Source organism: Xyrauchen texanus, chromosome 1, assembly GCF_025860055.1.
Source record: "Xyrauchen texanus isolate HMW12.3.18 chromosome 1, RBS_HiC_50CHRs, whole genome shotgun sequence".
Lineage (NCBI taxonomy): Eukaryota > Metazoa > Chordata > Actinopteri > Cypriniformes > Catostomidae > Xyrauchen > Xyrauchen texanus.
In genome coordinates this window covers 26,964,207-27,083,230 of record NC_068276.1, presented here as the reverse complement: position 1 = coordinate 27,083,230, position 119,024 = coordinate 26,964,207, and the positions used below count along the sequence as shown (strand labels likewise).

Sequence of the window (119,024 nt, the reverse complement as noted above, 5' to 3'; positions counted from 1 at the left end):
CAGGTTGTTCAAATCACAATATCCCGCTGAAGTCCAAACAGTCTGACTGGTTGAAAGAAGCAGGCAGGGATGCTGATTGTTAGCACAGCCACATAGCCAATCTTTTCTTACATACCAATCAGTTTGAAATGATCGGATAATTTTTGGGCCCTTTTGCTGTACTAGTCCATCTAAGGCTGGCGTAGACCTCAGTGGCTTCTTCCTTGCTGAGCAGCCTTTCAGGTTATGCTGATATAAGACTCGTTTTACTGTGGATATAGGTACTTGTCTACCTGTTTCCTCCAGCATCTTCACAAGGTCCTTTGCTGTTGTTCTGGGATTGATTTCTACTTTTTGCACCAAACTAAATTCATCTCTAGGAGACAGAATGTGTCTCCTTCTTGAGCATCATGATGGCTGCGTCGTCCCATTGTGTTTATACTTAAGTACTATTGTTTGTACAGATTAACGTGATAACAGACATTTGGAAATTGCTCCCAAGGATGAACCAGAATTTTTTTTTAGGTCTTGGCTGATTTATTTTGAATTTCCTATGATGTCAAGCATAGAGGCACTGAGTTTGAAGGTAGGCCTTAAAATACATCCACAGGTATGCCTCCAATTGAAACCAATTAGCCTATCAGAAGCTAATTGTCTATAGGCTTGACATCATTTTCTGGAAATTTTCAAGCTGCTTAAAGTCACAGTTAACTTCTGACCCACTGGAATTGTGATATAGTCAATTAAATGTGAAACAATCTGTGTGTAAATAATTGTTGGAAATATTACTCATGTCATGCACAAAGTAGATGTCCTAAATGACTTGCCAAACTATAGTTTGCTAATATGAAATCTGTGGAGTGGTCAAAAAATGAGTTTAATGACTTTAACCTAAGTGTATGTAAACTTCTGACTTCAGCTCTATAAGAAAACACAAATTCACAACAGCATGAAATGCTCCCATACAGGCTGAAGAGGCCTTTTCGTGTATGTGCTTTTGCTTTTATGTACAATCATTCTATGTTTTTAGCCCTTTTGTGTATTTGATACAAACCACTGAAAATGTGAATGATTTCTAACCATTAGTAAAACAGATCTGCCATTTATTGGGTGTGCTGCTGCATTAAGCATATCCTGTATATGCACCTCAATTGTTGAAGTTGCTGCTTTGACAGAAAGAAAACAGCAACTAAGTAAGTGATAAGTGATATAAAAGCTAATTCTGCAGGAAAATGCCGCAGGAAAATAGCCAAACAAAGAAAATGCAGTAATGACTTTACTTTCAAATTCACCCTTGATCTATGTTCATATTAGATTGCAATATTCAACAAGGTAATTAAAATTTGTTTAATTTAAGGTTGACTAAATAATTTAGCTAAACAAATAATTACATAAGTTACTCTTAGCAGCTCCAGAGGTTTGCAGCTACTGATATTACCACAGTCAGCATGATCCAGTACCAGGGAGAAGGCTCCCTCTAGTGCCTGAGAACTTCTTATACAAGCACAAGAAGCAGAAAATACCAAATATTCGGTTTTAAACAGGGCCGGCCCAAGCCTTTATGGGGCCCTAAGCAAAATTTGATTTGGGGGCCCCTCGGTGCCGCCAATATGATTGAATATTGTCAATGCTTGATTATTCGCACACTATAAATCTAACACACCCCTTATCAATTGTATTAGTTGTAGCTGTGTTTCTTACAACATACCAATGTCTGCTTGGCATGATTTTACCCTTCTACGGTTTTAAATGTAACAGTAGCACACCTATATTTACCCTATCCTGTTGATCCTCTGTTACCAGTTTTGTGTACTTCCTAGAGAACAATTTGAAGCAGAAGCTGTAGACAGTATCATTTCTTTTTGAATAAGTGAGCAGCTCCACTTACATTTTTTTCCCATTAATTAACTTAGTAGTGGAAGCTTCGGCCATAAGGTTTTTCAGGGAATGTGAAGTTTTCCTTTATAGGCAGTGGCACTCTGCTTACCAGATCAGTCCTTTCTGAGTCGGACAGGATAGATGACAACATCAGTGGATGCACGTGCTGGGAAGTGCTCCTCGCATGCAGAGGATGGACCTGATGAAAGATGAAAATAATAATAAAAGCTAGCCATGTTAGATGTCATATTAAAATGTAATGCAACTGTCTGTCAAAAACAAAGGCATGGTTTATCCATATAAATATAATGATCTGGGATTGTTGAAAAATCATCATCAGCTGTAGCACTGGCACTTGGGGCAGGTGGCGTTGGTTGTGCCCCACGTCCAAAATATTTCAACAGTGCTCCTAGGGAAGTTTCATAAGAGTACATATTTGACAGAATATTTGACAAAATATGTTATTTTCTCAACACAAATTATTATACACAGCAGCAAGCCATCTGTACACCTAAACAGCAACTCTTAATCTATAACTAGCTAACTGAGGCATAATGATATTGGAATATAATAGCAAAGACCCCAAAATGGTAGACTAATGTAAATAATGTTAAGTTGTTATCAGTACAAAGTTTATGGAACAGAATCTTATTTTTATTTCAAAAATACATACCCAGGAAAGTTATTTTTACACATAAGACAAAAACATAATCTAAAACTTGCTAAGTAATATGTTGTTCTAATAATATATTAAGATGTCAAGGCTATTTACTGGATGATTAATCAAACTTTCCTAAAAAGAAGATATGCTACAAAGGCTATGTTAACTAACTAGCCAGCTAATGTTAGCTCGTAACTTAGCCTAGCTACTTAACATACCTTTATCGTGCTGTTTTTCTCTTCCTCTGTTTTCTTCTTTTCCTTTTCTTTGCACCAGAGATATGTCCTTTTTTGTGACATTGCTGTTTTGCTGTCTGAATGTGCTTGCATCCTGCAGCCCGTTAACATAATATTGCATTTAATATTGCGTTTTTGTATAATTACCATTGTCCATTGACAGTATAATCACACACAAAAAAAAGAATCATGTGCTCTTGGGGGCCCCCTGGTGGCCACCGGGGCCCTAAGCAGCCGCTTAGTTCGCTTATGCCTTGGGCCGGCTCTGGTTTTAAACGTCCACTTCTGAAAATGCTTCAATTTTTGCCTGGTTTTTTTTTTATTATTATTGCAAATTATATTATCTTAATAAAAATTTGAGTGAAAATTTCAATTGAAAATGTCGCTTTTATGATTTAACAACAGCAAACATCATGCACTCACGCTGGAATGGACTACACATTCATGTATTTGAGTCAAACTTGATGCTCCATGTTATACCAGCATGATTTGAGAAAATTCCAAAGATCATCTTGTGTTTTTCAAAGAAAGCAAGGAATTCTGAACAAATGAGTATGGTCGATATCTCAAAGTTGCTTATTTGAATAGTGACTCAATAATGCAGACTCTTAAATATTTCCTATTCGCTTTACGTCATAACACTTCTTTGTTTTAAATTTGTCAAAACTCAACTTTTCGTTTAAAACGTTTGTCTTCAGATTTAAATAGATTTTGTAGCCTACTGTATGAAATGTCTTAGAGAACTGATCAAGACTACGCTCTCATGTCTCCATTACTTGCATTCAATGAGTGTAAAGGTAGTAAATAATTATTGATCAGCAATTGAATTTTTAGGCGTATAAGTTACACACAGAAATATGACATGGGAAGCTCTTGTGCGTTAAACTGAGGCTGTTGATGAGGCGAAGCTTCTTGAAATCCAGCACTGAAAAATTATTCCTTGCTTCAGCAAATATTGCTCACTAAAATAAACTGATTTAACTGAAAACGTAATGCTGTAAACTTTCCTTAATTATATACTATATGTGTGACACAAGATATTGAGATTATGCTATACTCATAATAATACTAAAGATACTTTGTTAATTATTTTGAATGAAGCGACAATAATGTGAAGTTTAGAAAACCCAGCCTATTTTTTTAAGATTCATGCATGAATGCAGAATGTGATTGAATTTTAAGCAAGTTTATTTGTAGTTTAAATTGTAGGCCTACATCTTGAAACCAGCTAACATTTTCTGAGTGTTGGTTTATATTCAGCTTCATCAATTGCATCTACAGTTTCACTCTCTAAAGCTGCTTTTGAATCGTCTGAGCGTTCAGGTTCTGCTTTTAAATTGCGCCTTAGTTAGTGTTTGAGACGACATGAATAAATACATCAATATCACGCGAAGCATACATTTCGGTCTCTGTAATGTTGTGATTGCCACTTGCCTTAAACGACATTGAGGTTGTTAATGACAATAATTAATATTCTGTATGTGCATACTTTTCTCATGGGACAATAGGCCTACTGCGCTTTCTCATCGTCGGGCAGTGGCGGAGAATTCCCGCGGATTTTTCACCGGAGAGATTCAACTGCTGCTCAGGTGTCTCTCACGTGGCAGAATCTCTGCAGGCAACAGGTAACTCCAAGTAAATCGCTGGTCTACATGTTTCCATGCAAATGTCTCGTTGAACCCATTAGTCTTAAAGGGAAACCAGTGTACATCTGCTGAGAGTTGGTTTATGTTCACTTTTCAGCTTAATAAAATGATTGTAGTAGTTCACCCAAAAATACTATTTGAAATAATAGTCTATTTCTCTTGTAATTTGGCCTTCTCACCCCCTATGCCTTCTCAAACTCGTATGACTTTCTGTCTTCTGTGAACACAAACCAACATTTCTACTCAAGTCATATGGATTACATTGATGCTGCATTTATGGATCTTGAAAGATTTAACCACACTGACTTCCATTGTATGGACAAACACACAACATATATCCATCAAAAATCTTTGTTTGTGTTACCCTGAAGAATGTCAAATGAGTTTGCCATGGCATAAGACTGTAGGCCTATGCATGATTAGAGAATTTTCATTTTTGGTTTGCCTCAAGGAGAGGCCCTGATATCAGCACGTGCAAGTTGGTTTGTAAAAATGTTTTTCAATTGCAAATTAATCTCTTCAGTAATCAAAATATATTTGAATAACAGTATAATACTGTTGCAATATGTAGCAGGGTTTGCAGCAGTTGAAAATTGTCTGTAATAAATCTTAAATGTAAAATATCCATACATGTTGCTTATCTTGTCAGTTACCATTATAATATTTTTATGGCAGGTCTACAACTATAACTAAAAGAAGAGTCATCTGAGTAATAAATAATACAAATAATAACAATAATATTAATAATAAAGAAGGAAACACGTTTGGATGACATTATTCATATTTATATAGCATCATTTTAACACATCTACTGACATTCATATAAATGTATGCATTTGAAACAGTGGTTGAATATTTCTCTCATTGTTTACTCACCCTCATGCCATCCTAGATGTGTATGACTTTCTTTCTTCTGCAGAACAAAGATTTTCAGAAGAATATTTCATCTCTGTATGTCCTCACAATGCAAGTGCATGGTTACCAGAACTTTGAAAGTACAAAAAGCATATAAAGTTAGCAATAAAGATATGAATATGACCCCAGTGGTTTAATCCATGTTTTCAGAAGAGAAATTATAGGTGTGGGTGAGAAACTGATCAATATTTAGGTCATTTTTAAAATGAATTTTCCTCCTTGCCCAGTAGGTGGTGAAATGCACAAAGAATGTGAATCCCCCAAAACAAGAGATGACAAATATGAAAGTGAAAGTGGAGATTGATAGTAAAAATGTACTTAAATATTGATCTGTTTCTCAACCACTTATCATATCATTTCTGAAGACATGGATTCAACCACTGGAGTCATATGGATAATTTTATGCCACCTTAACATCCTTTTTGACCACCATTCACTTGCATTGAATGGACCAACAGAGCTGTGATATTCTTCTAAACATCTTTGTGTTCAACAGAAGAAAGTCCTACACATCTGGGATGGCATGGTGGTGAGTAAATGAGAGAATTTGTATTTTTGGGAGAATTATCCCTTTAAGCATCATTCTTTTTACTCTGTAATTATTGATCTTGAGGATATTTAATTGTGCAAATAAATACAATGGAAACTGTTTATATACATTTTTACAGATTATTTCTATGCATTTAGGAAGAGGAGCTTGACCAAGCACAGAAAGGAGCAGATGCCATCAATGCTTTGGAGCAGGAAGAGCGAAAGTTTCCTTTCAACCCACTGGATGTATTGATTGTCCTTGAAAATGATCTGGGGACATTTGTTAAAACTTGGGTCAGTGCACTGACACTTTGGGCAACTTTATGCCCTTCACATCAGCTACCCAAAGAAGCTGACACTTTCTTTCTTTTTTTGAGGTCATACAGTAAATGGTGTTGCATCTTGATGATGGCAATGTCTGGCCAAGTCGAAAATATATTTTGAATGAATAGTTTCATTTATAAATGCAAACTGTTTCTGTTGTTTTTGTTACAGTATTAGTTCAGCGAGTTTTGTCCTACCTGCATATATTTCTGCAGTGTGAAGTCTGTTAAAATTATTAGTGTTATTTAGAATTACTGAAATTCTTTAAGTCATTGCATGGCCCACTTGTTTTTATGTTTTTTGTTTATTGTCATGATTTTGGTACTATTTTTGTATTTGAAAATGTATTTTGGTTCTAGGAGAGGATGAATATCTATGTTAGATTGTAAATTTGTAAACAACAATAATACATTTTGACATTCACCAGTTGTCTGTTGTTTCTTCGGGTCATTTTATTTTTAAGCTCATTAATTTGGCCATAGCCAGCTATGTTATTTTAGGTAACGTTGCTTAAAATTCCTAGTGGAATTTTCTTAAAAAGTGGGATGCAAAAATGATGCACAATTTTTAAGCAAATCCAGCACTTTTTTTTTTCTGTGAGGGAATTCATAGCAGAGAACAGATTTAGTCCCACTGGACAAAAACAAGAAAACTGTTAAAACAAATCAAAACACCTTTTGGATTATGAGGGGAAGAATTTTGTAAATGTATAATGCAATACTTTACTTCTGTTCAATAATGCTTCAATATAAATAAAAAAATCTTCGTCAGAGCAGTGGTCTGGTAGTAAATGCAACTGTGCCGACATATTGAGCTGTGGTGTCTATGGGAGACCCGAGTTGGAGTCTGGCCCAGGTCATGTTTCCATCATGAGCATGCTTTTAAAGGCTTAAAGTGGAGGAACTGTCTGTGGCCTGACAACTTCAACAGAACTGAATGCTGTATAATGAGTTTGCGTATACGAGCACAGCAGCTCATTTAGTAACATGTGACTTGCATGCAGGATCACTCTTTAAAATAAGTTGGATAGCCTCATGTACATCTTGAACAGATGCCAATAGATACTACAAAATGTTTTTTTTTGTGTGTAAGCAAATTTCGTGTTGTGCCGACCTGCCATTTATTTATGCATAATGTATGCCAGTGTGGTTTTATTGTGTTCTCTTGTTTATCCAACAGCTTGCAAAGATATAATGATATTGTTATTTTAATTGCAGTTCTAATTTAGTTGGCTCAAAACCCTATTTTCCTATTTCTTTCTTTCTCTTGTAGGTAGGTAATGTATTTGACAAATAATTTCCAAACATAGTCACTTGTTTACACATTCATCTAGTTGATGTCAATTCAAATGGAGCATGTTTTCTCAGTTGTAAGCCTGTGTGAGAATCTTGTCGAGTGCAAATCTTTTTGCAAGTCAAAAGGTTGTAACTCAGGGTTATTTTTTCACAATATACTGTCGATTTCAGTTTAAAGCAAATCCGTCACAAAGTGATTTTTTTTTTCTTTTTACTGTGCCCTTTCTTATAAAACAATTTAACCCTAACATTTTAGATCTCTCCCAGGTGTACTCAGTATTTCCAATATGGACACCTCAGTTATATTTCTCAGTTATATGTAGTTTTTCAAACACTGCCCTCCGTGTGTATCTACTCTTTAAATCATAGGTGTTATGATCAAGTCTATTCAGTATACACAAACCTAATCTTCTAGTTGGTTTAAATATTTGAGATCATGTTAAAAAGCATAAAATATACAAACTAACTGTTTTCAGGAATATAATGGTGAGGGTTTATTTCGAAAAGATTTCAGTTATACTGTATATCATATACAGTCAGTACAAACTACCAAACTAAGTCGTCTGTGTAATCATATCATTATACACATTAGAGTATGTGGTTTGAATGAAAAAAAAAAGTTATATTGTATATTAAAATAATGATTTGTCAATTCATTAATGTTACATTTAATAATATAAATCAATAAAACAATGAGTAAACTAAGACTTTGTCAGGTGACATTTACTGGAAGAAACTTCTCATACTTTTTAAATATGGTATTGAAAGCTACTGCATACATAATTATCACATTACTTAATTACATAATTTAAATTGATTAACAGGAAATGATCAAATATTCCTTATTTGCCTTCTGAAAGACTGTAAATTAAACTTTGATAATGCAATTATTTTAATGTATTTCTTTTTTATGGGAGTGATGAACAGGAGATTTTTGATGGTAAAGCTGGGAATGTGTGTTCTGTAATCCTTCTCCGGGACTGAAGATGTTTTAGCAGATATCCTATTATCCACATGAGTGATCCTGGCATCTGATTTGGACGGAACTCCAGGATCAGATAAAGGATGGCAAATGCTTGTTTTCTTTTCATGGGACTTTCACACTATGCAGAGGAACTCAACTAGATAATCAGCCACAAAGCCAACAGAGTCACTGGCTCCCTTTTCCTGACACAGGCATGCTAAGACATCACTAACCATCAGTTGCAAAACAGCCAGTCAGGCGATAGGACAGCTCACCTCATTGCAGTCTGGTTGCACACGTGCTCATTTTTAATATTAAATACATTTGCCAATATAATCAATGTACCACTAGGAAATTCATAATATATAGCACATGTTATAGGTCTCCAAAAATGGGATGTAAACTTTATTTACAACTATAATTTCTGTCAAAGGTGTTCCATAGCTTTAAATGTGCAAGTCGGTTGTTTCCAACGAATGTAACGCAATTTGGAACTGTTGCAATTACAGAACGTAAAATCTTAAGGGACTTTGCATAAAGTAAATTTTAAGTTAGTTTTAGTTGAGGGCTTAAAGATAGGGCCAATGTGCCATGTCCTGGGTGTGAAGTGAGCATTTGTTGAGTCATTGAGAGATGAGCATGAACAAATTTGTTGGACAGCTAGTGTGTGAGTTTGAACATAGGTGTGTGTCTGTGTGTAATTGTGCGTGTCTTTTTTCCCATAACCACCCTTTCACCTGGAGCTTCAGCCTGTCATGTACCAGACAAAAGAGGTATAAATGTCTTTGACATCCATTATGCATGATTGCAGAAGACAAGTTCTTAGTCACACTGAATGATAATTAAGCTCTAAACATGTTATAACTCCTCTTAGGAAGAAGCTGTAAAGGTTGTGGCTCAGTATTCCCTGGAATGCTACAAATCTGCATTCTCACAACACATTGAGGTGCATGTGCACAATGACACAGACACACTAGTCTTTCACTTTTTCTGTGCATGGGGAAATCTGAAGTGGTGTTGATTTCTTGGAGCAAACAATGCGTGTCACTGCTTGCACCTGATAAGTGTCTGTATCAGAGGACTGCATGGAGGATAAGTGTTTAAGCTTGACATTTCTCTACCCTCTATGATTTCAAACCAAGTCTATATCATTATACATGCTTCATAACTATGTCGCTTTTAAGCATCATTTAGTGATGAGTGAGGCTGACTGATTTTGACAGGTGAAAGACAACTTAGCTAAAACAAAACTTCAGCAGGAATTATGTCTGTGAGTGTGTTGCTGCTCCTCTGTCCAAGGAAGCAGAAGAGGAGAGGGGCTGACAGGTATGTGAAGATTGGAATGTTCATTTCAGTCACACCTGGGAAGAACACACCTACCAGGCCTGGCCTCTCTCCTTTCATTGGCTGATTTGATCATGACTGACAGTGCGGAGAACAAGTAAACATCTACTTTTGGCTAGAGAAGGGGTTTGACCTTTGATTCCCAACTGTGAACCAATAGCATGTCAAGGTTGACTTGCAGATAGGTGGGGTGGAGATGAAATAAAACTCATCTGTGAGGTGTGTCCACAGAGACATATGAATAGACATACAAAAAGACCTCCTGCTTCAAAACGATGGTTTGTGGATGATGGACTTAGACTCAAGCAAATCAAGAACTACTAAGAGCCACTGTGTGATCCTACCTGCTAATCTTAATAACAGCCTATTTTGGGAGACATTTACGGAAGTCTTGCTGTTCCTATGGCTGAAAGAATAAGGCTGGACAGCGCAGGTGGGAGTTTTGAATTTGGGAAATTGGAGTTCTCATTAGAATGGTTGAGTATGGTCCAATGGTCACTCACATCTCCTTATCACTTTTCCAGCCCAGCTAAACATGGTGAAACTGTTGGACGGAGAACTGATAAGGGCATGCGGCTGACACTTACAGCTTTGTGTCCTCTGAGGGCTCAGATGAGGGTGTGTTGGTGGTATGTGCCGCTGTTTGTGCATGTCAGTGATTTTATAACTGACAGTTGTCAGCATGTTTAAACCTATTCAATTCATTCAAAAAATTGTATATTCTTTTCTGTTTTTTCTAGATCCTCCTTTTTTCTTTTTTTTTTTCAACTTTCTTTTCGCAGAACTGTTGATGCACACAATTCAGCCTTTATTTCATGATTCAAAATAGACTTTATGGAAATGGTTTCCTTCACACATATTACACATGTAGTAATATTTTTATGGATTGTATATACATCCACAAGTGTCTATCCAAAAGTCTGCATTATAAAAGCAGAACAAATGCCTTTTGCCATTTTTGTAAAATGTTTACTGTTATGCAGAATATTGCTTAAAGTAATATGTCACAAATAATTTAATGCTTCTAATAGTGTTTTATATGGCTGTTTATCATGTTGCATTGGCACTTCATTACAGAACCAATCTCTCTGATATATCAACTTGTGTATCAAACATAATTACTTCCCCACATTCTTATTCAAATGGCCTCTTTGTTGTTCATATATAGTTAAGCATATTTAATATGGTCTAAAATGTTGCAATGCAAGGTTGTGGAGGAAAAAGGGGACATGCTGCTTTTGCAGTCAGTGGTTAATGGGGCAAGGTGTTGTCTCAAGCCAGGCCCACCATGAAAACACAGAGGTCCCACATGTCTACGGGCTGCAACGTCATCCCTACCCCGTGGAGCTGCCTCTTTGAGTGCACAGTCACTGCAAAATACAAGTACAGACTCTGCCAGTACAGTTAGACGAAATACATGTTAAAAATACTTTCTCTGAAAACCTAAATATCTTATGCATTGTTGTTTCTAAAACAAGATTAATTAAATTGATCTTGTTTTAAGGATTTTAGATATTTTTACAGGAAAATAATAGAAATGTTATTATCAAGAAAATTAGTTTTGTCCCAATATTAAAGGTCTTACTAGAAATAAAGAAATTATGATCTGACATAAATTGTCTTGATAAAAAAATACGATCGTGTCTGGTAACACGTGCATGTAAAATGGCTAGAAATAGCATTTTAGTTTAGCATAAATATGACAATTTATACAAGGTTTATTTCTATTTCTTCTGCTCCAAACTTACTTCAAATGTACTTCTCGGTCTGCTCCTATGAATGTAACACATCATAAGAAAGTGTTTCACCGCTGTTCAAATGCACTTTGGATCACATCATTTATAGGTATAAATGTTTTCCATCTGAAAAGACTAAATATTAAATGAAACAAATGACAATACAATGCAAAGTAATCTCTTCAGTAATCAAAATATATTTGAATGTAACTGTATTATAATTACCAATTATTTAAGCTGTAACTGTAGTGGAATACAGTTACTTATATTTTGTATATTAAATACATTATCCTGTTACTCGCATTTCATTACTCCCCAACCCTGTCAGTAGTAGACTAAGCATATGAACTGTATGTTAACACCTCTCATAATCTTTCTAAATCGCAGTTAACACCTGTGATTGAGTCATTCAAAGCTGCTGACCTGCAGTAATGACTACTAGAATTCTGTAGACTCTAATCCACTGAGCAGTAGATGGTGGTCTGTGCACCCTGCCAAGATGTTTTAATTAGAAAAATAAAGGGTATGAACAGAAGCCTCTTCCACAGAGGCAGAGAGGGCAACAACTGCCGGCCCCACTGCCGATGAAGGGTGTAAGTTGTCACTCCTGTGCCTGGGAGTTCTACAGGGAGTGTATTTGAGAGCAGCATGTTTAAGAGTGTTGAGAATGTGTGAAGCGACAAAATGACCTCATCTCATTAATTTTCAATGAGAACAGGAGACTTCCGGCGACCGGATGTGGGCGTATCAAGCGACGCGACAAAGTTGAGAAATGTTTAACTTTATGCAAATGAAGAGCGACAGCCAATATAAAAGAAGATGGCAGAGCTCACGCAATCCTAATATTTTAATAATAATATTAATTGTAAAGAAACAGTGCTGTTTAGACTCTCCATACACACCAATAGGGACCTAACCGCCAGCCACTGGCCACATGCAGTGACAAAGTAGCTGTCAGTGTGAACGCAGTTTAAGAGTGAAGTTTCAATAGAGTAAGAGTGAGTAAAGTTTAATTGTAGTTTACCGTGCAACCTGACAGCTAGTTCACGGTTAAACACAACATTAGCCAGCTTGCTCTGCAGATAGCTTGTGTATGGATCATAGTTTTTGTCCAGGTGTGTATCATCAAAATGAATCTATCCTATCCAACATATAAATTCTAAATATTTCGAGTTACATGCCTGGGAGTCAAAAAATTTTAAATCTTAGAATAAATAAAGATATATATTATACCTAAATATATCCAGTATAACAGTGTTGTAGTCAAGACTACCTAACCCAAGACCAGAGTGTATTGAGACAGAGACAAGACCAATACTTTGATGTTTTTTTTTAAATGTAAAATGTTCCTATAAGTGGAGGCGCATTACTCGGTCTCCACTCCCTGCTGTCACATCTCTAGCTCTCTCACACACGTGAGGGTGCGTACCTTGGCTTGTAGCATTTATGGGCTGACATTAGCTAACGCTGATGTAACGTAACTTTATATACAGTAGCTATATACCTTTATGTGGCCTGTCTTGTAATTGTTTATCATAAGCAAAAACGTAACTTGGAAACAACAACTTGTCACTACATGCCCGGTCCCCTCAATCTCTCACAAAGTTAACACTGCATTAGCTACATCCCTCAATAAATGCTCACTAAATTAGGTAGCTTGTGCACCTAGCTAAGTGGCAAATAGCTGAAAGCAACTGAAACTAGCACCCTAAAAAAACAGTAAATTCATAGGTAGCTAATATGTATAGCTAATACTTGCTTAATCTCTTTGGGTGAGGGGTGAAGATGAGTTTAGGTACAGATGCTGCATTCCATTAAAATCGGATGTGGGATATTCCACTTAATAACTCCGATCTCTGACTGTCTCACATAAGTTGAGATGTAAAGTTCACACTAAGGGCTTAGTAACTACTAGTTAGTTTGTAACTATGTCAGTGCTTAATTCGGTTGCACCGCCTGTTCTTAAGGCAACACTAAACTAGTAGGTCGTAAACTCTCCATAAAGTAACGCGTAGTCGCATAATATGACGTTTACTTGTCTTTATCCAATAAGCATTCATTTTTGTACACAGAAGTGGTAAAAAGCCATGCATTTTAATTGTATCTTGTTACGGTTGACGTTCAAACCTTGTTTGCTCGTGTAACTGTCAGCTGTAATAAATTATATCCCCATTAAAATACGATAGGCAATAAAAGTAGATTTAATAAATAGTATATTTGCCCTGTGTGAATAACAATATATAAGAACTGTATCTAAAATAAATGAGGGGTGATAAATATATACTATAATACAACAGGCTGGAAAAATAGACATTTTTGTATGCTCTACCTATGTTTAATGGGGCAACGCTCAAATATTTAGTAGTGCAATAATATAGGCCTACAAATATCTTTGAACTCAGAAATTTAAAATATGTTCACCATAGTAAAAGTGTATTCAAGTAACTGCATAGTGTCAATTGCAACTTATTAGATCAGGATAAAAAATGAGCACGTCATTGACCCATATACGATTTTGATCTATATGAGCTTTTTGAGCCATATCGGCCAGCCCTACCTCCAAAATACAGTTTGTTTGTTTTTTTTACAGGAAATAGCAAGATCACAATATTACCAGACTCCAAGTTCTGTTAATGTCAACCTGCTCTTACAGGAAGTTTATAATATGAATAGGTAAATCAGGGAGCTTGGCTGAGATATGGGTATTAATTTACCAGCCACGGGTTCACGTAACCTGACTCTTCCTAACAGAGGATTTAGGCAAGCAGCAGCAGTTGAGCTGGAGATAATAATAGCAGGGGAAAAATCCCTTTGTGAATTTCAGAGCGGAATTGCACGTCTTCAACAATCCGTGTTCGCAGTGCGCGAAATTCCCAAATTTTTTCGTTTTACCATATTGGGGAAAGTTTGTAATCCACTCATACGAGCACAAGAAATCAACAGTTTCTTTCTAATGGACTGTAAACATCTGTCTCTCATCATCTCTCTCCATGCAGCGTTCACGTGCATGCGCTCTCTTAAAGGGACAGAGCGCTAGAATTGATCCCACAGTAGAAAAAATTAAAAGAAAGAAAGAAAAAAATCACTTTTTATCTAATTAATTTCCCTTTAGAGATGAAGTGTGGAATGAAACTTAATAACCTAAGTTAAAACCCTGTTATACATGTGCCTGAAAACCATGAGCTCAGGATCCAAAATGTACATACATTTAATTAGGTAATATTTTAAAAAATAAACATGAATTCGACATGCAGGGGCATAGCACCAAATTTTGGGCCCTGGGTACAAACCATCTTGCTGGGCCCCCGTACCAAATATGTATGTATAGAAAACTGACTTCTAAGGGGCCCCCCCTGCCTCGGGCCCTGGGTACTCAGTACCCTTTACCCCCCCAGTCCGACGCCCCTGTCGACATGATAATGGCATTTGATATGAAAAGAAGCAAAATCACTCTGGCTATTATTATTTTCAGAGCTTTTCAGCTGCAGTGTGAAGATGACCTTTTGAAACAGTCTACGTATCATCCTCATGACACACCTGTTACATGACTCATTTCTGGACTGTACTGGTATTCACTTTCTGTGCTTTGTGTATCAGTCAGTGTTGGTCTAGTTTGAGTTGTCTAATTTCATGTTTATATGCACATTCTTAATTCACATATAAGGCCTAATCTCAACCGAATGTATTATTCATAACAACCGATTTAGTAGTCTCCTCTTTCAGGTATTCTTAAGTTTATTACGTCCAGCCAATAATAAAATCTTGAACTCAGAGGTTAAATCTTTGATCCTGGTTGTGAAAACAGGGCCCAAAAGTTGACAGAATGACAAAATGGGTGACTGAAAACCCATAATTTGCTATCTTAAAAAAACAGGATGTCAGATGTGATGAATGAATTAATTAATAACTGTAAAGTGATTATATGGGGTTACATAAGGCATAAATCATATCATATAAATTATAAACGTGATACAAATTTGGGGGATTAATAATACACAATAGTATGTCAAATGTAATATACAGGATATAAAAACTATTTTGCTTCGGACACTGTTTTCTTTTTTTTTTTTAAAGCCATGATGGTAAAAACAGCTATTTCAAATTTTTGTGTTGAGGCCAGTGAAAAGTTTGACAGGGCAAGTAAAAATCTGAAGCACTGGCCCAATCGGGCCAGTAGAAAAATTCCTTAGTATTGAGCCCTGCTTAGTGTGAACTTTATGACTCAACTTAAGTGAGAACTTACGCACAGCTGGTGCAAACCTACTCTGATGTATTCATTCACTCATTCGGTTCACTGACTAAATGTTTTTACTACAAGTGTGATGATGAAGCATCATTTTGTGGGCATGTGAGAAGTTTAACAGTGGATTAGAGTTTGTTAGAACATTAATGTTATGATGGACAAAATATTTAAACTGGTTGCATAAAATAATTTGTAATGGAAAATATATTGAATTGCTTTCAATTTAGTGATATCCTCACAGTTGTGGTCTTGACCGGTCATGAACTAAAATCCTGAGTCAAGTCCGAGACAAAATGCGGTTGATTCCGAGATGAGACCTTCAAAAATGTTATGACATTTCATTTTGCAACATTTTATGAATTGCTTTGTCCCATATAAGATTTGCTAAACTGTGGTGGAGTATGAGAATTAACTAATATGCTAATCTGTGAATAGATTTCTGATGAGAGGAGCGTTTCTGTTGACTAGTGGTTATGAATTGTAACTGCAATGATTTCTGTAGTTAAAGGAATAGTTCACCCAAAAATGAAAATTTGCTGATCATTTACTCACTCTCAGGCCATCAAATATGTATCCGAGGATTTCATTGCAGGTCTCCAGTCGACAAATACATTTCTTCTGAACCCAAACGATTGATTATTTTTAGAAACAAAACAATACTTATATACTTTTTAACTACAAATGTTCGCTTCTGTACATCTCTCTCTTTTTTTTATTTTAATTATTATTTATTTATTTATTTAAACTGCATATTAACATATATAACATCAAGAGACAATTCCACACAATCAACATTGTATAATTTCCATCTCAGGTACAAATTATTCAGTTATTCAAATAATAAGATACAGAAAAATTAAACAAAGAAAAATAATAATGCCAGAGTATTATAAAACAAAACAAATAAACAAAGGGAAAAGATGTAATTTAGCTATTAATTTTGAATTGCTTCTGTACATCTCTGTGACACTCGCTCATGAGAGGGATGACGTAAGTTCACTTGGAGGAGGCAGGAAGCGGATTATTGTTTACAAGTGAAGGAGCGCTGTACAAAAGTTGAATTGTCTTTGCTGTAGATTTGTATTTGTATAAGTGTATTGTTCAAAATGGTCATTTGGTGTGTGTATCCTGGATGCTTCGACCTTCAGAAAACCCAAAGAAAATGCACACCAGGAAAAATATAAACTTTTCATCGATTACCTACATGATCATGAGCAATTGAAGCTCTGGCTTATCGTGCTGAACCTGAATATCAGTACACCCCTACATTCTCTCCAAAATTGTAGGGTGTGCAGTGAATATTTTACCCCTGAGGATTTCAGACCATCGAAAGAACAAAGGGTCGATATCTGAATTCATCGGCTGTGCCCGTGCTGTTTTTGTGTGAAAACTTTGTCATTGGCACACCTCCCTCATCACCCGATTCCTAATTCACCGCACCTGCACTCAATTCACTCGCTTCAGTTTGTGAAGCTTCTCTTCTGTGTGATATCACCTGTACAATTGATCTCACTGTGTAAACCCTGTAAATCCTGATAATCTCAATAAATGCTCTTGCTCTTGATTTCACTAACTACAACTTGTGTGGCTTGAATTCCTGACAGTCATATAGCCTATATATTTCTACTGAAGAAAAAGCACAAGTAGATAACGCAACAGCATTGCTTTGAAATAAAGGATGGCTATTTACTGCAGTGATGTTTTTAATATTATTAGGAAGTGATTTTTTATTGTTTTGAAATTGTTTTGGACTGTTTTGGTTTGTGAACGGCACTTGGTCTGTGGTCTGTGCAAGTGTTGTAAACAATGACAAGCTTCCTGCCTCCTCCTCAACGTGATGCGTGACCTTACCAACACGCTTACGTCATCCCTCTCATGAGCGTGCATCACAGAGATGTACGGATGTGAACATTTGTAGTTAAAAAGTATATAAGAATTGTTTTGTTTCTAAAAATAATAAATCGTTTGGGTTCAGAAGAATTTTATTTGTCGAATGGAGTCGTGTGGATTATTTTGATACACCCTAAATATCCCTTTTGGACTGTCAAAAAAAGGGAGCACATTCACATTTTTGGGTGAACTATTCCTTTAATTCTCCTAGCCTGAAGGCTTTGTATGATAACCCAATTCCTTAAATATTAGGTAAAGGTCAAGATGCTCACATGTAAAGATGTTCTGGCTCATGCCATACAACCCTGGCTATCTAGTAACGTATCTCATCGTAGTCTTTTTAGTGGGCTGTTCAACCAAAGTGACAAATACGAATCTTAAGGTTTGGAGAAGGTTTATTTATTTAGAAAAATTATGGTATTAAACATAACGAAAATAAAATTCATGAAATTTAAACACAAAAGTAGTAATCTGATGTTATACAGAAGTATTCCAATAGCAAATATTGGGCTCAGGCACAGCTGAGTGATCATTGTATAACAGTGTGATACATGAACCATTTTCAGATTACAGCTGTGCTGCAACATGTATTCATTTCAATCTACTATTGCTTTGAGTGAAAGTTACCATTTGAAATGGCTGGAACAATGTCAGTCACCATCAGAAAGGATTAGAGAGTCACAGTATATGGGAGCACTGATTTATAAGTCTTCACAGACAAACAATCAACAAATTCCTAGATCACTTATTTTCGTATGCAGCTCTCAACCATCGTGTTGCTTTAGGTTGAGATAATAATTTTGCTGGCTTGTCAAAATCATTTATATTGCTTCATTCTTTTTTGTTCACATGATATTACCTCCACAAAGACACACACATCAGGATATAATTACGCAAGTTTTCAGCTGTGCCATTAGTGGTATTGTTGCTAGTTTTACTGTGCTCAACTTCATGAATGACATACTACACACAACAGCACATAACTTTACATTTACACACTATATTCCATTCTAGATTTTTAATCCCCAAATTTGATTCAAACCTTTCAGGACATACTGTATGCAGTTGCTGCAGGCCTGATATTTGAGGCTACTAATGAGCTGTACTCATGTTTTAGTTTACTTTCTTAACAGAAGCTTTCCAACCAAAGATACCTAAAAAGTTCCCTTTTGTTCAGTGGCACAACTATGGAAGGCGAAAACATCCACAGGATTTGGTTCAGTTATGTCCAGAGATGATAACATCTGACAATTTTGTCCACAGATGATTTTTGTACCATCAGTTCGCAATTTGAATCAAATTATTTGCCCAGTATTCAAACTTCCTTAGGAAAACACATATACTTTCACAAACAGCAATACGATAGGGTGTGTGTGTTTCATGTTTCCCGAAAACAACAGAAATATAATAGAAATTTAATTTAGGATCATTTGGTTTAATAAAAAAAACAAAACAAAAAACACATTTACCAATCCTTTTGATAAGATCTTGCCATAATCACACAACTCTTTAACCAACCATTTTTTTTTCATCACCTACACAGGCATTTGCTAAAATATAATTTTGATTTAAAAATGATAGGTTGTGTAAGTGAAAGGATGATGTCTCCTAAACATTTTTTTTGCAAACTTTAAAGTAATTGAACAAATCAATACAAATCGGGTTATAGATAATTGAATAACATTTTAGATGTATCAAACATTTCACATTACACTGTCCATTCAGTACACTTTCTTCACCATTCTCATAACATTTGAACTTCAAGACCACAAAGGACATCTCACTGAATATAAGTGGTCATTTTTATGAGCTACATATATGAATTATATAAATGTTATCACTTGGGTTGAATAGCAAGATGTCAAGGCCAATAAGTATGTCTTAAATTTACAGTGACCAGTATCTTATAGTCGAACTCATACAAATGAATCCTCATGAGCACTGTTGAAAAGAGATAACTCTATCAATAACTTTGAACCATACCATTTACCCACAATCATGTTTCCGGTGTGGTAAAATTTTACATTTTCAAAGTACTTCATCCAAAAAACCTTCTAAAATCTCAAGCTGTTTTCAACTTCATTCTGCCATTAATAAACATTTAGACCTCTGTCTACACTATTTGAACAAATCTGATCAATGAAGGCATCTTTGTCTTTGACTGCAATATGTCACTCTTCACAGTCTGGGGGAGCATTCTTTGAGTGTAGTTATTATTATATTTCAATAATAGATAAAGGATAAGTGGGTGACAGCAGCATTTATAAAGCTACACATACCATATTTTTACCCAACTATAAAGTAGTGCTGCAGAGAACAATTGCACAAAAACTAGAGCTGAAACATACACGTTGTCTTGGCATGGTATTAGAGAGTCCACGGCTTTGGCAATGTACTCTAGATAATAGTAATTTCTTATTTCATGGTAATATGACATTACTACTTGGCACGTCCCACTTACAGACTACTTATCCCTTGAGACTATCATTTATTGATGAGATGTCCACCCATCCAGCGCAACTTGCAGGCCAGCCAGCGCCTAAGGGGGCAGAAGTATTCATAGTGGAACTGCTGGAATTCGGGTGTCCTCCGGATGTCCCTAAAAAAGGCCAAGTCTAGCTCAGACTCTGTTAACGCTATAAGGAGGAGAAGGAGTGCAAAGAGCAGAGCCAGGGTCACTAAGAAAAGATGTGCCAAGCTACAGATGAACGCATTTACCCGCTCTTTCTCTGGGCTGTGTTGGATCGGCCGAGTCTTCTCCAGGTGAATACCTTTTCCTTTGGACATAACACCAAGTGGCCTTGCCCGGTCTAGTGTGCCTAATTCTGTTCCCCGATCATCTTGGATGTTGCGGGGGCCATTGGTGTGACAAACATTTACCTGGTCTGAAGAGTGCTCGTTGAACACCGGTGTGGAAAGCATGCTGTCAGAGGGACTGTAGGAGTCCTCTGAGAATTCTGCCATCCCATTTCCTCCCACAGCTGTATTTCCATGCGTGCGCAGGAATGAGTTGCTATTGGAGACAGAGCGCACTGGTGTGGAATGGCCACTGTCACGCAAGGACTCCAAACCTGAGATAGTGAGAGGATGTTCAGCATGATGTTTAATGCATCCACACTAATAAATGTATTGCCATTGATGCTATTTTAGTATGTTATCACTGTACTACTAAATCCATTGTACTGATATCACAAACTTACTGCACCACTGGTCTAAACAATGCTCATAACAATGCCAGAATGGGGAGCTTAATTTAAAGGTAAGTAATAGCATGAGATGTTTATTTTGTGGCCAATTTACTACTTCAGCACATTTAGAGTGTCCTAGATGTCTCCATACTATGGATATCCTAAATAAACTAGTTTCTGAATGTTTGTTACGCAAAACACAATGAAGCCCAGAAGGTCTTATTACTAACCAAATAGAGCAGAAAATTAACCAATTAACAACAAACAAATTCTTTAAACATTGTCATAATGAGAGTATGCACTAAGACAAAATTCTAGCAACAGCATCAGTGTGGAGTCTGAAGTTATGGCACTAACAAGCTTATGAATATGAATATGTATGAATATTTATTCACAAGTACATGACAGTTTCCCCCTATTCACACTTGCATTTTGATTTGTTTATGAAATTTAGAAATGGTTATTGGGAAATGTTAAATACAAATTGATAATAAAGCAGAATACTTTTCACATTTTTAAAAGGTTTTAAAGGGTTATTTCATTTAACAATGACATTTATGTCATCATTCACTCATGCTCATGTCATTCCAAACTTCTATGACTTCCTTTCTTCTCAAGAACATAAAAGGAGATTCTGGGGAGAATATTAGCCTCAGTCACCATTCACTTCAATTGCGTCTTTTTCCATACAATGAAAGTGTATGGTGACTAGGCTTTTATTCTGCCTAACATCTCTTTTGTGTTCCATTCACAAAATTCAGTATGGTTATATTCACTTTATCAGTCTGATTAAAACAATAATTCCTCTTTAGAAAATGTCTGACACATTTACCAGACTGAAATGCACCAGTCCAATTTTTGCTTAGTCAGAGTAACAGACCTAAGAAAGTGTGAATGTAACACAAAGCAACACCTTAATTGGAACATAATAGATCTCGGTGTTGTGGGCATGTTAAGTATGATGAACACATGGTCTCCCTTCTTTACTTTAAATGACCATAATAATGCGTTACTGACATGACATGTCACGGGCGTTTCATATCTAATCATGTGGACATCAATGGGACACTAACAATCTTCGACCGCTTGTTCTTTTACCATGATTATTCTCATAGATCGCTGACTATTTATTTGATCTGTGATGTGTTTCCAGCTTACAGCATCTACATAATGGCAAAACATTATTTTGACAAACTTGACTTATTTGAATCTTAAGGCAAACAGTCTTAATTCAGTCAACCAAGCAGCCAAAACGGATACCATACCGATGTCTCAGGGGTCAAAATCAGCAGGTTTTAAAATGATTTGGTTGTTTTTTTCCTTCATCCATGTACATTTTTGTGATGTCTGTAACCCAAGTACATGTCCGGGTCTAAACTGGAAAATACACAAAACTAGTCTAGACAGAAAAATGTCTAATGTTCTGCCGGGGTTTATTATTATACATACACATTATATACGTACTGGTAATAAGTACTTTTTTATAAGAAGTTCAATTTAATTTTTAGGCTGCAAATGTCATATTTGTCCATAATGCTGGAATTGCTAATTTGAGATGATGTGCTACCTTAAATGGGTCATGACATGCCTTTTTTATTATGTTAATATGTTCCTTGTGGTTCACTTATAATACTAGTCAAGGTTTTTTGCACAAAAAACCAAACAAAACAGATATATATTTGTAAAGCATGATTATTTTCCATGCATGATTATTCTGACTTTCTGTCAATACGCTCTGTTTTGATGCTGGTTCTCCTTTAAGACTTGACAGTAAACACCCACTATTGGCCCTCTGCTCCTGACTGACCTGCTTTCTCCTCTTGCCATCTTACTGCTTACCACTACTGGGCGGGGTTATCCAGGTGATAAGGTAAAGTAGGCGTTGATGTGTTGTTGTGGTGGTGGTCAGATGCAAATGTCTACCACAGTGTGACATTACAATGTGGAGGAATTACAGAACGAGTCGTTTTGGCAGCTTGGTTACAACAAATGCTCTTTTTGCCATGACGAGGAAGTTTTGAATTCTGAAACTTGCAATATGTTTTTATACAGTAGTACAATGACCTCTTTATTTCAAAAGATCAAGGAAAATTTGATTCATCATGTCATGACCCCTTTAAAAATTTGATTACACATTATTTAATGTATTCTGACAGATGAAGACTTGAACTCCATTTCGCAAAAACCTGCAGTAGCGTTATTATGCATGTACTCATACTCATACAGATTGGGAACTGCATGAGGGTGAGAAAATGATGAAATAATTGTAATTTCTTGGGTGAACTATCCCTTTAATGTGAGGGAACAGCAAACATAAATACATTCTGACGGCATAATATACATTTATTTATTTGGTACAAATGCATTGAGTAAGGCATGTTTAGTGCATATTGTATATTTTAGTTAAACACAAGTAGTAAAAAAAATATTGGTCAACACACAACCCATAAAAACACATTCCATACTACAGTAAAGATGGTGGAACTCCAGTCTTCAGGCCTCAACAAACAACAGCACATACACATGTGGCCACACAAAAATAAGAGAAGAGACTCCCTTCGCTGAATGCCCAACTATTCCAAATGACAGGAGATTTACCTGCAGTGCTGGTAGACTGAACACCATGTCTAGATGGAGCTCCAGAGCCGGTCAGGGAGGGGAAGAGAGGCAGAGCCCCAATAGCTTTCCCTAACAGCCTAGGTCCCAAAGTCAACACCCGCACCTTCACATCCCGATAACAGTGGTTGATCATGCGAAGGTGAACGTTCACCTTTGTCGTAATCCTTATGAGACACTTTACCATGGTGTCAGAATGTATGAACTAATGTGTGTGATGTTCTCACTCCTGTGTTAGTGTGTCACCACCAGACCCCTTTCCTCCCTCTATCTTCCTGAGCAGAAGTGACATTACACTTTTATGGATCTTAGAAAGCGAGAGCACCCTTAAGCTGTAAAAAAAAGTCCCTGTATGCCCAAAAGCCTGAACTGTCCAGTATGCTCCTACCCTTTCAAACCCATCTATGTGTATATGGGTTGTGACAAAAGAACAAGCCTTTCACACAAACACACACTGCTCATTCTGACACATGACATACATGGACTGTCCCTGTCAGCCTCTCTATTTATAGACTGTGTAATAATAGCACTGTTGATAGCTAAAGTTGAGCAAGGAAAAGTTTGTCACTCTTTAGTGTCTCTGTGTGTTTCCTATTGTTTGACATAAAATTTTATAAATGTTTGACTTTTTTCTTTCCATGGAACACAAAAGACATGTTTGGCAGAATGTTTGCCTCAGTCACCATTCACTTTCATTGATCACTTTTTTCAAAACAATGAAAGTGAATGTTGACTAAAGGCCCGGGAATACTTCGATTTTCTGCATTCTGGATTGGATAGTGCCTTGTCGACCACGTTGCCTTTCAAAGTATACTCTTTTGACCGCGAGCGGAAATGCATTCAATGCATGGGCACTACAACTGCTTTGTGATACTATTTTAGTACAGTCAACGAAAGGCGCGGACTGTCCATGCATTTCGAAAATCTGGGCCACACACGGACAGTCCGCGCAGACTGAGCTTATTACGAAATTTGCGTCATGCAAACTGTGCATGTTCCCAAGCCTGCCCAAACTCCTGACTGGGTTATATGTAATGGGCCCCCCTCAGTCCGGCTGACTGGTGGTGCGAGATGCTTATGTCGGTTTATGTTGGAGCATCAGTATTTGTTGCGGGCAATAAGTGTGAGCGATATCTGATGAGTGAACTCCGGACATCGTAGCACTATCAGGGGTGTTGAATTAGATCACTTGGGCCCCCTTCTGTGGCTGAGCCCCTGAAAGCTCTCCCCTTTTCTCCCCCCATTATGGGCGGCCCTGCACGTTCTGAACAACAATGCAGACCACCGAAGTATACTTTGGCGTTAAGGCTTACATTCCGCTAAACATCTCCTTTTGTGTTACACGGAAGAAAAAAATGCATTGTTTGGAACAATATGAGGGTAAGTAAAGTATTTCAATTTTGTGGTGAACTGTCCCTTTAAAGCCTTTCATTTTTATTTCCTATTACAGTTTACACCATTTAGTACAGTAAAATGTTTTGAATAAATTATTATCTAACCAAATAGTTTCTGTTGAACTTTATAACTAGACTTTCTTTCTTTTTAGTTTCAAGGTCATTTCTTAATGGCAATTCCTTGATAGTGAGTTGACATTGAGTTTGGCAATGCATGTGTAAAATGGACAAAAATAACTTCAAGCAATTTTACAAAATAAAAAATATATATATTTTGAATAGTGTTCGTGTAATTCCCAACTAAGATAACATTAAAATCTAAACTCATATAACAATCATTACCAACACACAGACAAACACAAGCATACAACCATGATTACTTTGGCAGGGTCAGTACAGTGACAGGAACAGGTGAACTTCTGTGCACAATGACAGAAGCTCTCATGTTACATAGCGCAATGGAGGGACTGAGTGTGTAGTGTATTCCCATCACTGTCAAGAGACTATATTGTTTAGTGTAATGCTCTTAGCTTCACAGAAATACAGTTCACTACATTAATATCAATGTGTTTTCTACTCTGTGCTTATAGTTGAACAATATTTGTAAAACACCTCACCCTTGACATTGAGAAAATTATTTAAAGCTATAGTATTGTAGAACCTGACAAAAAATACAGACAATGGTGGGACAGTGAACCAACACTGACAGTTACTATCCAGTCAGAACAATGAGTCATAAAGGTAAAGTAAACTAAACCACAAATCCCCAGGGCCCTGTTGATTCTCACAGGGTCTTCAATCACTAACCTCCAAAAAAGCTTTACCTAGATTTCTCCAAAATGAAGGCGTCCCTTCGAAAAAAGAGACCACCAGAGGGCAGCATTTCAGTGCTTACATTTTTCCTGAATTGCTAAAATACTAAACCCCATTCTCTGAATCAAATGCTCAGTGGCCAAAACCCATTAATCGAATCAGTCAGTTTTTTGGAAAAAAACCTTTCACAAAAAAACACATTTCGCTCTGTGATGCACTTGTGTTGCAAAACGGTAAACATGGGTGGAAAAAGTTAAACACAACTACAACACAGTTGTCATCGTATACACACAATAACTCAAAATAGTTCACTTGTTTCTAGTGATGTGATCAAACCAGTTGAAAAAAAAATAAAAAATACATGAAGCAAGAGAATGTGATGCTGAGGCAGAATTAATCTCTACTGTAAGGACCAACAGAAGGACCACCTAGAGTTGCAATGGATGTCAAATGTACCCCCTCATTGACTTCTCAATGACTTTGCTAGTGCCTTCCTGAGCTTAATTATTCTTGTAGAAGCCGAAGCCTTTTCTAAGTTGCCTGAAGCTGTATTAATGATCAAACAATATTCTTCAGAAATGGCCAACCTGAGTAGCAAAATTTGAACTTGAGTTGAACTAGTTTTGAACTATTTGCTATTTTGTATGGTTTTTAACATGTGAAAACTGCTTTGATTTATATTTCATAAATTATGAATTAATTACTATTCCTTTTGAAACTCTTTAAACAGTTCAGTCCTTATAATAATTGTACACTATTTAAATACCAGTACTTGCTACAGTAGCTAGTGTAATCCAAAGAACGGATTAATGGGCTATAAAAAAATAGTGGGCTATCCCTATTAAAAAAATATTTTTTAGATAATTACATGCTATAAATGTGGTTTATGAGGACATTTCTAGTGTCCCTATAATTCAAATTGCTTACAAAACATACTAAACTATGTTTTTTTTGTTTTTTTAAAGTAAAAATGCAGAAAGTTTTTGTAAGGGTTAGGTTTAGGGGATAGAATCTATAGTTCGTACAGTATAAAAATCATTATGTCTATGAAGAGTCCTCATTAGGATAGCCGCACCAACGTGTGTGTGTGTGTGTGTGTGTGTGTGTGTGTGTGTGTGTGTGTGTGTGTGTCTCTGCTTGCATACCCTCCATGATGGAAATATGGACTGCTCTCCTGCGTGTTCGGGGAACACTACTCTGTCGTGGGCCATGAGTGATTGAAGGACAACTCCTGCTGGGGACCATCCCAGCCCTGAACACATACAAAGATGCCACATATCAACTGGCATTCATTTAAAACTGATTTTTTTTTTCTTCCTATGATCACAAAAATCAAAACAGAGACTGATGAGACTCACCTGTGGATCTCTGGTGGCTCTCTTCGGATTTTGGCACTCAGCTCCATCACCTCCTTTGCCACTTTACCACTTTAAGAGAAATTATACAAACTAAATTATGGAACCACTGTGTACCCTTCCAGCTAACCCATTAATTAGCATGTATTCATATCACAGACCTAATTAAGCAGGCCTGACAAACCCATGGGATTCCCTTTAACAGAAATAACCACTGAGGGAGATAACACTCACCTATATCTAAAACGGCTCCCTTTGAAAAAGAGATTACTACTAGACACAGTGCGAACTTGACTTGATTTCTCAAACCTGCAAGAAATGAAAAGAGCAAGAAAGAAAGAATGAAAGAAAAAAGAAAGAAAGAAAGAGAGAGGGATAAAGAGATAGTTAAACTTAACCCTTAACCATTAGTCATTTCTCTAAACTGAATTGAATTTAATTTTAGCCTGACAGGTCACGTGCACGCACTGGTAGAAAGCCTGGTTTTCCACCCCACACTTCCACAGGTGCTTGCAAGCCTCTGGCGTTGGAGCAAAATAGGTCAAGATGATCTTCTGATCCTTGATAAAGGTCACAGTAGGATAGTAATGCGTGGTAAACAACTTAAATTTCAAATCTTACAAAGTGATCATATGCCTTCAGAAGACTTGGAATACAGTATGATACACATGTCGCATGGAAAACTTTTGACACTTATGGATGCTTTTTTAAGCTTTAAATTGAGGCACTATCCATTGCTAGTGTATAGAAATCAGAGATTGTGAAATTACTACAAATATATACTTTTGTGTTCTGCAGAGGAAAGAAAGTTATATGGGTTTGGAACAATATGAGTGAGTAAATAATGAGAGAATGTTAATTTTTGGGTGAACTACTCCTTTAACACAAAAGGCTGGTTTTTCAAAAATCCATTCCTGCACATATCTGCACTGAGAATAATCTTACTCTATGTTTAGGACTTTTTGTTTACAAATAAATAACCTGGTACTGCCTTTAAGCCACCTACCTCTTGGTGAGTTGCATATATGTGAAATGTCTTTCCTTCAAACTTCAGTTTGGTCACCTCGTTCCTGTAAAAATGACCATATACAGTCATGGTTTTTCTTACATCCAGTCATTTGACCTTGACTGCTATGCAAATGAAACTTATATGAGAGATTAATTTTCCCTATATCACCATTTGAGGAAATGAATGCTCCTGTTCCCCTGCAGAACCACAAAGCCAAACGGGGTAAAAGCGAGAAATGCTGCATTGCCAGACACATCCTGTCATATATATATATATATATAAAAAAAACACACACAAACATAGAAACCATTTACTGTTAGAGTTAAAGTTAACAGACTTCAGAAACATCTGTTGTATTTAAAAGATATTTCCTGGACAGAGGCAGATAAAGAGTTGACAAGTTTTAATATTGACCTTGCAGGGGTGTGGATCTACTCCATATGTTTCTAGAGTCTGAGCTTTCCTTAAGAAATTCAACTCGGATGTGTCAGGACTCTGGCCTCTTCAGGAAAGAGAAGAATGAATAAAAAACACACAAAGCAAAAGTAAATTCCTGTCATTTCATTTAGCAGATAATTTCATAAATTATATTTAGAGTAATCTTTCCTTAATGGATGGATAAATCAGAGTCTCTGTAAAAACACATAAAAAAGAAAAATGAAAAAATGCTAGCCTAGAAAATTTGCTAAATGTGGCAACATCTGAATTTACTGGGTTTTAAAAGGGTCATGACATGAGCAATAAAACTGTCCTTGATCTTTTGACATATATGAGGTCATTGTCCTATAAAAACTTACTGTAAGTTTCAGAACTGAAAACTTTCTCCTCAATAGAAAAAGAGCATTTATTTCAAACCAGGCTCCAGAAACGGGCCATTTGGAATTTGTGGAACTTTTGACGTCACAAGGACCAAATACATCTGCATAGGAATGCCTCTTCAGCAAGACATCAATGCCTATTTTTCGTCATTGCACCCTTGACCCCACCCACTGGTGCTCAGTCACACACAGTCAGGTGATTGAGGAGAGTGTCAGGATCCTGTCACTTTGTTCTGTCATGTTTATTGTGTGGCGACAGGATCCTAACATCCATGTTCTGTGTTTGTGTTGAGCACATGGCTTGGTGTTTTTTCCTGGCCATGTGCTCTCTCTGTCTTTTTTGTCTCTGTGTGAGTGCATGGCTTCAGGTTTGATTTCCTTGCCGTGCGCTTTTCTGTCTTGTCATTGTTATTCAGTGTGAGCACATGGCTTCCATCAGGATTGTTTGCATTGTGCTCTCCTGTCTCACATCCTTTGTTACCTTGTTTATAGTTCATTTGCCTCACCTCCCTTCCCTTATTACCTCCGTATTTATTCACCTTGTGTTTTCTTGTCTGTGTCGGTTCATTGTAATTTCTCCAGTGCTGTCTCGTCTCTTAGCCTTAGCTATGGTTCCGGATGCTTTCTGTTCGGTTTTCCTTTCCTTTTTTGGTTTATTATGTACTTGTTTCACTTTTGCCCAATCATTTGTTTTTTGTTTTCCCAGCCATGTTTGCTGTAGTCTGGGTTTCCATTGTTTGTTTGCCCTGCTTTTTTGTTTTCATTAATAAAATGCATCTGGGTTCATCTGTTCAAGTATGTGACAGAATTAACTGACCAACAGGAACCTAGCAGTCTTTTAATGTTCCCGGTATGGGTATACAACTTTCCCCAGCTCCTACCCAGCAGAGGTCTGCTCCTCAGGGCCCAAGTTCCATGTCCAGGTTTCTGAACTGCCCTCAGGGGGGGCAGCCCATCTGGATTTATGCACAGGCACTCTTTGAAGCAGCCCAGAAGTAGTGAGTAGCAGAAACTCACATCAAGTTGTTGTTACTCAGTGGCTTTGACGAGCTGAATGATTGGGAAGAGCTGGGAGGAATCTTCTATTGGCCCTACTGGAATGTTGTGGACCATATTTGTAGCCTCAGTAAAATGGAGATATTGTTGAGGAGTCGGAGAGGGTGTCCTAACTATACTGACTCCATATCCGAGGCAGCCAATCCACAGGAGAGAAAAGAAGGAAGAGTAGGAGAAGACGACATACACCAACTCTGATTCCTGTCAAATCATGCACCGGGCTGGCAATCAGCACCAGGCTGTTGACAATCAGGGCCCGCTACTAACCACCAGGAGTTGGAAGGGCCACTGCTGACCACCAGGTGGTAGATGATGACCCTGTCTGACCCCTGCCCAGCGATCGCCACCCAGTCAGACATTATTCCTTGCCTGACCTCATCCCCAGTCCTTAAGGTACTGACCCCATTCCTGTCATGAGGCTGCTGGACCTCATCCCATTTCCTGACCCCGCCCCCTACCTGGAGCCTCTTCCCAGGCCACCAGACCCTGCCCCCTTCCTCGATTCTCCTCCTTGGCCGCCGGACCCCGCACTCTATCTGGGTCCTCCTCCCAGGCCACAAGACCCCACCCCCTACCTAGGTCCTCCTCCCTGGCCACCGGATCCAGCATCCTTCCTGGACACTCCACCCAGGCCACCAGAACCTGGCACCTTTTGGAAGCCTTCCCCCTTGTTTCCCCCACCCTTAACCCCCCTTGGCTGGTTCTGTCTGTGCCTCTCTGGTTGGTCGCCTGCCCCTCTGTCTGGCTCCCGTTGGTTTGCCCTGCCCTGGTCCAGCCCTGCACTGGTCCATGCCTCCAGTCCCAACCTAGCCTGTGTTTGTGTCTCTGTTTGTTTGGTCTTGTCTTGTGACTGACGTTCCCCTTTTGGGACCACATTTCGGTCTGCGTCTGGGTTCATCTGTTCAAGAATGTGACAGAGAGGGCCTTTCATGGGAGATACATCTACACCAAAAAGGACTTACACAGGACACACTCATGTGCTTATCTGCATTTAAATGTTTTTCTACATAAACATGCATTAGACTATCGGCTTTGACCATTATCATGCATATCGCGCAGCTTTTAAAAGACACAATGTCAAGTTATAACTCTAAAAAGGAGACCTCTATTCTGTTTCATTCAGCTGGGCTGTTTCTTGCTGTTTTGATGGTGTCCTGTACCATTTTTGCACCAACCTGTGTTAATTGTTAGTCATTTGTAAACATGCACTAGATGGACATCTTTGATAATTTTGATGTGTTTTAGGTAATGTGCGCCACATTTTAAGAGCAGTACAAGTGCAGCTTTTAAAAACCTGAAATTTCATTTTATAAATGTTGTGGTCTTGTTGAGTTTGTTCATTTTCTTCAGATTGCATTTCAAACATAGCTGTATTGGAAGGGCTGCATGATGTTAGCTAACCATTACAGTGGACCTATATATTGATGTCTTAAAGGGCCAGGGAGCTTAAATACGAGCCTTTCAGACAGAGGGCCAGAGACAATGTCTTACTTACTTTTACATTACTGTAAAAAAGTCTTAGGCCCTAAGATGTTTGACAAATATGTCTCGTATTAGCATTAAAAGAGCATGCAGCACATTATTAAGTACATTATAGGTAACACCTTACAATAAGGTCAATTTTTTAACATTAGTTATCAATAAGTGTTAACATGGACTAACAATAAACAATGGTTATTAAGCATTTGTTATTATTAGTTAAAGTAAATTTCAACATACAGTATAATACATTTTTAAAATCAAAAGTTGTGTTTGCTAACATAAGTTAATGCACTATGAACTAACAATGAACAATTGTATTTTTATTTAATAACATTAACAATGAATAATAAATGCTGTAAATAAATATATAGTTAATTGTTAGTTTATGATTCCTAATGCAGGAAAAGTTCACCCAAAAATTAAAATTTGCTGACCAATTTGTTAGCCAACCATAACAGTGGGCCTTTACATTGATGTCTTAAAGGGCCAGAGAGCTTTAAACTGGGTATTTCAGACAATGAGACAATGTGAAAAATTATTATATATAGTACTGTACAAAAGTCTTAGAAGATGTTTCATGAAAACATTTGTCTTTAGATGTTATTTTTATCTTCTGCTTTAGTGTGTTAATAAAAAACATAGATTTTAGATTCCCAAACATTTATTTTGCGAATAGACTAGAATAGAAGGACAGGGAGCCCTGCAGCAGATGGCATGGGCCTCCACAGGGTCGACCACTGAACATCGAGTCAGTCTGGGATTACATGAAGAGACAGAAGCAATTGAGACAGCCTAAACACAGAAGATCTGTGGCGAATTATCCAAGATGCTTGAAACATCCTATCTGCCAAGAACCTTAAAAAACTATGTCTTGGTACCCAGGAGAATTGGTGCTGTTTTGATGACAAGGGGGTCACACAAAATATTAATTTAGTTTTTTTTCATGTTTACTGCAATTAATGACGTTAACTGATCAATCAAAACTATTTAGGGCATTACTTTAGAAAATATTTTCACTATACAACATTTTTCATAAGAGCCTAAAACTTTTGCATAGTACTGTTATGACTTAAATTATGACTGTTTTGGTGCAAAAAAACTTTAATAATATTATACTGCAAGTGGACCTCAGGGAAGAAAGTAAAATTATAAAAAAAAAAAAAAAAAAAAAGAGTATGTCATGACACATTTAATCAAGTCCAAAAAACTCTTTAGCTTTCATTGAATCAACCTGAATACATTAGGTTACACCAACAAAACTAATTTGAAGGTTTAGATCATGTAGAAATAGCTCCTTAAGGTAATAATAGCAGGTTACCACATTATGTAGTAATGTAGTGACTGGCTAATTAAATGCACATTACATCAGCTCCGTTTGGTGGATTTCAGCAATGCGGCGTTCCAGGCGCTCAGAATGCTTGGGAAAAAACTGAAACTTAGAACTGTAACCATCTGGATGCTTTCCTGGGTCATAGTCTCCAATCTCAGCTAGAAAATTAGAGAGAATTAAACAAAACCAGCATCAACTTGCACTTCAGAGTGTCTTGTCTTATTATGACATTATATAACAAAGATCTCAAGATGCCAACATTCAACTCATAATGTAAACAATGTCTAATGTGATATGCTGTTACCCTGCAGAATATATGCCGCCAATGTGGCAGCATCCAAACTTTTACACAGAAGTCGGCCATGATACAAATCTCTTTTAATCTGTAGGAAGACCAAGTATCTGAAAACAATAAAGAACACAATCTCAACTGCGTACAGTCTGATGTATGTGAATATAAAAAATAATTTGAAGACTTGTAATTGGTGTAATGTAACATACTATAGTTTTTTAGGCCTATATATTTCTTAACTCTAGTTCAGTTAATAGTTGTCTATATGAATAATAATGCATTCTTAGGAATTAAGAATGGTTACACATGGAACTGCTTTATGGTAGTGAGTAATACCTAGTGATCTCTTCTTTAAGAGCTGCAGGGTCCGGAGGATAGAACTTTACACGTAAACACATGGTGTATGGTGGCTGAGCTAGGACATAAAATTTCAATGGATGTAACCAAGCAGACAATAAAGGTTTTCACCACTTAAAAAGGATATTTATACGCAAAGATTCTTTTCTATTCTATTTTTTACACAACATTCTATATTATACACTGCATATTAAGGATGTAGCTGGGATTTTTCACAGATGTGAAGTGAAGTATGACTTACATCTCATTTGTTTGGTAATTGGCTTGCTGAACTCCAGCCAATGCTGAAACAACAAAATCAAAAATAAATTATGACTAGATTGCATATTGTTATGACAAGTCTTTTCTACGGATGACTCTTCCTAGCATTTCATATCGATTAAATCACCCCTGATTATTTATCAGAAGAAGCATGTGATTATGGTGCATAGATTGTAAAATGTTTTCTCAGATGTTATCATATGAAACTTGTTTCACATGATAACATCTAAATTAACTGGCTTTACACAAGGTAAAATATTATTTAATATTTATTATTTTTATTGAACATCAGGTAAAAATGTAAATAATTCACCCAAAAGCATTATTTACTCACTCTCATATATACCAAAACCATATCACTTTCTTTCTTCAGTAGAACATAAAAAGAGACATTTGGAATAATTTATTGGCTGTTTTTTTAATTCAATTAAAATGAATGGGGATTGGAGCTTTCAAGTTTTAAAATAGATGCAAAAGATTCACAAAAGTATCATAAAAGTGGTCTCACAAATATCATATGTCAGATGTCAAGATTTTCAGTGAATAATAACTTAACAACTCATATGAACTATATTTCTTATTCTTTTATGGTGCTTATGCAACCTTTTTGAAGATTGAAACTTATAGTCATCATCTCATTGCATCCAAGACATTATTAAGTACATTTTTGGTAACACTATACAATAAGGTTCCATTTGTTAACATGAACTAACTGTAAAGGAATTAAGGGAAAGGAGGAGGCGAGAACTGGCTTGACGATATAAATAATAGTATAATGAAGAACTAAACAAAAAGACAAACACACAAAAAGGTGTCGGACAGCGGTCTGCAAATCTCTCTCTCTCTCTCTAGCACTGCAGCTTCCAGTTGGCCTTTATTCCTCTCTGAGGCTTGATTAGCCTGATTAGGGGCCAGGTGTGCAGCATCACGACCCGGTCCCACCATCCGCCCTGCCACATTCCTCCCTCAATCTCTCAGGCTGGGGAGCCCCCAGCATGACGTATACCCCCCTTTTCCTGGGGAGGGGCGTGCCTTCCGCCGGCAGGTCTGCCGGCAGGTCTGCCGGCAGGTCATCCCCATCTACCTGGATGAGGCAGAGGACAAGGGGAGGGAAACAAAAAAAAAGTGTGGCACCTACACGCCGTAATGGCGATCGTGCCAAATTAACAAAAACATTTGAAAAAGAGAGGGAAAGGCCAACACGGAGCGGCAGAGGGAGTGAGACAGAGGAGAGAGAGAGAGAAAAAAAAACACTTACTTGCCGGTTCTCCAATACGCCGCAGCTTGGTCCTCGGCCACTCCTACACCCTCTAATGGACGACAGCCGCACCTCCCCAGACGGATCAGAGGCAGACCTCCAGCCCCTGGTAGACGGAATGCCCCGCCATGTTTTTGGTGTACGGTAGGGGTCTCCCCCGGACCTGGCAGTGGTAACCTCGTGGCTGTTCCTCCGCTTCCAGGTGGCTGGGCTCCTCCATCCTCTGGCGGATGGCCGCGGCTGCTCTGTTGGGGTGGATGGTACTGGCGAGGACTCTACTACGGCACATCCCTCCTCCTTCCCGGATTTCGGCACCAGTGTAAAGTGATCAATGGAAAGGAGGAGGCGAGAACCGGCTTGAGAATATAAATAATATTTTAATACGAAACTTAACAAAAAGACAAACACACAAATGTGTTGGACAGCTGTCCGTAAATCTTTCTCTCTCTCTCGCACTGCAGCTTCCAGTCAGCCCTTATCCCTCTCTGAGGCTTGATTAGCCTGATTAGGGGCCGGGTGTGTGGAATCATGACCCGGCCCCACCCTCCTCCCTGCCACATTAACAATATACAATACTTATTAAGCATTTTTTAATATTAGTTAATGTTAATTTCAACATACAGTATAATAATACATTTTTTAAATCAAAAGTTGTGTTTGCTAACATTAGTTAATACACTATGAACTAACAATGATCAATTGTATTTTTATTAACTAACATTAACAACGTTTAATAAAATCTGTAAAAATATATTGTTAATTGTTAGTTTATGATTCCTAATGCATTAAAGGAATAGTTCACCCCCCCAAAAAAATTGCTGATAATTTACTCTTTCTTCATCAGAACAGAATTTAAGATTTGTAGGATTGAATTTCAGGCCTCCTCCTTTAAACAATGCAAGTGAATGGACTCGAATCCAAAAGGCATGTTTAGGGTGCATCAAAATAATCCACAGGACTCCAGTCGGCAAATAAAATTCTTCTGAACCCAAACGATTTATTATTTTTAGAAACCAAACAATACTTGTATACTTTTTAACTACAAATGTTCACTTTCCTTCATCTCTGTGATGCACACTCATGAGAGGGATGACGTAAGCGTGTTGGTAAGGTCACGCATCACGTTGAGGAGGAGGCAGGAAGCATGTCATTGTTTACAACACTTGCACAGACCACAGACAAAGTGCCGTTCACAAACCAAAACAGTCCAAAACAATTTCAAAACAATAAAAAATCACTTCCTAATAATATTAAAAACATCACTGCAGTAAATAGCCATCCTTTATTTCAAAGCAATCTACTTGTGCTTTTTCTTTAGTAGAAATATATTGGCTATATGACTGTCAGGAATTCAAGCCACACAAGTTGTAGTTAGTGAAATCAAGTGCAAGAGCGTGTGACGATTTCGGGATGAACCCGCACTTTAATTATTGTATGAATGAATGAGACTAACCAATCAGGAGACAGACAGAGGATGAAGCAACGGGTATAAAAAGGAAGCGGAAAGGAAATGAAGGGAGTTCGGTAAACGAGAAGGCAGAAGTGGAATAGTCAGCAGTCATAGCTCAAGTTATCTTCGTTCACGCTTGAATCTTCCTCTTGCTACTAAGAGTTATGTGTGGAAGGAACTTTACGGGTGAAGCTGGTTGACGCGGATCACCTGTGTGGAGCGTCTGCAGCGCACGCTGTTTCCAAGTTGGTCAACGGAGAGAGAACGAGCCAAAGAGGGTTTTCCTGCCGTGTATCTTTGGAACCTTTCTGATATCAACTGCCACGCGTTGATCGTCCCTAAAGCCTTACCGTCTCAGATACTCACACCAAACTCAAGCCCTGAAATCCTCAACTGTGGGGGTGTGCATTCACGACAGTGACTGATGAACATAACATTATACATGCCCACACCATACACCTCCACACGACTGCACACACACACACATACGAGCTCACTCAATCCACGCACAGTGCGTGCGCTTTTGTTTTTGTTGTTGTTTGGTTACATGATTATGTTTTTGAGAATGGCGATCTGCATTTGAATGTAAATGTGCGTGCTCGTGCGGTACTAATTTGCATTTGTGGACTCTTTTCGAAATCTTGGACTAATCATTAATGTGAACCTACACCACACAACCTTCATTCATTGTGAACTGTTAATATACCAAACTTCATGTGTGAAATGTTACTACTTCTGTTTGTTTTGTAAAAGACGAAGAATATAAATATTTACTTCGAACCCCTTTGGTAATGTTTTTGTATGGATTTATTATATCTTTTGTTTTGCGTGTAACTGGTGGCTTTTGAGCTATCCGGCCTAAACCATTGAATGTGGTAGACTAAATCTACCTGGCACCCGAACTAATTAATTTCAAATTTAAAGAATATTTTTACAAGGGTGTGCCACCGTTACATAAGTGGCACCCGAACAGGGACCTGAACTTTTGTTTTGTTCTTTTGTAGATAACTCAGACTCAGATATTTTTAGACTTGTGTGGTTATATTGTTTGACTTTTGAATGTGAACTCGAATATTTTTTGTGAAAATGTGTGACTATTATTCTGTGAAAAAAAGGTGTTCAAAGGAACTGATCATGCTAGGAAATGTGAAGGCTAGGCCTATGTTAAATCGCTGTGGGGGATATTGAACATTGTGAGGTTTTTTTGATAATTGTGTATTTTGTGTGACTTACATACACACCACACCCATTGAAAGACAGTACTTTTATTCAACATTTTATACATTGACTGATATATATACTATACCTATGGCCACAAAACCACCCTCTCCATCCACTTTGGTGGATATCGATTCTCCTCTGGACATCCCTACTCCAAGTGGACTAACAGGGCGACAGCAAAATGTGCAACAATTCAGTCAACCGCCAAGCACTTCCATGTTCTACTCTTTACCCATACTGCCCCCCAAAGCTCCACAGGAAAGGAATGTCCGTTTTGCTTCTACACCACCTACTGATAACCTTCGGGTCCAAGGCCAATCCTGGGGGCTGGAACTAGATCCTATGCATCTGTGTACCCCATCTGAAACCTCTTCTCCAGAAATACAACATGGCTTACCTGGTTCCCTACCTGGTTTCTTTCCCACGCCTGGAAAAGAAATACAGCATCTCACCACACATCTACAAGGGAATTGGGATCGTCTATTTGAAGGTCAAAAAAATCAAGAAAAGACTGTGAGTGAACTTACCCATGAAATAAAACAACTAACTTCTCACACTGGTGGGCAACTGGATGTTTTGACTTCAAAAATGGATTCCAACCATCAGCAACTCTTCACCACCTTAACTGCAACAAAACAACAAGAAGAAACTGAGATGATCAATTAATTAAAGCCATGCGAATACTACTAACAGAGAAACTACAAAAAACTGAAGCTACCATGAGTACTGAATTCCGCTTTATGATGGAACAACTACAACTGGAGTCACAGCAGGACATCAAGACTACCCAGCGAATTTTGCAAAAAGATCATGAGCAACTTTCTGCAGGAGTTACCAGAGGTAATATCAAGTTAAACAAACTGGACAAGAAGGTCACTGAACTTCAACTTGAAATGAACAGTTTAAAAACAATTAAGGAAGATAGAGAAAGGCAAAGTGAGTCCTCCTCTACAACCACCCCCCCTACCGTACCCGCTCTACCAACAGTAAGTCCTGCACATCTACTAACTCCTGCCATTAAAAGTGACCATTTAAGATTGACTTTTCCTACCTTTGGAAGATCATCTGATGACACAGACCCACTACTATATCTAGCACGATGTCAAGACTTCCTAGCATTGCACCCTCTTGCCGACATTGACATTTTAGCAACTTTTCGCACAGTCCTACATGGCACAGCACGAGACTGGTGGGAGGTTGCCAGATCTTCCATAACCACTTGGGATGAATTTGAAACTGCTTTTCTTTCTGCTTTTCTATCAGAAGATTATGAGGATGAATTGGCGGAACGAGTCCGTACTCGAACACAAGGAGAAAAAGAGACAATTCGAGATTTTGCTTTCACATATCGAGCCCTGTGTAAACGGTGGAAACCAACCTTAACAGAAACCGAGGTGGTTAAATTGATTCTCAAAAACATAAAACCTCACCTGGCCAGCCAGTTACGTAGCCGTGTCACCACAGTGGGAGAACTCGTAAAGTTGGGTCATCAACTGGAGAAAGACTACGAGCAACAACAGCAATATGGAACTCGTGTGAGTAATCCATCATTTCCAGTTGTGGCACAAAAATCCACCAACAGAACTGCTGACAAATCATCTTCTGTACGATGTTGGAGATCTAAAGGATATCACGCACCAGGAAACTTGTCTTCCAAAGCCCTCGCTTATTCTGTAGTTTTGGGTTTGGACTTCATAGTTTTCAGTGGAATGCAAATCAACGTCATTGACCGACAGTACTTCTTCTAGTCAAATCCAGAAGAACAATATTCATTTCAACCTGGAAATGCCAATGTTCCTTCAAGTAGCTCACAACGACAAAAAACATAAGGCTGCGGAGTTTGTTCCTATTAAGTGCCATACCTCCTCAACCCACACTTGTATTGCCATCTTTTGAGAACACTGATTTAAGTCTGATTGAAAATGCTGTGAATAAAGCTCACTTACCTCCAGATGGTAAACGTCAGCTACAGGAACTCCTGGAGATGAACTCTCAAGTATGCACACTTCAACTTGGTCGCACTAATGTTCTGCAACATTTCATCTACACAAGTCACCAAGTACCCGTTAAACAGAAACCTTACCACATGTCTCCTGTCAAGCAAGCTTTGGTAAAGGAACAACTGGAAGAAATGCTCAAGACAGGAATTGTAGAACCTTCACACTCAGGTTGGGCCTCTCCGGTCGTTCTTGTTCCCAAGAAGGACGGGAGCATGAGATTTTGTGTGGATTACAGGAAGTTAAATGCCATAACCGAAATAGATGCTTACCCTCTGCCAAACATTGCAGAGATCCTTGAATCACTTTCAGGGGCAGCCATTTTTTCCACAGTAGACCTCAACAGTGGGTACTGGCAAGTGGCTATGGACCCCTCAAGTAAACACAAAACTGCTTTCATCACTCCTTTAGGACTCTTCCAATTTAACGTTATGCCTTTTGGGCTCAGAAACGCCCCAGCGACCTTCCAAAGGTTAATGGAGACGGTTTTGGGAAAGTTGCGAGGAGAACTGTGTTTTGTCTACATAGATGATATAATCATTTATTCATCAAACCTAACTCAGCATCTACAAGACCTACAGACTGTCTTCCACAGGCTACACGAAGCAGGATTGACTGTCAACTTAAACAAGAGTAAATTCTGCCTCCAAGAGATTTCGTTCCTTGGGCATGTTGTGAGTACGCAAGGTATTATGGCGGACCCAAGCAAAGTTGAGGCCATACGGTCTTATCCAGTACCTATCAACCTCAAAGAGGTACAGCGGTTTCTTGGACTAGCCGGATGGTACCATCGATTTGTGGCGAATTTCTCACAAATTGCAGAACCCATTAATGCCCTGAAAAAGAAAGGGAAGAAATTTCATTGGTCAGATCAATGTCAACAGGCATTTGAACAGCTCAAGATATGTTTCCCCCCCCCCCCCCCATTCTTAGTCATCCAAATCTGCAGTATACTTTCACAGTATACACAGATGCTAGTGACACAGGCTTAGGAGCTGTGTTAACTCAAAGAAAGGAACAAGGAATGGAAGAAGTCATAGCTTACGCAAGCAGAAGTTTAAACCCAGCAGAAACGAACTACTCAGTCACAGAAAAAGAGTGTCTGGCAGTCATCTGGGCGTTAGAGAAGTGGCAACATTACCTTGAGTACTGTGTAGTCTGTGTAGACTATTTCTCTCGGTGGGTGGAAATGTTCCCAATGCGTAAAGCAAATGCACAAACCATTGCTCTGATTCTCCGGAAAGAAATTCTTACCCGTTGGGGTGTGCCAGTCTTTATCTTATCCGATCGAGGAACCCAATTCGTCTCATCACTTTTCAAGGAATTGTGTTTAAAGTGGAACATTGCACAGAAATTGACGACAGCGTACCATCCACAGACAAACATGACGGAGAGAGTAAACCGCACTTTAAAATGTATGATTGCCTCTTACCTTGAGGAAAACCACAAGAAATGGGACCAATACATACCCGAGCTTTGTTTCGCTGTCAACTCTGCCGTCCAAGAGAGTATTGGAATGTCACCGAAAGAATTACAAATGGGCCAAAAGCTCCAAGGTCCGATGGACAAACTGCTACAGCCTCAAGGAAACAACCTCTCACCATCTGACCATCTTACGATGTCGTAACCCACATAGCTCAGCTGAAGGAAAGAGCTAAAGAGAATTGCATACGAGCGAAGAAACGGCAACTACGAAACTACAATAAAAACAGACGAGAAGTTCTGTTCAAGGAACAGGATCGCGTTTGGCTGAGGAACTTTCCCCAATCCAGCGCTCAACACAGTTTCAGTGCTAAATTGGCACCCAAGTGGAAAGGACCATATCGTGTAATCCAGCAGATGGGTCCCATTAACTATCAAATAGTTCTGGAATCTACAGGCGAAGATGTTCGAGTTACTCATGTCTGTAATTTGAAACCATGCTATCCCACCGCTGCTGATTTAGAGTTCTATGGTAAACAAAGACTCCAGGAACTTTTTCAAGAATCCTCAGATGAAGATACAGAATTCCGGGGATTTTAAAGCATATAACTCCCACAAACCTTGAGGTCATTTTTCCCAGCGGGGGGGAATGTGACGATTTCGGGATGAACCCGCACTTTAATTATTGTATGAATGAATGAGACTAACCAATCAGGAGACAGACAGAGGATGAAGCAACGGGTATAAAAAGGAAGCGGAAAGGAAATGAAGGGAGTTCGGTAAACTAGAAGGCAGAAGTGGAACAGTCAGCAGTCATAGCTCAAGTTATCTTCGTTCACGCTTGAATCTTCCTCTTGCTACTAAGAGTTATGTGTGGAAGGAACTTTACGGGTGAAACTGGTTGACGCGGATCACCTGTGTGGAGCGTCTGCAGCGCATGCTGTTTCCAAGTTGGTCAACGGAGAGAGAACGAGCCAAAGAGGGTTTTCCTGCCGTGTATCTTTGGAACCTTTCTGATATCAACTGCCACGCGTTGATCGTCCCTAAAGCCTTACCGTCTCAGGTACTCACACCAAACTCAAGCCCTGAAATCCTCAACTGTGGGGGTGTGCATTCTCGACAGTGACTGATGAACATAACATTATACACGCCCACACCATACACCTCCACACGACTGCACACACACACACATACATACGAGCTCACTCAATCCACGCACAGTGCGTGCGCTTTTGTTTTTGTTGTTGTTTGGTTACATGATTATGTTTTTGAGAATGGCGATCTGCATTTGAATGTAAATGTGCGTGCTCGTGCGGTACTAATTTGCATTTGTGGACTCTTTTCGAAATCTTGGACTAATCATTAATGTGAACCTACACCACACAACCTTCATTCATTGTGAACTGTTAATATACCAAACTTCATGTGTGAAATGTTACTACTTCTGTTTGTTTTGTAAAAGACGAAGAATATAAATATTTACTTCGAACCCCTTTGGTAATGTTTTTGTATGGGTTTATTATATCTTTTGTTTTGCGTGTAACTGGTGGCCTTTGAGCTATTCGGCCTAAACCATTGAATGTGGTAGACTAAATCTACCTGGCACCCGAACTAATTAATTTCAAATTTAAAGAATATTTTTACAAGGGTGTGCCACCGTTACAAGCGTTTATTGAGATTATCAGGATTTACAGGGTTTACACAGTGAGATCAATTGTACAGGTGATATCACACAGAAGAGAAGCTTCACAAACTGAAGAACAGGTGAAACAGCAGGGTAAGCAATAAACAGATATCGACGAAGATCAAGAGCAAATACAGACAAGTAAATAAACACTGGGAGTCCTTTGTGTGAGACTTGACAGTGAAGTGGCGTGAAGGTGAGCTATTTATGCAGGCAGTGATGAGCGAGTGAATTGAGTAAATTAGAAATTGGTGATTAGGAGGAGTGCTGAGGGAGGTGCAGAGTCCGAGGGAGGTGTGACAATGACAAAGTTTTCACATATACCTGCATTCACTGGAAAAACAGCACGGGCACAGCCGATGAATTCAGATATCGACCCATTGATTCTATCGATGGTCTGAAATCCTCAGGGGTAAAATATTCACTGCACACCCTACAATTTTTGAGAGAATGTAGGGGTGTACTGATATTCAGATTCAGCATGAAAAGCCAGAGCTTCAATTGCTCATGATCATGTATAGTAAATCAATGAAAAGTTTATATATTTCCCTGCATTTGTACAGCGCTCCTTCTCTTGTAAACAATGATGCACTTCCTGACTCCTCCACATGACCCGTGAACTTACGTCATCCCTCTCATGAGCACGCGTCACAGAGATGTATGGAAGTGAACATTTGTAGTTAAAAAGTATATATGTTTTATTGTATTGTATTGTATTGTTTTGTTTCTAAAAATAATCAATCATTTGGGTTCAGAAGAACTTTATTTGTCAACTGAAGACAAATGTGGATTATTTTGATGAACCCTAAATATGCATTTTGGAGTACACTCGCATTTTTTGAGAAACAAATCTTTAATTCTGTTTTGATGAAGAAAGAAGCTCAGATACACCTTTGATGGCCTGAGGGTGAGTAAATTATCAGCAAATTTGCATTTTTGGGTGAACTATACCTTTATCTAATGTTAAGGAATGGAACCTTATTGTAAAGTGTTCCCAAAATGTCATGGATTTGTAATTAGGGTGAGTAAATGATGGCAGACATTTTTTTTGAGTGAACTACTGGTACCCTTTAAGGTAGCAATTGTGCAATTCCACTGTTTACAGTGTTCTGCTTAACAAACATAAAAACTGAGACATCTACCAAACATGCACAGGTCATAATTTGATCATGATTGATTGTTGATTGAGAGACCTTTTTTCAGATTTAAAATGTGTAAGCATTATTTGGCAGGAGCAACATTTTTGTGAAATGTATTGGCAATAACACCCATTCTGTGTGAGGCAGTCTTTTTCTGCCTCACACAGTCTCTTTTTCTCATTCATCTCAAAAATATAAAAATACAAACTTCTCTTTGTACAAACTAGTCATACTATATTAGACTATAGCAACTCACCCGTTGCTTTTCTGGGTCCACAAATCTGATGCCAAAGTAGTCTTTCTCCAGCAGGTTCAGATGCTGACAAACCTGCCCAAACAGCCACTGACCCTTTGCATCTCTCTGGAACAGGGAAACAAAAATATCAATGACAACTATGAAACACAGTACTGGGACACAGGATAATATTTGAAAGGGCATCAATTCTTATTCATCATCAAAGTTTGGTAACATGGAATCCTAAAATAATTATGAATGCAGTTTTTGGCAACATTTTCTCATAAATGGAATGGATAATATTTGCTGTGGGCTGGTATGAAGAATGACATTGTAATGCATATTTATCTGAAATTTTTTTGTAAAAGAATTTGTTAAAAGGATCATAACATAAGGAATAAAAATGTCCTTGAACTTTTGACATATAAGAGGTCACTGTACTATAAAAACATACTGTATGTTTCTGAACTGACAACTTCCTTCCTTTTTCCTATATTGAAAAAGGGCATTTATTTAAAGCAGGCTCCAGAAACGGGCCGTTTGGAATTTGTTTAACTTGTGACATCACAAGGACCAAATACGTCTACATATGACTGCCTCTTAAGCAAGATAACAACACCTATATTTTGTCATTGCACCCTTGACCCCACCCAATGGTGCTCACTGCTCAGTTTCACAGATGAAGAGGAGAGAGATGAGCCTGTCATGATAGATTCATCTACACCAAGAACACCTTTATGCATCTGGATTTAAATATTTTTCTACACTAAATGAATGGCTTTGACCACTATTATTCATCTTGTGCCGCATTTAAAAGATGCCATGTCAAGTTATAACTCTTAAAAAGGAGACCTCCTTTCTGTTTAATTCATCTGCTCTGTTTCTTGCTGTTTTGAAGGCATCCTGGACCGTTTTGCACCCGTCTGTGTTATTTTTAATTGTTAGTCTTTTGTGAACATGCACTACTAGATGGACGTCTTTGATAGTTTCGATGCATTTACGGCGATATGCAGTGTCTTTTAAGAGTGTCTTTTAAGAGCGGTAAAAGTGCAACTTTTAAAAACGCATCTCATTTAGCTGCTGTCACTGACATAAACACATGCCTTTCTGAGTGTAAACAAACTTGGAAGATGTGAGATGTGAAGACCAGCATCTCTGCTTTGGCCTCTTGAAGCACCCAAAATCACCATGATTGTATTACATTTGCGTATTCAGAACATTTCATCATGGGTTGCTTGTTTTCGCATCAGATCAGCGTGAATTGTTTGTGAACCAGTCAATACAAGATTCAAGGTTTGCAAGGTTTCAAATCTGGCTAAATTAGAGGGGCTGCACAATGTTAGACTGTCACGTTCACTGTTGTCTTTTGGTTTTGTACTGTTATTTTGAAGTTTAGTTTAGTTCCTGTTTCCTGTTTTGGTTTTTGTAGTCCTTTGTAGTTTCTTTTATTCTGTCATGTTCACTGTTGTCTTTTGTTTTGTGTTTTTATGTTGAAGTTTAGTTTAGTTCCTGTTTTGGTTTTTGTAGTTTCTTTTATTCTGTCATGTTCACTGTTGTCTTTTGTTTTGTGCTGTCATTTTGAAGTTTAGTTTAGTTCCTGTTTCCTGTTTGGTCTTTGTAGTCCTCTGTAGTTTCTTTTTATGATTGGTGTTCCCCTGATTGCTTCTCCTTCCCTGATTGTTTCCTCCAGGTGTCCCTCATTCCCTTGTTTGTTCCTCTTGTATTTAAACCCTGGTTCTTTGTTCAGTCCTTGTTGATCGTTGTTTGAATGTTGATGTTTGTTCATGTTCGCTGCTCCTGTATCTTGTTCGCTCGAGGTCTCCCCGTGTTTTAGTTTCCTTTTCCCATTGTGGACCTTTTGTTTTTCCCGTGTTTGTACAGTTATTATTTGTTCATTAATAAAGCCGCGATTGGATCCACACCTCCCGTCTGCCTTCTCCTCCTTCCACACAAGCGTTACAGAACGATTGACCAAGAAATGGATCCAGCGGTCCAGCAGGCCAACTACCAGCTGCTTTGTTTGAAGCAGGGGGACCGACTGGTAGAAGACCACGTCTGGGACTTCCTTGAGCTGGCAAACATCTCCGACTTCCCGGACTCAGCCTTGGTGGTTTTCTTCTGGGGTAACCTGAACCCCTCGCTGAAGGAGCGGTTGCCACCGGCGTTGCACGGCTGGACACTACAGGGGATCATGAAAGAGACTTTGCTGGTCAGCGACTCGCCACTCACTGTGGGCGTGGCAGAGGAGGACCCTACCTCACCTCCCGCAGTGGTGACCTTCCACGCGCCCATGGCTCTTCCCATCACGCCTGTCACTGTGAGCGAGCCTGCGCCCACGTCAGCCACGGTGAGCGAGCCTGCGCCCACGTCAGCCACGGTGAGCGAGCCTGCGCCCACGCCTGCCCCGGTCTGCGAGCCAGCGCCTGTAGCCTCGAGCGTCCCTGAGCCAGCGCCTGTAGCCTCGAGCGTCCCTGAGCCAGCGCCTGTAGCCTCGAGCGTCCCTGAGCCAGCGCCTGTAGCCTCGAGCGTCCCTGAGCCAGCGCCTGTAGCCTCGAGCGTCCCTGAGCCAGCGCCTGTAGCCTCGAGCGTCCCTGAGCCAGCGCCTGTAGCCTCGAGCGTCCCTGAGCCAGCGCCTGTAGCCATGACCGTCCAAGAGCCAGCACCAGTGGTCGTGCCCGTCCAAGAGCCAGCGCCTCCCGAGCCTCCCAGGGCTCCGCCTCTCAAGTTCCTCGAGTCTTTCAGGGCTCTTCCTCTCGAGCCTTCCAGGGCTCCACCTCTCAAGTCTCTCGAGCCTTCCAGGGCTCCGCCTCCCAAGCCTCCTACGGCTCTTCTCCCAGAAACTCCCAAACCTCCCGAGCCTCTCACGGCTCCGCCTTCCGAGGCTCCTATGGCTCTTCACCCAGAGATTCCAGAGCCTCCTACGGCTCCGCCTCCAGAGCCTCTTACGGCTCTGCTCCCAGAGACTCTAAAGCCTCCTATGGCGCCACCTTCCGAGGCTCCGCCTCCCGAGCCTCCTACAGCTCCGCCTCCAGAGCCTTCTAGGGCTCCGCCCCAGAGCCTTCCAGGCCTCCGCCTCTGGAGCCTCCTGAGGTGCCACCTCCATCGGCTCCGCCTCCAGAGCCTTCCAGGCCTCCGCCTCTAAAGAATCCTACGGCGCCGCCTCCAGGGCCTTCCAGGGCTCCGCCTCTAGAGCCTCCTTCGGCGCCACCTTCCTCGGCTCCGCCTCCTGAGCCTTCCTCGGCTCTGCCTCTTGAGCCTCTCACGGCTCTGCCCCCTGAGCCTCCAGAGTTTTCCATGGTTCCGCCTCCCTTGGCCCTGCCTCCTGAGCCTCAATCGGCCTTGCCTCCTGAGCCTCCCTCTGCCCTGCCTCCTGATCCTCCCTCAGTTCTGCCTCCTGAGTCTCCCTCGGCTCCACCCCCTGAGCCTCCCACAGCTCTGCCAACCACGGCTCTGCCTCCGGAGTCTCCCGAGCCTCTCCCGGCTCTGCCTCCTGAACCTCCCTCGGCTCCACCTCCTGAGCATCCCTCGGCTCCGCCTCCAGTGGCTCCCTCAGCTCCGCCTTCCGTGCCTTCACCGCCTACGCCTTCCACGGCGCCGCCACCCAAGTCTTCGACTGCTCCGCCTCAGAAGTCCTTCTTGGCTCTGCCAACTTCCCCAGTGGCCACTCCTCCTCCCAGGCCCCCTAAACCGGTCCTTACCTTGTGGCCACCTCCCTGGCCTCCTAAACCTGTCCCTACCCGATGGATGCCCCCCAGGCCACCTGACCCTGGCCCCACCTCACACCCCCATAGACTGCCTGCCCACCTTTTCTCCTCCCTGGTCTGCCTGCCCGCCCTTTGTGCCCCCGTGGACTGCCTAATTGCCCCCTGTGCCCCCATGGACTGCCTGATTGCCCCTTGTGCCTCCTTGGACTGTCCCTGTGCCCCTTGTGCCCCCTTTTGTCTGTCTGTTTTCCCCCTTTTCTAGCCCCTCTCTCCTTGAAAATTTGATTATTTTTTTCTACTTTCTTGTTTCTTGGGACCGTCTGGAATCCGGTCCTTTTGAGGGGGGATTCTGTCACGTTCACTGTTGTCTTTTGGTTTTGTACTGTTATTTTGAAGTTTAGTTTAGTTCCTGTTTCCTGTTTTGGTTTTTGTAGTCATTTTGTAGTTTCTTTTATTCTGTCATGTTCACTGTTGTCTTTTGTTTTGTGTTTTTATGTTGAAGTTTAGTTTAGTTCCTGTTTTGGTTTTTGTAGTTTCTTTTATTCTGTCATGTTCACTGTTGTCTTTTGTTTTGTGCTGTCATTTTGAAGTTTAGTTTAGTTCCTGTTTCCTGTTTGGTCTTTGTAGTCCTCTGTAGTTTCTTTTTATGATTGGTGTTCCCTGTATCTTGTTCGCTTGAGGTCTCCCCGTGTTTTAGTTTCCTTTTCCCATTGTGGACCTTTTATTTTTCCCGTGTTTGTACAGTTATTATTTGTTCATTAATAAAGCCGCGATTGGATCCACACCTCCCGCCTGCCTTCTCCTCCTTCCACACAAGCGTTACATTGACAATCAAATGTTATTATGTTGGTCGTAAGACAATTATCTGTCAGAAGCCATGCATGCTTGTTCTTATTGGTCACAACAGCCTGTCTATATATTATGCAAATTACTTTGACTGAGTTCAGTTCATGCCTGCTGCTGAAGAAACAGTACTCCTGTTGTGTATAGTTAAGCGAGTTAATAAATAAAAATCTTTACTTAAAGTATAACAGCATCTTTTTACACCTCATACAAGAACACAAACATTTCATGTTGTCAGAAGTAAATGGATTACATGAGCAAGGATGGATGCCACCGGAGTTCCAATGCCCGTGATGAACTGGGACAGGGAATTACTTGCCTGAAGCATGGTGCAAATTTAAACAGCACGCAGAGCTAATGTTCAGCGGACCCCTGAAGAGAAATAGTGAGGATGAAACATTTTGTTATCTTCTGCTGTGGGTTGGAGAGAAGGGCCGAGACATTTTCAATACATGGTCATTGTCTTCAGATGAAGCAAATATTCTTAAATCATATTACGATCGCATTGCAGCATACGTGGAGCCCAAAGCGAATGTGATATTTGCATGTTACAAATTCCATGAGAAAGTGCCAGGAGATAATGAGCCTTTTGAAGAGTTTGTGACAGATTTACATCTTTTTGTTAAAGACTGTAATTATGCAAACAGTGATTATATGATCAGGGACCGCATTGTGTTGGGGATAAATTCACAGAGAGTGAGGGAGAAACTCTTAAATATGGGCTCGGAGTTATCGATAGAAAAAGTGACAGACGTTGCTAGATTTCATGAGCTGGCTCAGGCACAGTTAAATTCTATTTCAGCAATATGAGCACTTCACGCGAGCAGGCTGTGCACGAAATCTCCTGCCATATGTTAAAATGTGCAGTTCTGAAGCAACGTAATGGAGAAAATACGGAGAAAATGTGCAATCTAGTGGCGCTATTCCTCTGTGGTCCAAAGGATGCAGCTACTGTGGAAACAGGTCTCACGCCAATCAATCTCACTGTCCTGCAAGAGGAAAGGTGTGCAAAGTATGTGGGATATTAAATGTGTCATTCCAACAATGAGAAAATGGTACATGCAAAAAGCAATAAAAGCACAGACCAAGTTGAGGAGTGTGACGAACTGTTTATTGACTCAGTGACACAGGACAGGCAGAACACGGACACAGAGCAGGCTTTTGTTAATATTAAAGTGGGCCCAAAACAAATCAAAATTCAGTTCAAGCTGGATACTGGATCCTCAGCTAATGTCATTCCTCTGTATGAGTACACAGTATTTGAACATTCAGTGCACTCTGCAGCCGACATCTCGCCCCCTGTTTGGCTATGGTGGTGAATGCCTGTCGGTAAAAAGCAAATGTGACCTGAAATGCAAGCACAAAGACACTGAGATAGTCATGACATTTACTGTATATAGTTGACACAAATGCACCCCCAGTCATAGGTCTACAATGCTGCATAGACTCTGGCCTCATCAAACTTGTATAGTCAGTCACAGGAACACAGACAGAAGTGCAAGTCATGGAGGAGTTTGCAGATGTTTTCAAAGGGATTGGGCTGTTTCCCGGTGAGTGAACATACACTTAGACCCATATGCAACCCCAGCAACACCCGCCTAGATACTTCAGTGTTAGATGCTAGATTGGGCTATCACTGAGGTATTTTCAAGACTGACAGCCTTCAATACAGTCTTTGGACACTATCATTTCAGACACCTCCCATTTGGACTGATTTTAGCCCAAAATGAGTTCCAGCGAAAAATAGATGAGACCTATGAGGGTCTGAATGTGGTCACAGCCATAGTCGATGACATTCTCATTTATGGAAAAAACAAAGCTGAACATGATAAAACCTCACTGATATGCTACAGCATTCCAGAGAGAGAGGAGTCAAGCTCAATCCAGAAAAGAGCTGTAAAAATCTGTGCTGCAGAAGTGAGCTATTTTGGACATCTCACTGCTGACGGAATAAAGACAGACCCTGCCAAAGTCACTGCTGTGAGAGGCATGGAGCCACATAAAGACAAGTGAGAACTTGAGACAGTGCTAGGTATGATTAATTACCTCTCGAAATTTGCACCCAGCCTCTCTTATGTAAATGCGTCGCTGCGCTAGCTCCTGAAGGACTCAAGTGAGTTTGTTTGGGACGTCCAGCATGACAAAGCGTTCAAGAAAATAAAAGAACTGCTTTGGTCAAAGTGACCATAAGCCTATTGAGTCCATAAAGTGAAAACCCCTGGCAGCAGTTCCCCCAAAGCTACAGAGGATGATCCTGCAGCTCCAGAAATATAACTTCACCTTTATACATTGGTCATGGAAGGAAATCCCTGTCGCGGACACTAGGGATGCACCAATCTGATACCTGGATTGGTATTGGCTCCGATACTGAAGCTTTTAGACGGATTGGGTATTAGTGCGACGAGCAAGATCCAAATCCTATACTGTGTTAGTCATGTTCGTTACTGTCAAGCTCCAAAAATGACATAAAAGAACCATATAAACACCATTAAAGCAGTTAATATGACTCCTGCATTTTATTCAAAGCCACTTGAACACTTGTAATTTGGATAAAAGCTTTGGATAAAAGCGTCTGCCAAATGTATAAAATGTAATAGCTCTGTGTCACGGTCTCGCTCACCTGCACCGTGTTTCATGTCGTCTGCACCGTGTTTCGTGTCGTCTGCCCCATGTTTTCCGTTTCACCCGTCAATAGTCACGTCCATGTCACGCTCCCTTGTTGTCCGCTCCGTGTTTTCTGTTTTACCGCTCACGCTTCCTGTCATGTCTTCCTTGTTGTCCGCCCGTGTTTCACTGTCTTCGTGAAAACTACACTTCCCTTCTTCCCATCGTTTCCGGCCCTGTCAGTGTGTTATTGTCCGCACCTGTCCGTCAAACCGGGTTCGGGGATCTGAACCCGACTCCCTTTTGGCCTCCGTCGCCCCCAGCCGATCGAAAGGGAGTCGGGTTCAGATCCCCGCGTTCACAAGGGAGCGTGACATGGACGTGACTAGTGACGGGTGAAACGGAAAACATGGGGCAGAAGACACGAAACACGGTGCAGACGACACGAAACACGGTGCAGGTGAGCGAGACCGTGACAGTCTGTGAATCAGAAAAGGCTGTGTTTAATAAGTAAATATATGGTATGCGCAGCGCCACCGTGTTAGTGAATGGTGCTGCTCTGTTGACACAAACTCACGCACAGGCCGATGGTACAGCAGCCTTCCTGCCAGTGACTCAAAGTTGGAAGAAATCAGAGCTTAAAAGGGGCTGGCCTAAAGAAAAGAGAAAATGTCCTCTGAGTGTGTCAGAATTCTGGAACCGCCTGCATGGAATAAATTTTAAAGGTGAGAACATTATCATATGCATACATGCCAGTCACCTGGGCACTGAGAAATGTAAATGGAGAGTTCGCAATATCATGATCTAGCCAGGGATGGGGAAAGAAGTAGAAGAGATTGTTATCAAGTGCTCTACCTGCCTAACATACCGCCCCTCTAACAACAAATAACCCATGATCAGCCACAAAATTCCATATAGGCCTTGGTAAATACTTGCTGCCGATCTGTTCACCTGGAGCAATGAAAATCTTGTGACAGTTTAATATTACAGACAATTTTTTGAGCTACACAAGCCTCACAGCACGACATCTGATGCTATGATAAATAAACTAAAAGCTGCTTTCACAAGGCATGGTATTCTGGAGACTGTTATTTCAGATAACGGCCCCCAGTACAGCTCAAGGGAGTTTTTGCCAGCATATGGGAATTTACCCATACCACCACATGTCCATACAACCCACAGCAATGGGCTAGCTGAGAAATCTGTGCAAACTGCAGTTACTGCTAGAAAAGGCCAAGGCTGACAAAAGAGACCCATACCTCAGTCTCCACGAGCAGCCTACGCTCAACATCACCCAACACCAACTAGCAGCTCTTGCCAAAGGTTGTCTACTTCAAGGATGTCAAAGCAAAAAGGCTGCAAAAACAACAAGGTGAAAAGGGCTACTATGACAGGTCTGCTAGGCCCTTGTCTCAGCTCAGGGAAGGACAGACAGTTAGAGTACAGGAGTGAGGCTACTGGAAACCAGCTGTCATCATCAAAGCAGCCAAAAATGAGAGATCATATTATGTGCTTATACTGATGGACAGGAATATACGAGAAACAAACGCCACCTCCTGGACACAAAGGAACTACACAGCACAAGCACTGATGAAGCCTTGAAGCATGAAGATAATGCACAACATCAATCCACAATACACCACACAATGACATTATACACACACATGACCACACTGAAGAACTGTCCAAATCTACCACTTACAGGACCAGGTACAAATGTCAGATCAAGCCCAGAGTTGTTCTAGATCTGTGAATGTACAAGGGTGTAGGCGGATTGCTGCCCTTAATAAAATGTATTCAAGCAATGTCACAATGTGCAATACAGCTTAAAGATTTTTGCAAATCGTAAAGTGGCGGTCCATGGATATTTCAATACATACAGCATGCTAGTAATTTCCAGTTTGACAGTGTATTTGGATACTAGTTTATACATGTTATGTTTTTCACCAAATATGTGAAATAGTGTTCCCTATCTGTCACTCACTCGATGTTGTGTCGATGAAGTGAAACTAGGGGTCCCTCTTGGGAGCCCGAGACACCTCTGATTATTGATAAAAGGCCAATGGGAATTGGCGAGTGGTATTTGCATGCCACTCCCCCGGACAAATGGGTATAAAGGAGCTGGTATACATACCGCTCATTCAAATTTTCTCGGCGATTGGTTGATGTTCACACAGCTGAATTCCCACGGCTTCCATTCCGTTCACCACTGCTGGATCCTTATGGCGCATTACAGTGACTTTCTCCCCTCTCTGTACTGGTGCACTGCAGAGATCGCCCCTGGGTGCTTCGGCAGAAACCAGAATATATTCTAAAAGAGTATTTTTCCAAAACAGAATATATTCTAAAAGAGTATTTTTCCAAAACAGAATATATTCTAAAAGAGCGGCACACCATGGAACGTCTTTTTAAAGCCGCAGCATTTTAAAGCTGCCCTTCCGTTTGTGTTATTCCTGGGTGCGGTCTTTATCTCTTGCCTTCAGATGGCCATGATCGCTGTCTTTTGTGCCTGGGTGCTACCCACGCGGAGACATCGTAAGAAAGCACGCCACCCCAGCGCCTCCCCGTCTCGGTCCTTCTACCTACGGGTATGAGGCCAGTGCGGCTAGCACTGGGGGCGATTTGGGGACCCCAATGGGACCACCTCCACCGGGTAAATCCAAACGGACCACCCATACCTCAGCATGCTCGTTTGCTCCAGTTAGGCTTCAGGATGAGTGCTTGTCTCAGGGCAAGTTCGACCTCTTGCTCGATGCCCGTGAAGGTGATGAGCTTTCGAGCGCAGCATCGGAGAGTGGTCTCGTCCAGTGAGGCGTGGTCAGTGCTCCCTTTCCTGCAGTTGAGGCTGGAGGGGCGGCTGTCCCCCTCCACCTTGAAGGTCTATGTAGCTGCCGTAGCGTCACACCATGATGCAGTGGACGGTAAGTCTTTTGGGTAGCACGACCTGATCATCAGGTTCCTTAGAGGCACCCAGAGGCTGAACCCTCCTAGGACATGCCTGCTCCCCTCACGGGACATCTACATTGTCATCTGGGAGCCTTCGGAGAGCCCCGTTTGAGCTGCTAGAATCAGTCGAACTTAAGGCCCTCTCCTTGAAGATGGTCCTCCTGATTGCGCTCACTTCCATCAAGATGGTTGGGGACCTGCAAGCGTTGTCTATCAGCCCAAGGTTCCTACAACCCCTTTTTTAGGGTTCAGGTAGTGAACCCTCAAGCTCTGCCCTGGGACGAGGCAGACCAAGCCTTAACGTTGCTGTGTCCAGTACGTGCCTTGCACACCTACTTGGATCACACGCAGAGCTTTAGACACTATGAGCAGCTTTTTGTCTGCTTGGTGGACAGTGGAAAGGGAACGCTGTCTCCAACTGAGGCTTGCCCACGGGATCGTGGACGTCATTGTTTTGGCCTTCAAGACCCGGGCCATGCCCTCCCCATTCCGGGTTCGAGCACACTCTACAAGGAGTGTGGCATCCTCGTGGGCACTGGCCATGGCACCTCTCCAGCAGACATCTGAAGAGCAGAGGGCTGGGCAACACCCGATACCTTCGCGAAATCTTACAATCTCCGGGTTGAGCCGGTTTCGTCCCGTGTTTTGACAGGTCTGAACATGTAGAATTCGGTAATATAGTGACAACAGCTGGCCGGGTGTATCATTTGTGCATAGCGCCTTTCCCCTCCCCTGAGGTGAAGACGTGCGCTCTACTCCCCCAGTCGAGTCCACAAGTCACGGACACTGAGTGTTCTTCCTCCTTAGCCCTCTGGCTCCGATCTCAGCAGAAGTTGTTTGCAGCCAGACCCACCGCAGGCACCGACTTGCCAGCACTGGAATAGGTGCTCCACAGGTTCGACTATTCCAATATCTCCTGTGATGTATTTTCCATGGTACGGTCCCCCTATTGGCGGACCCGCGTCTCCCTTGGGCAGAGCTCCCTCTGCCCCCTGGTCACTGTGTTTGTAGAGCTCCATAAAAGTAATCCATAAGACTCTAGTGGTTAATTCAGTATCTTCACAAGCAATGTGATAGGTGTGGATGAGAAACAGAGAAACAGATCACTTTCACATTCTTCTTCTTGTGTTTTTGGTGATTCACATGCTCACATTCATTTCTCACCCACACATTTCATATCACTTCTAAAGATATGGATTTAACTACTTAATTTGTGTTAGAAGAAAGGATGTCATACACATCTAGGATGTCATGAGGGTGAGTAAATTATGAGAGAATATAAATTTTTGGGTGAACTACCGCTTTAAAGTGATTGCTCAGCCATAATTTAATATTCTGTCATAATTTCCATACCCTCATGTTTTCCCAAACCAGTGTGACGCTATAACTGCATGACATTCAGAGGACAATTAAGGTGAGAGGATGTTTGGTTTAACTTCCTGTTAATTCAAACATTATGTCTGTTGCTCCAGAGAGCAACAGACTTAATATTTCAAATAGGGCTGTCGATTTAACTCGGTATTCAGTGTGATTAATTTGATTAAAAATAACGCGTTAAAAGAGTACTGTAATAAGGAAGATTACTGAGAAATGCAAGCTTGTAGAACCACCTATGTACTCCGGAGGGCAGTAAGTGAATCTTCAGCTGTATGAGCAATGCGCAGTTTATACAGAGAAGAAAACGAACCACAACACAGACATGCTTTACGTTCTTGCGTTCAAAACACTTGATGGAGTGCAAATTCGAACTAAGAGATCTCAAAGTGTGTTCAATGTATTAAACTATATTTAACTTGACACAGTGACCTAAAAATTGTATGTTTAAGACGCAATGCACCCGAGATGCTACACAAGCATGTCTGATGCAGGTGTACATTGACAGGTCCTTAAACAAGCCCTCATAATAAATCTCACTTGTGAAATGGATTGCTGTGAACTGTATGTCAATGATTGGCTTATGTTCAATAATATGGTAGTAAACAATACATTGCATTATAAAGCCGCTTTTTGTATTGTCTTATCAATGATTAACTCTTCTGCCACAATAATGTAATGCATTTTAATTTTATATATATATATATATATTTAAAAATAACTGTATAATTATTTCATAATTATATATTGAATTATTGTTATATGAGGGGCTTTCTCAGCAAATATTTGTATAAGCGATTAATCACAGTTAATTAATTGTGACACCATGTAATTAATTCGATTAAAAATGTTAATAAATTGACAGCCCTAATTTCAAAATCTCTCTTGAGACATCTGAGCTCAATCAAATTTGAACATTCACACAACTGTTTGAAATGTCTCTCTTAGAAAGCTTTAGAGCTATGTGTTGGAGGATAGTCAGATTTGTTTGTTTGTTTGTTTGTTTGATTCTTAACGCAATGCCAGCTTCGATGCTATTTTCATGGCAAAATCCAAGTTTAAATAATAAAAGTAAAACTAAATAAGATGTTTAAGATTAATTTTTTTCTAAAAACTCTCTTCTAAAAACCTTTTCAATGGTGTCAATGAAATAAAAGAGTTTTCCCACAGGAGTTTAAATTTTTGTTTCTTGTTAAATACAGAAGGATTTTGGGTTTTCTGATGTCCCACAGAGAAATTTAGCAAAAGTGATTTTTTTCCAAAATGTTTAAATCTACTTTTAAAATAAAGGTTTAATGTGTAGACCAAGTGGGTGATGTATTCTTTTCATACATTACTGAAAGTTGAGGTGAAAAAACTGCTGGAAAGGCTAGATTTTCTTTATTTGTGTTAAGCTTGATTGCATATTGTAAAGCCAGTGTTGTATTACAAATGTATTAAATGTTTAATTTAGGTTCCAATACAATAGTATATAAAAAGTATGAGAAAGTTTAGTAGATTGAATTTAGTATTTGAGGTATAGTCAGGGTTTCCAGCAGGAGATTCCTGCCTGTCATGATCTCTCTATTGTAAGTTAAATTAGTCGGATTGCTGAGACCATCACCTTTTGTCTTTAAATGACTCTTGGAGCCCCTGACCCAGTCGGTGAATAGTCCGGCTGATTAGATTAGTTTCTGTGCATTCGAATCACACTGTTATGCTGATGAGATCAGGGCTGGGGAATTTCCTGTAACGAGTTGACTCCTGTACCTCATTTACATGCTTTGTTTCAGAGTGTCTCCACATCTATGTATAATCAAGTCCCCTCACCCTTGAAAGGTATAAAACCCTATCGTACTGAGTTATAGAGACAGACTTGGATGACTACAGCGATGCAACAGCGACTTCTCAATAAAGAGTAAATTCTGCTTAAAAGATATCGAAACGTCTCCTGGTCTCTGCTTCGACGACAAAGAAAAAGTTTACAACACCAGCTTCAGGTGTTTGTTTTCCAAAGAAAGCTCATTAGCCTCCACATATAGACTTTGGATCGGTGACGTTCTAAAAGCTCCCAAAGCCAGCCACATAACTTGGTGGTCTATAGTATCCAAAAGTATGATTTTCTGGCTGAGCCATAGACTATTCTTCCATAGTTCAGCTTTGAGCGATTCAGTGTTCTATATAGATTTAGGAGGATTGAGCAGATTGTCTGCACCCCATTTTGTTTTAGATAAAACCTTTAAAATGTTCATGGCTTTAAAACCTTTCTTTCTAATAATTTATTATGAGGGATAAAGGACAGTGTAGAGCGGAGGAGGGCGGGCACTATTTATATACGGGCATTATTTATATTGTCAAGCCGGTTCTCACCTCCTCCTTTCACTTAACCCGCTTTACATTGGTGCCGAAACCCGGGAAGGCAGAGGGATGCCCGTCGCGGAGTCCTCGACACTGCCGTCCACCCAGGGGAGCACCGCTGCCATTCGCCGGGGGACTGAGTAGCCGACTGCCCAGACGCGGAGAACGGCCGCTGTCCGCGAGGCGAGTGGGGACTGAACTCCCCGACCACCTGGAGTGGAGGAGTGCCCTGCCATACCCAGGAAACATGGAGGGGTCGAGAGGACCGTGAGGGCAGGAGGGAAACGACTCCACAACCGCCTGGAGCGGTATGGCCGCTTCCAGGGGCAGAGGAGAGTCCCCATGGGTCACCAAGAACACGGAGGGACATTCTGTCCACTGGAGGTTGGTCTGACTCCGGTCCACCTGGGGAGGAGCGCCTGCCGCCTGCCTGAGAGGGTGGAGGAGTGATCGGGGACCACGCGATGGTGCATCAGAGAACCAGTGATTTTTTTTTCCTCTCTCTCTCCTCTCTCTATCTTCTCACTCTCTCTCTCCTCTCTCTCTCGCTCCGTGTAGGCCTTTACCTCGCCAGTTTTGTTGTTGTTTTTGTCCTCCTGTCTCCTCCCAGGTCGAGCAAGGCAGGGATGACAGACTGGGTGCAAGGCATGCACTCCCCCCGGGGAGAGTCTCTTTTACAACCTTTTTGGGGACTCCATCCATATACAACTCTGGATCATTGTGTAAAGAGCGAAGTAGGCAGAAATGCATGCAAACTGTTTTTGCCTTTGAAAGCCATTTAGCTTTGAACAAGATTGTATTTTATTTTTCTTCAGTTGAAAATTCCACTCAATATTGCTCATGTACTTGCTTTATAGCATATGCAGATGTCCTCTACATATAAGCTACAGTGAATATCTGAACCAATTACTTTTGTAATGCTATTTATTTTAATATGTTTTACTAAAAAGAGTTACTGATAAACTACTTCCTTGAGGCACTCCAAGTTCTTGTCTATGTAGGTCAGACAAGGTGTTATCTACCTTGGCTCAAAAAGTCTATTTGATACAAATGTTTCAATAAAAACTGGTAAACATCCTCTAAAACCCAGGTGATCCAAAGCTTTGAAAATGCCATACTTCCATGTTATGTCGTAGGCTTTCTCCAAATCAAAAAAGACTAGAAGATGTTTCTTATTAAAAGCATCACCTATATAGCTTTCCAGAATGACGAGGTGGTCTGTTGTGCTTTGTCTCTTCCTGAATCCACACTGCGCATTACTTATACAATGTTTGAATTCCAGCATCCAAACTAGACGATCACTGATCATCCTCTCCATTGTTTTGGATAAGGAGCTGATCAAGGCTCTAGGGCAATAGTTGCTGGAATCATTATGGGCTTTCCCTGTCATTGGAATGGGTATAATTTCTGCTTCCTTCCAAGTGGGTGGAATATTTCCTGATATCCAGGGGGAGTAAAGATTTTCAAGAAGCATAGTGGGAGGTAGATTCTTTAAAAATTGGTAGTGGATTTTGTCTGGTCTTATGGCTGTGTTGTGGGATCTTTTTATAGCCCTTAGTAGTTCTTCCATGGAAAATGGCTGGTTATATGGTTCCATATTGCTTGAGGAAAAGTTAATCTTTCTCTTTTCTTGTTGAGCTTGGATTATTTGGAAAGCAGGATGGCAGTTTTCAATTGATTAATTCTTTTCAAATATTTTTGCTAAGATGTTTGCAATTTCTTGTTTTGAAGTTAAAAGTGAATCTTGATGTTTGATATGTTGTATTTGTGTATCTCTGAATAAGATTCCAGACTTTATTTGATGGAGTGCTTGCTGACAAGCTGGACACAAATCCTCTCAGCTTTCCTTTTGCTTCATGTATAGTTCTTTTTGTTTCTGCTCTAATTCTTTTGAGTTTAATATGATTTTCAGAAATTGGATGTCTGAAGAAGAGTCTTTCAGCTTTTATCCTCTGTTTTACAGCTTTTTTTTCACTTATCATCAAACCATGGAAGCCATCTACATTTTCTATTAAAAGATGTTCTTGGAAGAGTGTCATTTTCTATGGATATAAGTTCTTTTAGCATCCAGATTTTCCTCTGGAACTCTCACAAACCTCTCGTAACAGAGGATTTTCTTCTCTCTTCCTTTGATGGTTAAAATGAGTGGAAAGTGGTCACTTCCACAGAGGTCATGCCAAACTTTCCATAAGAGGTCTAAAAATAACTCAGGCTGACAGATTGTTAGATCAGTTGCTGAGTATGTTCCATGCCCTGGGTGTAAATAAGTAAGTGATCCAACATTAAGAATACAAGAGACATGCTTATCTATAATATCTTCAATCCTCTTTCCTTTAGTGTTGCAATGGTTACTACCCCATTCAACGTTATGGCTGTTAAAATCTCCCACGAGTATAAAAGGAGAAGGGAGCTGAACAACCAGATTATCCAGGTCCATGTGCATTATATTCAAGTCAGGAAGAACATAAATAGAACAGACTGTAATGTTTTTCTGCAGGGTCAAATGCACTGCTGTTACCTGTAGATTGCTGTTAATACTGATATGACTATGAATCACGTCAGTTCTGATAAAAATGGTTGTTCCTCCAGAAGCCTGTCTATTGTTAGGTCCAAAGGTACTAAAAGCTGTAAAATGTTTAAAAGAGAGGGTACTATCTAATGGTAGTCTAATCTCCTGAAGAAAAAATGACAAGATGATTGATAACTGCAGCTAAACGCTGTTACTAAATGCTAAGTATAATTAGCACCGAGGCCACAACAGTTCCATTAGATAATAAAACTCTCCATTATCAGGAAGGTAAAATAGGGACGGCTGCCCAAATTTTGCCTTCTCTCTCTCTCTCTCTCTCTCTCTCGCTCTCTCTCTCATTTCAACATCTTTAATATGTTTTGTCTTTGAAGTTTCATCTTGGGTTAATTTTGATTGTGAGGAGCTAATCTTTTTTGTTGAACTCTGATTGGATTGGATATCATTTACAAGAGGCTCAATTTGAGTTCCTGTATTCTTGGTCCTTGGGAGAAGTTTGTTTATTATTGTTAATAGTTTGGGCTTTGTCTTTATGCATCCAGGTGAGATCTGTCTGGCAATCCACTGTTCTCATAGCTTTTTTGACAACAGAAGCAAACAAGTTATTTAGTGTACAAGAAGGGACAGTAGCCACCATTTTTTGTGCCTCGGGGTAACTAATCTTCTTAGTACATCTGATCCTCTGTATTTCCTTCTCCTTTACCCACATGGGGCATAATTTTGATGCAGCTGAATGACCACCTGTACAATTACAGCACTTGGGTGGTTTTTGAGAACTCTCCTTATTATGGTCTTCCTTGCCGCAGATGTGTTTGTTTTTACAGCCATTAGATTCATGGACACACTTTTGACAGTTAAATCATCACAATGGTTGGGTACAATTAATTCCGCTGGAATTAAATAGAAATCCAAACAAAACTCTTTCTGGGGGTAGAGATTTGTTAAAATAATGATGTACATAACAGTCTTTATCATTCGGTCTTCTTGCTTGATTATTATGCTTTTCACCTTTATTACACCTTGAGTCTTGAATTCGTGGGTTATTTCTTCTTCTCTACACCATCCAACTCTCTGGTAAGGATCACTCCTTTGCTTTAATTCAATGTTGGATGAAGAGATGATTTTATCTGTACTCCAGCTAACATGTTGGCATGTAGAAGGTTCTCAGCTTTGGCATTTTTACAGCATTCCACAAGAATTTGACTTCTTTCACTGTTCCTACTATTCCTGCAATACTCTTATGACAAAAGTGGAAAGCTTTGTGACTGGCAAATCTGGTGATACAGCTTCAATGATAATATATTTTGGCCAATCATCACTACTTGACATGGGAACACATCTATTTTTTGAGCTGCAATCTGTATCCAGGTTCAAAAGTCGCTTTTGTGAGGTGTGTTTTGTATCCATGTTTAAAGTTTTCAGTTTTATCATCTCTACTCCCCACCCACATTGGAGCCTAAAAAAGAGGGATGCACAGCACCATGGATTTTTAGCAGATTATGCATCAGGGGTATAGGGAGGATACAATCGAGCAAAAAGAGTAACAAGTTCACACACAATTCACTCGATTGACCCTTAGTCAATACCTACTGGGGAGTGTTGAGTTATCACAGAGTTTTCTTGACCAGCCGATTGATTGGATCGAGCCATTCCAACTTCCCATCTAGATTAAGTAGGAGCCAACGTACTGTGTTAAATAGAGGCAGCCGCAGCAAACCACATTCATCGTCCCTTCTTTTGCAACAATATTGAGATACTAAAGACCTATTTTTCTCTGGGTCCTTATGGAGAGATGAAAAAAATAGTGTTTACATCTTAGAATAAGAATGTAAAATAGTAAGTATTAATAGGTGTAACCCTAGCAAGGTTGGCTAAAGGTCATCTCTCTAACTGTCGCCAAGAAAGTAATTTTGCAAAACTGGAAGTCCAAAAACTGTATACATATCAATCACTGGACTAATCTTCTAATAGAGTACATCACATTAGAAAAAATAACATACACTAACAAGAATATTATATCTACATTTCTTGATATCTGGAAACCATTCCTAACTCATCTTCATATAAATCAATAACCTGGAACTGGACCAACGCATTCTCCCAACCACACGTTTACAAACAAATAATGAATAATCTCTGAGTATTACTGTACAGTACTACAATTATTCAGTATAGATGTCCTTTATATATATATATGTATCTATTTGTATGTATGTGTGTGTATGTATATTTGTATATGTGTGTAGATGTATGTATGCGTGTGTATGTATATATGCATATGTATATGTGTAACGGTTGTGGAAGTAGGAGAAGGCAGACGAAGTTTGAGGATCCAAATGCAGTTATCTTTATTTATTAAACAAAACACAAAGGAACACCCACGATGGGGAAACAAAACATAAAACTAGAAAACACAGGAACTAGAAACACGGGAACACAGGCTTGGGAGGAACATCCAACCACATTCAAACAATCAAACAACGACTGACAGAGACTGAACAAACAGACAGGGTTTAAATACAAGAATCTGGGACAAAGGGGCCAATGAACAAACAGAACACAAACTAGATGACAAGGTGATTAACAGAAACCAAAGGCAAATTAACAAGGGCAGGTGAAAACAATGAACAGTGAACACGAGGGAAAACAAGACTGTGGAGCTACAAAAGGGACAAAAGTGAAAACTAAGGAGTACAAAAGTGACAAAAATGGTAAACAAAAGGGCAACAGTGGAACAAGATAGGGTATACATAACAGAGCCCCCCCTCAAAGGATCGGCTTCCAGACGATCCTAAAAAACAAAGACAAAAAGACAAAAAACCCACAAAGAACAAAATAATGGCACCGGGGGCAGACAGGCAGACCAGGGGGGGCACAAGAGCAAGGAGGCAGTCCAAGGGGCACAGAGGGCAGGCAGGAAGTCCAAGGGGGGGCCACGAGGGGAAATGAGACAGTCCACGGGGGCACAAAGGGAGATGAGACAGTCTATGGGGGCACAAAGGGACAGGTTTCGATGGCCCGGGGGCTGGCCATAAGGCAAGGATAGGTTCAGGAGGCCTGGGAGCTGGCCACAGGGCAGGGACAGGTTCAGGAGGTCTGGTAGCTGACCTCAGGGCAAGGACGGGCTCAGGTGGCCTGGGAGCTGGCCACAGGGCAAGGATAGGTTCAGGAGGCCTGGGAGCTGGCCACAGGGCAGGGACAGGTTCAGGAGGCCTGGGAGTTGACCACGGGATGTGGGTAGGCTTGGGGACCTGGGTGGTGGCCGCAGGATAGGGACCGGCGGAGCCACGTGAGGCGGAGCCAAGGAGGACTTGGGAGGCAGAGCCGTAGAAGACTTGGGAGGCGGCGCCGAAGGAGGCGTAGGCAGGACCGTGGGGGGCTTAGGAGGCGGAGCCGAGGGAGGCCCAGGAGGTGGATCCGAGGAAGGTGGCGCCGTAGGAGGCTCTAGAGGGGGAAGCCCGGAAGGCTCAGGAGGTGGAGCCAATGGAGGTGGCGCCGTGGGAGGCTCTAGAGGCGGAGGCCTGGAAGGCTCAGGAGGTCGAGCCAATGGAGGTGGCACCATGGGAGGCTCTAGAGGCGGAGGCCTGGAAGGCTCCGGAGGCGGAGCCGAAGGAGGCACAGGAGATGGAACTGAGGAAGGCTCAGGAGGCAGAGCTGAGGGTGGTGGTGCCATAGGAGGCTTTAGGGGCGAGGACCTGGAAGGTTCTGGAGTCTCTGGGGGCAGAGTCGTAGGAGGCTCGGGAGGTGGAGCCGTAGGAGGCAGAGCCGTAGGAGGCCCGGGAGGCTCTGAGGGCGGAGCCGTCGGAGGCTCGGGTGGCCCGAGAGGCGGAGCCATAGGAGGCCCGGGAGGTGGAGCCGTAGGAGGCCCGGGAGGCGGAGCCGTAGGAGGCTCGGGAGGCTCGAGGGGCGGAGCCCTGGAAGGCTCGAGAGACTTGAGTGGCGGAGCCCTAGAAGGCCCGAGAGGCTTGAGGGGCGGAGCCCTAGAAGGCCCGAGAGGCTTGAGGGGCAGAGCCCTGGGAGGCCCGAGAGGAGGAGCCCTGGAAGGCTTGGAAGGCAGAGTACTAGGAAGCTCGAGAGGAGCCCTGGAAGGTAGGCAGAGCTCTGGAAATCTCGGAAGGTGGAGCTCTGGAAAGCTCGGGAGGCTCGGAAGGCGGAGCTCTGGAAAGCTCGGGAGGCTCGGAAGGCGGAGCTCTGGAAAGCTCGGGAGGCGGAGCTCTGGAAAGCTCGGGAGGCGGAGCTCTGGAAAGCTCGGGAGGCGGAGCTCTGGAAAGCTCAGGAGGCTCGGAAGGTGGAGCTCTGGAAAGCTCGGGAGGCGGAGCTCTGGAAAGCTCGAGAGGAGCCCTGGAAGACTCGGTAGGCAGAGCTCTGGAAAGCTCGGAAGGCGGAGCTCTGGAAAGCTCGGGAGGCTCGGAAGGTGGAGCTCTGGAAAGCGGAGCTCTGGAAAGCTCGGGAGGCGGAGCTCTGGAAAGCTCGGAGGCGGAGCTCTGGAAGCTTCGGGAGGCGGAGCTCTGGAAAGCTCGGGAGGCGGAGCTCTGGAAAGCTCGGGAGGCGGAGCTCTGGAAAGCTCAGGAAGCTCGGAAGGCAGAGCTCTGGAAAGCTCGGAAGGAGGAGCCCTGGGAGGCTCAAGGGGTGCTGGCTCTTGGACGGTCATGGCTACTGGTGCTGGCTCTTGGACGAGCACGGCTGCTGGCGCTGGCTCTTGGACGGTCACGGCTGCTGGCGCTGCTCAGGGACGGTCGAGGCTGCTGGCGCTGGCTCAGGGACGGTCGAGGCTGCTGGCGCTGGCTCAGGGACGGTCGAGGCTGCTGGCGCTGGCTCAGGGACGGTCGAGGCTGCTGGCGCTGGCTCAGGGACGGTCGAGGCTGCTGGCGCTGGCTCAGGCTCGCTGACCGTGGCTGACGAGGGCTCTGGCTCGCTGACCGGGGCTGGCGTGGGCTCTGGCTCGCAGACCGGGGCTGGCGTGGGCTCTGGCTCGCAGACCGGGGCTGGCGTGGGCTCTGGCTCGCAGACCGGGGCTGGCGTGGGCTCTGGCTCGCAGACCGGGGCTGGCGTGGGCTCTGGCTCGCAGACCGGGGCTGGCGTGGGCTCAGGAGACGGAACTGAGGAAGGCTCAGGAGGCAGAGCTGAGGGTGGTGGTGCCGTAGGAGGCTTTAGGGGTGAGGACCTGTAAGGTTCTGGAGTCTCTGAGGTCAGTCGTTCTGTAACGGTTGTGGAAGTAGGAGAAGGCAGACGAAGGTTGAGGATCCAAATGCAGTTATCTTTATTTATTAAACAAAACACAAAGGAACACCCACGATGGGGAAACAAACATAAAACTAGAAAACACAGGAACTAGAAACACGGGAACACAGGCTTGGGAGGAACATCCAACCACATTCAAACAATCAAACAATGACTGACAGAGACTGAACAAACAGACAGGGTTTAAATACAAGAATCTGGGACAAAGGGGCCAATGAACAAACAGAACACAAACTAGATGACAAGGTGATTAACAGAAACCAAAGGCAAATTAACAAGGGCAGGTGAAAACAATGAACAGTGAACACGAGGGAAAACAAGACTATGGAGCTACAAAAGGGACAAAAGTGAAAACTAAGGAGTACAAAAGTGACAAAAATGGTAAACAAAAGGGCAACAGTGGAACAAGACAGGGTATACATAACAATATGTAGGTATGTGTGTATGAATACATGCATGTATGTGTATGTGTGTGTATATGTATGTATGTATACATGTATATGTATAATGTTCGATAAGCTGTACTTTTATTTTATTTAAAATCTGCATATTATTGCTATTTAAAAAAAAATATATATATTTTTTTTTATTGAAGATGGTGGTAGTAGGGATGATGATATTGATATTATTATTATTATTATTATTATTATTATAGAATGATTAGTCTTCCCTTCCTCTCTCTTTCTATATAAATGACAATTCAGAAAATATTACGTATAAATATGTATACAATTTTGTTAAAAATATAAATGGTCTGGGTCGGGCGTCTGTTCTAGGTGCTGTTGGTGGGTGCAACTGGCATATCCTGTTGGCATAATCATTACAGACTCAGTGATTGGAGTGACTGGCCCTTCCCTTTCACTGCCTCTGGCCAGATCCCTTCCTCAGCATTAAAGAATCATATTGATTTGATACCTAGGTTGGATGTGTTGTCTCTGGCTGGGGAGCTAACCAGCGCACACCTTGCTCAAAGCCATGGAAGGGAAGAAAGAAAGAAAAGGGGGGGAAAAAGAAGGAAAAAGAAAAAGGGGGGTAAGAGGCCCAACCACCCATAACATTTTGGTTATGTCAAGTCACAAACAGACTAAGGGAGCTTGGTTTGGAGATGGTTTGGAGATGTACTTTTTAGAGGAAACCTCAATGGAGCCTAGAAGCTTAACTACGGGGGTTGGGTGTCGCTGGCGGTGGTGAGGGGGAATCGGATTATTGAATAGAGGAGAGGTATCGGTGTCTGTGTGGGGAGGGGGGTGGAGTTGTCTGTGGGTTGTGCTCACTGGCAGTTGTGGATCAGCCCCCTGACCTAGAGTTTAGAGCAGGTACGGTGACATTATTGACTGACCTAAATGTATTGTTATTTTATTATTATAGATTACTAGAGCTAATGCTCCTATTATTGTCATGAATTATCATTATAAATATTATCATTGATACTATCACCACTAATATTAATATATTGCTGTTGTTGTTGTGATTGTTGGGGTGATTAATACCCTCACTAAAACTATACTGATACTACCGGACTGCCCCTATCTATACTTGCGTCACAGAAAGGATCTCATGTGCCTACATACACCACTTTATCGATGACTGTGTTGGGCTGTTTTGTATTTCGTTGTTTTTGTTTTGTTTTTGTGCTTTTTCTCTCTTCTGTATTGTATATGTGTCTCACTACCTTGTATGTGTTACTGTTTTGATAATTTGCAATAAAAAAAAATTAATAAATAAAATAAAAAAAAGGTTGGCTAAAGGTGTCTCTTACCCAAGGAGAAGACCCTAGCACTACGGAGAGAAGGAGCATGTCACTGTTCTTTTCACAATCTACCACCATAAAGATGGGTCATGTGCCATACCCAGGAAAGTTGGATTTAAAAATATATATATTTAAGCAATATCACACAAGTAAGAGTGCGATATGGCCCTACATCAGCACTGCTGTGATTCGGCCGCAGGCCGAGTGTTGAACTGTTATATACAACAGTTCAATGAACAAGAACATTTAAAAAAATTTGGAAAAACTGAGTATGGTCATTAAAAACACAAGTTGTGTATGGAACTACTTTCTTACGCGACGAATCAGAATCTGCCATTGCTGGTTCAAAACAAATGATGCCTCCAAGCCTCCGTTAGTCATTAAAAAAATTCAATTCAGAAATAGTATCATGGCTTGTGCTGTTTCTAACAAGTTATTGGATAAACAAGGACAGATGGCAAGATGTGTGTTTGTCTGTGTGTGTGTGTGTGTGTGTGTGAGAGAGAGAGAGAGAGAGAGAGAGAGAGAGAAAGGGAGAGACGAAGCGTGTGCAATCACCTGTTGCCACACCTAATCAGAGATGCTGTCCACTTTCTCAGTGGAAAATAGACGTCCAAGAGGGGGTATTCCTCTCTATTTTGCGGTAGCCGGTGCGCAAGAGTCATTCACTACAGTGAGTCATTCACTTCAGAAACAGCGATGTCCTCCGCCATTTTGAACAGCATGTGGAATGCTGGCAATGCGGAAACTCTGATAAAAGGTAAGCACTTGAGTTCTGTTATAAATCAGTCTGTTGTGTCTCTCAGCATGAGCCTTAATCCTGAATTTGCCCGTTTAAAGCTTTTGGTAATGTATTAGTAATACAACGATCACGGAGTGCAGTTCTATGTAAACAATGACTAACGGATTCACTTTACGTCACCAACTGGTTCATATTGCACACAAAATTTATCTTTTGCCAACACATGCTGGCTAACATATGTAATTTAAAAAATAATGACAGTAACTCCTAACAGATACACTTTAGTTTAGAACAGTATGAACGCGGTGTGATACACACACAGTGAAGCGTCTGAGTGCTGATGCTGTCACACCATCAGTGCTCATATAACGTCTCTCGCCCAATCCGATTCGAGGACCCGGAACTAACTGTGGTATATAACTATATATTATCTGCAAAAAGCGGTTCAGAAGGGTTCAAAAATTATAAAACAGGATCATAACAGCAACTTCAAGGACTCAAAACAGGTATCTACACAGACAGAAGTGTACTAGCAGGCTTGCTTATCAAGACACCTTAAGCCATAATCTAGAGGGTTATCCCTTTTCAGAATTTGTTCAGCATGTTCAACACATGCAGGTGAATTATGGCAGATGGGGAGAGTGAAACCTCAAGATATCACAGACTCAGCACAAGTTCAAAAAGGTTTCTGTGACTGCTTTTCAGGTAAGAAGTTGTGGTCATTATTTGGGAAGCGATTTCATGTCAGAAACTAAACAAACAATGTATGATACACTGAAGATTAAATATTCAAAACTTGTGGTGCACCAATCAAGAAATTTCAAAGATACGTTGAAAGATAAGAAAGTTGTCTAGTACTAGCTCCAAAACTGTTTCTTTGAGGTGTCATTAGTATTTATAATTTTTTTACCACCTTTGGTATGGTAAAAAACCATGAATTATTAAGTGAATTAAGTGATTATTAAGTATTAAATATCTAATTGAGTGAAGACATGGTGATGTTATTTAAGAATAAACAGTTATATCTGTTATTAGAGGCATTGCAAACAACATCAGTATGATTTACTGTAAATTGGGATCCTCAATTAAATTGGGAATAGCACTGAGATGAGTGACTGGTGAGATATTGAGAGCACCTGGAGAGCGCTCATGTTGAAGTGAGTGAAACTAATAGCTCTCATGATCGCTCAAACAGTCTCTATCGCTCCACACACCATCTGATTGTCACGACTCAGCACATGTACTCGCATGTTTATTTGTTGTTTAATTCGTTTTTATGCCCGTTTGCAGTCTCTTTATCCTCTCCGCGCTCACTGTCCAGTGAGTCAGACTACTATATTGACTCTAGAAAATTGGCAGCTTAATATACATATACATGTTATTCTTACACGTTTTAAAACAAACCGGCATATTCATCTAAATTACAGCATATTTGAAAGTTTAGAATTGCCACCCACTCGTGCATCAAGGGCTGAGCAAGCACTCATTCATTAGAGGAGCAGTATATGTGTTCTGCCAAAGAAAGCAGTTTCCTTCAGGTTCAAAGCACTTTTCATTTTTTGGGGCAAGATGAGGTGGTGTAGTTCCAACAATGTACTGTAATAAACCCTTTGGGCTTTGGTTTCATGAAACATTTTTTGGAACAAAATTAACCGGTTATAACCAGTTACTAGAACTTAAAAATATTTTTTTTACTCCAGAACAACTGAAAATCACTTTGTTCCAGTTTTTGGTTACGTTCTTTTAAAAATTGCATTCCATTTCGGTTTTTGTTTTCGTTCCTTGAACCACATTTTGTCCCAGCCAGAAACAATATATATAAAATATGCCTTTGTTTCAAGGGTAAGGGAAATCTCTTGAGAGGTAAAGGTGTGATTTGAGCTTTTCTGCGACCATGATCACAGAGAACAGTATCAATTCTCCCAAATACTACTATAGCCTAAGATTAAAATCTATGAAGTCCTAAAATGTCAACTCGCAGGACTTACTTGTTTAATCAATTATTCAATTTAGACTACAGCAGATGTAATATAATTGTACATTCCTTAAGGATTTCCCATGAAAAAATTATTTTTTTTCTCTCTCTATGAGTAAAAGGTCTTCTGAGCTACTCTCTTATCAGGATTACTATGTGTAGACTAGCACTGCCACTCTTCTTTCTGTTTCTTTCTCAATCTAACTTACCTGCTAATGTGAAAACTTCTGAGCTCACTCAGAATATACACTTTATGGCCAAAGATATGTGGATACCAAAGGCCACAGGAGTAAAATTGCAAACTTCAGGGAGGAGATGTAGTGCATGATGGGTATTGTAGTTCTATAGAGTGTGAGTCCAGAGACTATTTATCAGAAACGAGTCACTTCTATTTAAATGAGTGGGAGAAACTGGAACGCCCAACCAAGGAGCTCTAGCATCCAACAGTCAATGGATGTAGAAAGGAAGTCCCGCCATTGCAGGTAAAAGAGCCAATAACCTTTTAGATACAGACATCGTCTGTCAATCAACTCGCTAACGTGCATGCACACTTCGTGTTTTAGCATTATATGAGGTCAACATATAGTTGAGTGAAATTGCGTGTGATTCATGCGTTGATACACACTGCATTAAAAAAAAATCAGTAAACGCGTCTAGGCAGAGTGATTATAAGACTAGTCTTCCACTGGCCACGACAGGATACACAGGATGAAATACTCACTCAATTCACAAACTTATGCAGCTGAACTGCACTGTGTTAGAGATCCCTGTAACTGGGAGAATGGGATGAGAAAAGACTTTGGATCAGTGGCCCTGAACAACATTCTACATCGATTGTGTACACAGAGAAAATGTCTTAGTTTCTGAAAATATTCAACATTTTTGTTTTATAGTAAACAAGTACTTAGATTCATGAAACAAACCATTTTTATTACATTTTGGTTGTATCAACATGTGCCTTTGAAGTTGTGGCATCTTTCTGCACCGTGGATCAGCTCAAAACAAGAGTGCACTGAGATGACTTAAGTGAAAAATATTTATTTATTCATCAGATTTATTCCTTGAACATGTTAGACTGGCATTCCTCACTGAATTTTTATCTCAAGTTGACTCTGACATTGTCAATAGGCACCACACATGATGACAGATATGATGCAGGCTCAAGTGTTGGACTTTGCTGCTTTAGGTAAGACAGTGATTATTCTTCATTATTCATTTTGGCTGCCGTGTTGATGGAAAACAAATCATGCATATTCATGTTATTGATACTTTATTATAAATATGACGTGACGACCTACTTTATAAATATCTGTTTGTTTACGATGTTGTTTTGACATGAGTGCTGTACAGTAGCTAGTAGGCTATGACCTGTAATGTCTCTTGTGTGCAATGCATGGCTTATTTATATGGAATACATAGCATAGCAGAAGAGAACGTGGCTGTGATAAACAAGTTACGCAAAAGTAACACTTTACTTTCCAAAAAAAAAAAACTTTTGATTAAGTAATTTTTTTTTAAGGAATAATACAATATTCGAACATTAACATTACGTAACGTTACCCAACACTGTTGAGTATTGCTCTTGTGTAGCAGAAAAGAGCTCAAGCCCAGTTCTGCGGTCGAGCCCCTCCATTATGGACAGCATGCAAAATCTGTTTACCTTAAAGCACTCCAGGGCTATTTGAACCTGTGAACTTGTGAAATTTATTGTAGACCAGAAAAGTGCCCTCCCCAAAAAAGTATAGGCAGGTATATCTCTTTTTTCACATTTAATGTCGTTACTACAGCTGTGTTTAACAGAAAGGTAAATCTGTTTCCAGCTGAAGGAGTTGACAGTTATGTCTTCCAGTTTTAGCTTTCAGATGTCACATGTCTTCACTAAAGTTTTTAGTTTGTCTTTAAAATGGCCTTTCTCTTTCCCTATACAGTCTACTGAGTATAGATGAGCAAAGCAGAAACTGTGCATCATGTCGTGCATGTTGTAGACAGCGCAGTTGGTGTTGAAAAATGATGGTCTAAATATGGCTGCTGTTTTTACTGAAATTGTTAGTGTTTATGCTTGGCTTACAAGTAAAGGCAAACACCAGGTGCCACTGGAAACAGCTGCCTGTCTAGGAGCATTCATGGTTTATGCTAGTTAGTGCTGGTTTGATGCTGGTGCTAGCTAGTTTTACTGATGAAGCTAGTTCACAAAGGGACACTTGCTGGTTAAGATAGGTAAAGAGATAATTTTCTTTAGCTATCTCATCATTTCCTCACCCTCATGCCATCCCAGATGTATAAGACTTTCTTCTGCAGAACACAAATGAAAATTTGGTTCTCACAATACAAGTGAATGGTGACCATAACTCAGAAGGTCCAAAAATGACATAAAGGAGGCATGCAAATAATCCATATGACTCCAGTGGTTTAATCCATATCTTCTGAAGCGATATGATAGATTTGGGTGAGAAACAGATCAATATTTATGTCCTCGTTTACTATCAAGCTCCACCTTTGACAAGCCCCTACCAGTCAGTGGCTGAATTTGAAAGTGTAACACCACACTTCAACACCAGAATATGGAAGTGAAATTGAAAGTGTTGAAAAAAGGGCTTACAATTGATCTGTTTCACACCCACACCTATCATATCGCTTCAGAAGATATGGATTAAACCACTGGAGTCATATGGATTATGTTTATGCCTCTGTTATGTTATTTTTGGACCTTCTGATTTCTGGTCACCATTCACTTGCATTGTGAGGACCAACAGAGCCGATATATTATTAAAAACTTTGTGTTTTGCAGAAGAAAGAAAGTCATACACATGTGGGATGGAATGAGGGTGAGCATATATATGAGAGAATTTTCATTTTTGGGTGAACTATCCCTTTAAGAAACCCAGCGTAAACCCCAGCATCCAAAACACAACATATGCTGGTGAGCAGCAATGCTTGTCTTTTCAGCAGTGCAGTACAAGTTCTATAGGACACAGGACTCATCAAAGACAACTTTTGGAACTTAATTTGTCAAATGTTAGATTTTAATTTTTTGGTTTGCTTTGTCAAAGGCCTTGGAAACTGTGTCATGACTCTAAGACTTGAATCTTTCAAGTCGTAGGTGACGCTTAAGTAGATATGAAAACTACAGCAGAGCTAATATTTTTAGAATGATGTCTTAAATTTCATTCTATCCCTCCCACAAAGCTATCGTATGGCTTCAGAATTTGGTCATATGGACTACTTTTTGTAGACCTAATGAAACAATAAACCAATGAAAACAAGACACAAGAACATGGAGGGAAATCAGGACATCACAGTACTTGAGAATAAGGAACTTTTCAAAATAAAAGACATGGAAGCAAAACATGAACAAAAACACATCTAAACATGACACTTTTATAGTGTTGTAATGGAGCTTTTTGTCCTTTATGGAGCTTGAAAGCCTGTGCCCACTGTTTACTTTGTAAGAGCAGTTTCAGCTTCTCTTGAGTTCTCAGAAGAAATTAATATGGGTTTAGAAAATGGCATGAGGGTGAGTAATGGAACAAAAACGGACGCGCTTTTGCCTCCCGACGCCACACTACCTGCCCCGCCGCGAAGCCTTGCCAGGTACGTTGAAAACGATCGTCCCCTTAGTGCCCCTCGCATGGAGCTTGGATGCATGGCTTTCACTTCCCAACCCATCGCGCTAGTTGGCCAGGACCATCCGACTCGGCTACGCGATTCAGTTTGCCAGGCCCCCGCCCCCTTTTTCAGCGCTGTCCGCTTTACCTCGGTGCTCGGCGAAGACGCCAACACCCTGCGTGTGGAGATCGCGATCCTTCCACTTAAAGACGCGATAGAGCCTGTACCTCCAGGCGAGATGAAGAAAGGTCTCTACGGCCCTTACTTCATCATATCTAAGAAAGGCGGTGGCTTATGACCGATCTTGGACTTGTGAGTTTCGCAGCAGTAGACCTGAAGGATGCATACTTCCACGTCTCTATCTTGCCTCGACACTGACCCTTTCTACGGTTCACGTTCAACGGCCAGGCATATCAGTACAAGGTCCTCCCCTTCGACGTGTCTCTGTCCGCTCGCGTCCTCACGAGGGTCCCAGATGCAGCCCTTGCCCTGCCAGATGGAAGTGGGCATCCGCATACTCAACTACCTCGATGACTGGCTCATCCTGGCCCACTCCCGAGAGTTACTATGCGCCCACAGGCTTCATGCCTAGAGCATCAGGTCAACTGGGAAATGAGAAAGCTCGAGTTAGAGTTAGTCTCAGTCTCAATGGTAGTGCGCTTCCACTAAAAACATTTCCAGAGGCTCCTGGGGCATATGGCATCCTCCGCGGTGGTCGCGCCACTGGGGATTATGCATATGAGACTGCTTCAACACTGTCCCCAGACTTGAGTCCCGAGATGGGCATGGCGCCGCAGCACGCACGGTGTGTTTATCATCCCCACCTGCCGCCAGATTCAAACCCTGGACAGACCTCTGTTGTCCTGACGCATCCTGGTCACCACAGACCCCCCCAAACAGGGTTGGGGCACCATGTGCAATGGGCACGCAGCCGCTGGCTCCTGGAAAGGGTCCCCGCAGCATTGGCACATCAACTGCCTAGAGCTGCTGGCTGTATTTCTTGCCCTACGGAGGTTCCTCCCACTAATTCGGGGCAAGCACGTCTTGATCCGTTCAATAAAGGCTAATTTCCATCACACACAAAGACAGACACACACACACACACACACAGTATATATACTGTATATATCAGAGAAATTAATAAAAAAAATTATATAAACAAATATTTATTTGCTTTGAGATAACCAGGCAAAGTCCTCTGGATATTCTCGGATAAGCACATAAGCAACTTCAGAATGTCTTTACAAAATTACTGCTAGCATCCCAGTGCATTTTCTTCCTGATTAGGTTTATCTAATCATCTTATCTATTATAGCCTAGAGATGGGGATCGTCTTATAGGCAACATTTGAGCAAGAGCAAAATAATGCAACAAAGAGATATTCAGCTGGGGATCTGAGCATGCCACTATTATAGATAAACAGAAACTATAACCGTTTGGGTCCTTTTGTCACAGAACAAAAAAATCAGTCAGTGAGCTAAAACGTCTTTCAATTTTTCAAAGCATTGACAAGGACACTAAATTGTGGAGGACAAGACATTCAGTTTATCTGATTGTTGGTTTGTTGTTTGTCTCATAACATTAGCTCAAGTCAGAAACAAAGTCAGTAAGACAAGCACTGTCACTGCTGCAGGGAAATGAGGAGAGTACTTGAAAAATTGAAGTAGCCAGATACAGGAAACCCTTTACATTGTCTGATAGTTGTAGAGATTAAAATTTGAATGACTTTAGTTTATGCTGTACATCTTAATGCAAAACATTTAAGACAATACAGGTTAAAGTCACTTCAATGGGTAGTTTAATGAAATTGCTTGGCTACTTAAAGAAAGAGATATAGAAAAACAACCTTTTTTTATAACACTACGGTAGTATTATAAGATTATTATTAACACCAATTGATATAGGGTGTACAAACAACTTGCCAATTTTGAGCACAGTTTATTTCTAAATCTACTCTTTAACTTTACAGAGCAGAATTTCTTTTTTTTCTTTTTTCTGCACATTATGATGGCAGTCCCATTATGGAATAGATACAGTGAATCTTTATGCATATTATACTGACTAATATTCGACAGTATCTTGCACTTAGTGACAACTCTTTCCCTCTATCGGTTAAGGTAATTTGTTGATTGAGCATGACTTGAGGAGAGAGCTTGATCTAATGAAGAGGAACTAGCCATACCCAAAGGTCATTGAACAAAACAATTACACAGAGAGTTGAGTTTATAATAGAATTGCATTTGAATGATTATTCTAAAGCACAATAATAACTGAAGATTTTAAATTCAAAACAAGATGCTTCGTTCCATCGGTTTAGTGGAAAAGAAACAGGCTTGTTCTGATAGAAAGGAAGAAACAAAGTTGGACACTATTATGAGTTTATTTTAAGTTATTGTGATTCTATAATTCCATTCAGAACAATTGCAGGAAAAACACTGTGAAAATAGATGAGTTGAGGAAACCATCAAAAGCAACAATGCTAAAGTGGACAAAATTAGGAGTGGACGTGGATAATGAGGAACACTTTATTATGGAATGATCTGAATAGATACAGTTGACGTTTTGAAGTTTACATACACGTAGGTTAAAGCCATTAAAACAAATGTTTTAACCACATTAGAGATTTAATATTAGTAACTATAGTTTTGGCAATTCGTTTAGGACATATACTTAGTGCATGACACAAGTAATTTTTCCAACAATTGTTTACAGACAGATTGTTTCACTTTTAATTGACTATATCACAATTCCAGTGGGTCATAAGTTTACATTCACCAAGTTAACTGTGACTTTAAGCAGCTTCAGAAAATGTCAAGCCTTAAGACAATTAACCAATTAGCTTCTGATAGGAGATGTACTGAATTGGAGGTGAACCTGTGGATTTATTTTAAGGCTTACCTTCAAACCCATTGCCTCTTTTCTTGACTTCATGACAAAATTAAAAGAAATCTGCCAAAACCTAAAAAAAAACTGTGGACATCCACAAGTCTGGTTCATCCTTGGGATCAATTTCCAAAGACCTGAAGGTTCATCTGTACAAACAATAGTACACAAGTATAAATACCATGAGACCGGACAGCCATCATACTGCTCAGGAAGGAGACACATTCTGTCTCCTAGAGATGAATGTAGTTGAGTGGGAAAAGTGCAAATCAATCCCAGAACAACAGCAAAGGACCTTGTGAAGATGCTGGAGGAAACAGGTAGACAAGAATCTATATCCACAGTACAACGAGTCCTTTATCAACATAACCTGAAATGCTGTTCAGCAAGGAAGAAGCCACTGCTCCAAAACCATCTAGAAAAAGCCCTCTGATAAATGTCCTCCGGTCTGATGAAAAAAAAATTCGAAATGTTTAGCCATAATGACCATTGTTATGTTTGGAGGAAAAAGGGTGAGGCTTGAAAGCTGAAGAACACCATCCCAATCGTGAAGCATGGGGTTGGCAGCATAATGTTGTGGGGGTGTTTTGCTGCAGGAGGGACAGGGGCACTTCACAAAATTGATGGCATCTTGAGGAAGGAAAATTATGTGGACATATTGAAGCAACATCTCAAGACATCAGCCAGGAAGTTAAAGCTCGGTTGCAAATGGGTCTTCCAAGTGACAATGCTTAAGGACAACAAAGTCAAGGTATTGGAGTGGCATCACAAAGCCCTGACCTCAATCCGATAGACAATCTGTGGGCAGAACTGAAAAAGCATGTGGAGCAAGGAGGCCTACAAACCTGACACATTTACATCAGTTCTGTCTGGAGGAATGGGCCAAAATTGCAGCAACTTATTGTGAGAAGCTTGTGGAAGGCTACCCAAAATATTTTGACCCAAGTTAAACAATTTAAAGACAATGATACCAAATACTAACAAAGTGTATGTAAACTTCATGTGATAAATAATTATTTCTACTATTTCACATTCTTAAAATAAAATAGTGATCCTAACTGTCCTAAGACAGGGAATGTTTTCTACGATTAAATGCCAGGAATTGTGAAAAAATTTCTTTGGCTAAGGTGTATGTAAACTTCTGGCTTCAACTGTATTAAAGTAGAATGTTGTAATATGTGTGGCTAAATAAGAAGTAGTGAAATATATTGTACCTCGAAGGCAACTGCTGACCTTAACAAAAGGTGAGCTCTGTAATGAAGGTATATGTGCATGTGTCTCCAATATCTGGCCTCTATGTGTGTGACTGCCAGGAGCTAAACACAGTCAGCAGTCTCTCGAATGTGAGAGGCCATATTTCACTAATAAGCATTTCATCACTAACCAGACTCCACTGTCCTGCTCAATCAATTACAGAGAACAACCCCAAGTGGTAAAGGAGAGGAAAGGACAGGGAGAATAGACATTCTTTTCCTCCATTTCTCTTGTGTACTCTGTTCTTCTATGTCTCTCCCTTAATCACAGTCTCATCCATACATTCAATTGCAATGCACACCCGCCATGTTTGAATTAATTCTGTGTAAGAGACAAGGGTGTGTGTGTGTGTGTGTGTGTGCACACGTGTGCAAGTATCCTGTCTGCTTCTTGCCTGACGAGAGCAGGAGCAGCTGGAGACTGATGATGGAATCAGCCTGTTCCCATGGAGACCACAACTTCACACAGAATTCCAAGGACACTGGAATGTCACAATTCGAAACTGACATTCCCAGACACACATTAAATTATTGGAAAAAAGTGGCATCACCCATCCCATAATCAATAAATAATCTTATCCACAATATTATTGAGTCCCATGACGCTTTGCAGGCAATGTGGGCAGACTTCCGGTTAAGCATAAACAGTCGTTATGTTACGTACTAACGCAGTATTAAAATTAACTTGAGAACAAATGATCACAGAATTATAGCAAGGCGATATTGTTCTTCCCCACCTATCTGTTAATTATAATGGGTTTGAGTATGATGGCCAAATATCGCAAATAGAAGCCTTTTATTTATTTTGTCAAGTCTTTATCCATCTATGGAAGAACCTGAGCAAACTAACCTGAAAAGATATTTTGCCTATTAGTGCCTTCACAGCTGTAAAGTTGGACATGTTTTGAGAACTGTAGATAATTATGTTTATTTTAAAGCATATATTGAGTCTAGTCGGTACCTGAACAGTTTGTTGTATCGAGATGATGTATTTACTGCAGATACAGGAGAGGTCCATACAGCTGGATGCTCGTGTATTACAGACTCTGCTATTTTTTGGATAAAGTACAATTATTTTGCGGGAGATGACTGTGTAGTAAGCTCATCTAGCTTTATAATTGTTAGTTTATGTTCTAGGGTTACGCGGTATACCGGTACGATATCATCATGTTGTTAATTTTGGTACTATATTAAAGTATGCTGCCATTAGCAAAATGAAATGTAATGTGAGAGTTTTCAGATGAAATCAAAAACTATTTGAAAATAATAATAAAAAGTCTCAATATGGCCAAATGTGATCATTAAACAGCAGAAGGATGTAATTTAATTAAATAATATATAGTCAAATGCGCCGCACGCCACAGAGCGAATGAGAGGCTCCGCTCTGCCATCTTCACACGCACTGCTAAATTTTTATTAATTGTGTCCAATAGTATGCAGCTGCAGAGCAGTGTGTTTAGTGTAAAATCGGCTGTGAACTCTCAAACTACCTTTTTCACCTGAGATTTCAGCTCACTAGTCACAGGAAGTTTCAGAAACAGGAAACTTCAAAGGTCTTTCAAAATAAAAGTCCTGCTGAAATGAAAGCTTTATTTAACTGAATGGGTGAAATTGAAGACATTACGACAGAAACATATTAGTAATAGAAATTATTCTGATAATAACAATAATATAATATTATATGGTTATATTATTAGTATTATTATTATCTGTAAGCAATATCATAAAAGCTGAATACCAGTACTGAAAATCAGCATGTTGTGATTCAGCCATGGCAGCCTCAGGTAAACAGATTGTTTTCATTAATAGTGTAAAGCTCTGTTTTTCATCTTTTGCTTTACTAAAAATAATTATTTATAAATTATTATATTTTAATTTGATCAAAGCTGTACAGTATGTATTTGCTTAAACACAGTTTGATCTTAACATTTAATTAAAACATTTAACATGGAATCCAGAAGAAAATGGTATTGTACCAAAGCCAAACTTTTGATATCAGAGCAACCCTATTACATACATAATATCTGTATCTAAATGCTATAACCTACATTAAATGTTTTAGTGTTGACTGAACAAATGATCCTGTTAATAGATTAATTTTATTGTTCTTGTGTAGGAAATAACAATGTATTATTAGCAGCCACACAATAAAATGTACATACAAAAATAACTACATGCAATACAAGTAAACATATTTATTTGGACATACATTATAAACATTGTACATAAAAGTTCAATGTTCTCTGTATAAAGTGACTATAAAACAGTATGTATTATTAAAAGTACTAGCTGTACAAATGGATTTAATTGATACTAAAGGAATCCACACTATTTTCCTTGCAAAATACGGTGGACACGCTGAGAAAAGGGGTGGATTTAGGCATAAACATGAGACATGAGCAACTGCCCAGGGCGGCATGAGGCGCCCACACAAAAAGTGTGCACCCTGAAGTCCACTAGCCCTCTCATATCTCCAACCACCCACAACCCGCACACGTTTGTGTACTGCAGAAGAAATAAAGTCATACACATCTGGGATGGCATGAGGGTAAGTAATGATGAGAGAATTTTTGGGTGAACTAACCTTATAATTCTGTGTCATTATTCGCACCAGAGTGAACAACAACATTTGCACCTCTGTGCGTTGAATGCCACGATACAGCAGATGTGCATGTCCAGAATGCAACTATCTGATGCTCGTAAATCACTTTTGAGGAGACAGCTGGTTGTGAGCAATGCATTTGCAGCCCTGTTTACATTGCATGCTCACTCACGCACGTATCTAAAATGCACCACAACTCTAATGTGTCCCATGATGTTTCCCTGGTAATTATGATGCACGAGTGTGATTTTGTGCAACTGATGATGTAATTCTTTCTTAAATCCACTAAAACACATGTGCTAGATTTTACATCCTGAACAAGAGTTGACCCTAGTACTCATGAGAACCATACCACATTCCCATTGCAACTGTACTACTCTGCCAGTGTGAAAGCGATACAGAGCGACAAAGAGACTTCCCATTCATTTTCAATGAGAGCAGAGTGACTTCCGGCGACCCGAGTGACAGTGACTGTTGGCAACAAGATTTGGCGTGGTGAGTGACACGACAAATTTGAGAAAAGTTTACGTTTATGCGAAATTTGTGAGTGACTACCAATGGGAAAGAAGAAACTGGAGCTCACGTGACCCGTCCTCTGTGAGTGCAAGATTCTGGAGACAAATGCAAGCAAGACGGAGAAGTTTAAGTGTGTGCTCACACTTGTAGCTCGGTTCTCTTGATCCTCTTGGTCCGGACCAAAAAAGAAAATAATACATTTAGTCCTGGTTCGCTTAGCGTTCACACTGGCATTTTTAACACCGAACCTAACGATACAACACCAAAAGCATCAGGAAAAAATTCAAACTGATTGGACAGCTTTTATGACGTATATTTTTTGACGGAACTTGCCGATCATCCAAAACAATGCTGGCTGCTGGGTGAAATACTCTTGTTATATTTATACATGTATATATGGTGGTATTTTTACCAGCTGAGAACAAACAAAGAGCTAATAAAATGTGTAAAGGGTCAAAACATCAACACTCACAAGCAAAGATATGCTGCAAGGACGGCGGTTCCGACGCCTGTACCGAACTGTAATGGGCAACATATCTCCTATGATGAGAAGAACCAGGTATACTTGAGGTCAGTATTAGGCAAGTTACTACATGTTTTTGGTCTGTTTAGATGTCTTTGATCCATGCTGTGTTCATATATCAATTGAACCATACCAGAGTTTGTTTGGAAGTGGACCGAGGCCCACTTTTCAGGTGCAATCGCACCAGAGTTCGCTTTTAATCGAACCAAACCTGCCATGTGTGAACACACCCTAAATTCTCTATGAGCAATTTCAGTGTTCTATATCATTTTTCTGTAAATGCATACATGGATATGGGCTAATAATAATATAATGCATAGAAAACAGTGTCAGCATTCTGAGTGAGTTTGATTCATATATTGAGTGATCGTTTGTCTTGTTCATGAAATTACTACTACTAATGAAATACTGCAGGTTATATAAAATGCTTTCCCATGCAGATTGTTTATGTTTAGAGGCAAGGGAACTTTACTTGTCAAATTAGAATGATATCGGTATCATCTGCTATCAGCATTTCAAAGCCTACTATGGCTAGGCGTACAGACCACCAATAATATTAGAGCGACATCAGTAGGAAAGCCCACAAGCGACTTCATAATACAGAGACTAGCAACACCAAGTGACAATGTTGGCTGTGTGTACAGGGCTTAACTCTAACCCAAGCCCTAAACCTAACCTTTAAAGGATAGCTCACCAAAACTGAAAATGTTCTCATCATATACTCAACCTCATGCCATCCCAGGCTGCAGACATAAGGATTTGTTCAGCTCTGTTGGTCCATTCAATGCAAGTGAATGGTGGTCAGAACTTGAAAGGTCCAAAAAAGCAAATAAAGGCAGCATTAAAGTAATCCATATGACTCCATGGTTAAATCAATTACTTCTGTAGCAATATGATAGGTGAGGGTTTTTTACTATAAATATAATTTCACACAGCCCTCCCATGCATGTTCATGAGAGTTGTTGTTCTTCTGTTTTATAATGATTTGTATTCTTTGAGCATATGAACAAAGGACTGTGTGAAAGCAGATTTATAGTAAAAATGACTTAAATATTGACCTGGGATGTGACATCAAATTCACAGAGCAAGAAACTGTCAGGTCATGAACATTCACCGCATGGTGCCGCTTGCCCAGAATTTGGCACATAGGTCTGAATATGGGTGGCAACATATTCGAAACAAACATGCTGATTTCCTGTGTCGCTCAGCTTTCATCTTTATATGACTGTTGTATGATTGATGCATAAACTGTCATTTCCAGACACACACATTCAATGAATCTTCTCAATCTGTACCAGTCTCTGATACAAATGAAAAGCAGGTATGTAGTGATTGGCTACACTTGAAAAAGCAATGGTCTCTCAGCTGTAAAGCTATTGGCTATCAGCTATTATAAATTGTCCCAGCAAAAATTAAATTGTATGCACATGACTCAACTGAAATAACCCTATTGAATACAGTGCATGGAAGAAATATAACACACCAGTAACAACAAATACAATCTACCCTGTACTGTATTTATGTTGTAAATGTAGAGCAGCTGATCCTGGTATTATTACCAAACAATGGGCAAACAGCATCCACTGCTTATCAGGGAAAATTTTGTAATTCACCATACCAATCAGATGAAAGCTGATTTCTGTTCGCAGTCACAACAGGAGTAATATTCATAATCCAATCATTTACCAAGAACAGAAGGGTACCAAGAAAAAATTGTACTCGAGAAATTGATTCCAATATCTGATTTGTGCTGTCACCAACATGCAATTACATTGATCTGAAATGCATCAAAATATGCACAATTTGTCACTAAATTTGCTAAATATGAAACACCACTACAGTATCATAGCTTACATTGACTACAACAATCTTTCAGCAGCTGATATTGTTCCTCAATATCTGTGAAGGGAATTTAATCGATGCATCAGCAGGATGAAAACTCATTAATGAAAATATGTAGGTATATCAGTGACGTAGCACCTGGAACCTTTCAATGAGTCTCTCTTTTCAACCCTATCTGCATGGAGCCAAATGTGCCCAGATGAATGTGACTCAGGTCTCGACGAGTCTGGCGGTACGTGACAGGTGACTGCTCCCTATAGACTTCCGACGGGTCACCAAACTAGCACCGATTCACTCATATTGCATGCCAAATAACATTTCGTAACACGTTAATTATCCGTTACGCATTGCAGACCTCGTGCAATGCACACAGTCGTACAAACGCTCGAGGATTTTCCCGCTTGAATACGCAGCATCAACACCGCCAGCATTGAGACACGTGTGTCAGTGACGGGGGTGAAAACATGTAAAAACTGACCTGAACCGTGCAAGTGTATTCCGAGTCGTCAAGCAGTCGGACTGTACAGTTGAATTCCCTGTCAAGACTTCGATCACTGCCGCTCACGAGTCGGCTCAACATATTGGCCAGTCTAGTCGCAGGGGACGAGCATTTAGGAAAAGCGCAACATGTCACTCATTGCAGCCATGCCAGATAGACCCTTCTCGGTAATCAGAAGCCCGTTTGAGTCATTGCTCCCCATCATTTTCCTCTGGACTGGACGGTGTGGTCTCCTCTGTCGGTGATTTCTTGCCAACGTTGGAGGTAGTCCAATGCACTGACAGACTCGGGCACAACAGCCCATCCATATTCATGCATTATTTCTGGGGAGGGCTAGGGGGGTAATTTATTCATAATCTGGAAGCCAGCGAGTCACTGATCAGAACTGTTTAGACGAACAATATAGATTTGTTTCGGGACGACCATTAACACTGTCTTTTTTGTTTTGATTGATCTGACTGTCCAAATCTGAGAAAGAACAGCGTGAAGCTTTACGACGATCTTGAGTTATTTCTGTCGAATAAGTTAATTCAACACCATTACTTATGCATGTTACGGCCAGGCACATTTATAACATAGGCTATTCTGATGTGACAAAATAGTCATTGAGTGACATAATCTTTCATGTACATTTTCATTTCTTTCAGATGTGACTGACGAGTGATATCAATCTCTCATGAGATCACTGTTTTTCTCCCTTTAAAAATAAATCAATACGTAAAAATACGTATGGTGAAAGACACGAATTTAAGATACAAATACTGCTCTGCTTGGCAAGTTGGCATCTCAACCAATGGTTTGCTTAACTTGTCTGTGATTATTTTATATATTAAGTATATTAAGTAGACTCAAAAAACATCTCAGATGTGTATGACGTACTTTCTTCTGCAGAACACAAATTAAGATTTTTTGAAGAATATTTCATCTCTGTAGGTCCATACAATGCAAGTGAATGGTTGCCAGAACATTCAAACAAAACTCACAAAGTCAGCATAAAAGTAATCAATAAGACTGTTTTTAAGAGTTTAAGTCCATGTCTTTAGAAGTGATATAATAAGTGTGGGTGAGAAACAGATTAATATTTAAGTCCTTTTTTACTCTAAACCTCCACCTTTGACCAGCCTTGACCAGTAGGTGATGCGTTTTATAGTAAACATTGACTTAAATATTGATCTGTTTCTCCCCCACACTTATTATATCACTTCTATAGATATGGATTTAACCACTGGAGTCTTTCAAATTAGTTTTATGCTGCCTTTATGTGCTTTTTTGAGCTTCAAAGTTCTTGGCACCATTCACTTGGATTTTATGGATCTACAGAGCTGAAATATTCTTCTAAAAATCTTTGTGCTCTGCAGAATAAAGAAAGTCATACACATCTGGTATGGCCTGAGGGTGAGTAAATGATGAAATAATTTTCATTTTTGGGAGAACTGTTCCTTTAATACAATGAGGCATCAATTTAAACAACTCAAAGCAAGGTATTCATGAAAGATTCTAATCAAAGAATGTTGCAAACCAATTATTCTTCCATTTACCCTTTGGGCAGCAAAATGGGGAAATAAGGACAACTTTGTAATAGATATTTGAAACTGCAAACATTATCTCTGACTCACTGCATAAAGACATATTGGTTATTAAGTACTAACACAGGCTAGTAGTGTGTAGACAAAATATCTTTTGAATTGCACATTAAGTTAAAGTTTGTATTAGTGTCATAAAACATGAGACATACATGATCATTTTAAGCTGGGAAAATCTGTAATGGTGTGTATCCAGTTGGCAGTTAAACAATATTTGCAATTAAGTAAGTTGTGAATTTCAGTAAGCAATTTATATTTGGCCACATAGTTAAATATGTCCCCATGGATTTTTCCTTTTGAATGTGGATAGGAATATTCAAAGAGGGGCATTGCAGAAATATATTCACAGTCATATTGTTATAACTACCATAATACAATTATTTGTTTTATATATAAAGGTGTATTTATAAGATATAGGCCTTTCAAGTTGACATGAGGAAATATTTATAGGGAACAAAGCAGATTTTTTTCCACAAAAACAAAAAAAAAAACAACAACACTGAACACTTTATAATAATTAATTCAGTGCTACAAACTAAGAAAAACGATGTGGCCGAATAGTCCAGCAGTTCCTTCTGTTTCTGCAGTATTATTTAGAGCAGCGCACACAGAGACCAGTTTGATTTTGCTACACTAGATCTTGACCTTTGCAAAGTTAAGGCATTCTTTGAAATTGAGGTAATGTTTGGTTGGTTGTAGGCATTAGTCAAGACTTCCTCTTTAAAGGGATCAGACTGATAAATCAGCAGATTACCTCAATGAGTAGAATAAGGCAGACAAGAGCACAATGTCTATGTGCTGGTAGCAAGAAAGATTTTCTTCTCACTGAAGAAACTCTTAAGCATAAGCACCTGGCCAATACTGACAACAAATAGGATGATGGCTTCTCCTATGGACCAATAGGAAATACGCTCATTCAGGTCTTCTGCCCTGATTCGGTCTAGAGCCTCCCGAAGACGATACCGCGTCTGAGAGTCTGCAACCACTTTTAGGATCTCATGGATGGACATGCAGGCCGACTCCATCTGCATGATTTAATCAGAGGTTACAATCAACTGAGCATATACACAGATCCAAACGGAGAATGTGATGTACCTGCGAGTTTCTCACCTGTGTGAGAGCTGTTGCCCTGTTCATGTCAGGCAGTAATGGTATCTCCTCTCCAGTTCTGAAGTCCAGGTAAACCGTTTTGTGAGAGAAGGTTGAGAACTCATTGCTGAAACAAACCTTGTACACCCCCTTTGTGGTTGTTGTATGGGAAAAGCTGTCATATTGCTTCTTTCTTTCCTGATACAGGACATTATTCATTGGATCTGTCACAAAACAGTCAACATCATAGTTCCCCCCAACAATGACCTGTATGAAAAAGAAAATACATAGAAATACATGGTATTGATGGCATTTTTTCAATGATTCCTGAAATGCAGTTACACTAATTTATAACATAAAAAGTGTAACCTGTCTGAATGTTTAACATACTTGAGTAGGTCATAAAATAGCTGTAATGTTTGTTTTTGGCCATCAGGGAAATAATACCAAAAACTGGGACAAATTAACCAGCATTACAAAATAAATTATGCGAGCACAACAAATGTGTATATTTCTTCATCTTAAAATCAGGCATTGATGTTACATTGCAGCACAGATACCTGAAAGTCCATTTCAAACTTGGCTCCCTGGTCCAGGTCCTCATAAAAACATTGATTCTCGTTATCGGGTAGTTCAAATGTTAATTCGGAGGCATCTACAAAGGCTACATACACTGCCAAAATTAGCAGACAAGCGTGCCTCATGATGTTTAAGTGAAACGACACTCTAATTATTCTTTAAAATGAACACAAATGCTGTTCCGTTGAATTACAGTGAGCTTGCACGGCAACTTGACAGCTTGAATCGAAACACTACTGACGTGACAGGCGGACAGGATGCTTCCGGGTTAAGAGGCGTTTCATTTTTCAAAATAAATGTTTAGAATTATGTTTTGAACGTGATTATTTCAGGAAACTTCAGTATTTTAGAGGTAAAATAATTGTGAGTAAAAAAAGCATGGTAAATAATGAAATGAAATAATAACAAAACTAGTGACTTTTAACATTGCTTCTGAAAGTGATCTCTGTGGAACTTTGATGTATATAAATAATGTACAATTTAGGAGAACTCTTTTATTTTGGCTCATATTTTATCTTATTTGTCCGCAAGCTGTGTGGCTTGCGCTGGCTTCTATGGAAAGTCACCATTAGGTGACAATAGAGAAAGCAATAGATAATCCTGTGTCTCGTCTGGAAGGATGCGTCCTCCGGAGGTCGCATTTGTCGGCAGCATGCGTCATCGAGGCTGTCTCGTTTCTTTCATTTATTTATTTTTCTCCCCACAGAACGATTCTTTGGAATAATATGGACATTAAGATTAAAAACAGATCGATTTTTTTTATAAAAATGGTTTAACGAAGACATTATATTTATTGCAGACCTGTTTGATTTCAAAGGTGACATTTTGGTATATGAGGAATTTATGAATATCTATCAATATCCTTTGCCATTTAAAGATTATCAGTCTGTTGTAAAGGCGATACCAGAGAGCATAGTATTTTTGATGAAATCGTCTCTAACTTATGGTGTTGGTCATAAACAACTACCTCAGTTATTTTTGGGAGGAACGTTATTTTTAAGTAGGCCCTACAGCCTGTAATAAATGTAATAAATGCCAATTAACCCATTCGCAGATAGCAATTGCACCAAGAGGAAAAAAATATTTGGATGTCTTTTGTTGACGACATTCAATGGAAGAAAGCGTGGTTGTTACCAATATTGTAGCCTATTTCAAATAAAATTAAAGAAGTGCACTTTCTCTTGTAGTGTATCTTCGAAGTTTTGGTGTGAATTGAGTAATTATTGTTTTTCTACAATTGATAAAAATTATATTTTTTGCATTAAAGATATTATCTGTTATTTTGAACACGAGAATAAAGCATTAGTTTGTATTGTTAATTTTCTTTATCCTTGTAGCAAAATTTTATTTGCACAAGCAGAGGTATCTTAAAAACCCAGGCTCAAAGTGTTCTTAGGTGATGTTGGAGTACTTGGTTAAATCTTTAAAATTGCTCACGAATAAGAAATGGTCTTCTTTTTTAACATTTTGATAACATTATGATAACATATTTGTTTGAGCTGTGAACTAGGACAAATATTATTATTATACATTTTTTTAAATATTTTTTTATTTAATGTTTTTTCTGTGTTTTTATTATTTGTTTATTTATTTTTCTTATATTGTTATTGCCTTTTTGTATATGCAATTATAAATGTATAATTGTTATTTCTTTTGCCTTTACAATAAAACAAATTTAAAAAAATATTTATTTATTTATTATTTAATATTTCTTTATTGGGAATGCAAAAAAGGTTAACAATTGTATAAATGTAAGTGCATATATATAAAGGTATTGATAATAGATTAAAAAAAATTATAAAAAGAACGACACAATTGTTTTTAAATAAAACAAAATTAAACTATACACTGTAAAAAATGACTGTAAATTTACAGCCAAATTCCTACAGCAATATACTGTGATTCTTAAATACAGTAGTTTGCTATTAAAAAATTATCATTCTGGGAGATCAAGAGCAGACTCACTGTGAAGTGACTAGTTTTACAGTAAATAGCTGTTCTATGCAAGGCATTAGGGGAAAATTAACATTTAAAATCGTGATATCATCTCAAGCTAAAGTGACATTTTGGAGAAAAAAAAGATATATATATATATATATATATATATATATATATATATATATATATATATATATATATATATATATCATGATGCTTCTGACCAACTCTGTTCTTTATCATCTCACATCAGCCTTCACTTGTCTGTCTAATGAGAAGTCAAATAATAAAAAAAATCATCCTTTGAAGTAATGTACATATTAAATGTACAGTTTTGCCAAGATTGAAAAGTGTATTTTTTTATGATAAAACAAAAAACCAACAACAACCTGCACACAGTAAAATAACAGCATAGCACTGCATTGTGGGTTATAATGGTGACATACCCATAAGCCTTTGCGCTTGAATAAGTGTGCATGCTTTGGAAATGCATTGGGGCTACACAAATTTAAAACAAACAAAAAAACATGTATAAAAGTTTTTATTCAGACTTAATAGAAGTCTTAGTTTAATTAGTGTTGTTGTTTTGTTATCAATAGTTGTGTTTTGTTTGAAGTCACCATTATGGTGATTAGTGTTCTCTTGAGCTGGAACCTCGGACCTTCTTTATTAGTATATTATGTTCTTCCAGCCAGTCAATTTGTGTTTAAGTAAACCACTAGATGATGCACTGTGCTAGTTGGAAGACAAAACATAAGGTCAGATTGAATATCTGATCCTACCTCATAAACGGTTCTAAACGTGTCAATAGTGATGCATTACACATTAAAATATAAAAGCAAAAACAGTAAAGAGTATTTCAGCAAAATTATATCAGCAAACTGAGTGTTTTATATTTTTGATGAATTTACAGAATAACAGAAGTTGCTAACAAGACACACAGATATCAACTCTCGGCATACAAAACACAACAATGGTGACAATTAACAAACAAACCTTTACATAAAAAGTAAAAGCTGAACATTAAAATACAAGTATCTTAGACTGCAACAAAAACAACATCAAAATAAACCAGCAAATAGTAAAATCTTCGTGCCGCAGTGCATGCTGGGAACATAGCTCTTAATTTCAACAACAGTAAGTAATTTAACAGCAATATGCAGCTAAATTGCAGTTGTATACTGTAGCTGTCAAAAACAGTAACTTGCTGTTAATTTCAAGAATGGTAACAAACCGTATTTTTACAGTATAATGCTGGCAACCACAGCTGCCAGTAGTTTACTGTTTTTTACAGGATTTTTTTTTTACAGTGTAGACAGACTCTATGACCTATGCGGCCGACAAATGTGACCTCCGGAGCCTACCAAACAAAACACAGCCAATGTAGTACAATTGGTGTTTTATTAAAGGTGCACTAAGAAATGTTTTACTCATTAGAAAAGCTTTACCCCTAAAAAATAAATTTTTTACCCCCTAAAAATGTCATTTCTCACATAAGATTAAGACTCCAGTAATATCAGGAACCTTATAAAAGCTGTCTTATTCTATATGTAGAGGGTCCTCTCATGGGGGCTGTCATGTTAGGATCACATAAGAATTTTTAAAATGCTTTATAACCAACAAACAGCAATGTTCGCCTGATGCTTGGGCCATAAGCATCCTCCAAGCCTTGGGGGAATTCTGATTAAGGCTTCTTATTTCCCAATATTTGATTCTTCACACAGCGTTTAGAAATGTTGACCTTTCTAAAGCTTCTATATTTTTTTCATTGGCTAGACATGGAAAAAAGTTGGAGCTTTAACCTTTGACATGTAGCACAAGGTTAAGTACATAATGTGCTCATCCTGCAGAAGTGATGTTTTCAGTCCTTTGCATGAATAACAAGTCTCATTTTAAAACACTTTTTAGCACCAATTTAGCAATATCTGGTCCCTATAGATATTGCAGGGCCCCTTATTGTAAGTCTATTTTTTCACTCGTTTTTTTTTTCTGTCCTCCACGCAAAATCATAAGCATGATATTAAGTCTTCACAAGCCAAGCACCACTAATTATTAGTATAATTTTTTAAGCTATTGGTGATTGGCAGGCCGACACAGAATCTATGCACACAGAACTTAGATATGTCCGTGGATATCTTAGCAGATTTCCACATAATTCAAATGTCCCTCATTCACTAAATGATATTCATCTCATGCCCCTTGAATGTCCATTTTAAAAATCTATATTTTGGCAAATGTAATTATGCTTTTACACTCAAAATTATATTTTATTCATACTGTACTTGTGTGTGTGTTCTACATATAGCATTAACAAATTCAATTAGCTAGAAAAGACTCTTTATGAATTTTCTATCAAATTATTTTTCATTTCTGAAAAATTAATTCTAAAAATTATTTTCCTGTAATCACAAATGAGTGGAAAAGTCACGGAAATTTCCTATAATGTAAAAATATGTATTATTTCTAATATTTCCATCTTGTGAGTATTATGGTTAACATTTAACTCCACTTAAGTTGTCAATGTTTCAAATGAGAGTGGTTTGGGGTGAAATGATGCCAGAGTAATGTTGCACCTGTACCGGTAGGTGTCAGTCTCTTTGCACTGAAGAGATGGTTGGGTGGCGGTAAGTGCCGAAACAAAGTTTAGACGGCAAAACTGTTTTGCTCACTGGGGCCTAGACCCCGAAGCCGCCGCCAGGCGCCGCCATTTGCACCATTTAGAATGTCAGCCGCCGCCAGCCAATAATGTCGTAAGCCAAATTGAGCCGCCATCTGATAAAGTTTGGCTGAGCCGGCTAGAATTATTTGCATCAAATAATAATTATATCACATAGAGACATACACACACGAAATATATAAACAATACACGAGATCTATTTTCCCACTGGATTCATAACAGCGCCGTCTTGTGCTCGTTGCTACGATACACAGACTCACAGTGAATTGACGACCAATTAAAATTGCTCGTTTTCCGTACAGAAGAAGCGATGCATGTTTTTCTCGCACTGAGGTGAAATGGCGGAAAGAAGCAAGCAAGGTAATTTTGATCTCACTTCTCACATACTTTCCTAATTCCTACTTACTTTTTTCTTAACTTAGGCCTACCCAGACTTTTGTTAAATCTTCAGGGCACGGTTGCACAAACACCTGAATCAAAGATTGATGTTATGAAACAAATATTCTGGAACGGAGAGATTTATAGCACTGAATGTGATATTACTGCAGTAACAAACCACCGTTTCCACATTGCTAATTCACGACGCATGCTTAAGTGTACATTGAAGTGAAATGTGCAAAACTTTGTCCAAAATAATAGGCTACTGATAACAGTGTGTGTTTATATTAAGGCGAGACACGGCAGGCAAAAACATAGTTTTTTTTTACTGGTCAATTTTGAGATTTTTGGATATTTGTCTTCAATAACATGTCTTCTTTCAGACTTGTGGTGAAAAAAGTCCGAAATACACATTTAGGTCTTTATTTTACTACACTTCGTCTGTTTGCGTCTGTAGATTTCTCATAAAATTCAACAAAAGTTTGCATTCTTAATCAAGGTGTAATATGATAAGCTTCATCCATGATAATGCCAAGTTATTGTATACAACTCAGCCTACATACATTTAGCCTAAACAGAACACATTGTAGGGTATTTGAAAATGTTTAGTAGCATACAGACTACAAAATAAATATGTACATACGTTGTAAAAGTAAAATCTGATTGTATTGCATTTTGTAGAAAAATAGTGTAAGCCATGCATTGCTTGGAAATATTGAGATCTAGTAAATCAGTATAACATAGACAGTGGTGGACCTAAGTACACATACCATGTACTTGAGTTAAAGTAAAGATACTCAAGGTAAAATATTACTTAAGTAAAAGTAGAAGTGCTGCCTTTAAAAATTCACTTGAGTAAAAGTACAAAAGTATTTGCCTTCAGATGTACTTAAGTATCCAAGTACTATGATTTTTATGGCCATAATGTCCTATTATAATTTGTCACAAGGCTCTTGCTTAACTCAGTCTACATGAAGACTAATGTCACTCTTGGCACACCAATCTATTAATAATATGACATTAATTAGTCAGATGTGTGTGTGATATATATATATATATATATATATATATATATATATATATATATATATATATATATATATATATATATTTGAATTGAATACATTTTTTGTGTGTTTAATTTTGGAGGGAAGGGACTGTTCCCATAAGGTATAATACATTTACAGTATTTACTGTATATATTTTTCTCGAAGCGCCTATGTTCATAATTATTAACATCCTAATGTTATGATACATTCAAATAAACCTGCACAATGCCATTAAATATAAATATATATATATATACACACACACACACACACATGCGCTACAAGATACACATACATAGAATATATATATATATTCTATGTTATGGGAGTAGCCAATTTTCCTCCAAAATTAAACACAAAAACGTATTAATGCAGTGTTTCTGCTACTCTCCAGAAAAACAATGCTATTATATGCAAGTCATTTTAGTGTCAACATAATAAGCAATGTACATTATGCATCAATATTTACCGATAATTGCTGCAATAATAGCTGCTGCTCTCTGCCCCGCTTAAAATCATTGGCAACGCAATTTGTTTGGAACTATTGAGAGCTACACGAATCACGTGACGCTGGGCGGCGAGATCACTGTCGCGAACCGCCTATGTTCGCGAACTCTCATATTTAACGGCTCTGGGGTGCGTTTCCGCATACAACAACGTAACTTGCTGCTCCACTACCGTAGTACGATGCACTGTTGAAGAAATCAACTTGCTAGTCACGACTGTTTCCCAAAACCGTATTGTCGCACATTGGTTGTTCAATTCTCATCTAAAACTCATTGGTTAATGATGTCACACATGTGGTGGATTAAAAACTACTTTTAATGAATCTGTTTGAATTAATGATCGAATTAATGCTAGATGTTTTGCTATAAATTACGGACATGTCATCTGAGGACTCGCTCATATTTTTCTCAGTTATTTGCTTTATTTCCAGATTCAATCATAGGCTCGTTCTTACGCACTAGAGCACGTTCACACATGCGTACTCTTCAAAAACGGTGCTTTAAATCTATTGACAAACTAAAAGACATAAAGGACATTTGTATGTCTTCTAAATAAAAGATACTGATTTTACTGAATGTCATCTTGCTTATTTGGCTCAAGATAATAATTTATTAAGCCCACATGTTATAATAACAAGAAACTCTGCTTCTAACCACAGGTCGAGAGCTGTCGCTCCAACCACACAACTTCTGCGATGCTGTTTGCGAATGTTCGTTGGAACGATGGTTTCGGGAAACACCGACTCGTTGAACTATGATGATAACGACGGAACTTGCTACCATAGTTGGCTAACGATGCTTTTGGGAAACGCACCCCTGGTTCAAGGCTTAGTAGATGCCGCCAAGGCAAGTTCAAGACAAAGCGCGCTGTACTGTGATTGGTGGCTCGTTTGACCAGTTACATTTTTATCCACTCATAAATAAAAAGGAACGACTGATTTTGAAAATGTAGTAGAGTAAAAAGTAAGATATTTGACTTTGAAATGTAGTGGAGTTAAAGTAAAAGTCTCCCCAAATTTAAATACTTCAGTAAAGTACAGATACACAAAAAGTTACTTAAGTACAGTAACTAATTACATTTACTTAGCTACTGTCCACCACTGAACATAGACATCTGTAGACATGAAGTGGCAGCTTCAGCCATTTGCAGCTATGATAAGTTTGGCGGCTGCAGCAGCCATTTAGGTTTTGGCTGAGCCGGCTAGCCAGCCAATAACTTCATCAGCCAGCCATTATTCTCAAAACAAATGGCTTCGGGCTCTACTGGGGCCCACACTGGTATAAGTAAGAGACAGCGGTTGATAATGCCAAGAGAGTTCAGATGTTATTTTTTTTAATAAAAAAACTAATAAAAAAAAATATATAATTCTAATAGTTAACTAGCATTATATTGTAGGTCAAGTAGGTTTGTTTATTGTTAATATCAGTTCAGTGGGAAATTATTTTCAGTATTTCACGAACAGACAGAAAGGTGTTTGATGGAGTCACTTATGCAGTGCTGGTCCTAGCCTTTTGGAGGCCATAAGCAAAAACTTGTGTGGGGGCCCCCATCAGTATGTTCATGACTTATAATGTCTTTGACAGTGTGGGCGGCCCCTGGTGGATCGGGGGCCCTAAGCAACTTTCTTAGTTTGCTTGCAGGGAGGACCGGCTACTGAGTTATTGATTGTTATGTATACTGATTGATACACAGTGTCTTCCTCATGAATGGTATATGAGATGAGTTTGAAAAGAAGAATAAATCCTCAGAGAAGGTAGATAAAGCCGTGTTTATTAATGCCATCCATTATTTAATTTCCATTATATACTCTTGGCTTCATGGTTAGATCCCTCTGTGGTCAGCAAAAGTGTAAATTGTTTTGCAAATGTATTTGTTGCTGGCTTGCTGCTTGCAGAAATACATTGCAGCATGTGGGTTGATCCTGACAAGTATTGTATCACCTCCATTCTTCAGGTGTCAGGGTGATCCTGGCTTGCTGAGACATGGGCAGAGCCAACAAGACCAGGAAGAGGAGCAGAAATTGCAACGTGGTTGTGAAGAAGATGGATCTGGCCTCCCTGCAGTCTGTCAACAGCCTGGACAAAGATGTACAGGAGACTGAGGAGAGATTGGATATTCTGATCAATAACGCCTGTAAGGAATGTCTGTCAGATTATAATGCATGAGTACATGGTTAAATTAGTAACAAAGTACATTCTTTTTTTGTCTTGATACAGTACACAGATAAGAAGAATTGCTGACAGCAAATTAAGCCCAATATTGTTTTGCTTGTTAACAGGTATAATGATGAGCCCAAAATGGCAAACAGACGATGGCTTTGAGATGCAGTTGGTCATTTTGTTAGCTATCAAAATGTTTGTAATATGTAATCTTATTGCTTAACCAGTTCAAGCATAATTAAATTTTAATTATACTTCCAGTACATTAATGGAGACTTGGTAGAGTGATTGAGAGAACTGTTAGTAATGATGGTCTTTTAAGGAGAGCAAAGTTGAGTCTTGGTGACTCAAATCTTAATGCAAAGGGTGTGTCTTAATAAGCCCTCTGTGATTGAATGTCCAGTTCAAAAGCTAGTCTTGCTGATGGTGACCAGTTAGGATATCCTTGTATATTTCTCTTCTTCTCATGATGTCATAGAATAAATTAAAGGTCATGATTTCAGAATTTGAATATTATTCAAATATTCAAATTATTCAGTTAAGTCTGGTTCTTCTGCCTAAATCTTGTGAGGCAAAATTACAAAACAGAAAATACTTAGTAAAACAGACCCCAGACCCCAGAACAAACACAAAGAACATGTTGATTCATCCACAGAACTGTCTCGAAGGTGTGTTCCTCCACAAAACAAATTCTTGCCAATTCAAAGCCATTCAGTTACCTCGGACAGACAAACAAGTGTTCAGTGAGTCAGCTGTTATGAGTGCAGCAGATGACAAAATCATTCTAATGTCCCTTAAAAATATTCCACAAAAACAAACTCCTGCCATCAGGAGGCATAAGCACAAAGATTGAACAGATTCATCCACAACTGTCAGTGTTATTCTACAAAACAAACTGCAGCAGCTAGGCGGAACCAGCACAAAAAGAAACAAAACAGGCATCCTGGTTCCTCTGATGATCAAGAGCCAAACTCACTCAGTGGCCGCACAAAAAAATTAATAATTACAACATGACTTACTAAGCCTGTCAACTTTTTAAAAAACATCCTTTATGTTAGCATGTAAATATTTTGTGGTCATCCATAGTGTCCATTCCCAACCTGGCCGGGAAGCCCAGCACGAGAGCGATCCCCCGTCAATGCAAAAGGTCCTCGAAGGAAGTATCATTCCACAAAGTAAGCTCCAGCAGCCAGGCGGAACAACACAAAAAGAATAAAAAATGGCGCCCAGCTTTCTCAGACAATCTAGTCACTGAACAGTGAGTCAGTCCACTAATATAAGAAACATCAAATGGCTTACTCACTCCAATTTATTTATGAAGGAGAGTGCCATTTTGGGACATGTAAATATTTTGTTGCCATCCTTGGTGTTTACTCTCAGTTTGGCCGGAAACATCAGTGCAAAAGTGATCTTCCATTGATGTAAAAGTTTCTTACATTCCTTGAACTGATCATGTTTCTCTCTAGTTGAATTCACAAAGTCCAGGAACAAGAAAATATTGTGATTCTTCCAAGAAATCTTTCCTTTGCTCGTCTAGTGCAACACAAGATCTTTATTGGATGATCTCAGAAATGTGGCCAGAATTGAACGGGGCCTGTCACCCTTAGCATAGCTGTGAGCCGGGACACTGTGAGCTCCCTCAATTTCCAGTTTATGGCCTGTTATATCGAGCAGACTCGGAAAGAGCTCATCAAGGAATTTCACCATATCTCTGCCTTCTTTATGCTCAGGAATTCCAACAATCCATATTACGTATCCGTAATAGAATGTGTTTCTAAGAAGATCTGCTATGAAGTTACCAAAGTAAAGATCCTGATAACCACAGGCAGAGAAGACACATTTCCTTCAATAACAAAGCTTATAGGTGTTTTTAGGCCATCTAAAGAGCACATAAGTCTTCTTTAACTATGCCAATTTAATCTGTCATATTTAAAGTCTCTTAAAAGAATGTTTGTGGATTTTGACTTTGGATCAGAGACTGGAATAGGCAATTAAATCATCATGCAAGTCAGAGTAATTCATTTAAGCTGCTCTATTTCACATTGTTATTGAGACAGTTTTGTTTGCAGAAAGGACTAATTTTCTGTTTTGAGTCTAAACAATTGCTTACCATGACAATAGTTTATAGATTATAATCTCATTGTGTACATGTCAGTGTTGAAATGTCAGCATTATACTACACTGCGGAACAAGCCATAGAATCTGATTCAACTTCTTAAATATAAACAACCACAGTAAATCCAATAGAAAGACAATTTAAACACTGTGTTTGCCCCTATTCTTGGTAATATTGGGGTGGTGAACATAAGAGACCCTCAGATAATAATCTAGTTAAGGCAAGATTAAACCATTATGATGGTGATTGTAGCAACTAACGAGAAAAACATTATATGTTTGTGGTGTGTGTGTGAGGTACCTTGATCTGGAATCTCTCATTTATTGAGAGTGTGTGAACAACCCTTATACCCTGGAGAATTTAATTTAACTGTAGAGAATAACATAAAATAGGTATGCAGTATGTGTAAACCCTTATGAAAATGGAGAGTTCATGTCAAATTTGCTGCAACCTTGCTGCAAATTCACCATTGATAATTTTCACATGCAAATGAACTTTGCGGCAAACTTGCGGCAAACATTTGCAGCAAATCAAAAGCTAATTCACATGTGAAAATAACTAGCTGCGAATTTGCGGCATGTTTGCACTAGTTTAGATTTTTTGTAAGGGAATAGCTAACATTGACACATAAAGACAACACTATGAATACAAAATTAAACATTCCAAAATCTACGCAGGATCTGAGAAGAGTGTGCATGCATTAACAGAGTCTCAAATATCCAGCAGAGATTTGAGGATAACAATTTTTACTTTGATTTTAACCAATTAGCCGAATGAATGAATATATATTCTAGTCTGAGCTTTTGCAAATGACTATCATGAGGAAACCTAATTGTAGACCTCTATCATGTAGGCTACTTGTGCATAATTGCCTGCTTACGTCATGATGAAGTACAAAGTGGAGAGTGAGTTTCAGGATGTCTCCAGACTGAGTATGAATGAGCAAACTCACTTAATAATTATAAACGAAATGCAAAGTGAAAGGAACGAGAGAAAAGGGTTCCAGTTTTGTTTAAATCTGTAAACTGCGCTTTTAAAAGGCCTGAGAAATTACACCTTCAACCATATATTTCAATACATTATTGAAATGTCAGGTTGAAATATTAAAGCAAGACCCATATGGTAATCTATTATAGTACCGGTATAACTGAAGATCCACACACTGTTATACTATTCCCTTTTATTGATTAAAAGCAACACCAACATTTCTGCTGCTCTTCGTCCGGTACACACAAATAGGCAACAGATCATTAAATACCTTTGTCACAACCAAACACATAATTATGTCCACCTGTTGGAAATCAGGGTCAGTTATCTCATGATCATTCCTTATGCCACTTAATGAGAACAATTAGTTAGAGGAATGAACAGTGACAAATTCAAACATTAAAGGTGCCAATGTGTGAACGGCTTGTAACGCAACTTAAAAAATGTGCCCTTCCCGGACATCCTAGGTAGCCTATTAAAGCCGCTAGACTGATTTTCATGCAAAGGGAGTGTAATTCTTCCTCTGCACAGTTAGGTGCGAACTGCAGTGCTGCTCTCGCGCATCATCATTAGAGTTTAATATGATCTCATGTTAAATGAGATCAAACGACTATTCAACAATGAACATTTTTGTCATAAATTTTTTATAGTGACGATGTTGCGATAACGTCGACTAATCATAGCACTACTTCAGAAGGATGAGGTAACTTCAGTCATTACTAGGGGGTTACCATGATCTTAATTTCAGGATACAGGTCCAAATTGTCAATAACTCCTTTAGAAGCATGTAGTAACACTTTGATCATTACAAGGGGGTTACCATGATCTTCACTTTAGAATACTGTTTCAAATGGTCAGTAACTCCTTTAGAAAGATGTAGTAACACTTCAGTCATTACTAGGGGGATACCAAGATCTTCACTTTAGAATAATGTTCCAAATGGTCAATAAATCCTTTAGAAGAATGTAGTAACACTTCAATCATTATTATGAGGTTACCATGATCTTCACTTTAGAATACTGTTCCACATGGTGAATAACTCCTCTAGAAGGATGTAGTAACACTTCAGTCATTTCCATGATCTTCAATTTAGAATACTGTTCCAAATGGTCAAAATCTCCTTTAGAATGATGTTGTAACACTTTAAACATTATTAGGGGTTACCATTATCTTCACTTTAGAATACGGTTCCAAATGGCCAATAACTACTTTAGAAGGATGTAGTAACACTTCAGTCAATACTACTGTGTTACCATTATCTTCACTTTAGAATGCTGTTCCAAATGGTTAATAACTCCAGAAGCATGTAGTAACACTTCATTCATTACTAGGGGGTTACCATGATCTTCACTTTAGAATACTGTGCCAAATGGCAAGTTATTCCTTCAGAAGGATGTGTTAGCACCTCAGTCATTACTATGGGGTTACCATGATTTTCAAAGTAGTTATTAATAGAAACCCATAACCACAAAACACAGAAACAGCATACACATTTGCAATGGTTAAGAGAGATATCCAAAAGAATCATATATGTCTGTCATGTAAATTGGCTAGTAATGATATTCTAACAGGAAATGTAGTAATAGTAGTAACTAAAATGTTAATGTTGTGCTGCTCATTTGTTCCTGTGCAGTTACCCGTTAATGAAGTAAGAGCATTCTTCTGGTGTTTGTTTATGTTTAACGTGAATCACTTGTGTTGTTATATTCCTCACTTATTTTTCCCTGTACAATCACTGGATGTAAATGCAATTTAATCACTTAGCACACAATGGGACAGCGGTGCTCGGACATTCTGCAAGCTTCATATCATGTGCATTTAAATATATTAGAGCAAATTTTTACTTGGCTGCAAAGTAAAATGATCCAGCAAAGACTAACACATGTTGGATTAATGCACATACACAAGGAGATAAATCACACCATGGATATTGAAAAAAAAAAAAAATGTATTAGCAACTGTCAGGACGCCGGTTTGATCAGCCTAGACTTTGTCTACGCTATCTGAGGCCGTCATTGACTCTGGACCTTATCCAGCCCAGCCTGTGCTTCTGTTTGCTACCCCTTGAACCCCCGTTTTTTCCAATAAACTGTATTACCCTGCAAATTGAATCCTCTACTTTATGAACCCTAACAGTACAATCTGGCCAGATATGGATTCAGCGGGGTCAGAATCAGTCCGGACCGCTAGACCCCGAAGCCGCCGCCAGGCGCCGCCATTTGCGCCATTTAGAATGTCAGCCGCCGCCAGCCAATAATGTCGTAAGCCAAATTGAGCCGCCATCTGATAAAGTTTGGCTGAGCCGGCTAGAATTATTTGCATCAAATAATAATTATATCACATAGAGACATACACACACGAAATATATAAACAATACACGAGATCTATTTTCCCACTGGATTCATAACAGCGCCGTCTTGTGCTCGTTGCTACGATACACAGACTCACTAGTGAATTGATCGACCAATTAAAATTGCTCGTTTTCCGTACAGAAGAAGCGATGCATGTTTTTCTCGCACTGAGGTGAAATGGCGGAAAGAAGCAAGCAAGGTAATTTTGATCTCACTTCTCACATACTTTCCTAATTCCTACTTACTTTTTTCTTAACTTAGGCCTACCCAGACTTTTGTTAAATCTTCAGGGCACGGTTGCACAAACACCTGAATCAAAGATTGATGTTATGAAACAAATATTCTGGAACGGAGAGATTTATAGCACTGAATGTGATATTACTGCAGTAACAAACCACCGTTTCCACATTGCTAATTCACGACGCATGCTTAAGTGTACATTGAAGTGAAATGTGCAAAACTTTGTCCAAAATAATAGGCTACTGATAACAGTGTGTGTTTATATTAAGGCGAGACACGGCAGGCAAAAACATAGTTTTTTTTTACTGGTCAATTTTGAGATTTTTGGATATTTGTCTTCAATAACATGTCTTCTTTCAGACTTGTGGTGAAAAAAAGTCCGAAATACACATTTAGGTCTTTATTTTACTACACTTCGTCTGTTTGCGTCTGTAGATTTCTCATAAAATTCAACAAAAGTTTGCATTCTTAATCAAGGTGTAATATGATAAGCTTCATCCATGATAATGCCAAGTTATTGTATACAACTTAGCCTACATACATTTAGCCTAAACAGAACACATTGTAGGCTATTTGAAAATGTTTAGTAGCATACAGACTACAAAATAAATATGTACATACGTTGTGAAAGTAAAATCTGATTGTATTGCATTTTGTAGAAAAATAGTGTAAGCCATGCATTGCTTGGAAATATTGAGATCTAGTAAATCAGTATAACATAGACAGTGGTGGACGAAGTACACATACCATGTACTTGAGTTAAAGTAAAGATACTCAAGGTAAAATATTACTTAAGTAAAAGTAGAAGTGCTGCCTTTAAAAATTCACTTGAGTAAAAGTACAAAAGTATTTGCCTTCAGATGTACTTAAGTATCCAAGTACTATGATTTTTATGGCCATAATGTCCTATTATAATTTGTCACAAGGCTCTTGCTTAACTCAGTCTACATGAAGACTAATGTCACTCTTGGCACACCAATCTATTAATAATATGACATTAATTAGTCAGATGTGTGTGTGTATATATATATATATATATATATATATATATATATATATATATATATTTGAATTGAATACATTTTTTGTGTGTTTAATTTTGGAGGGAAGGGACTGTTCCCATAAGGTATAATACATTTACAGTATTTACTGTATATATTTTTCTCGAGCGTCTATGGTCATAATTATTAACATCCTAATGTTATGATACATTCAAATAAACCTGCACAATGCCATTAAATATAAATATATATATATATATACACACACACACACACACGCACGCGCGCGCACACACATACATAGAATATATATATATATTCTATGTTATGGGAGCAGCCAATTTTCCTCCAAAATTAAACACAAAAACGTATTAATGCAGTGTTTCTGCTACTCTCCAGAAAAACAATGCTATTATATGCAAGTCATTTTAGTGTCAACATAATAAGCAATGTACATTATGCGTCAATATTTACCGATAATTGCTGCAATAATAGCTGCTGCTCTCTGCCCCGCTTAAAATCATTGGCAACGCAATTTGTTTGGAACTATTGAGAGCTACACGAATCACGTGACAGCGGCGGCGAGATCACTGTCGCAACCGTCTATGTTCGCAACTCTCATATTTAACGGCTCTGGGGTGCGTTTCCGTACAACAACGTAACTTGCTGCTCCACTACCGTGAGTACGATGCACTGTTGAAGAAATCAACTTGCTAGTCACGACTGTTTCCCAAAACCGTATTGTCGCAAATTGGTTGTTCAACCACATTGGTTAATGATGTCACACATGTGGTGGATTAAAAACTACTTTTAATGAATCTGTTCGAATTAATGATCGAATTAATGCTAGATGTTTTGCTATAAATTACGGACATGTCATCTGAGGACTCTCTCATATTTTTCTCAGTTATTTGCTTTATTTCCAGATTCAATCATAGGCTCGTTCTTACGCACTAGAGCACGTTCACACATGCGCACTCTTCAAAAACGGTGCTTTAAATCTATTGACAAACTAAAAGACATAAAGGACATTTGTATGTCTTCTAAATAAAAGATACTGATTTTACTGAATGTCATCTTGCTTATTTGGCTCAAGATAATAATTTATTAAGCCCACATGTTATAATAACAAGAAACTCTGCTTCTAACCACAGGTCGAGAGCTGTCGTTCCAACCACACAACTCTGCGATGCTGTTTGCGAATGTTCGTTGGAACGATGGTTTCGGGAAACACCGACTCGTTGAACTATGATGATAACGACGGAACTTGCTACCATAGTTGGCTAACGATGCTTTTGGGAAACGCACCCCTGGTTCAGGCTTAGTAGATGCCGCCAAGGCAAGTTCAAAACAAAGCGCGCTGTACTGTGATTGGCGGCTCGTTTGACCAGTTACATTTTTATCCACTCATAAATAAAAAGGAACGACTGATTTTGAAAATGTAGTAGAGTAAAAAGTAAGATATTTGACTTTGAAATGTAGTGGAGTTAAAGTAAAAGTCTCCCCAAATTTAAATACTTCAGTAAAGTACAGATACACAAAAAAGCTACTTAAGTACAGTAACGAATTACATTTACTTCGTTACTGTCCACCACTGAACATAGACATCTGTAGACATGAAGTGGCAGCTTCAGCCATTTGCAGCTATGAAAAGTTTGGCGGCTGCAGCAGCCATTTAGGTTTTGGCTGAGCCAGCTAGCCAGCCAATAACTTCATCAGCCAGCCATTATTCTCAAAACAAATGGCTTCGGGCTCTACGGACCGCCATAGCCCAGCAGGGGATTCTGCTGGGACAACATGCCTCACAGATTACAACCTCCACCCGTGAGGTAGAGGTGATGGCTAAGCAAATAGAAGACATCCCCTCCTGTATCTGCTCCAGAACCCAGAGTGCCCACGCCGACCCCCTACGCTGGCAACCCCATGTCCTGTCATTCATTCCTGACTCAGTGTTCCATCATCTGCATCTGCATATGCTTCAGATATCACCAAGGTGGCATTTGTCATCACTTTGCTCACTGGCAAGGCTAGTGCATGGGGAACCACTGTGTGGGCAGCCAAGGCTCTGTTCTGTGCCACTTTTGAGCTGTTCAAGAAGGAGATGTTGAAGGTATTTGATCGTTCATTGGCTGGTACGGAGGCCGCTAGCCAGCTCGCCAGTTTGGGCCATCTTGGCCCAAATAACCCATGTCACTGACCATGTAAGCCTATTCATCTCAGGCAACCACCGTGAGGAAATCACTACCTCCTTAAGTCTCCTAGCACCTCCATTTTGTTGGGGCATTCATGGCTTGCTAAACACAATCCCCATGTGAGTTGGTCAGAAAATTCTGTGTTAGTGTGGAGCTCTTTTTGTCATAAATTTTGTCTGCTTCATCTTCTGGCTCTGTTTCTTCTATGTTACAGGAGGAGGCGGTGGATCTAACCCGTGTACCTGGGGAGTACCTCGGCCTGCAACGGGTGTTCAGCAAGTCCCGGGTGGCATACCTTCCTCCGCATCGGCCGTATGACTGTGCCATTGACCTTCTTCCTGGCACTTCTCCACCATCTGGACCAGAGAGGGAGGCGCTAGATAAGTATATCCATGAGTCATTGGCGGCTGGACTCATCTGACCCTCCTCTTCTCCTACTGGTGTGGGGTTCTTCTTCGTGGGGAGAAAGGATGGCTCACTCCGCCCCTGCCATTGATGTTGACTGCTCATAATCTGTTGCAGGGAGCTCGGGTCTTCACAAAGTTGGATCTCCGCAATGCCTACAACCTGGTTCGGATCAGTGAGGGTGATGAGTGTAAGACGGACTTCAACACCCCCACAGGGTACTTTGAATATAGGGTTATGCCCTTCAGGCTTACTAATGCCCCAGCTGTCTTCCAGGCACTGGTTAATGATGGGTTGAGAGACGTGATCAATTTGTCTTTGTGTATCTTGACGATATCCTAATCTCCTTCATTACAGGTACACATTTAGCACGTACGTCAGGTACTGCAACGTCTTCTGGAGAACCAGTTGTACGTCAAGGCAGAGAAATGTATGTTCCACGCTAACTTTGTTCCGTTCCTGGGGCAAATAATATCGGCAGAGGGGATTAAGGTCGATCCAGCAAAGGTAAGGTCTGTCTCCGAATGGCTAGTCCCTGACTCCGGCAAGGTGTTGAAGTGGTTCCTGGGTTTTGCTAACTTCTACAGGTGGTTTATCTGCAACTTCAGTCAAACCGCTGCACCCTTGACAGCTCTAACCTCCACTTGTGTACCTTTCAGGTGGACGGATCAGGCTCAGGAAGCTTTCCAGAAACGTAAGAAATGTTTCACCTCTGTAACTGTCCTGTCAGTTCCAGACTGTCAGGATGCCGGTTTGATCAACCTAGTTGTGTTTGTGTCTGTGCCGTTGTTCATCCGTGGAGTGCACGGCTGTCTTGTTTTTCCACCCGCATGCTTCGGCGTGTGGTGTTTGTGTTCGTTCGCCATGTGTTTCTACACATTTTGTTCTGTTGTGTTTGCCATGCGTTCTACTGTCAGTTGTCGCCCCGCCCTCTTGTTACACTGTTAGTTCAACATTACACTCATTAGTTTCTCTTTATATTCCCTTTGTGTTTTTTGTTCCATGCCAGATCATGTTTTTGCCTCTTGTTATTCATGTCTTGCTTTTCATCTTGTCATTCCTGGTAGTCTAGTCATCTAGTCAAGCTTAATTTTCTTCAGTTTGATTTTAGCCATGAATTCCTAGTTATTTTGGTTTTTATCTTTTCTTTTCCTGTGTCTAGAGCTCAGCTTGTTATTCAGCCTTGTTTTGATTTTTAGTTTTTTACTGACAATTTCATTGTCAGTGCCTCGCTATAACCCAGATTTTAGATTTTTTTTTAAAGAGGGTAAAGTCTACAAGTAAAGTTGTAATCAACATTATGCCACAAATGCTGTTGATTTAGCTCAAATTGTAGTGAACCTGAAATATTCTTTTCATGACACAATTAGATTACCCAACTGAAATTCAGGGAAGGACTTGGTCAAATTTGTTCGTCTGTCTGTCAGTATGTCTGGCTGAATTAATTACAATGCCACAGTGAATGGGTTTTGTGGTGTGGAAAGAGATGCAAGAGAGGTGGATATCCAGAGACTGGGTCTCCAGTGTGACGTGGTATCCAGCTGCATGGATCATTTACTCCTCTTTCCACTTAGAGTCAGCTGGTGTGGGTAATTTATCCAGCTGTATATTCTGCAGTCTGTTGTACACAATCAACCTGATTTGCTAAACTAACTTTTCACATTGGAAAAAGAAACATAAAGTTCCTACCTCATGAAGACATAAAGACTGACCTCAGTCTGATTATGATCATGAACTGATTCAGTCCTTATGAACAGCATGTTGTTATAGTTATTTGTGCTAATAATTAAGGCAATACATTTAATGTTTTCTTTTTCTTGTTTTTATTGCAAGTGTAGTACTTACATTTACTTTTGCTTACTTTTGTTTTTGCCAATACAAGGGGCAATAGAACAGCTAGCAAATGATACAAAATGGAAATTGTTCATCCTCTAAAAATATGAGATTGGCCATGCGTGCCCTTTATCATTAGTATAACATATGCAGTGTAACTATATTTTGATAAGAATAGCCTGCCTCTCAAATATACTGTACATCACTGCCATGGGAAACACCAAACCAATCAAAGTGGTAAATATTAGCCAAATGTCTCGAACGCTGTTTTCTTTAAAGTAAAGCTGACAGTATGCAATGGTAATCCATACAGACCTATTAAATAAGTCACTTTATCTGTTCAATTGATGTGTTTTTGAAACTGAAGCTGCCCAGTGACCACTGTATCTCTGCAAAGACAATAAAGTAACCAATAACTGAAACCACAAGTAAACAGTGACAGATGTTTAAAAATAGGCCAGAACCTATTGTCCCAGCGATTACTCACACTACTCACCATAAGACTAATTATCTACTCGTAATGTACTGTGTCATTCTTACTTGGTTTATTTGTGCTTGATGAAGATATATTTTCCTTTGCTGTTTAACACCCTTGCAGGAAATTAAAACTTTTATTTCATGGTAAGACAGAAATATTTTGATAATCGCAATATTTACTCAGAACTGTCAGGGTAATCACTGACTGAAGTAAAGATGGAAATATTGGGATTATTTAGAAACACACACACACACACACACACACACACACACACACCAAATGTTTTACAATAAGTTAATAAAATTGTAAAACAGGACAGGCTGTTGTCCTTATACTTAAAAATTCACAAGTAGCTAACTTTAGTGAATACAAGTAATCAACACTAATGTGCACATGACAAATGTCTAAAACTGGGAAGTTCTTCCAAATAAAAATGTCTTCGAAATATGGCAGCGGTTAATTGGGCCATATTGAAAAAGGAAGTTTTATTACATTTTATATATATATATATATATATATATATATATATATATATATATATATATATATATATATATATATATATATATATATATATATATATATAAACTGTGAAAAACAGTGTCCCAAATGAGAACAATTTATTCACTCTTGACCTAGCAGTGCATCTACTAGAAGATGCGGGTTGACTCCAAACAGCAAGTAATATGGTGAGTATCCAGTGGTTGCATGTGGTGTTACATTATAAGCATAAACCAACTCAGGAAGGTCTTCTGGCCAACACTTTTTATTTTCAGGGGGAAGTGTATGCAATAGAACATGGAGCATTGTGTTTAAAGTGCTTGCACCGAGCATTTCCCTGAGGCCGATTGTGAGGGTGTGGTGTGGGTTTTCTTTACACCATGCTTTGTACACTGCTCAGCAATCAGCTCACTTTAAAATGTTCTGCCCTGATCAGAATGCAATCGTTCAGGCACACCACGTTTAAAAATCCACTATTTCAGAAAGATCTTGGCAGTGGATTCAACCCTCTGATCCTCTGTTGGAAATGCCTCTGTGAACTTTGTGAAAACATTATTCACAATCAGGTGGGCAGTAAAGTGCTACATTTACTTCGTTACATTTACTTGAGTAACTTTTTGGATTTTTTTTTTACTTTTATGAGTATGTTTTATGGTGGGTAATTTTCACTCTTACATAAATGTATGTACTTTTACTTTGTTACAATGGGTATCATTGCTGTCATTACATTACTGTTTTAATTTAAGAAGTGTTAATAAATGTATAATTTATTGAGATTTTTTAAATGGGAATCTTACAACAGCGGAACTTCAAATCTGCACGCAGTAACTCAAGGCACATTCTACCTACAGCAGCAAGCCCGCAAAACAAAAATTTCTTCACTCCACGTTATGCCTTAATTTTACACTAAGTCAAGGAGATATTTCAAGATTAAAATTGCAGCTCCAATTTAAGAAAATACGAAGAGGGAAGTTTTAGAGATTGTAATAATGTGGGCTTGTTTGTATCACGGTGATACTCATTCATTTTTAGCATGAATCTGTAACTATGAGCTCTTATGACCTCAGTTTCTAAGTTTACATTTTTATATCACTGCTGCATTAAATCAGTACCTACTATAAAAATCATTGTAAACATACGCATTAAGTGCAAATGTTTTGCCCTGCCGAACTCGATTGTGAGCATTTCTGCATGTGCAAGGTTGGCAGATGCGGGCAGCTTTGGCTTATGGACACAAGCTTCCAAACACAGAGATAAGGTGCAATTTACCCTTAGTGTACAGATCTAATTATATAAATTATATCGACACTGACAATGCTGGAACTACATTGAACTAAATTCACGCAGGATGTTAAAGGCTGAGAAATAACAACAGAAGGCATGAAAAACGCATGATCTAGCTTCAGTGTATAGTTGAACATTATATATAATTTGGGACTGTGTGACACTGTTCATGATTTTCATCATAATTATTACTAGAAAAAGGTTTCCAAACTTCTCTTCTAATTGACAGATTTGTCCAAATCTGATAGTTCATCCTTTAATTAATATTATATCATCATTTCCCGCCCTCATTTTCTTCCAACCTTGTGTAACTTTCTGTATTCTGTGGAACCCAAAAGATGTTATACAGAATGTTAGGGAGTGACAGTCTCGGACACCATTCTCTTCAAAATATTGAGGTGAACAAAACAAGCAGTGAAATAAATGATGATTAAGGTTAGCATTCTCTCTAACAATCCCCAAAATGGAAAATCCGGCAAAGAAAGAGGGGCAATAAACAATGAAGCCCCATAGCCTCAGTTAATTTGCTCTCGAGATCAACTTGGTGTGTTGTGGTGTATTGGACCTAACTCTAACTCTACTGAAGCCCCCAGAGCCTTTGATACTACTTCAGCTGATTCTGTGTAGCTCAGAAAGCACATAAAGGCAGCGCTGGAGGAATTGGACACTAGTTCAGTCTATGTCTTCAGAAGTGATCTGATTAGTGTGGGTGATAAACAGATCAATATTCAAATCCATTTTACTAATATATCTCCACTTTCACAATATTCTTCTTGTGTTTTGGTGATTCAATTATTCGAGCATATCGCCACCTACTGGGCAGAGAGGAGAATTTATGGGAATTTATATATTATACAGTTAAAGATATTTATTTGTTTCTCACCCACACCTATCATATTGCTTCTGTAAATCACTGGAGTCCTATGAATTACTTTTATGCTGCATTTTTGTGCATTTTGGAGTTTCAAAGGCCTGATCACCATTCACTTGCATTGTATGTTCCAACAGAGCTGAGATGTTCTTCTAAAAATCATAATTTGTGTTCTGCAGAAGAAAGAAAGGAATAAATGTCTTAAATAGCATGAGGGTGAGAAAATTGGAGCATTTAAAAAAAATTGGTGAACTAACCCTTAATTTGATGCATGGAAGAAACAAGTCAAATAGGTTTGGAACAACATGGTGGTGAATGGTGACAATTTCCATTATTAACAATATTATTACTATTAATCATTCTGTAATGCATGTTAAATGTGTATCATGTACTGGAATCTAGGAGAGTAAACATCCATTACGTTATATGTGAAAGTAACTAGTTACTCATTACTTGAGTATTCTTTTTATTGTATAGGCCTACTTTCTTACTCAAGTTATTTTAACATAATTACTTTTACTTGTATTTGAGTATTTTTTAAGTAATTGTACTTTTACTTGGGTAAATGTTTGGCTACTCTACCCACCTCAGGTCAAAGTTAACATACTCTCACGGCCATCAGAGAGACAGGTTCAAGCACTGTAAAATCTACTGCCACTACTTCAATATGAGGCTGTATCCTTGGCCGTGGCATTTTGGATAAGATGAACCTTTGACACTTTTTGATCCACATTCCACATCATAATACATGATATTCCAGATGCTTCATTGCCTGAATAAAATAACTTCTTGAGGTTTCACCCTGGGACGCTTTTTAAACAGTATTGAAGGAGTTCCCATCTATTTTGGGCACTTATTGGCACTTATAAAAACGTTTTTTTTTTTTTATTGAGTTTTAGATTTATAATGAAATATATTAATATGGTGGCACAATTATGAACAAAATGAGACAGGAAACATGACCAAACGACAAGACCGACAAGAAACACACAACCAACTTTATACAAAAGACGAACTGGCACTGGACAGCACACACGAGGATGCTCGCATTATACGTTCATGCCAACCAACAAACAAGACGAGAGAATGCGTAGCAATGGCAAACAAAGCGATGCCACACACTCTCATACTAAACGAAACCTGAGCGAGGCAAAAGCCACACGCTGCACGCAACAGGCGACAAAAATAAGACAGGGCACCTGTGCGAGTTCGGCCACAAACAAACCCGAAACCTCAGACCGAATTGACTGAATCTCAGCACAACGTGAAGACAGCACGCAACCTGGGCATGCAGTGCAAAACGAGCGCAACACGCGTCCGCGGTTGTTAGAGACAGACACAGAACATGGATCATGAGTGTCCGTATCCCGAGACAGACCGAAACTGAACCAGGCAGGGAAGTCAGGATACAGACACTATACTCAGGCCATGAAAAACAAGACAGATTGCGACTCAGGCGCAACATAAAGCGCACCCATGTTCACGAGGGACAGACAAAAACTTTTGACGCGATTGCATGCCACCAAGATGACAGATGTTCAATGCACCCACGTCAATAACAGACAGAACATAGAGCACGAGTGTCCGGATCACGACACAGACCGAAACCGAACCAGACATGAAGTCTGGATACAGAGAGCATGCTCCGGACATGAAACAAGTCAGACCGAAGAGTGCATGGGAATTCAACCGAACCCGTGTGCTCTCACAAAGGCAGACAGTTAAACACAAGACAGAATCTAAACATGAAACAAGAACACACAAATACGTTACATATCCTCATGCGAGCAGCTCCCAATGCCCAACAATACACAACAAAACAAAAGTTCATGAGGGTATAGGGGGAACTAGGTGGAGCTGCAGGCCACAAGGGATCCGGCTGGTACAAAAATATTAATTTTCCAAGCTGCTTAAAGTCACAGTTAACTTCTGACCCACTGGAATTGTGATATAGTCCATTAAATGTGAAAAATCTGTGCGTAAACAATTGTTGGAAGAATTACTCATAACTTGCACAAAGTAGATGTCCTAAACGACTTGCCAAATCTTTAGTTTTCTAATATTAAATCTGTTGAGTGGTTAAAACATTTGTTTTAATGACTTCAACCTAAGTTTATGTAAACTTCTGACTTCATTTACATTTAGTTAGAAAAAGAATGCTCTCAAGAAGGTGAAATATGCCCCTGAAAATAAAATTTAGGAGAAACATTGCCCTTTAATGCAAGATGAGGATTAAGGCCAGATAAATTCAAAGCAGCAATAATAAATAAATAGTATGTTAATTCACCAAACACTTCTCAAAGAATCCAACTGTTACAGCATTTCCCCCATATTAATAGTATTGAGTGTTGTCCATGGTGCTGAACTAAGCGCTGCACTTCAGCGAACATTTGAACACTTAACACACAAAACTAAGGTTGCATTTGATAACATTAGTTAACAACATTATTAAACATGAACTAACAATGATCAATACGTTTACAGCCTTTATTAATCTTGGTTCATGTTAATTTCATCACTAATTCATTTTTAAAATCTAAAGTTGTAGGCTACGTTAACACTAGTTAACGCACTGAGAACTAACATGAACTTACAATGAACAATTTTATATTTATTTACGAACATTATCAAAGATTAATGAATGCTGTAAAAAATATTGTTCATTGTTTGTTCATGATTTCTAATGCATGAATGCATGCTAACGACTGGAACCCATTGGAAACTGTTACCGGGAAATTGACTCTGCAAATTGTTGGCACTCCAAGTGACAAATACTTTCCCTAAGGTCTACCTTATATCCACACACAACACGTGACATGCATTGAGTGTCAACGTCACGGGAATTGAGACTGACTAACTGTTCGCGGGATCGAAGTCATTACACGACACGCCAACCTTCCCTCCCATGTGTGGGATATAAATACGTCTAACGCCACAAACCGTAATGTGTTGGCCCATCGAGAGAGAGAAGAGAGACTCTGACAACGCTTCGAAATGTCTATTTTTAGTGTAGTAAATTTGTGTCACTCTGGTTTCCTCTCGTACCTTGTGCTATTCTCTTTTTACATTTCAACAACGTCCTCAGTGAGTCTTGACTTGACTGAACAAAGAAACAAAGTCGCAAAGATTAAAGTTAACCCAAGAGGAAATTTATGGGCAACAGGTGAGACACAAACATGCCTTACTTTTGCTACGAATAATTCTGCTGAATATAACATCATTTATACAAAGAAGAGAAATGTTATTTGGCACTCAAGGTCATTTTATGGGGAAGAAAAGTGTTGTGGACAGCGAACAATTGCGTACCGACGCTATGATGGAAGGCACCGAGGCTGCACCGAATGCACAGCAGGTCGAACCCATGGACCTCTTACCGGAGGCGCTGAAGATCGCGCTTCAAACACACATGGACTCGCAAGAGATCCGCCACAACATTCCGGTAAGATGTGAAACAGATCATTTAAATAATTTCAAAGGGTCAATTATACATTGTTCTGCAATTAAATATTAAATATACTGAGTGTAATTCCGATGTGTTTTAAATTAATTGCTTGATTTGTGTCAAACTGTGAAAAGCTACATGATTAACATTAGATGATCAACAACCTATTTATATGAACTGTTCAACTGCTGGCCATTCTAGGAGACTGCATTATTAATGAAGATATTAGACAGCTACATCCAAGGAAACATTTGACGACAACCATCGGCTGAGATCTGCAGAGTTTAATTTACGTTGAATTGTTATTGCTTTTTCCTTGATTGTAATTGTTTCTTAACTATTAAACGTCTCCATGTCACAAGAAAAGCAACACGTTTTATTTGTATATTTGATTTTAAAGGATGTCCAGAAATGTATTATAATTTGTATTTAAAAAAGACAAATATCAGTTAAGACAGTTGCTCCTGCATGCAATAAAATTGTAAGAGAGTCGATTTTTTATTATTATTTCCTAATAATTTTTTTCAATATCTTCTTTTAGGCGAAGAGTGATGTAATAATTACAATGAACAGAAGACAAACCATGTTTCTGTCATTATATAGACCAATACCACATTGTAAATTAATTTAACCTATCAAGACACCAAAAAGGTAATAATCACAAGCATGCTAATTAATCATATTTATAATTAAAACACAGACTTATTAAATTATTAACTTTCAAATAACTCAGTGGTCAAATTTGACTCTTGGTTCTTTGTGACTGATGATAATTAAATAACTCTTTGTAATGAGACTAATAGTGTTTCCATTTTTTAGCTTCATCAAAATGTAGAATTGGGTATTTAGACTGTAACCAGTGGCGTTTTAAGAAATTATTTTTTAATATTAGAGATAATCCAGTAATCGGTTAGACTGATATTTTCAATTGATTTTCACACTTTCCACTTATTTGATTATTGGTTCTTTAATATTGGGTTTACAGATAAAGTTGGGCACAAAAGACTGTAGCTACATTTTAAATATACTTAGTCTATGAGACAGGCTTTGGCAAATATATATTGCAAATAAACTAGTCAAATATTTTTTTTGTAGACTGTGTGCAGTTTTAGTTTTGTAAAGCAGTTCACCAGAGGTTAATGATAAATATATAATTTGTTAATGTGCCTAAAAGCAGAAATAATTCTAAAATAAAAAAAATCAGTATGCATATCAGTCATTGGATACTTACACACAAAAATAATCTGTATTTAATCGGTTATTGAAAACCAATATTGGTCGATCTCTTATTATTAATAAATTGAAAGTTCAGATGTTCATCAGTGGATCACTCCCAGCCGGAGGAGCAAATGTTTCTCGGTTGCTAATCTAAACATTTGGTTGCACAAAACCTGCAACATGAGAGAACTGAACTACATTAATAATTTAAATCTTTTCTGGAGTCAAAGAGAACTGTTTAAATCAGATGGCTTTCACCTAAACAAACTTGGTGCAAAAGTGCTAAAGGACAATATCAACTTGCACAAATCCACTCAACCTGGATGGCACACAAACACCACTGCAGTGTCTGGATGACCACAGGATGTTCAGCACCTGGATGGTACATTTGATCAGCAACTCCCACAATAACACAGCGACGACAAAACAACATTGGGCTAAGACCCCCACACAGAGCATACTACAGTCAGACTGTGACAACTTAAGACTGCTCCAAGATACAGGACCCAATGACGATTTCCAGGAAAATGTAATGGGAGCCAAGATAACAACAACATACATCATCAACCAGAAACACCAGAGCCACAGTCTCTGTCACCACAAACCTTCTCCCTCTTGTCAACATCTCCACTCCTGAGTTTCTCTGAGAAAATGGTGGAAACTTGTGTATGATGGTAGAAAGCTCTCGCACTCCATTGCTGCAAGCCCCCAGATACAAACCAAAAAACGGTGGGCACTTCTAAGCCTGTAGGCCCAGTTCACCCTCCCTCTGAAAGAGCTCTCCGGCCACTTCCACAATGCAAGGGTACATCTAGTCCTTATTCTGCTCTCGTTGAACAACAAACAACTGATAACAGCTCTTATTGATGTGTATTGGGTCCCAACTATGGTAGCAGCAACACTCACAAATGTTTACAGAACAAGCGGGAACCCGCTATACCAATAGCTTTTTCAATATCTGTTATGTTAAGTGATTGGAAGACTAAGGCTTTCTTAATACGTATGGCAAACCAATCTAATCTGTTGTATGCAAATCCAACATTACTGTTGGGCCAAAAACAGATACTGTCAAGTTAGCACTTTTAAACATCCGCTCACTAAAGAACATGTTGTTTCTAGTCAATGACCTCATCACCACAAACAACCTTGACTTTATGTTTCTAAATGAGACTTGGTTAGATAACAGCTGCAGTGCAACAGTCCTCAATAAATCAGCCCCTCCAAACTTTACATTTACAAGTGTCTGCAGAGCTGTTAGTAGAGGTGGAATGATTAGCATCAATATCTAAAGATGTCTTTTTATGCAAGCAAGTGTCATTTGGTGATTACTTGACCTTTGGATATCGAAGTATTATACTAAAAGGTGCTCCACACATTCGATTTATAATTATTTATAAGCCTCCAATATACTCTCCTGGCTTTGTTGATGATTTTACTGAACTGTTATCAACAACTTCCTCTGAATTCAACAAGCATATAGATAGTCCTGAACACAACACTGCCAAAGAAGTCAAAACAGTTTTAAACACTTTTGATCTGACTCAACATGTAGATGGACCCCTATAAAATTGGACATTGCACTGACCATTTCTGTATTTTTTTTTATTTATATTTTTTTCTCCTGCCACTGAAGATATGTCTCTGTTAAAAAGAGGTACATAAATGAGAACACTAGTGTGCAATTAATCAAGGCTGATTAATCTTTGAAACTAAGTATATCTGCAGACTGTGTTGATGATCTCTTCGATAACTTTAACTGAAAAGTTACAAATGCTGTTGATGGCATTGCTCATGTAAAAGTCCGGACGATCACTGGCAGGCATAAAGCACCTTGGAGAAACACAACAGCAGTGAAAACATGAAAAGAAAATCCAGAGAAGCAGAACGAATGTGGCAGAAAACACAACATGAAGTCCAAAATAATATCTATAAAGACAGCCTTCATGCTTTCAATTTGGAACTAGGCACAGGTAGGCAGACCTTCTGAAACATTATTAACAGCAATATAAACAACACGCACACTCTTTTTGCTACTGTAGAGAGACTAGCAAATCCCCCAACACAGATTGCCTGAGAAATGTCCTCTGAAAGAAAATGCAACGAGTTTGCATCTTTTTTCATGAAGAAGATCATCTATATTAGAATGGTGATCAGCTTGTCCTCATGTTGCACTGAGGTCAGCCCCTTCTTAAAAAGAACAATCTAGATAACTCAACATTGAACAACTACAGACCAATTTCAAATCTTCCTTTCATAGGCAAATCATTGAAAAGGTTCTTTTCAATCAGCTGAACAAATTCTTTATCTCGAATGGCTACTTGGACAATTTACAATCTGGTTTCTGACCACATCAAAGCACAGAGTCGGCACTCATAAAGATCTAAATGATATTCAAATAAATACTGATTCAGGAAAAATATAATTGCTGGTATAGTTAGATCTCAGTGCTGCTTTTGAATCTGTTGACCACAACATTCTCCTAGACAGATTGGAAACTTGGTAGGGCTCTCTGGGACTGTCCTCAGCTGGTTCAGGTCATATCTAGAAGGTAGGGGTTACTATGTGAATACAGGCAACTACGAATCTGAGTGGACATCCATGACGTGCGGAATCCCACAAGGCTCAATTCATGCACAGCTCCGGTTCAACATGTTTATCCTCCCACTTGGCCAAATTATGACAAATAAACAAATTGCATACCATAGCTATGCAGACGATACTCAGATCTATCTAGCCCTATCGCCAAATGACTAAAGCCCATAGACTCTCTGTGCCAGTGCATTGATGAAATTAGCAGTTGGATGTGCCAAAACATCCTGCAGTTAAACAAAGACAAGACAGAGATCATTGTATTTGTGAACAAAGGAGAAATTCCAAAGGTGAATACATACCTTAACTCCAAGTAATCAAATCAAGTAAGAAATCTTGGTGTAATTTTGGTGTCAGAGCACAGGTTCAGTAGTCACATCAAAGCAGTAACTTAATCACCCTACTATCTTCTAAAAAATATAGCTAGAATTACTGCAGATGTTTTGTATCCAGTCAAGACATTCATCACAGTACGATAGACTATTACAATGGACTCCTAACCGGCCTTCCCAAAAAGACCATTAGACACTTGCAACTCATTCAGAATTCCACTGCCAGGATTCTCACCTGAACCAAAAAATCTGAACATATTACTCCAGTCCTCAGATCTTTACACTGGCTTCCAGGTACATTTAGAATTGATTTTAAAGTACTGTTACTCATTTATAAATCACTCAATATCCTAGTACCTAAATACATTTCAAAAATGCTTGTTGAATATAAACCTAACAGACCTCTCAGATCATTAGGATTAAGTAAGTTACACATACAGAGGGTTCACTCAAAACAAGGTGAGACAGTGTTTAGCTATAATGCCACCCGCAGCTGGAATCAGCTTCCAGAAGAGGTTAGATGTGCCCCAACAGTAGCCACATTTAAATCCAGAGTGAAAACATTTCTGTTTAGCTGTGACTGAGCATTGTGCCGCATTTATTGATTTCACTGAATCATTTTGCCTTTTTCTTTCTTTCATTTGCATTATTTTGTATATCATCAACTTGTGATGCATATTGGACCTACAGAGAACACTCAGTAAACTCTCTCCCATTTGATTATTGCAAAACCTGACCCTGCTGTCGCCCCCTACAGCTTATGGTGGAAGAATGCAGGCAATTTTATCTGTTTAAACTTGATCAACCAACAAAAATAAGGTAGATAGATTTTATTATTTTGTTAGGGACTGTCTGGTGGAGAGGTTGAGTGAGGCGCTACTGTTAGTACGTGAATAAAAGAGGCCTAAGACACCTCACACTCTGTACCGAGAGTGGGCAGGAGTGGTTCTGACAGTCCACGCTTATGTTCTAGTCCTCATTTAGAGTATTTATTAAGAATCTAGAAGTGGCTAGATATCACACCCAGATGTAGTGGTATCTTGATTAGAATGTGAGAATTTCCTTGTGACATTGGAGACATCCACAGAAGGATGGCGCAAATAAAAGTCTGCAGATTTTGAATGGGAAAACCTTGTCTCTCTTGGTGTCTCCACTCAGACAGGGGCGTGCTGAGTTTAGGAAAAGATAGATAGCAGATTCTTTTAGTTCAGATTAAATTTTCATTTTTCTTTTATTTTCATGTTTTATATATGCAGTTTAGGCACCAGAAGTAATCTGCCTTTGAGACTACAATTAAAGGAAAATAAATTCAACAATGATTTGGATCATTTCATGTTCTCATCTTTTTCAATTCGCTGAAGTCGTGCTCTTAATACCTGTTCTCCTGCTTTTTATGCAATTTTATTATTTGTATTTTTATAAAACATTTTCTCAATATG

The 119,024-nt window shown here is 39.3% G+C and overlaps 3 protein-coding genes across 3 annotated transcripts; 1 reads left to right on the top strand and 2 right to left on the bottom strand.

Annotated features, from left to right (window-relative positions):
* Positions 1-18,019: 18,019 nt before the first annotated feature.
* LOC127644324 (FERM domain-containing protein 5-like) lies at positions 18,020-84,009 on the bottom strand. Its single transcript, XM_052127489.1, has 14 exons — positions 83,766-84,009; positions 44,041-44,145; positions 33,594-33,636; positions 33,332-33,410; positions 33,008-33,105; positions 32,738-32,861; positions 28,432-28,519; positions 28,186-28,274; positions 28,015-28,078; positions 27,477-27,568; positions 27,243-27,317; positions 27,012-27,080; positions 26,799-26,905; positions 18,020-20,713 (listed from the first exon to the last, which is right to left on the bottom strand). The coding sequence occupies exons 1-14, from the start codon at positions 83,865-83,867 to the stop codon at positions 20,127-20,129; spliced, it is 1,722 nt and encodes a 573-aa protein (XP_051983449.1). The 5' UTR covers positions 83,868-84,009; the 3' UTR covers positions 18,020-20,126.
* Positions 84,010-85,217: 1,208 nt separating this feature from the next.
* Positions 85,218-87,270, bottom strand: LOC127644729 (transmembrane emp24 domain-containing protein 3-like). Its single transcript, XM_052128104.1, has 3 exons — positions 87,019-87,270; positions 86,480-86,725; positions 85,218-86,394 (listed from the first exon to the last, which is right to left on the bottom strand). Exons 1-3 carry the CDS (start codon positions 87,160-87,162, stop codon positions 86,161-86,163), a joined length of 624 nt encoding a protein of 207 aa, XP_051984064.1. The 5' UTR covers positions 87,163-87,270; the 3' UTR covers positions 85,218-86,160.
* Positions 87,271-112,980: 25,710 nt separating this feature from the next.
* On the top strand, positions 112,981-113,701 carry LOC127645257 (neuromedin-B-like). The gene is made up of 3 exons (XM_052128817.1): positions 112,981-113,167; positions 113,262-113,443; positions 113,648-113,701. The coding sequence occupies exons 1-3, from the start codon at positions 112,999-113,001 to the stop codon at positions 113,699-113,701; spliced, it is 405 nt and encodes a 134-aa protein (XP_051984777.1). The 5' UTR covers positions 112,981-112,998.
* Positions 113,702-119,024: the final 5,323 nt, after the last annotated feature.

Excerpts from the sequence above, each read along its gene's own strand:
- LOC127645257 (XM_052128817.1), top strand. The coding sequence starts at position 112,999 with ATGTCTATTTTTAGTGTAGTAAATTTGTGTCACTCTGGTTTCCTCTCG. Across the intron at positions 113,168-113,261 it reads AGGAAATTTATGGGCAACAG|GTCATTTTATGGGGAAGAAA; the intron begins GTGAGACACAAA and ends TTGGCACTCAAG. Across the intron at positions 113,444-113,647 it reads AGATCCGCCACAACATTCCG|GAGACTGCATTATTAATGAA; the intron begins GTAAGATGTGAA and ends TGGCCATTCTAG.
- LOC127644729 (XM_052128104.1), bottom strand. The coding sequence starts at position 87,162 with ATGAGGCACGCTTGTCTGCTAATTTTGGCAGTGTATGTAGCCTTTGTA. Across the intron at positions 86,726-87,018 it reads AGTTTGAAATGGACTTTCAG|GTCATTGTTGGGGGGAACTA; the intron begins GTATCTGTGCTG and ends TTTTTCATACAG. Across the intron at positions 86,395-86,479 it reads GGGCAACAGCTCTCACACAG|ATGGAGTCGGCCTGCATGTC; the intron begins GTGAGAAACTCG and ends TAAATCATGCAG.
- LOC127644324 (XM_052127489.1), bottom strand. The coding sequence starts at position 83,867 with ATGTTGAGCCGACTCGTGAGCGGCAGTGATCGAAGTCTTGACAGGGAA. Across the intron at positions 33,411-33,593 it reads AATTACCAAACAAATGAGAT|CTCAGCCACCATACACCATG; the intron begins GTAAGTCATACT and ends TTTATGTCCTAG. Across the intron at positions 28,275-28,431 it reads TAGATCCACACCCCTGCAAG|GATGTGTCTGGCAATGCAGC; the intron begins GTCAATATTAAA and ends TATATATGACAG.